This window comes from Eucyclogobius newberryi, unplaced genomic scaffold, assembly GCF_026437365.1.
Source record: "Eucyclogobius newberryi isolate DKJ021-1_F unplaced genomic scaffold, fEucNew1.0.hap1 SCAF_7, whole genome shotgun sequence".
In the NCBI taxonomy this organism is placed as follows: Eukaryota; Metazoa; Chordata; class Actinopteri; order Gobiiformes; family Gobiidae; genus Eucyclogobius; species Eucyclogobius newberryi.
Genome location: NW_027316389.1, coordinates 30,651,659 through 30,795,837, shown reverse-complemented (window position 1 = coordinate 30,795,837; position 144,179 = coordinate 30,651,659). Strand labels below are relative to the sequence as shown.

The following is a 144,179-nucleotide window of genomic DNA, read 5'->3' as shown; positions in this document are numbered from 1 at the left end:
ACGTCCTCCTCGGCTGACCGCACGGCATGCTGGGATACCTACAGGTCGTTATCTGCTAAATCCATTTAAATCAGGGTTTAATTAAACGGCGGTGAAGCTCCAGCTTGGTTCACCGCATATGATTTTGACATTGATTACTTTTTTCTACCTCAAATGTACACGTTCAGAAACACTGCTTTGTACTTTACTTGATCGTTACAACTACCTGATTAAAGCTTTACTTTTCTGGTGCATAACATGTGTTTCTATTGCTCACAAATACCTTGAAAAACTTGGCGATGGATCAGTTCAATTCCATTCTGCAGAACATTCTAAAACAGAAGTTAACATGTGATGGCGCTGCACATAATTCTCTGTTGTGTGATGTTTTGTCCTCTTTTAAGACATTTCTTGGCTAATTTAAATGTCTGTATTTGGCACATGCATTTGCTCATGTAGTTGGACACGTCAGATCCCGACTATATTGATATATCAGTAAATATCTTTGAATCATTGTAAATAAAGACTGATTTGAACAGATAAGGAGGGCTGAACAATAGTTCAAATGTATTGATCCTGCAATATCGGCTAATGTGTTGCAGTAATATCAAGATTCTCCATCTGAAAGAAATGTACAGTTTTTTTTCTCATTAAGTCTTAATTAGGCTTGATTTAGCTTTGGTTTTGCTAAATTTTTTGTTTGATAGAGTTTGACTAACAAATTAAGGCACATAAATGTCATAAATAATGTCAAATATCAGGCAGCGCTATGGAAATGTGACTGAAGATTCTAAAGAACGTGACTCGGTGTGCGTTTTCCTGAGTTTAGTTCTGATGTTTTGTCCTCACAGTTCTGGTTTAGTCCTGGTTTAGTCCTGGTATAGTCCTGGTTTAGTCCTGGTATAGTCCTGGTTTAGTCCTGGTTTAGTCCTGGTTTAGTCCTGGTTTAGTCCTGGTTTAGTCCTGGTTTAGTCCTGGTTTAGTCCTGGTATAGTTCTGGTTTAGTCCTGGTTTAGTCCTAGTTTAGTCCTGGTTTAGTCCTGGTTTAGTCCTAGTATAGTCCTGGTTTAGTCCTGGTTTAGTCCTGGTTTAGTCCTGGTTTAGTCCTGGTATAGTCTCGGTTTAGTTCTGGTTTAGTCCTGGTTTAGTCCTGGTTTAGTCCTGGTATAGTCCTGGTTTAGTCCTGGTTTAGTCCTGGTATAGTCCTGGTTTAGTCCTGGTATAGTTCTGGTTTAGTCCTGGTTTAGTCCTGGTTTAGTCCTGATATTGTCCCGGTTTAGTCCCGGTTTAGTCCCGGTATAGTCCCGGTCCCGGTATAGTCCCGGTATAGTCCCGGTTTAGTCCCGGTTTAGTCCCGGTATAGTCCCGGTTTAGTCCTGGTATAGTCCCGGTTTAGTCCCGGTTTAGTCCCGGTTTAGTCCCGGTTTAGTCCCGGTATAGTCCCGGTTTAGTCCCGGTTTAGTCCCGGTATAGTCCCGGTTTAGTCCCGGTTTAGTCCCGGTATAGTCCCGCTTTAGTCCCGGTATAGTCCCGGTTTAGTCCCGGTTTAGTCCCGGTATAGTCCCGGTATAGTCCCGGTTTAGTCCCGGTTTAGTCCCGGTATAGTCCCGGTTTAGTCCCGGTATAGTCCCGGTTTAGTCCCGGTTTAGTCCCGGTATAGTCCCGGTATAGTCCCGGTTTAGTCCCGGTTTAGTCCCGGTATAGTCCCGGTTTAGTCCCGGTATAGTCCCGGTATAGTCCCGGTTTAGTCCCGGTATAGTCCCGGTATAGTCCCGGTATAGTCCCGGTTTAGTCCCGGTATAGTCCCGGTATAGTCCCTGTTTAGTCCCTGTTTAGTCCCGGTATAGTCCCGGTATAGTCCCGGTATAGTCCCGGTATAGTCCCGGTTTAGTCCCGGTTTAGTCCCGGTATAGTCCCGCTTTAGTCCCTGTTTAGTCCCGGTATAGTCCCGGTATAGTCCCGGTTTAGTCCCGGTTTAGTCCCGGTATAGTCCCGGTATAGTCCCGGTATAGTCCCGGTTTAGTCCCGGTATAGTCCCGGTATAGTCCCGGTATAGTCCCGGTTTAGTCCCGGTATAGTCCCGGTATAGTCCCGGTTTAGTCCCGGTTTAGTCCCGGTATAGTCCCGGTTTAGTCCCGGTTTAGTCCCGGTATAGTCCCGGTTTAGTCCCGGTTTAGTCCCGGTTTAGTCCCGGTATAGTCCCGGTATAGTCCCGGTTTAGTCCCGGTTTAGTCCCGGTTTAGTCCCGGTTTAGTCCCGGTTTAGTCCCGGTTTAGTCCCGGTATAGTCCCGGTATAGTCCCGGTTTAGTCCCGGTTTAGTCCCGGTATAGTCCCGCTTTAGTCCCGGTATAGTCCCGCTTTAGTCCCTGTTTAGTCCCGGTATAGTCCCGGTATAGTCCCGGTTTAGTCCCGGTTTATTCCCGGTATAGTCCCGGTATAGTCCCGGTATAGTCCCGGTATAGTCCCGGTATAGTCCCGGTTTAGTCCCGGTATAGTCCCGGTATAGTCCCGGTTTAGTCCCGGTATAGTCCCGGTATAGTCCCGGTTTAGTCCCGGTTTAGTCCCGGTATAGTCCCGGTTTAGTCCCGGTTTAGTCCCGGTATAGTCCCGGTTTAGTCCCGGTTTAGTCCCGGTATAGTCCCGGTATAGTCCCGGTTTAGTCCCGGTTTAGTCCCGGTTTAGTCCCGGTTTAGTCCCGGTTTAGTCCCGGTATAGTCCCGGTTTAGTCCCGGTATAGTCCCGGTTTAGTCCCGGTTTAGTCCCGGTATAGTCCCGGTTTAGTCCCGGTTTAGTCCCGGTTTAGTCCCGGTTTAGTCCCGGTATAGTCCCGGTTTAGTCCCGGTTTAGTCCCGGTATAGTCCCGGTTTAGTCCCGGTTTAGTCCCGGTATAGTCCCGGTATAGTCCCGGTATAGTCCCGGTATAGTCCCGGTTTAGTCCCGGTTTAGTCCCGGTATAGTCCCGGTTTAGTCCCGCTTTAGTCCCGGTATAGTCCCGGTTTAGTCCCGGTATAGTCCCGGTTTAGTCCCGGTATAGTCCCGGTATAGTCCCGGTTTAGTCCCGGTATAGTCCCGGTATAGTCCCGGTATAGTCCCGGTATAGTCCCGGTTTAGTCCCGGTATAGTCCCGGTATAGTCCCGGTATAGTCCCTGTTTAGTCCCGGTATAGTCCCGGTATAGTCCCGGTATAGTCCCGGTATAGTCCCGGTATAGTCCCGGTATAGTCCCGGTTTAGTCCCGGTTTAGTCCCGGTTTAGTCCCGGTTTAGTCCCGGTTTAGTCCCGGTATAGTCCCGGTATAGTCCCGGTATAGTCCCGGTTTAGTCCCGGTTTAGTCCCGGTATAGTCCCGGTATAGTCCCGGTTTAGTCCCGGTATAGTCCCGGTATAGTCCCGGTATAGTCCTGGTTTAGTCCCGGTTTAGTCCCGGTTTAGTCCCGGTTTAGTCCCGGTATAGTCCCGGTTTAGTCCCGGTATAGTCCTGGTTTAGTCCTGGTATAGTCCTGGTATAGTCCTGGTTTAGTCCCGGTTTAGTCCCGGTTTAGTCCTGGTTTAGTCCAGATTCAGTTCCAGGTTCAGATCTGTGTAAGTCTTATTCGTAACGTAGTGTTTTTGCCAAACAGGAAGAAAGCATCGGCCTGTAATTATGTCCTCCTGTAGTTGGATTGTCCTCCGCAAGCAGCACTTAGCCAAACTCACGATTCAGCGTTTTCTTTGAGCAGTAAAATAGCAGTTCAACGAAGACATTATGAAAACAGAAAACCATTTAACCCAGCGGAGCACGCGCACGCATAAAGGACCACGGCCAGATAAAGCAAACTAAACAGCCTCCTTGTAATCGAAAACGCTTCTCCCGATGGAGCCGAGATGGTGCAAAGAGTTCACCTCATCAACTCGGAAATGACCAAACATGTTTACACCCAACACAAACAGGCAATTTAAATACAATTAAGATTATAGGGAGATAGAGGAGGGGGAGAAGAGGCGCCGTACTGTGGCTGTGATTGGAGGCACAGCAGGGACTCGGCAGATTGGAGCTTGGTACATCATTGTTAGGCCTAAAGGAGGATTGGGTGAAAAAAGAAGTAAAAAAGCACTGCAGGTTAATTATGATTTAGTCTTTTTCAATATGGGTTCTCTCTGATGTCGCCTTATGAGGGAAAGAGAAGCCTCATAATGGATTTGACTTTGTACCTGAGGACATTTTGATTCGGTCGATTTAAACAATTTGCACAAACAGCACGGACTAGACTCAAAACTAATATATATATAAACTAATATCTATATAAACATAGATGAGGCCGAGGCTGAACCAGGACTAAACAAAGTCTACTTTAGAATTAGATCGGGCTCAAACCGGGAGCAAACAAGAAGAACGTCACTCATCAGGAGCTGAATGCAGCAGCTGATATGGTTTAAATCCGACCAAAATGTGAACGTTCTGTCTAGGGTTGAAAGAAATCTGATTGTGATGTGATTTGCAGTATATGTTTAGTGTTCTGCTCAAAGTGCACGTTTGAAAGTGCATTAAACGTCTGAAAAATGACAGGAGAGCCGCTCCGTGGCCGAGCGGCTCCACGTGCAGCCGCCGCAGGGTCGTGAGTTCAATCCTCTGACAGTTTCCTGCACGTCCTTCCCGTTTCACACTGTCCTGTCCAATAAAGACTAAGAACTAAACCACAGATACAAAGAGATGTGTCTATGAACAGAAGATGTGTTGTTATTTGCTGAGGACATTCTGTTATTATCTAAATAATTGCGGCCTTTGCCATTTGATAATTGCACCTTCTCTAACTGTGATTTCTCTTCAGTTGTGTAACCCTAGTTACGACCACGTTATTATTATTACTACTAGAGCACCAGCTTATCATGTAAAGCTGCACCTATTACAGAGATAGACAGAGCTGACATCAGAAATGTGTTGTTTTGTTGTTTGTTTGCATGTTAAGTCTGATTCTTACATTTTACAAATCTTACATTTGACTGCAATTATGTGATCAGGACATCAGAATTGAACTGGCCACTGTTCAATTAAATTTGTGTTACTTTCAACAAACCGCCATCTACTGCTAAATGCACCTTTGCAGTTGTCTGCCAGCCGCCATTTAAAGCAGCAGCAGCAGCAGCAGCAGCAGCAGCAGCAGCAGCAGCAGCAGCAGCAGCAGCAGCAGCAGCAGCAGCAGCAGCAGCAACAGCAACAGCAGCAGCAGCAGCAGCAGCAGCAGCAGCAACAGCAACAGCAACAGCAACAGCAACAGCAACAGCAACAGCAACAACAACAACAACAACAACAACAACAACAACAACAACAACAACAACAACAACAACAACAACAACAACAACAACAACAACAACAACAACAACAACAACAACAACAACAACAACAACAACAACAACAACAACAACTGATTATCTACATATTATTACTTTTTAAAATGAAATATGTTTTTGTTGGGAGAATCATTGCGCTGCAACTTTGAGGTCAGATGGCGCCTCTTTCGTTTGAAAGCGTTAACTGAACTGATCATATGAATAACAGTTTTGTCTTTTCCTTGCAGCTCTACATTTAACTCGTCATTTAACATGTTGGTCAGATCGGTTAGAAAAGCCAAGTCTAGAAGCCGCTGTTCGTCATTTAGTTGGCTGTATTTTGTGTGCTTAGCTTCGAGTAAGAAGCTCCTTATTTCTGGACAGAGCTCCCGAAATCTCTGCAGGAATTTCCCTCGACTGAGCCACGTCACTGTAGCAACAACTCTGAGCGGTCGCTGTCAGTCTTCTCCAGATGAGCACCAGTCGTCTTTGAAGAGCTCTGTCGATCTTTGTCGTCACATCCATTATCTCTTTCATGTTGAGCATTTTTTATGTGTGTATTATGTATTATGTATAAGTGTATTATGCAGTGATAATTGAGAAAGTCCGGGAAAGCATCATCCGCTCTACACTTAGTGATGAATCCATTTGTGCGGCCGACCATCTCCATCCGTGGTCATGGACACGAGCTTGCAAATAGGAAACTGGGTTTTCTGGATAAAGTTATTGAAAGACTGTAAAATGTCCTCCTGGCGTGTGCTCTTTTATGAGCAGTAGTGTTGACTGGTCTAATTGCAGTGAGAAACATTCACAGTCGGCGATGTCCTTCCAAAGTTGCCGTCATAAACCCTCGGCCGTGGCTTCAGAGCGACGTGTCACTGTTTTCCACGATAGCTGGAGAGCTTTGATTGAAGTTAATATTTCTGGTTTGAATCAGCAGCTTCAATAAACGCCTCTTTTATCATCTCTCCGTCTTGGAAAGCATCAAACAAACATCTTTTGTAACAGACGTCTGTAGATGCAGTTTTAAGACGTAACCACAGAAAACACGGCGTGTAGCACTTCCTCGTATGGTGCGCGCACATGTTTGTGTCTCTTGTGTAAAAAGCGTAGCTACTACGTTAAAATGGGCAGTGGAGAAAGCGCTCCTCACTCCCTATTTTCCTATGGCATTTCCCATAGTGGGAACAATGGAATAATATGGTTAAAACTCCCTTTTTTCTCATGATAAGTCCAGGCACAATGACTTGAGTTGGTGCACTTGGTACTAACTCCATTCACTACAGCTCCAGAACAAGAAACATCTTTTATTTAACAGTATTATAAGTGTCATTGGTGTCATTCCCCAACTATCAGGTTTATCTACAGTGACTTAAATGTGTACCATAACTTTAACCTTAATCTTAACCTATTTACCTTTTTTTAGTTGTGTTTAGCTATCAAAATAAAACGATTGACATATACTTATGATAATAGTATATTTTATTTATTAAATTTTTTTCAATTCTAATCTACTTGAACATTTCCCAAGCAAAGAACACTTGCTTCTCTCTAATGCACAACAGTCTGAACACTGGTTTAATCTCCCTGAGTTCAGATGATTGACAGGTGGTTTATGCATCCGTCTGTATCGAAACAAACTTATTAGGAAATAAGAAAGGGGGGGAAACATAAGAGAATGAAAAAACAACGTGGATTTCTGCACAATCAATGAGCAAAGCACTAAACTGAGGTGAGAGAAGTTGGATTTTGTTCTAAATACTGAATGATGCTTCACTAAAAGATCTTTGGTGCTGAGCGAACCAGTCTGAATCCCTCAATACTTCCAACACCTATTTCCATCTCTGCCCAGAATTATCCACGTTTCACAGTACTTTATTTATTACATTTCAGCTGTATTTAATTGTAGTATTTAGTCATTCTCTCAAACTTATTTCACTGTCTTTCCCCTTTTAGTGTGACCTAATTACACCCTGAGGACTGGCTGTGTCTCATAGTCGTTCCTCACCCTCGGGATCTGCCCTTTGAGCTGGTCCAGGGTGAACCCAAAGTGACAGGAGCGTGGCAGGATGGGCCATTACCCACAATCCTCGGCACCTCTGCAGATTTATGAGCCCGCAGCGTCCGGCCGTGTGAGCGTTAAATCAGAGCTAATGTGCTGCTCTGTCACCTGTTAAACCCTGGAACATCAGCACGAGTGAAGAAGCAGGCTTTGGTTTGCGGTGGAGACTAGTACTAATGTTGTTAAGTACTCGCTGTAAAAATATACAGCTTTGTTTATGCATATTTGTCCATGATTTATTGGCATTTGCTCATACTGTGCCGTGCTATGCCACAAACGTGCCGTAGTGAGGATTATAGTACTTTTTAAATATCCCCAAAAGTGACATGTACTCAAATTAAAGCAGCACTTTAAGTAATTTCTTCTTTTTTTCCCCTCGCCATAGAATCTATTCTAAAAGAGTGGCAATTTCACTATGTCAGCTGAACATAGTAATTTCACCAACTCCAACACTGGCCATACTGACCCAGACATGTTTGTTTCAGGAGAACGTCTGCAGATTGTTAGAGTCTGTAACAAGATCAAATGTAATCTCTGCTATTTCAAACATATCCATCACCAAATGTCCACACAAACTGCTAAAATGTTCATGCACTCAACACGCTCTCGACCTCCTGGTCACTGGCTATCACTGAAACCACTGCAATCACTTCACAAACCAACTGTCAAAATCCTGGACAAAAACCCACACCACACTCATCATTGCCCCATACGACACTCACACAGACTACTCAGCTTTGAAAACATGCTCAAATACTCAAGTCTGAAGTCATTCATGGTCTGTCATCTCCACCTGCCCCAGAAGAACCACAGGAGCAGCATTATCCCCTCCAGGAAAAGTACCTTCAGTCAAACTGCTTTTTCTGTCCGCGCTGCCTCTGACTGAACCTCACACTACGACTGTCGGAGTCGTATCACACCTTCAAAATACAGTTAAAACAATGGCTCATTGTAGACCAGATCTGTCCACACTAACCACACCTGCTCCTTCTGCTGCCCCCTGCAGGCCACTTGCCATAAGGGTCAGACAGTGGAGTGTGTAGATCATTATACATATCTTGGGACTATCATCGATAAGAAACTAAACTTTGAGGCAAACTGTGAAGCTGTGTATAAAAAGGGGAACCAGCGTTTGCATTGAGGAAACTGTCCTCCTCCCACATGGACAGAAAGATGGTCACCATGTTCTACCGCTGCTTTATTGAATCGGTCATCTCCTTCAGCCTGGTGTCTTGGTTCAGCAACCTACCCCTAAAAAATAAGAACCCCCTCAACCAAATTGTGAGGTGGGCTAGTAGGCTGATGGGAGAGCCACAGCTGAACCCAGAATCCCTCCTCACTTGGCAGCTACAGAGGCTCGTTGGGTTCATCTTAGAAGACGGATCCCATCCACTAGATGGTGAATTTCAGCTTCTTCCATCCGGCCGCAGGTACATAATGCCTCTGTGCAAAACAAAGAGATACAGGGACAGTTTTGTTCCCTCAGCTATAAAAATACTAAATTGCCAGACCTTCTTAATCTATTTATTTATTTATTCTGGACTAGTTTTTTGTATCTATGATGGCTTTTATTCTGTATTTTATCCGCTGTATTCTGACACTAATAACTGTCTGTATACTTGTTATCCATGTCTCTATGTCTGGAGCACTAGTCGTCTCTGTTATGTCACTGTCCGTTTTCTGTCACTGTCATTAATGTTGTCTATGTGTGTGTGAGCAGCCCACTCTCTTTTACCTGCAACCAAATCTACCCTCGGGTACAAATAAAGTTACCTTTATTTCTAACTTCTATGTAAAATCCTTGCTTGTTTTTTTATTCCCTGCTTTAAGATGACTGTAACAGCTGTTACACTGTCCCTGAAATAAATAAATGAATACATAAATAATACAATAGTTCTACTAGTCCAAGTACTGTGTGTACTCATGTCCTCCCACACTGATACTGATTACTGTCGTGATTCATGTGCAATTACTGTGCAATTCATGTGCAATTCATGTGCAATTACTGTCGTGATCACATGCAATGGTATTTATTTATTTATTTGTTTTTATCTTTATTATTTTCCCCCTCCATCCATTGTTGGTTTTTGTCTATAGGAGTTTTTGTTTATAGGAGATCTTCTATTGAAAGTGTTTTTCAGACTTCCTATAAGTGATCTGTTCTTCTGTATCTACCTCTGTATCTACCTGCGTTGCAACAATGAAATTCCCCATGTGGGATAATAAAGGATTATCTTATCTTATTAAATAATTGAATTAAGATTTCAAACATGACACACAGCACGAAAGTGTGGATATGTTTCATTTGTATGTTGTATGTTGTATTTGTTTGTTTTAATGTTCATGTGGGGCACCAGCCTTGATTAGGCAATTAACAAATCTCAAATCAAATCATCTAAATTGATTAATAAACAAAGTGAGTTAATCTGAAGGTTATGAGAACATTGACCAACTGTGGTTTATGAAGATTTATTGAACAAATAATTAAACAGATAAATAGGAATATGGAATATGTAAATGAGTCGATAACAGATAACTAGATACGATTGTTGTAGATCTATCCAATAGTTGTGTAGTTAAATCTGATTCTAAGATGATCTGTGCAATATGTGCAGTCAATATGTGTGTGTCTTTATACGAGCAGCAGCAGGAGCTGTGTGATCCAGAGGAGGTGGACCTTTGGTGTCAGTGTTGATGGAGCTGACCCCTGCAGGCTTCAGCTCTGCAGGGGTCACGCTGGGGCAGACACGGGCCACTCGCTCTGAAGTTCTGGCTCTGACTCATCAGGCTGAAGAAGGCTCTGAGGCCATGAGGCTTTCCTCCCATGATGAAAAGGCTGTTGCACTGATCCACAGATGAGGATTTTGTTGTAGAGTCCAAAGACAGGCACAGAATGACTCATCAGGAGAGAGTGAAGCTTCCTCAGGTTTGTCTCTCTGGATCTTAGATCGCTGACACTAGGAGACACTCACAAGTGTTTTCTCTTCTCTATAGTCGTGGGTCTTTCCTCCTCTCAAACTCACTCCTCTTCAGAATTGGAGGATTTTGAATTCTGGTTCTGAGGAAACACCAGCAGTTGTTTTTACTTTGCGCTGCAGGGGAAAAACCTTCAGGGCTGCCGAGTTTAAGCTAGCGATTCCTTAGCTATTATTTTAATAGATTCATGTGCTACTCCTTATCTCATTGTTGTATATTCATTTGTTGTAAGGGAAGCATAATGTTTTGTTGTTGTTGTTAAAAATTTAAATGTTACTGTCATATTATCTTTGTAAAAAGCACATTGTGTTGCATTATTGTGTGAAATGAGCTCTATAAATCAATATTTTTCTTCTTCTTATCGGTTCATGCCATGAGCCGGGGCCATGAGCCTAGACTTCTTTTACTTGAGTAGCCCGAGAGTGGCACCAGGACTGTCTTTAAGGTGAACATTTAAGGTCTTTTAGGTGATCATTTTAACAATTGGGTTTCTTACTTTTTGCAAGTTAAAGGCGGTATGGACGATTTTTCGGCGATTTGAGAGCTCAGGCGGAAGTGCACATGCGCACTCCCCCGTGTGGACTGATACAACACACACGTGCGTTTGTTTATTAGCGCAACGGAGCGCATCGCATCTCTCGTCTCCCGTAGATTTCTGTCCACTTCTGCGTCAGCTCGAACTGTCTTTCTCCGTCTTCATTTTGCCCCGTACACTGAGGGAACTATATTATGATAGATCCATGCGCTTAGGCACGCGGAAACGTGGGGACGAGCCTGACGCAGCTGCAGGTGAGCGATAGGTGCGTTTTATGATTGATACGTGGCAGGACAAATGATTTATCCACGCCACGAGGAAATATGATCAAAAATGTGCTGAAAAAAATCGTCCATATCACCTTTAAGTAAATTAAAATGATCAAAAATTATATTATGATTTTGATTATCATTTGGTGCAATATTATAATTTTGATACCAACATTTTATCAATTGCAAAAAGAAAGACCCCTATACATTTTGAAATATTAGCAAATTGACTCCTTTGCTTCACTTTGCTGTTTGAAAAATGGCTTTGTGAGAGCTGGGAACTATTAGATTCAAATACATACTTCCTCTTTTTGGACTTTGACAATTAGATAAAGCACCTTTGATAGGTCTATATATAATTTACTTGCTACAGTCGGACAGATCATATACTGTCATACCATGATTGAACTTTAACACACACAGTTAATGATTGGTAAGTTTAGAAACAACCTAATAATAAATACTACTACTTTATTTTGGTTAGTCTTTTAAGGGCTTATGTTAAGCTCATTAAAATGAATGTAAGTCTATATTATGTCCCCTGAAGACTCATGTCTCCGTCTAGTGTTTGGTTGAGAGCGATCCATGAGAGCATTGATTCTGTGTTCTTGTGTGGTTATTGACGCTGTTTTAGGGCCTGGCGCTTATTCCCATCAGAATGAGAGCGCAGTGTTTCCTAATGACACTATTAGCTCCACAGTGAAGCGTACACAGCCGATTAAAGGGCTGCTTATTACACAGGCAGCCGCTCAAAGGGCTTTTCTCATTATGCGTGCAATACTTTGACTTTACAGCAAACCACTTTCGGAGATACTGGAGGTCGTGTTGTTTAAGTGGGAAAATCAATTCACCGCAGCTAGCATGATGAGTCTGTTTGGCTTTGAGATTTTTTTCATTTTTCATGTTTAATTACAATCAAGAGGCTTTTGGTTTGTCAATTCATGGGTTTAGTTTGTGGTTTAAAGGCACCATTTTGAATACTTTTGACCATTCAAGACAAAAGATTTAGTTTTAAAGGGCACATGCATAAGTGAATTGAGTTTTAATCCATTATTTTAATATCGTTCCTTGATCAAACTTATACCTGGTATGCTGGTTGTTTTTAGCTTCATTCGCGCTTTTCATGTTTGATGTTTAGTAAATCCTCTCCCTCTGAGCCTCAAATACACTCGGGTCTAAATTTACCAGTTCATAAGCCGAGCTCCGAGATCTTCAGCGCTGTTTTAATGCTGCGTTCATGTGGTCCTCGGGTGCTCGTGTTTCCAAGATTCCGATGTGTTTTTATCTGATAAAGTCTCGATTTTGATGACATCAATAATAAAATGACAGAGTCCACTCTGATAAAGTATCTTATGTCAATAAAATGAAGCAAGTTAAACTTAGCTTAGCTCCATCCATTTTTCAAATTAAAATCAAATGCTTTAAATATAATTAAAAACATTACATGATGGAAAACGTACATATATACAGAATATTTTCTTACATTTATTTGATTAAACAGCAGTTCAATTGAGTTCAGTATCAGCTCACTTTAATACTACATTTACAGCAGATCCATCGTAAGTGATGAGTCCCAGCAACGTACTAGTGTTGCTTTCTTTTCCATGTATCTATAAAATATTCATAAAATGTCTCATATAGATAAAACTCTTCATTGAATTCAAATCCATTGACTGTTAATTACCTCAAAGTCTGTCACAGTCTTTCCCAAAATCTATTCTGTCAGTGTTGATTGAATTCAGATGGTGGCCCCTGCTCCAGGACAGCCTCACAAAAGTGTATCTCCCAGATCTAATTAGCCTTTTGTGACAAAGAACTGACCTGACGCTGCGTCTCATCACAACTCTTCATTTTACTGTGAATCCTCCTGACAATATCCAACCAAAAGCCCAACGCCGATTCACAACGACACAACTCTGCTTAAAGTGGACTAAACATGCAAAGTGGTGTTCCTCACACTCTGCTCCTTCTGTTTGTTTATTGTCAAATGCAGTTCAGTAACAGTTAATTTAACTGAATTTAATCTCAATGCAGTCTATATTTGATCCAGATTTAAAAAATATTTGTTTTTCAGTCTTGTTTTCTGTCCTAGTGTAGTCCTGGACGGGTTCTATTTAGACAAGGTTTAGATCTGGTTTGGTTCTAGTTAAGACTTGACTTAGCGAGCGAGTCCTGGTTGACATTCTACTTGATTATTCAGGTTTGATTAGAGAAGTTTAGTCCAAGTCAAGTCCAAAATAAAACGTGGGGTCTTGCAAACAAACCACATCAAACTGGTTACTGATCTGGGCCTGAACTAGAACAAGCCAAGGACTAAACTGGTCTGAATGCCATGATGACACATTTGAATGTGTCTTTATGTAATGTATAATATCATATTTCTGATGCATCGACAAACAGGAAACAGCTGATGCTAATGTGTGTTTTGTGTTGCTAAGCATGTCGACTCAACACATAAACTTATAGCATGGAAATACAGCCGTTTATTACAAGATCAAGTCAGCGTTTTTGTGAGAAATTATTATTTTCACTTTATTTATATATAATGCTTTTGTCATCATGTTTTCCCCTGAGTCTGCTGTCTGAGGCCAGTTTCTCTTATAAACAGGTTGTGTAATCCTCTTTCATCCAGGAGTGTTCCATTGTAGTCATCTGGACACTGTTTTGGACTAAACATTTCAACTCTCATCCAAGCATCAGTCTCAATCTGAAGATCTAGTCTGAGGACGCTAATATTTATCCTACTGTGGGCAGGGAAAGCCCCGCCCACTGGGCGGAACCTCATGACAATAGCCTGTCCAGTTTATCTATTTGTTGACACTGTATTAGGCCACAGCCCCCTCATCACTGATGAGTATGTGATTAGCATCTGAATGGCCCCATAACTTTAACATTTACACTGCCAGAAGATTGAACATTAAACCTACATTTCTGTTTAAGGGACTCTTTTTACAAAAATGGTCTCCTTAACTCCTTTTTTATAACCATATTTTCTCGTGACATTTTTGATGCTGGTTCTGATATGTTTTTCAGACTCTGATTCCCTTCTGTCCCGTTGCCTCTCTTCCTCCTGTGTTCTGAAATGACTGTGGAGGTCATTTTGTTTCCAATCAGCTCCTGTCATAATCTGCAGTGTAAATACGTCCCTGAGAAATGATTTGAACAAACAAAAGCTGTCAGATAATCTGATAGAACTGTGGACAAGTTCATTTGTAAGGACAATGTGCTTCTTCTTCACACAGTTCAATTACCACAAAAACCTGGACCAAAGAGTCTTGCATTCTTTATCAGTCCATCTTCATATTTAGCAGCTATTTCTCAGTCCTGCATTCTCAAAACTGCAGTGTTTGTTCTGCACTTCACATTTACCCTGTCAGTTGGATTTGACAAATGCCTTTTTTACATTCTGATAACTTCAGCCCTGCAGGAACTGTTTCCAAGAAAGACCATGAAATGATTGAATCCTTTGCAGAGACCAAAGGAGCAGAGATCTGGAGGGTATGCAGCCTGCTTATCACTGGAGATTATTGCTCGACATCTCCATGGTGACAAGCAGGTGGTGGACAAATGGCATGAGGAAAGTTACGCAGTGGGTCATTAAGTTGAAGCAGCCTGAAGGAGAGTTTTTACAGAGGACTTTAGTGGAGCGTTATGGTGCCGCTGTGGCTGGATCAAAGCTAATGACTCCAATAAACTGCAGCCAGTGGAGGCGTTAACAGTGTGAGGAGTGAGACAAGGTTAAACTCATGTTCGTGTTTCCTTTAAAAGCCCATCTCAAGTCTACAATGTTGTGGTATCACGCTGAACCCAGTAGGACTTAGGAGTAGGACTTAGGGGCAAATGGTATTGACCTGCTGGAACTAAAATTGACCCAACAAATGGACAGATGACCTCAGTTTGTGCAGACATTGCTGGTGGATGATGGATTTGTTAAGAAAAGATGTTCTGTACAAGGCTGCGGGCCATAGTCTGGTGGTCAATGAGGTAAATCGCTCAGATAGATGCGTTCAGCAGAATTGTGACCATTTCATCACTTTATCCAAGCTTAGAACCTGATTCTGAGCCGTCTCACAGCAACATGTTAATTAAATTTCATTAATGATGGATCAATCTACTGCATATGGTCATTTGAGCCAAGAAGCCTGAGGGCCCATGTGTGTTTGTGTTTGTGTTTGTATTGTGTGGTTTTAACTGAAGGCACTACAGCACGGGGCCACCACACATTTCCCCAAGGGGTCAATCAAGTATATTGTACTGTATTGTATTATCCGAGGGCCGCATTTGGCCCCTAGGCTTTAGTTTGGACATGCCAAAGATATTTTTTAATTCATCAAAATTCATTTGTCTGCAATGTTTCTCATTTCTCCAATGTTTCAAAGGGTCTTCTTCTAATCGTATCGCTCTCTTTACTTTGCCTTTCTCTCAGGTCTGAATATGAGCCGGAGTACGACAGAGTATCAGAGGAACACTACAACAGGTATTCAAGAATGGAGTAAATGTACCTAGTTATATGCTTTTTGGATAGTTGAACAAAATATGTATACATCAGCGGTTGATTATGTCGTTTCACAGTCTTCCGTGCTGTGGTTTTTAAGTTTTAAGCCACGTTTATATTGACACAAATGGACCATGCCTTTCTCTGATTGGTTGATCCTGTCAATCCCACCCATCAGAACTCAAGAGAGGACAAGACAGTAGGAAAAGCCTAGTCTTTGTGGGCCATGCTAACTCATTACACTGACTTTGCAACTGTCAAAACTAATATAGGACAAATCAAAAACAGGAAGGCTTAGAATGTGTAGAATCTGCTGCTGGTGGTTGACAAATACACGCACCAAAGTTGACTGTATTTGATTTTGATTCTTTTTTGAGGAGTAACACACCATCTCTCTTCAACTAAAGTCAACTAAACCTTTCCGTCTCTTTGAGTGATATCAAAAGAAGCCATTTTGAGGCTGAAAGACTGAATTGTTCCTTTCCTCCATTTTCCATTTTCCTGGTAGTGTCTGGTTCACTTGTGCACACAGACTCGGGGGCCCTCCTCTGAGTGCTGCTTACGGGAAGTGGAGGAGGTGTGAGGGGTCGCTGCTCTGACCTTTTGTTCTGCTTTGTTTTTGAAGGAAGAGGCTTTTTTTTTCAAAGATGCTGCCAGGTTGTTCTCCTCCTTCCTCTGGTTTGTAGTTTATATTTACTCTGTGCAGTTTTAATAGAAAAAGGTCTCTTACAACAGGGACAGCTGTAGAGCCTGGTGATGTATTAGGGGCACAAAAAAGGGCACTCGTATTTGGAGATTTCAAACCAAAAACAAGATAGAAAGTCATTGTTTTCACTCAGTTCTGAAATTCAAAACTCAAATCACAATAGGTAATAGTAACATGCAGTGATATCTTTATATTGTATTCATATTTGTGTCAGTGTCCCACAAACAGTACACTTAAAGAAGACATGTTATGATATTTAGTACCAGTAATACACTTCCACACACATACAATATATCATTATTTTACATCTTGTTCATTGTAAACTACAATATTGATCTAAAAGGACTTCATTATACAAACAGGTCCATTGACTTCAGGTTCAAACTGCAGAACTGATCCTCTGCTGCTGGTCCCATCTCTTTGTAGTAGCATTTCATTGTAACAAAGCAAATGTTCAGAACTTGCATAGGTGCATTTTCTAAGCACTCAAGCCTCAAATGCAGGACAATATTCTCTGTCACACATGCAAGAATCACTCAAAATACAATTGTGGGTAAGAGACAACTGAGACAAACCATTATAATATGATTGTTCTCAAAATTGGTTCAGCAAATAAAGTTATCTTCATTGGAAATATGGCAGTTCATCAGATTATCTCAGAGTTTGGACAGGACTGATTCTTTTTGCCGTCTGATTCTCACCTGAGTCTGCCTTCATTCTTCTTCTCTCTTGTCCAATCCTCTAACATTAAACCGCTTCTCCTAAAGCGAGCAGCACCCTCTGGAGCTGGCACAGGGGCCATGAGAGCCCGAGAGAGCCCGAGAGAGCCCGAGAGAGCCCGAGAGAGAGCCCGAGAGAGCCCGAGAGAGAGCCCGAAAGAGCCCGAAAGAGCCCGAAAGAGAGCCCGAGAGAGAGCCCGAGAGAGAGCCCGAGAGAGAGCCCGAGAGAGCCCGAGAGCGCCCGAGAGAGAGCCCGAGAGAGCCCGAGAGAGCCCGAAAGAGCCCGAGAGAGCCCGAGAGAGCCCGAAAGAGCCCGAGAGAGAGCCCGAGAGAGAGCCCGAGAGAGAGCCCGAGAGAGCCCGAGAGAGCCCGAGAGAGCCCGAGAGAGCCCGAGAGAGAGCCCGAGAGAGAGCCCGAGAGAGAGCCCGAGAGAGAGCCCGAGAGAGAGCCCGAGAGAGCCCGAGAGAGCCCGAGAGAGCCCGAGAGAGCCCGAAAGAGCCCGAAAGAGCCCGAGAGAGAGCCCGAGAGAGAGCCCGAGAGAGCCCGAGAGAGAGCCCGAGAGAGCCCGAGAGAGCCCGAGAGAGCCCGAAAGAGCCCGAAATAGCCCGAGAGAGCCCGAGAGAGAGCCCGAAAGAGCCCGAAAGAGCCCGAAAGAGCCCGAAAGAGCCCGAGAGAGCCCGAGAGAGAGCCCGAGAGAGAGCCCGAGAGAGCCCGAGAGAGAGCCCGAGAGAGAGCCCGAGAGAGAGCCCGAGAGAGAGCCCGAGAGAGCCCGAGAGAGCCCGAGAGAGCCCGAGAGAGAGCCCGAGAGAGCCCGAGAGAGAGCCCGAAAGAGCCCGAAAGAGCCCGAGAGAGAGCCCGAGAGAGAGCCCGAGAGAGAGCCCGAGAGAGAGCCCGAGAGAGCCCGAGAGAGAGCCCGAGAGAGAGCCCGAGAGAGCCCGAGAGAGAGCCCGAAAGAGCCCGAAAGAGCCCGAAAGAGCCCGAAAGAGCCCGAGAGAGCCCGAGAGAGAGCCCGAGAGAGAGCCCGAGAGAGCCCGAGAGAGCCCGAGAGAGCCCGAGAGAGCCCGAGAGAGAGCCCGAGAGAGCCCGAGAGAGCCCGAGAGAGCCCGAGAGAGCCCGAGAGAGCCCGAGAGAGAGCCCGAGAGAGCCCGAGAGAGAGCCCGAGAGAACCCGAAAGAGAGCCCGAGAGAGAGCCCGAGAGAGAGCCCGAGAGAGCCCGAGAGAGCCCGAGAGAGCCCGAGAGAGCCCGAGAGAGCCCGAGAGAGCCCGAGAGAGCCCGAGAGAACCCGAAAGAGAGCCCGAGAGAGAGCCCGAGAGAGAGCCCGAGAGAGCCCGAGAGAGCCCGAGAGAGAGCCCGAGAGAGAGCCCGAGAGAGCCCGAGAGAGCCCGAGAGAGCCCGAAAGAGCCCGAGAGAGCCCGAGAGAGAGCCCGAGAGAGAGCCCGAGAGAGAGCCCGAGAGAGAGCCCGAGAGAGAGCCCGAGAGAGCCCGAGAGAGCCCGAGAGAGCCCGAGAGAGAGCCCGAGAGAGCCCGAGAGAGCCCGAGAGAGAGCCCGAGAGAGAGCCCGAGAGAGAGCCCGAGAGAGCCCGAGAGAGCCCGAGAGAGCCCGAGAGAGCCCGAAAGAGCCCGAAAGAGCCCGAGAGAGAGCCCGAGAGAGCCCGAGAGAGCCCGAGAGAGCCCGAGAGAGCCCGAAAGAGCCCGAGAGAGCCCGAGAGAGCCCGAGAGAGCCCGAGAGAGCCCGAGAGAGCCCGAGAGAGAGCCCGAGAGAGCCCGAGAGAGCCCGAAAGAGCCCGAAAGAGCCCGAAAGAGCCCGAGAGAGCCCGAGAGAGAGCCCGAGAGAGAGCCCGAGAGAGAGCCCGAGAGAGAGCCCGAGAGAGAGCCCGAGAGAGCCCGAGAGAGAGCCCGAAAGAGCCCGAAAGAGCCCGAAAGAGCCCGAGAGAGAGCCCGAGAGAGAGCCCGAGAGAGAGCCCGAGAGAGAGCCCGAGAGAGAGCCCGAGAGAGAGCCCGAGAGAGCCCGAGAGAGCCCGAGAGCGCCCGAGAGAGCCCGAGAGAGCCCGAGAGAGAGCCCGAGAGAGAGCCCGAGAGAGCCCGAGAGAGCCCGAGAGAGAGCCCGAGAGAGAGCCCGAGAGAGCCCGAGAGAGAGCCCGAGAGAGAGCCCGAGAGAGCCCGAGAGAGCCCGAGAGCGCCCGAGAGAGCGCGAGAGAGCCCGAGAGAGCCCGAGAGAGAGCCCGAGAGAGAGCCCGAGAGAGAGCCCGAGAGAGAGCCCGAGAGAGAGCCCGAGAGAGCCCGAGAGAGAGCCCGAGAGAGAGCCCGAGAGAGAGCCCGAGAGAGCCCGAAAGAGCCCGAAAGAGCCCGAAAGAGCCCGAAAGAGCCCGAAAGAGCCCGAAAGAGCCCGAGAGAGCCCGAGAGAGAGCCCGAGAGAGAGCCCGAGAGAACCCGAAAGAGAGCCCGAGAGAGAGCCCGAGAGAGAGCCCGAGAGAGCCCGAGAGAGCCCGAGAGAGAGCCCGAGAGAGAGCCCGAGAGAGCCCGAGAGAGCCCGAGAGAGAGCCCGAGAGAGAGCCCGAGAGAACCCGAAAGAGAGCCCGAGAGAGAGCCCGAGAGAGAGCCCGAGAGAGAGCCCGAAAGAGAGCCCGAGAGAGCCCGAGAGAGAGCCCGAGAGAGCCCGAGAGAGCCCGAGAGAGAGCCCGAGAGAGCCCGAGAGAGCCCGAGAGAGCCCGAGAGAGAGCCCGAGAGAGCCCGAGAGAGCCCGAGAGAGCCCGAGAGAGCCCGAGAGAGAGCCCGAGAGAGCCCGAGAGAGCCCGAGAGAGCCCGAAAGAGCCCGAAAGAGCCCGAGAGAGAGCCCGAGAGAGAGCCCGAGAGACCCCGAGAGAGAGCCCGAGAGAGAGCCCGAGAGAGAGCCCGAGAGAGAGCCCGAGAGAGAGCCCGAGAGAGAGCCCGAAAGAGCCCGAGAGAGAGCCCGAGAGAGAGCCCGAGAGAGCCCGAGAGAGCCCGAGAGAACGCGAGAGAGAGCCCGAGAGAGAGCCCGAGAGAACCCGAAAGAGAGCCCGAGAGAGAGCCCGAGAGAGAGCCCGAGAGAGCCCGAGAGAGCCCGAGAGAGCCCGAGAGAGCCCGAGAGAGCCCGAGAGAGAGCCCGAGAGAGAGCCCGAGAGAGAGCCCGAGAGAGAGCCCGAGAGAGCCCGAGAGAGCCCGAGAGAGCCCGAGAGAGAGCCCGAGAGAGAGCCCAAGCCCTTGTTCCTATGGAAAGATTTCCAGATTTGTGACATCATAATTAGAGCTCAGAGATCAGAATAATGTGTCTTTTGAGAAATACAGTAACTATCGTGTAAACAAACATTTCACTTACTCTCCTTGTTTTTCTCTGCCTCAAATTCTTGACTATTGGACAATTATTAAAACATTTTTTATGGATAATTAACCCCTAAAACTTGTTTGAAAAAAAAAATAAAACTGACTAAAAGTTTGCTCATCCAAAATGTGCTGGTGATTAGTAATGACCCTTAAGCAAACTGATTTGAAATGGCTCTGGAACAGGAAATGAAGTGGAGGGTGTTTCTAATGAAGTCCTAAGTAACTTCATTAGTTTTAATTAAACCAGCTTCGAGGCACACAGAAGCTAATTATCTATTTCCCCCATTTTAGTTAGTTCATTTGGGTTTTAGATTGCCCTATAATATGTTATATCTATAATATAATGTGTTCGCTCGTGTCAGCTGGTGCATTTCAATTGCCCAAACTGCATTTATATTGGAATACACCATTTATTTATACACATTTTGGTGAATTAAACCACAAATCTTGAAACAGTCTAAATTAGAAGTAGACTTTCCCCAAATGCTGAACCCAGTTATTTATAACCACAACCACAAACAGCCACAATGACTCACAATCTGCATAATAATAATAATCATCATTTTGCCTGCCCTCAATCACTACATTTACACGCACAGAGAACTCAAGTGCGCTTCAAAGACAAACTCAATCACTACATTTACTCAATTCAAAGATCCCAACAACACGTGTGATGAAGTCTGTGTGTCGTTGGACTGGTGCTGCATGTAATCGTGCAGAATAAGAATCATAAAAGCAATGAACACCACTAAACGTTCACATTTTTAACATAAAAACTATGTATATTTTGCATCGTTGTCAAAATGGAACGTTTAGATTTGACTGGTCAGTCTAGAAAAGCATCTGGCCTGAAATGATAAAACGTGTTTAAATAAAAAATAATGATAAATGTGTAAAGTAATGAAATTCTGATATTTGTATTTATTTATTTACGAGATACAAAATGTTCCCAAAATGTCAGCAGTCATGCATTGTACTTTGGCGGCTCCTGCTCTGTTGTTGCGAGCACATCCAAAGCTCCCCACAGAGTCAACTCTAAGCTGTAAATATGTATGTGTGTTTATCTGCTTCTCACAGATTATAGGCTTAGCGCAGTTGTATGGCCTCAGATGGACTTCCACCTCCCCAGACACCTCCCCCTCTCCTCCCCCCTCGGATCTACACCCTTTTGTCCTGGGACTCGCAGCAGGACCAGATCTGAGCGGGACAGAAATGAAAAGTTGCTGATCACATTTTGACCCCCCACAGGGAGAATGAACTTGAATAGCTGCTTACACCGTGTGTCTCAAAGTCCTTCAGGGAAACGCACATCCAGAGTCTGTAGTGTCGTTTTAAGGTGCAGCTGACTGTGCCCGACACAACTGCATTTATAACCAACTTGGACAAATCGTCAAAACAATTAGCAGTATATTACAGTGAAACTCTCCTAATTTAAACCAGGCCAAGTCTAAGACGTATTTGAAGCCAAATAACAGTTGAAGGAGTCTTGATGGTGTTTGAAGGGTGCTCTATGATCCGAACAATGACCTGAAATACCCCCCTGTTTTTATAAAGATATTAAAATGATCTAGAAGGAAATTAATTGAGACTGAAGGCTGTGTTATTATTATGGGACAAAGTCACCTCAAAGAGAGTCGTGGTTTTAACGTGTTTGGTTCATTTACCGACTTGAGCTTTAACTTGTCAAGGACACAATATTCAGTATTTGTTTTTGTATGGCCCAGTTTTACAGCCGCAGCACATCACAGGGTTTCAGGTGGAAAAATATTACACAAACACATTAATTGATGTTCAACAGTAAACAGTGAAGTAGAATGAAGCTTACCATCATGAAAATATGTTCTCAAAACTGGACAAGAACAAATGGATTTACATTACAAACAATTCAGATGGATTAAGCTCATTTTACCCATGATTGCCAAAATATCACTTTTGACCCCAGGCATTTACCAAGAAATCATAAACTAAAGGAGCTTTAACCATGATATAACATTGTTCCCACATCAAAAACACACCTGGAGTTGTATTTGTATTTATACTGCTTGTATTGTAAGTCACATTTGTCATTTCATTCTTAGAGCTTCGGAGGTTTCCTGCACTGTTTTAAGTCCATGAATCATCACCAAAGTCGTTCTGAGCTTTTCTGCCTCAGCTAGCATGTCAGGGACAAGCTAGCTTTTAGTTATTTTCCCTCTGCCGCCAGTAGATGGTGTGCTACTAACACAAATCCAGGTGAGGGATTGCCTCAACGTTAAGGTGCACAAGATCATGTTTAAAGGCCGATACACAACTAATACTAATATGTGTCCTTTTAATATTTACTTTCATATTTACTATCACTGCCTCATTGTGGCTGGATTTAGTATCTCAAACAATGTGTTGTTGAACGTCCAAATCACCAGCATCATTTCCTCAGAAGAAGTACTTGCTCTTTAAAAATGTGGGAAAAACAGTGCAACAGTTCATCGTATTTATTCTTTTTAATAAGCACTATTCAACCTTCTCCGTAGTGTTTTATAGAGTCAAAGCAGCATGCGTGCGCCTCCTTTTGTACTCCATGCCTCTGTAGATGCTTGGTTCAGAAATTGCACGTGGAGGCTGAGGAGCGAACATGACATCTCCAATTTGATCAAGTGCGTGATAGAACGAAGACGAGAGACAGTTTTTCCCCACACAGCATGAGCCCCTGAACTCACCACACACACAAAACATATCATTTCAACAGATGTTACGAGGGAAAACGCACAAACGCCCCGAGCTCACTGATAAACATTTTATAGATTTCTGAGCTACTTAAACGAAAGGCTGGAGGCTGCAATGTGGAGGAAATAAAATCAAACATGATTCTTTTTTATATATACTGTGTTTGTCATGCATGAGCAAAACAGAGATCTCACTTGATAAAGATCGAAATTGAAAATGTGCTGAGCATGAGTTCTTTTGAGGTATAAACATACAATCTTAAAGAAAAGATGTATATATAAATGTTTTATAGCATATTACTCTCCTGTACTTTTCTTATCATCTGGAATCCCAGCCAGTTTAGATGGCGGTGAGTGATTGACAGGCCGATTAACCAATCAGACAAACACATACTCCATTTGTGTCAAAATACAAAGACATCAAGGATATCTGCCGAATCAACAAGTGAAGCACTAAAAGAAGTTAAATAGGAAGACGATATTTACAAAATGAATACCTCAATATTTTTTGTGATAGTCATAACGTTAATCCAGCAGAAATGTGTTAAACATGCCATTAGCTGAGGTTTAATTTTCAAACAAAGGTGATATGTCAGATTTGCTCTGATTTGTCAGCTTGCCATGATATTTCTTTTTGATTGTCACCAGACTGACACCTCAAAAACAGGTACTTTCTGTGGTGTTATTATAAATGTACATGTGAGAAAGATGTCTATGTAGACCCCTCAGTTATCCATCCAGGTTCCATAGCAAAATAAAATGGAATTCTGTCAATGGGGCAAACGTAAGAGTAAGGACGTTTCTTCAGCTCATCTGATATAAAGCAGTGGCTCCTTGGATGAGTGGCTTCACTGAAAACTTATGTCCAGTTCAATGCAATGTTTGTTTGCTCTATATTTTATACCTTTTTTATATATAATAGTAAATGCACCCTCTACATACTCAGTAGAGGGTGCATTTACTATTATCTAAAAAAAACAATCACTGTCTACTACACTGTTCCATTCTGGTGGTTTGATGGTGTCTGGTCCTGTCTCTACAGAGGGTTGGAGTACCAGCGTGTCCCAGGATCAGACAGAGCTGAGTCCAGTCCACTGAAGAGACCAAGAACTTCTCCGTCCTCCTCAAACTCCTCCTCTTCTCTCAAAACAGCACACAGGAGAAACAGCAGAGCATCTGGCAAATCACGCTCCTCCACGTCCAACAAGACATGTAAGTATCTGCACTGCATCAGGCAGCAGTGAGGCTCAAATATCTCATCTCATCACTCATTAGTCCAGGAGTGAGCTATTGTAGAGAGATATGAGTGTTCTGCTGAGACTAAAAGCATTCGCATTCTGGTTTGCAATCAGCCGTCACCATAAATCCATAAACCACTTGTTTGAATACAGTGATGTGCAGAATTTAAACATGGTTTAAAAGAGGTGTATAGCAGGCCCTTTGTGGATTATGGTATGTTTACAGCAGTGACCTTTCACCTTGGTCAAGTGAGAGAAAAAGGCAATCAAATGCTATTCAGGTGTTTAACAGTGGTGGTGGTTTACCAGCAGGAGGCCGGTCCATGTTTAGTCCTGACTCTGGCACCAGCAGGAAGCCGGACCATGTTTAGCCCTGACTCTGGCACCAGCAGGAGGCCGCTCCATGTTTAGTCCTGACTCTGGCACCAGCAGGAAGCCGGACCATGTTTAGCCCTGACTCTGGCACCAGCAGGAGGCCGCTCCATGTTTAGTCCTGACTCTGGCACCAGCAGGAGGCCGGTCCATGTTTAGTCCTGACTCTGGCACCAGCAGGAGGCCGGTCCATGTTTAGTCCTGACTCTGGCACCAGCAGGAGGCCGGTCCATGTTTAGTCCTGACTTTGGCACCAGCAGGAGGCCGCTCCATGTTTAGTCCTGACTCTGGCACCAGCAGGAGGCCGCTCCATGTTTAGTCCTGACTCTGGCACCAGCAGGAGGCCACTCCATGTTTAGTCCTGACTCTGGCACCAGCAGGAGGCCGCTCCATGTTTAATCCTGACTCTGGCACCAGCAGGAGGCCGCTCCATGTTTAGTCCTGACTCTGGCACCAGCAGGAGGCCGCTCCATGTTTAGTCCTGACTCTGGCACCAGCAGGAGGCCGCTCCATGTTTAGTCCTGACTCTGGCACCAGCAGGAGGCCGCTCCATGTTTAGTCCTGACTCTGGCACCAGCAGGAGGCCGGTCCATGTTTAGTCCTGACTCTGGCACCAGCAGGAGGCCGGTCCATGTTTAGTCCTGACTCTGGCACCAGCAGGAGGCCGGTCCATGTTTAGTCCTGACTCTGGCACCAGCAGGAGGCCGGTCCATGTTTAGTCCTGACTCTGGCACCAGCAGGAGGCCGGTCCATGTTTAGTCCTGACTCTGGCACCAGCAGGAGGCCGGTCCATGTTTAGTCCTGACTCTGGCACCAGCAGGAGGCCGGTCCATGTTTAGTCCTGACTTTGGCACCAGCAGGAGGCCGGTCCATGTTTAGTCCTGACTCTGGCACCAGCAGGAGGCCGGTCCATGTTTAGTCCTGACTCTGGCACCAGCAGGAGGCCGGTCCATGTTTAGTCCTGACTTTGGCACCAGCAGGAGGCCGGTCCATGTTTAGTCCTGACTCTGGCACCAGCAGGAGGCCGGTCCATGTTTAGTCCTGACTCTGGCACCAGCAGGAGGCCGGTCAGCAGAGCTGCTTTAAAGTCTAGAGCCACAGGAGCCAGTGTAAAGCACTGAGCACTTTAAAGTGCAACAATTTAGAATTTCCAGGGAAGAAATGAGAGATAGTTTACTTCTCTATTACTACTAGGAGGGAGAATTTAGTATTTTCTAGCCTCAAAAATGTATTTGAGCTCCGCAAAATATATAATATGTGTTAAAGTATGTAAAAAAGATGCTTTGAACAAAAGGAAAAACAATTTTTGGCTTAACATTTCAAGTATTACTTAGGCAAAATCAAGATTTTGTGTGTCTGTCATGATCTATAAGACATTAAAGTGTAGTCATTATAAAGTATCATAAACGTTACCATTCGATGAACAAAGTACAGAAAGAGAGCGGTGCCTTCAGACTGTACATCACATCCTTCTAAATGCCGTGTCTGTGTCGAGGCTGCATGTCTCCGAGTCCTCCCCGCCTCCTGTTATCTGCGCCTGCGTGACAGCTCGTCTCGCGTGGGGCCCTGGGGTGCTGCTGGAGAACATACCAGATGGTGTCTTCATTAAACGTTTCTGTACCGCGGGGCTCTCTTCTCTAAACCATAACCGCACGGGCCTATCACCGCTCGCAATTAGACCCGCTTAATAGTGCGTGGCAAATCAGAATTGTTTATACTAGTTTATTACAAGCCCTAATAGTTTTACTGCACCCATCACTGGGAAATGAGATTGCCTTTGCAGAGACGGCGAGGTCAAAATGCTGGCACACTGCAGTGGGGTTTTCAGGGTCATTTGTGAGTAGTTTGGGGTCAGTGGACAGATTTTGTATCTTCACACTCGGCAAGCCAACCACACATGATGCGCTTTCTGAGAACGCTGCCGCTCCAGTCACAACAAATGCTTTGCTTTCGTGCTAAAATTGCTCAGTTTGATTCGAGTCAACTGTGGTGCTAATAGGGAAAATGCTAACACTTCAATGGAGATTTTATGGCCATGGAAAGTTCTACAACATGGTGTCATGTGGGACTTCTCTATCTACAATTTATTTTATCACAGGGGTGCTTAATGAAAAAAAAAAAAAAAAACGTTGAGTTGAGCGACCCCAGCGTAGGAAAATATTTTATGAGTCATGCCAAGGTGTGTAATGTCATTTTCCACATTTTTGTACTACAGAAGCGTAAATTGATCAATAATCTTGCCCCTTTCAGCAGGTACAATTAGATCTATTTTGAGCTACCGAACATTACTGTTTATTTATTTAACGTCATTAAAGCCGACTAAAGGTCAATTCATACTTGATAATAATAATAATAATAAGAAGCAACAGCTTTGTTCTTCTTGCAGCTTAACATAAGTCACCTTTAATGTGACATGTACATTTAACCACTTTTTACTTCCTTTCACGTCCTGTTTTAGGTATTAGTCGATCTTTAACTACGTTTGAACATCAGAGCTTAGATTTAGCATTTTGCATTAAAGAGTTGAGAATTCCTGTTTTCACCTACCCCCTATCCCCGCCCACATACCTGTACTTAGTTGTGATTATTTGAAAAATGTAGAGTGACACGTGAAGAGATCTGCAGTTTTGAACATGAAGTCAGTGGACTTATTTCCATTATTAAGGCGTTTTAGATCATTATTGTGGTTTAAAATGAACAAAATGTGAAATGATGATCTACTTATGTTGTAGTTCAATATAAGGACCTTAAAACAAAAGCACAATACGTCTCCGTTAAGAGCCCCAAGCCTGAATAAATGATAGGAAACAGTAATTATGGTTTTGTGTCCTCAGTGAAATTGGCTGAGCTGCTGTCCATAAAGAGGGATCTGACCGTGATCAAAGTCCAGATCGACGAGCTGCTGGACTGTGTGGACAAGATGGACCGGCAGAGGAAGGACTGCACAGGTGAAGAGTCCAGTCCAGTCACATCATATACATCAGAGTTTGAATCATTCCTAATCAGCAATGACATGCTTGAGACTTTACAATGGAGATGTCGACAGCCAGTCTTCTGTTGGAGCAGGGTCCAGACTTTGGTGGAATAACATTTTGTTGTAAATGTAGTGTAAAGTCTGAAGCTTTTATGTTCAAGAAATGAATATTGAAGTGTTTGGGTTTTTTTGTAAGAAAAAAAAATGAAGATTGACCAATATGCATGCACAATTTCAAGCACATGCATTACAACAAAACTCTTATCATTCTGTCCTATCTTCCATAAAATGCCTCAGTAAAATGACTCCTTACTCAGACTGAACCCTTTGGAGGACAAACAATTGGCTGGACTCTGTAGTTCCGGCCTCTGATGTCTGATTTATTTTGGACTGACCGAGAGTTAATTGACCAAAAAATAGATTCAGTGACTTAATATAAAGTTTTTAAAAAGTCCAGATGGAATCCATCATTTTTTTGTATTTCTATTTCAGGGTAATTGTTTTATTTGTGTGTTTGGTGTACAAAGTGACCCCGATTCATCCCAGAATGTTTGATGTGACTGAAAATAAGTGGGTTACAGCTTTCTTTTCCAGGAGCTTTGTAGATATTTTTATCAGACGGTGGGAAAAATGGAATAAATTAGGGCAAAGCAAACATCCCGCTGGGAGGAAGCGGGAATTATAAGGCATAAGAAACCATTGGTCACAGAGTGTCCCCCAGGTTTAGTGGTCAAACATACGCTCACGCACGCTGTGGGAGACCACTTTTTAGTCTGAGTAGAACCTTTTTTGTCTCGAGGTGGGCGGCACTATATTAACTAATACAAGAGTTAATACCAACCACTCACTCTAGTGGAACTTACTCTTGAGCTGGGATGGTTCCTGCATCTGTCTGGATGTCGGAGCCATGGAGACCAAAACACGGACCAAAAGATGTAACATTCCACATAGAGCTGCACATTTTATTGCTAAAGCATTGATATTGCATTAAGGATGAGCTTTTTTATCTGTGATTTTCAGCCTTATTTTGCCTTGATTTAGCCTTGGTTTTGTCTCTGTCAAAGCTGCTGTACTTCTTTAGGTTGAAGTTGTGAAGAAATGGCACAACACAGAGAGTCCTTGCTCTACAAACATAGGAGCCTCTGAGTGCTCTCCTTCCTCTCTTTCCTCCTCTTCAGCTGCGCAGGCCACTCACCTGAATCGCACTTCACTGCTGTAAATACTGCGTTTCAAGGAAACAACTCATTCCCGCTTCTTCTCGGTCACTGCGGATCACTTTTCCCAGCACGGGACCGTGACGTCACACACTGTGTGGTGCTGACTCAGACCTCGGTGCTGAGGTTTCACATTCAACACGAAACATTGGATCAAAGCTGAAACAAAGTAAATGCACACGTATTCTCTTCTCATATTCTTCAGAAATGCTTTATATATGCTGCGGTCAGTAGCAGAGCAAATGTAAAAGTTAGACTCGAAAAGGGGAGAGAGGGACAGGGAAGGGACAGAGCACATATTACACATATAAGAAGCCAAAGCCATGACTCCCGGAACCTGCTGCAAACATAATGAAGGGCTCAGAGGCAGGCTGACCCACTCCTCCCCCGCTCGCTCTTATTTAGAGATGAACCCCTCATTTTATTCATCCTTTTATTAAAAGTTAGATTGGCATTTTATTTGGATGTCCTATGTTTGTTTAAGCTGTATTTAGTTTTTCACGGGGTAATCCAACAAACAAACAAAGAAGAGGTAACTTGTCTCCATAAAGACAAGACAAAACCAGGCCTTCGCTGATCATTAGCTTCATTAGCGTCTCCAGAGTCCATCCCATCCATCTTTAACTTTATTTAGACATTTTTCACCCCATTACATCTCCGCAGTGAAGTTTATTACAAGAGATTAGCCTATTGCTCGCCTCCTCGCGCTCTGATAACGCACGGACATGTTTACCGTAAGATGCTAACCGCTATCACCCTTCATCTGTGAGTAATGGTCCGGTGACAAAGGTAGTGGTGGTGGAGCGTGCGTTCTGACAGCGAGGTAAACATAGATAAACCTCCCTCATAACTGCTCATAAGCTTCCCTTCACCTCCGCACTTATCGCCCTGTCAGTCTGTCTGTAGCAGCTATAAATGTCTGTGACACCAGCAAATTACCCAAAGTGACAGTTTGATGGCGCCACCGTCTCACCTTAGCAGTGCACTTGCATTTTAAGGGGATATAACTTATATAAAGGGAGGGCGTAACTCGACACGGGGGATTTTTTAAAGGCTGGATATAACTTCTATGTGAATATGAGCTGACGTTTTGGTCCACGATGAAAGGATGATGGCGCTACCTTCTTGCCTTAGTTGTGCTCTTGCATTTTAATGGGTCATAACTTTTATCGGCTCATTAAATAAATCTGCAGTGGTTTAGGGGATATTTTAGGATGATACAGGTCTGAATATGAGTTGACATCTTCCTGTTGAAGGAGGGCAAAACTGCAAGCGGAGAATAAAAAGCAGTTATTTAAGCACAAATGTGAAAAGGAAAATAATCAAGCACTGAAATTCCCAGCTATTTTTTGTTGTACGGAGCAAATGTTCGTGAAATACTATTACTACTGCGGTATAGAGCATAAACACTAACAGAAAATAACATTTACCCCAAACACTTTGAATGAAACAGTAAAGCATTGATGATGTGTTTTACCGTCAATTTCTACATCCGCTGTATTTCATCCAGAAAGTGTGCGTTCTGCATGTCCTCTATGTTTTAGAGCGGCTTCTCTCTCGCCTCCTTCAATAAATAAATGAATAGATTTGAAAATGATGATGATTTTATCCTCCTGTCTTATAGTTCATCCACACTCAGTCTTTAATGGCCCAAAGAACAGGAAAAATGAGATGAATGATGGTTATGATGAATGTGCCGTGTTCTCTGTGCAAAAATGTCATTTCTGTGGTAGAATAATTGCTGAGGCACTCAATTTGGCCGATACCCCAGTCACTGATTTGAGTGCCAGTTCAGCACTTTGTGACTTTACATTGTGCAATCATCGCTCCAATCGGACCAGCTGGATTTTTTTAACTGTTTGTGGAGTTTCTGTCCATTTATTTCTGTTGGAGTCAGCTTTTCACGCCTCATATTTATCTGAATGTAATGTAAACCTGCGCAGTGTAAACCTGCACACTGTAAACCTGCGCAGTGTAAACCTGGGCAGTGTAAACCTGCGCAGTGTAAACCTGCACACTGTAAACCTGCACACTGTAAACCTGCGCAGTGTAAACCTGCACACTGTAAACCTGCACACTGTAAACCTGCGCAGTGTAAACCTGTACACTGTAAACCTGCGCAGTGTAAACCTGCGCAGTGTAAGCCTGCACACTGTAAACCTGCGCAGTGTAAACCTGCGCAGTGTAAACCTGCACACTGTAAACCTGCGCAGTGTAAACCTGCGCAGTGTAAACCTGCACACTGTAAACCTGCATAGTGTAAACCTGCGCAGTGTAAACCTGCGCAGTGTAAACCTGCACACTGTAAACCTGCACAGTGTAAACCTGCACAGTGTAAACCTAAACACTGTAAACCTGCATAGTGTAAACCTGCGCAGTGTAAACCTGCGCAGTGTAAACCTGCACACTGTAAACCTGTACACTGTAAGCCTGCACACTGTAAACCTGCGCACTGTAAACCTGCGCAGTGTAAACCTGCGCAGTGTAAACCTGCACACTGTAAACCTGCACAGTGTAAACCTGCACACTGTAAACCTGCACACTGTAAACCTGCACAGTGTAAACCTGCGCAGTGTAAACCTGCACACTGTAAACCTGCGCAGTGTAAACCGCGCAGTGTAAACCTGCACACTGTAAACCTGCACAGTGTAAACCTGCACACTGTAAACCTGCGCAGTGTAAACCTGCACACTGTAAACCTGCGCAGTGTAAACCTGCGCAGTGTAAACCTGCACACTGTAAACCTGCACAGTGTAAACCTGCACACTGTAAACCTGCACAGTGTAAACCTGCACACTGTAAACCTGCGCAGTGTAAACCTGCGCAGTGTAAACCTGCACACTGTAAACCTGCACAGTGTAAACCTGCACACTGTAAACCTGCACACTGTAAACCTGCACACTGTAAACCTGCACACTGTAAACCTGCGCAGTGTAAACCTGCGCAGTGTAAACCTGCACACTGTAAACCTGCGCAGTGTAAACCTGCGCAGTGTAAACCTGCGCAGTGTAAACCTGCACACTGTAAACCTGCATAGTGTAAACCTGCGCAGTGTAAACCTGCGCAGTGTAAACCTGCACACTGTAAACCTGCACAGTGTAAACCTGCACAGTGTAAACCTAAACACTGTAAACCTGCATAGTGTAAACCTGCGCAGTGTAAACCTGCGCAGTGTAAACCTGCACACTGTAAACCTGCACAGTGTAAACCTGCACACTGTAAACCTGCACAGTGTAAACCTGCACACTGTAAACCTGCACAGTGTAAACCTGCACACTGTAAACCTGCGCAGTGTAAACCTGCGCAGTGTAAACCTGCGCAGTGTAAACCTGCACACTGTAAACCTGCACAGTGTAAACCTGCACACTGTAAACCTAAACACTGTAAACCTGCATAGTGTAAACCTGCGCAGTGTAAACCTGCGCAGTGTAAACCTGCACACTGTAAACCTGCGCAGTGTAAACCTGCGCAGTGTAAACCTGCACAGTGTAAACCTGCGCAGTGTAAACCTGCGCAGTGTAAACCTGCACACTGTAAACCTGCGCAGTGTAAACCTGCGCAGTGTAAACCTGCACACTGTAAACCTGCACAATGTAAACCTGCGCACTGTAAACCTGCGCAGTGTAAACCTGCGCAGTGTAAACCTGCGCAGTGTAAACCTGCGCAGTGAAAACCTGCACACTGTAAACCTGCGCAGTGTAAACCTGCGCAGTGTAAACCTGCGCAGTGTAAACCTGCACACTGTAAACCTGCACAGTGTAAACCTGCACACTGTAAACCTGCGCAGTGTAAACCTGCGCAGTGTAAACCTGCACACTGTAAACCTGCGCAGTGTAAACCTGCGCAGTGTAAACCTGTACACTGTAAGCCTGCACACTGTAAACCTGCACACTGTAAACCTGTGCAGTGTAAACCTGCGCAGTGTAAACCTGCACACTGTAAACCTGCGCAGTGTAAACCTGCGCAGTGTAAACCTGCACAGTGTAAACCTGCGCAGTGTAAACCTGCGCAGTGTAAACCTGCACACTGTAAACCTGCGCAGTGTAAACCTGCGCAGTGTAAACCTGCACACTGTAAACCTACACAATGTAAACCTGCACACTGTAAACCTGCGCAGTGTAAACCTGCGCAGTGTAAACCTGCGCAGTGTAAACCTGCACACTGTAAACCTGCACAGTGTAAACCTGCACACTGTAAACCTGCACAGTGTTAACCTGCGCAGTGTAAACCTGCGCAGTGAAAACCTGCACACTGTAAACCTGCGCAGTGTAAACCTGCGCAGTGTAAACCTGCGCAGTGTAAACCTGCGCAGTGTAAACCTGCACACTGTAAACCTGCGCAGTGTAAACCTGCGCAGTGTAAACCTGTACACTGTAAGCCTGCACACTGTAAACCTGCGCACTGTAAACCTGCGCAGTGTAAACCTGCGCAGTGTAAACCTGCGCAGTGTAAACCTGCGCAGTGTAAACCTGCGCACTGTAAACCTGCGCAGTGTAAACCTGCGCACTGTAAACCTGCGCAGTGTAAACCTGCGCAGTGTAAACCTGCACACTGTAAACCTGCGCAGTGTAAACCTGCGCAGTGTAAACCTGTACACTGTAAGCCTGCACAGTGTAAACATGCACACTGTAAACCTGCGCAGTGTAAACCTGCGCAGTGTAAACCTGCACACTGTAAACCTGCGCAGTGTAAACCTGCGCAGTGTAAACCTGTACACTGTAAGCCTGCACACTGTAAACCTGCGCACTGTAAACCTGCGCAGTGTAAACCTGCGCAGTGTAAACCTGCGCAGTGTAAACCTGCGCAGTGTAAACCTGCGCAGTGTAAACCTGCGCAGTGTAAACCTGCACACTGTAAACCTGCGCAGTGTAAACCTGTACACTGTAAGCCTGCACACTGTAAACCTGCGCACTGTAAACCTGCGCAGTGTAAACCTGCGCAGTGTAAACCTGCACACTGTAAACCTGCACAGTGTAAACCTGCACACTGTAAACCTGCACACTGTAAACCTGCACAGTGTAAACCTGCGCAGTGTAAACCTGCACACTGTAAACCTGCGCAGTGTAAACCGCGCAGTGTAAACCTGCACACTGTAAACCTGCACAGTGTAAACCTGCACACTGTAAACCTGCGCAGTGTAAACCTGCGCAGTGTAAACCTGCACACTGTAAACCTGCGCAGTGTAAACCTGCGCAGTGTAAACCTGCACACTGTAAACCTGCACAGTGTAAACCTGCACACTGTAAACCTGCACAGTGTAAACCTGCACACTGTAAACCTGCACAGTGTAAACCTGCGCAGTGTAAACCTGCGCAGTGTAAACCTGCACACTGTAAACCTGCACAGTGTAAACCTGCACACTGTAAACCTGCACAGTGTAAACCTGCACACTGTAAACCTGCACACTGTAAACCTGCGCAGTGTAAACCTGCACAGTGTAAACCTGCACACTGTAAACCTGCACACTGTAAACCTGCATAGTGTAAACCTGCGCAGTGTAAACCTGCGCAGTGTAAACCTGCGCAGTGTAAACCTGCGCACTGTAAACCTGCACAATGTAAACCTGCACACTGTAAACCTGCATAGTGTAAACCTGCGCAGTGTAAACCTGCACACTGTAAACCTGCACAGTGTAAACCTGCACACTGTAAACCTGCGCAGTGTAAACCTGCGCAGTGTAAACCTGCACACTGTAAACCTGCGCAGTGTAAACCTGCGCAGTGTAAACCTGCACACTGTAAACCTGCGCAGTGTAAACCTGCGCAGTGTAAACCTGCACACTGTAAACCTGCACACTGTAAACCTGCATAGTGTAAACCTGCGCAGTGTAAACCTGCGCAGTGTAAACCTGCGCAGTGTAAACCTGCGCAGTGTAAACCTGCGCACTGTAAACCTGCACAATGTAAACCTGCACACTGTAAACCTGCATAGTGTAAACCTGCGCAGTGTAAACCTGCACACTGTAAACCTGCACAGTGTAAACCTGCACACTGTAAACCTGCGCAGTGTAAACCTGCGCAGTGTAAACCTGCACACTGTAAACCTGCGCAGTGTAAACCTGCGCAGTGTAAACCTGCACACTGTAAACCTGCGCAGTGTAAACCTGCGCAGTGTAAACCTGCACACTGTAAACCTGCACACTGTAAACCTGCGCAGTGTAAACCTGCGCAGTGTAAACCTGCACACTGTAAACCTGCACACTGTAAACCTGCGCAGTGTAAACCTGCGCAGTGTAAACCTGCACACTGTAAACCTGTGGTAGGCTCCATGTGTGACTGATAGTGCCGTCGCTCCCATTACACACATAACGCACAGTGCAGCGCCTCAAGTACAAGCACCAGCAGCTTGACCACTTTTGAGTGAGTGACAGAACAGACTATTTGTGCAGAAGCTGCAGCGTTCCTTTTGCAGTGACACAGGGAGCCTACAGTAGGCCTACTTTTTCTTTCTTTATTATTGAGTTAGTTTTGTTTCAAACTAACAGTTGAACTTGAGACACGTGTCATTGCTGAGTTGGAGATGTGCTCCACAGTTTAAACAGACTCAGACAGATCAGGGGCAGCTGCAGCCATTATGACTCCACATCAGTATTCTACCATCCACAGGAGCAAAACGGTCTTTAGTTGATGAAAACCTGTTTCTTATTCAATTAGAAACATCGAAAAAGAGCAAATGAAACAAGCTGTCGAGCCGATGGCGCGGCGCTCGCAAAACCAAAGGTTCTTTCAAATGTCTAAACATGTTTTTAAAAATGGAAAAAAAAGCCTCGGTTTAGACGTCTGTCTGACAAATAGTTTTCAGCCTTTTGTGTTTTCTAAAGCATTTGTCCTGCAGAAGAGCAGGAGAAGGGGGCAGAAGGGGGTCCATTGACTGCAGGGGCGGGGCAGGGAAATATAGGGACTGTGGACCTCAAAATAAAGTAATAATATTATGACTCTTAAATTGCACCAGAATACAGGAAATGATTTTATTTCTTTGAATATGTAAATGCTGATGATGAGTGAGTGTCTGCTCTGTTAGAGACAGCTTTTCTCCCCAGGCCAATCTTCATTTCTTAATAATAATTTTGCATTGGATTTAGTGCCTCAAGTCTTTATTTTATTTTGTTCCATTGTTTTGAGTTTGAGTTACAGCTGTCGACATGAATGGACTGGTTACTTTTTAGTAGAAGTAGCTTTGGTTTGCTGATATGACCAAATTTAATATAGATTTGAAAAACACAAAATCTAGAGCCTTTGTTGTGCTAAATGGACTGTTTTATGCTTTTACGTGGAGTTTCCCCCATGTTTCAGTCATACTGTCTCCCTTAAACACTTTCCTGCTTCTTTACATCCCACAAGTCATTCTCATAAGTTTATTTTTCCAGTCCAGATCCTCAACAAACTTGCTCAGGTAATTTCAGTGCTCAACTAACAAATACCCAAGCATATAACCTTGTGGAGTCAGCGTGGGAAGTGCTGCATTAGCAGGCCTTGTTTATAGCTCATGCTCAGTCTAAATATACAGAGGTAAAAATAATGCTTATCGTATTCTGACTTCATTTAACATCACACACTGCTCTTTAAAAGTACATTTATATAAACTAACATCATTTGTGTTGCTGTCCAGATTGTCCCGTGGGCAGAGAGGCGGCTGCAGCGGCCTCGCCTCACCGCGGGTCAGTGAGCAGTTTGGAGCGGGACAGTCCTGAGCCCGGAGAGGCCAGTGAGGAGGAACAAGTGTACTACCAGCACTGCTACACACAGAGATACTCAGACCGGGTAAGTATTATGGAGCTGTATTATTCCCATCACGATAAACAGATGATGCTTTTGCTTTCCATCAACAAGGTGCTGAAAATATATATTTCTACCCTTATTCTGCAATGTAACAGTATTTGTATATCTTTTGGCACATAACGAGTGGTAGAGCGAACTTTATAAGGCTTTAACTTTACTGCTTTAAGTAATATTGACAGTGGATACTTTTTACATTTACTACAGCTATCTGTACTTTCTACTCCATTACATTTTTCAACTCGATTAAAAAGTAGGAAGAACTTTTCATATAGTGTGTATATATTTTTCCACATTCATGGTGAAAAGTTGGCTAAACATTTTGAGTTTCTAGCACTGGCTTTGAGTAGATAAAAATATATACATAATTTCACCAAAAAACAGCACAAAATTTCTCAGAATCTGTGTGGAATACTTTTACGTTTTGCTTTTTAAACAATATACTTTTACTTGAGTATTTTTTTGTTCCTTTATCTGTATTTTTATTTACAAAGCTGAGTACTTATTCCACCACTGCACACACCTGTAACTATAGCAACACCAGCCCTGCTCTTATAATGCTCCAGTCTGCCAGTTATGCTTGTATTGATTGGTGAAAACAGGTCTGGTTCAAAATATCTTTGAGCTCATAAAATAGTGTCAAATTGAACAGCAGTTTTTTTGTTTGTATGTTTTACAGTATAAAAAGCAGCTCAACAGTAAAAATGATGTCAAAATAAACAGGAGAGCAGGAGAAATGTGTTAGTTTCAGTGCCTTTTCCAGACATTGGCTTCATTTTTATCAGTCCCATTATTCCTATATCGACATGTGATTTTAATGTATTTGTCTGTGATATTAATCTTTTCCTCTTATGTAAAACACTTTTAATTACGAATTGTGCTTGCTTTTGGTTCAGTCTATCAAAGATGAACAATATTTTTTGGGGGATTCATAATTATTATTTATACATTTTGTATGCACTAGTTGGGTTCGTTTTCATATATTTTGTAATATTGGCAACAGCAAAAAAACAGTGGAATAATTATATATTTATGACGCTTCATTGATACTAAATTGTCCATTATGTGCCATTTTGTTGCAATTAATCACTGATTTAAATAAAAAAAAAAAATATTGGAGTCTACATTTATATTCACCAATTTCATGTGACCATTTTCAATGTGCTTGTTAAATAAAAATCGATTTACAGACGCAATTAACACTACACTGACCAAAACTACAATGCCACGCTGCCCTCTAGTGGCAGAGACAGTCATCATTTCAGCTAAACCACAGCAGACACACTTTTATTTGTCTATTTAACAATACGCTGCCTGTTTATTGTCTACAGAGCATTTTTCATATACTTTTAAATGGATTTCTCTCGGATCCAGTCCCACTATTGCTGTGTTCTACTCAGCATTGTCCCATATTGAACCAAGCAGCCAAGCATAAAGTCAGCACGGAGAACAGAACGGCTCTATAGAAGGAGGCTGGAGGGTTGGACCTGACCAGCAGAGCAAAACTGTCTCATTAATTTGTGTAAAGCCCAAGGAACAGCAAGAGGCAAGTGTTGGTGATTATTGTCAGAGTAAGAAGCGTTTGCAAAGGTTAAATCAGCTGCAACAAAGAATATGAGAATGTGAGGCTCTGTCCAGGCAGGCGCGGAAGTACAAGTACTCAAACGTGTTACTTTAGGAAAAGAAAGTACCACATGAACACATTTATTTAAACGTTTTGAAGTACCTGTTAAATAAAAGTCACATAGATTTTGAGAACTGCCAAAGCGTTTACTGGGGTGATTTTGTAATGCTTTGGTAAACAGCTGCAATTCCAACCCATTTTGTAATTTCAAAAGTTCTAAAATTATACTATATGAAATGTACTTTCTACTTTTCAGTCCAGTAAAACATGTTCAAAGTGAAAATCTGGTTTGGTGGAAGAGAATTTGTACTTCAAATATTCGACTGAGACAGGCTATAATTAAAGTTGCACTGTGTCACTTTTCTGATGAAGTGGGCCAGTAACTTGCCTTCTACAATGGGCTTTCTAGCTCCATGGAAACAGAAATGTCAGATCTGTGGAGAGGCGACATCGCTCACATTAATGCGTTTTTCAAATACTTTTTTAAAAACAATATCTACATCTGTAAATGAATAAAATTTTAAGTGTAATGCCATACAGTGCAACATTTCAGGCAAAGCAATAAGGAGACGAGCAGGCGGCTTACCTTCCATTGCAGATTACACAGTGCACTTCACTGCATAACTGAGTGTTGTCAGGCAGCAACCTAGAAACACTGAAAAACTTACCCAAAAAAGCAGATGAACGATAAAAATTCAATGTTAAAATCTGTTTTGTTTTGTTTCTACAAATGTATTTATTTCTTGTATTATTAAAGCAGAAAAAATATTTTGCATTTTAATACATATATGTTTTACCTAAACTAAACTAAAATGTAGCAGCAGTTACTTTCTTTTCCAGGCCACTGCCCATTGGTTTGTGCTCATCTCAAGTACAAATATTCCAACTCATTTTGAAATGAATATATTATATTATATATATTAGAGCGGCATATTTTCAAGCAAGAGATGGGACCAAAGGCATAAGCCAGTTGTGTCTATGTGTTTCCAGATAGCCCCGCCTTCTTCAGACCCAGAGGATGGCCTGTGATGGTGTGACCTGGGCAGGTATGGACCTCTGACCTCTGACCCAACACGATACGCCAAGAATGAGCCTCAAACGCTTTTATATCACTGTGTTGTGTGTTTTTGCCCCTGTGATAAGAGCAGTTTGTGCAACAAATCTGCAGTCTAACCTCAAAACTCAATAAGTGGATTTTAGAGAAGATAAGGAGTGTTATCTGCACATTATGAAGCTGTGAATCACCTAAACCAACTTCTATGAACTTTTGACCTCATTACAGTGTTTCCTCATCATTAGTTTAGTCAACGTTCTGTTTTGATTGATTCCTGCATGTTTGAGTTCATCCTGTTTGTCCTGCAACCGAGGCTCGGGTGCTCAGAAAATCCTTGTTTTCATCCACCCCCTATCCCCGCCCACTTCCCTGTACTTAGCTGTGATTATTTAAAAAGACAGAGTGATATGTGAATGATTTGTAGCCACTTTTCAAAAATAAAAAAAACACATAAATGACAATCTGCTGCTTGTTACAGTGAAGTGTCACGATGAGGAGGCGGGGCTTATCAGTACTGCAGTTTTGAACAGGAAGTCAATGGACCTGTTTCTTTTATTAAGCTGTTTTAGATCAATATTGTGTTTTTCAAACTGATGATCTATATTATAGCTCAATACTAAGAACCTGAAACATATCATAATATGTCTCCTTTGTAGTGCAGTAAGTCTCATATGATTTGTGACCTTTAGAGGAGGCAAATGGATATGTACGTGTTTTATTTCTCATCAGCTTTGGTACAGTTCATCCTCACCTACTTGCACAGACATTTTGTGACCTAAATGCTCCATCTCTTCTTAAATGGTTCCACTCCTTTGTATTAAATAGTTCACAGCAAATAAGGGTAAACAGCTCATGGTCCGTAGCAAAAACATGCAGCACAGGGGCCCCAGGGAGCTGTGAGCTCTCACATTCTTTTTACCCCATAAACCAATGGATGCCGTGCAAGCCCAAGCACTAACATGTGGAATGTATCTGACAACACATAACACCTATCTTAAGCCTGCTTTCTGCAGATGAAAGTGTATTCTGGGAGATAGACTCTTTTCAGTGCTGTGTGGGGACTTGACTCTAAGTGTAGTGAAAAGAGATGATCTTTGACCCCATGACACAGTAATCATTGGCGGTGGAGACTGAACAGGTGGGGTCATTCAGATATCTTGGTGTCTATGTAGACAGTCTTCTGGAGCGGAATGAACATGTCGACTTCTTGTGCAAAGCCACAGAGTCACAGAGTGTCCACTTCCTCAGGAGACATACGTTTATGTCTTACTTCTACAAAGCTTGAGAGCGTAATCAGATGGTGTGGCCCACTCACCGTTCAGTGCTACAACAAAATCCAGAAACTCATCATGAAAGAGCATCCTTCACTACAAGCAATCTTTGAAATTTGTCTCCTGGCCCAGGCAAAGATCATCCTCAAAGAGTCCTCTCCCTGCACCGCGACTACGAGCCGTCACGTCACGTCACGTCACTGTCATGTCACAGTCACGTCATGTCACCGTCATGTCACCGTCATGTCACCGTCATGTCACCGTCATGTCACCGTCATGTCACCGTCACGGTCACGTCACCGTCACCGTCACGTCACTGTCATGTCACTGTCATGTCACCGCCATGTCACCGTCATGTCACCGTCATGTCACCGTCACGGTCACGGTCACGTCACTGTCATGTCACTGTCATGTCACCGTCACGTCATGTCACCGTCATGTCACTGTCATGTCACCGTCACGTCACTGTCATGTCACCGTTACGTCACGTCACCGTTACGTCACTGTCACCACGTCACTGTCATGTCACCGTTACGTCACCGTCACGTCACCGTTACGTCACTGTCACCGTTACGTCACTGTCACGTTACCATCACGTCACTGTCACGTTACCGTCACGTCACTGTCACGTCACCGTCACTGTCACGTCACCGTCACTGTCATGTCACCGTCACGTCACGTCACCGTCACCGTCACGTCACTGTCATGTCACGTCACTGTCACGTCACCGTCACTGTCATGTCACCGTCACGTCACGTCACCGTCATGTCACCGTCACGTCACTGTTACGTCACCGTTACGTCACGTCACTGTTACGTCACTGTCACGTTACCGTCACGTCACTGTCACGTCACCGTCACGTCACTGTCACGTCACCGTCACGTCACTGTCACGTCACGTCACTGTTACGTCACCGTCACGCCACTGTTACGTCACTGTCACCGTCACGTCACCGTTACGTCACTGTCATGTCACGTCACGTTACGGTCATGTCACCGTCACGTCACTGTCACGTCACATCACTGTCACGTCACCGTCACGTCACTGTTACGTCACCGTCACGTCACTGTTACGTCACCGTCACGTCACCGTTACGTCACTGTCATGTCACGTCACGTCACGTTACGGTCATGTCACCGTCACGTCACTGTCATGTCACTTACGTCACGTCACTGTCACGTCACTGTTACGTCACCGTTACGTCACCGTCACGTCACCGTTACGTCACTGTCATGTCACGTCACGTCACTGTCATGTCACCGTCACGTCACGTCACTGTCACGTCACTGTTACGTCACCGTTACCGTCACGTCACCGTTGCGTCACTGTCATGTCACGTCACGTCACTGTCATGTCACTTACGTCACTGTCATGTCACCGTCACGTCACTGTTACGTCACCGTTACGTCACCGTTACGTCACTGTCATGTCACCGTCACGACACTGTTATGTCACCGTTACCGTCACGTCACTGTTACGTCACCGTTACCGTTACCGTCACGTCACCGTCACGTTACGTCACTGTCATGTCACCGTCACCGTCATGTCACCGTCACGTCACCATTACGTCACTGTCATGTCACCGTCACCGTCATGTCACCGTCATGTCACCGTCACGTCACCATTACGTCACTGTCATGTCACTGTCATGTCACCGTCACCGTCATGTCACCGTCACGTCACCATTACGTCACTGTCATGTCACCGTCACCGTCATGTCACCGTCATGTCACCGTCACGTCACCATTACGTCACTGTCATGTCACGTCACGTCACTGTTACGTCACCGTTACCGTCACGTCACCGTTACGTCACTGTCATGTCATCGTCACGTCACTGTTATGTCACCGTTACCGTCACGTCACTGTTACGTCACCGTTACGGTCACGTCACCGTCACGTTACGTCACTGTCATGTCACCGTCACCGTCATGTCACGTCACCATTACGTCACTGTCATGTCACCGTCACCGTCATGTCACCGTCATGTCACCGTCACGTCACCGTCACGTCACCATTACGTCACTGTCATGTCACCGTCACGTCACTGTCACCGCGCCATCAAATGTTTGCCTGGCTCCTATTGAAATAATGCCAATTCCAATCAAACATTTTATCAAATGTGACATATTCCTCTGGAGCAGGGGCTCCCACACATTTCAGCTCACGAGCTACTTTTATATTTGACAAAGCCCAAAGATTTACCTATAGATAAATGATTGTATTATTTAGTATCATTTTTTTTTGTCAGTATTGAACAGGTTTTTATTTTAGTTTGACCATAATTAGGCTATAGAAACACAATGTAGGCTTTCATTAATAGCCGTATATTGTTTATCATATACAAATGTACAATATAAAAAGGAGAGGGAAAATAACTAGACCATTAAATACAGCTGAGTATTTTGAAAATAAAATATACAGACCACAACGACGCTAAATGATGGAAGGATGAGCTTAACCAGAACTTCCTCTCTCCTTCTTCCTCTGCGTTACACAGCGCGCACTTAGGAGCTTTCCAGAGCTTTCCAGAGCTTTCCGGAGCTTTCCGGAGCGCTTCGATCGACCTATTGGGCGTCCCTGCTCTGGAGGGTTTTTTTTTTACATCCTTTATTCAGTATTATTTTATGCACAGTTTACCGCACATACAATACATTTGAGTTGTCAACATTCTGTAAAAGAACACATACTTTACAAAATTTACTTTTTTGAACTTTTACAATGGTTATCAGAAAATCTCCATTTTCACCTACCCCCTATCCCTGCCCACAGCTCTGTACTTACTTACAATTATTTTTGTGTGGATTATATTACAGTTTATTATTGAATGCCAGAATAGAAAATAGCCTAATATGTTAGGTATGTTACGTATTCTGTCACATGGTCCAATCAGAGTGCTGTATTCAGAATACTTTCATGCTAAGTTGCACTATAATACGTGTAAAAAAAACATGACATAGGATTAAGACAGATTTATATTTGTTTCTCTGTTTATTATGTATTTATTCATCACTGAGCAGAGCATGACAATCACTCACTGTAAGAGCTGTGTTTTCTCTTGTGTCACCAACACTTTAAAGTCTAAATCACATGTTCAAATAAAGTGCACTGAATACCTCTTTTCTTTTTTGAGTCACTTAGCTAGTAACACTTCATCATGTTTTCTTTTGCATCAGTTCGATCCTGCACAAATCGACTAAAAAGAACATGAAATTAAACATATTTTTTGCCTTATTTTTTGTCCACAGAAAACATCAAACCGTCCAAGCTGACCAGAAGGATCGACACCTCTTACAATCAACCACTTTTTTTCCTGGGAGGCATTTTCCAAACTCAAACACAGTATCTCCGGCCGTCATGGCAGTTTTTCTTCTTGCACTGCTGTGGTGTGATACAGTGGAGGAGGCAGCAGCTGGCACGCCCTTATCTCCCACTTCATTCTCATCAGTTTTCTGTCATTACAAGCAGCCACTGGAAAACTGCATTATGCTTCTGCCACGTGCACGCGCTGCTTTATGGAGCTGCGCCCGGGCCACGCCGAGTCACAAAGGAAATCAGTCATAAAGTGGACTATATTTGGCCACTTGCAATTTCCTGGTCATCTCATTTGCCGCGTTTGCTTATGATTCTGGTGTTTGGAGTAATTATGAGTCATGATGTGAATTGTCTAAAGGTTTTCTCATTAATAATGTTTTGACAATGGGTGGAATTGCCATCTGGGAGGTCTCTGCGCGTACAAGTGTTCGACTCCTGCTACTGACGGGAAGAATGGTTCGGATAATGAAGAAAGATGAACACGATGCAGGTTTCACTGTGTTGAAGGAAGATAAAAACAAATGGGTATTTTATGGGATTAATGAGGCTTGTTAACCTATCACAAACCGAGCTTCATGTAACGATTATTCAACATCAGTTTCACACATGAGAAATATGAGTGATTTGTCTTTAGTTTTGACGCTGAGTAACGTTATGGCGTGAAAGAAAGGTTCATAGGAAGTTATCCGAGTAAAGTTTTAAAGATGTTTCGACTTGCATCCAAGAGTCATTTTCAATCTGAGGAGCTGGTCTGAGAGAATCGGCTTTATTACTGTCAAATAGGTCGTACATATATTTAAAAAGGAGTCATTTTTGTAGTCTATTTTTTATTTTGACTATACAGACTCTAAAACACACACTCACGTAAGACTTTTATAACAAAGACTGAGGCAATATTGATTCAAAATGTTAAAAAGGATCAATGTGAGGATGTTTTGTTTTAAAATGAACTCCTCTGCTATAGAGAATTTTACTTTAGTGTAGAGACTCCACTATGTTTGCTCCAGCGTAGCTTCATCTTATCTTATCTAAAACTTAGATTTATATGTGCAGATAAACATGATACAAACAGTGTATTTCAAATATAAATCAAATTTGATAAACCTGTTTCTATTTTTCCTAAAATGACTGTTTGGTAACTCTTTGTTCTGTGCAGCTGACACTGTAGTTCTGGGTTCTGGAGTGTGATTTACTGATTTACTTCATTACAAGTGTCACAAGCTCTGCCCAGAGGAACGTTAGATTTGAACACCCTTTGTTAAATTGAAGGAGTAAAGCTGGTGTCTGGAGGAATCGTCTGATTGACAGTTTGGGCATTTGGATTTTTTTGGAAGCTTATTTCCCACCAAAAAAAATCAGTAATACAGTAATTGGGTTACAGCTTTTTAAAATGTTTAACATGCCTCACAGCTTGATCCTTTCCTTTTATCAGACGGTAGACAAAATGGTATAAATTAAGAAAAAGGCCCACCCCAGTGCCAGCGGCTCTGTAAAGTCCATATAATGATACAAAATATGACTATGATTAATGTTTTCAGCCCTTTTGCCATTCCTACAATTTTAAACTGTTACTGTAGAAATCATTAGAGAAAAATAGTTAAACAATAGCTGCTTCTACATGGCATTCTAACAATATGGAGGCTAAAAGAAATGAGGTGCGTGGGAGAAGCTGCACACATCCGATCAGAAAAGACGCTGGAGTTTACGGCTTAACGATATTTGTCAAATACGTGCAGCATATGTCAGGTCTGATTTTAATGTTCTCATCCCATAAACTGCCTGTACGGGTAAACTCTTACATTTAGCTTCTTTTAAAACACACTGCATGGTGGAAAGTGCTTTTTCCTGAACTACTAGAGATAGAAGTCAGATACTAGAAAGCACAAAAGAACATGTTCCGGTCACGTTTGATTCCTGCTTGAACGCGCAGAACATTCCTGCTCATACTTATCCCCCATCTCTGCCCACATTTTTCTTTAGTATTTGAAAAGCAAGAAAAATACCAACCAAATTTAAATCAATATCAAACTGTAACATAACGATCTGCTTCTGTTCTAGTTCAGAGTTGAGTGAACCTTTAAATCCCCCTGGAGGATAAGACTGTGGAGGAGTGAGGACTCAAACCCACAACCTTCTAGCACTGTAAGCCATTCTCTTTAACATGTAGCAAACTAAAACAACCGTATCTATGTCGAGTATCGTTGCCTTTGTTTGGTTTTAGAAAGCGCTGCACAAAATGTAAATATGCTTCTGTAAAATATGACTCTAAATTATTACAATGTACAGTATAGATTTTCTTTTTACGAACAGCTAAATGTAATAAATCGTTGTAGATTTAAAGTGTTAGGATTGTCAATTATAAATCAGCTTGTGGCGTTGTCTTTATTGTCCCTGGTGTTGAATCAAACAAAATACTTTTGTGCATAAATGTGGTTAGAAGTGATTAAAATATTTTGTACAAAAACATCAGTGGAGTTGTTTTTCGCCCTTCTAAATATGAAACATGTGTGGGATCTATGGCAGCCCTGCATGGACATTTTCAGGATAACAACAAACCTCTTCACCAAAAGGTGTATTGATGTGTACAATGTGTTTTATACTCTAGGCTAGTAAACTGTTGTGGTAGAAGCAATAGCTGTATTGATAAAAGTACTAAGTATTAAATATTAGAAATAATATGAGATATGAAAAACTGAATAAAATGAATAAATAAGCTCTTAAACATAATTCAAAAATAAATAAATAATAAAATGAATAGGCTACTGTACTTCATTCATGTCCTCCTAAAAGTATGTTTTTTACACACAGCACTAACGATGGTAACTCCATGTAATAATTGACCTACTTAGTAACAGAGACAGCGGCATATCTGTTTAATCAGTCCCATCCTGTTTAAGGTGTAACGTTTTGCTAAGTAATATTAGTCATAATTTGCAGAAATGTAGTAGTGTAATGCATTACTGAGAAAATGCGTCGTAGCCATTTCAATTGTCATTATATTTGCCATTTAAATAAATAATGTGTTACCTTTATTTAAATGTCTTTTATAAAACATAAAAACACTCCAAATAAAGTGTAGCCTATCGTGTAATAATGACACTGTCCCACACACAGCGGTCACGTGTAGTGGACCGAGTCGTCCTCTTTTAATGATTTTACACAGACTTTGCCCATTGACATAATTTGCCTTCAGGTTTCACACTGTTGCATGATGGGAATAGAAGGCGGGTCCAGTGAATACACACAACTGGTTGGATGAGTCTGTGAATGGACTTGTTGCTGTTGCTGCAGAGTACACACACAGGTAAAGTGTTCCACTGCTTTATTTACTTTTATAGATGTTTTGTTACTTCTATATTATCCAGAATAAACAGGGACAGTACAGTGGACACAGGAGGTCAAGGGTCAAGAGGCAAAAGATGAATGCTGTGTGTGATTTGGAATAAGATGTGAGTTAACTATAACTACTTGGTACTATACTGCCACCACTAAACTACTACTACTACTACTACTACTACTACTACTACTACTACTACTACCGTAATGATCATACCGGCTTCACTAAGTCAAACAATATGATTTAAACAGTATTTTCCTTGGGTAAAGTGTTGTTTTCTATGGTGTACATGTCTATACTGCATATTTTGTTACTTCTATAGTGGAATCTAATGTTAAGTCATGTTAATACTTTAGTAAGTCATCTGTGTGCTGGTTTCACTTGTTTGGATGAGGAGGGTCAAGCAAATATTTACTTTTAACCAGGGGTGGAAGGTAACGAAAAGTAAACATACCGTACTTTTAATTTGGATTTGAGCAATGATTTACTGAAACAATCTTGACTGTGGATACTTTTTTACTCCACTACATTTTTTTAAATGAAAAGTAGAAAGTACAGTTTGAGTGGTTTATTGGGCATGTTCATGGTGGCATCCCGGCTTTGTACAAAAAAATATATACATATAAATCCCTAGATGTTGTATCTTGGCCGAAATAAAGTAGAACAACATCTCAATTTCCGTCGTGTATTTTAATCACAACTTTATCACAGGTACATGCGGAGCATCACTTGCTCGCGAACTGGTAAAAACATCCAACCAAAAGGCAAGTGCGCCCTCTATTGGGGAGCACTAATAATGACACTCTATTGCACACAATAACACATTCACATTAAGAGGAGCAGAATATAGCACATACAATTCTCTAGTGCAATATACCACACTAGATAAATTATATTAGGTAATTAACTTAAACTGATAGCCTACTGTTGGCCAGAAATCAGCACTATTTTAAATCACTTCAACCCTTTTCAAAATCTGTGTCAGATTGCCTACTGCAATACTTTTTTTTTCAGTTTTTAACAACAGAAAAAAAAGAAACGGGACATGACCAGAGAGAACTGGGGGAAATAAGACAGTTTAAGACATCTAAAGCTAAATATGAAAACACATACTGTCCATAGTAAGAGTCGAGTTCCACATAACATGTTAATTATAATGTCAGTCCAGTCAAGTGCAGTTTGTGTCATCCATTTTTTGTGATGGCCTTCCCCGCAGACAAAAGTACGTTCTAAAGGTATCTTTGTGTCCGTGGCAGGAGTTTTGTTTATTTATTGTGTCGATGGCAGGAGTTTTGAGGCCCAAGTACAAAGTTCTGAAATTGAGTGTGATGTCAATGTCTACTTAAGTAGATTCTTATGTGTGCTACTTTTACTGTTTGCTGCTGTGTCTGTACTTTACTTACTGTAAGTAACACATTTAAGTATCTTTCCACCACTGCTTTTAAAGCTCTGTGCTACTTCTCCAGGTGGAACTAGGTGACAGAGGCAGTAGGAGAGTAGAAGGCGATGTCCGGAGCAGAGAGCAGTCCTCTGACCACACATGTGCTCAACACTGGAGACGGGGCCCCGGCCGCTCGACTGGCCCTGAGTCTGCACCTCCTGGACTCCAGCACCAAGATCTGGAACATGCTCACAGTCGGGTGGGACTTCTAGAACCTCAGTAGTAACAGTAGTAGAGCTGGACATTGAATTTTAGATAATGTTGAGAATGCTAGTTTAAAGATTTGCAAAATTGTGAATATTGAGTATATAGTTGTAAGGACAACTATAAGGACTCCCAAAAATACTGGGATAGTCATTGTAATCAATACCATCCAGTCCTAAGCAGTAGTAACTGTAGTTGTAGGAGGAGGAGCAGTAGCAGCAGTACGAGTTAAAAACAACTCAAATGTGAGCTTTCCTAAAAGTTACAGACTCATCTGAGTTTGATCAGAACTAGTATAAGACTACAGGGTGACCAAAAGTCTACAAAATGCAAAATATAATCGAAAATATCAATATTGCACTATTGACTAACACAATAATCATTATTTCGCTCTCTTTTGCTCTTTCGCTCTCTTTCTCTCTATCCTTTTTCTTTTCTTTTCGGTATAGCGTAAAACACATACTTTGAAGACATACAACTACAGTAGCTGGTGGTGGTAAATGCACCTTTCCAGTTGGCTGCAAACCACTATTAACAGTAACACAACAAAAATCTGACAAATAAATAATAGCATAATTAAACTGAACCAGCTGTGTCCAAAACATATATATCATATCATATATCATATAATGTCTAATATTTGTTCTCATATTGTGCAGGTCCACATTCTGTTACATCACGACCACAAACTAGCACACAATGAAGTGGAAGGGAAATTGTATATGATTTCCAGATTTTAATTACATTGGGGTCTGTCTCTTGGGGTCTTGCACCTACAGACTGACATTTGCCCATTCGTCTTTGTAAAACAGCTCAAGCTCAGTCAGATTTGATGGAGAGCATTTGTGAACGTCATTTTTCAGATCTTTCCACAGATTCTGGAATGGATTAAGGTCTAGCCATTCTAACACCAGGAGACAAAGGCATGAAAACGTTTTGTTTAATTCTATCACCTCTGGCTTTATGTTCCATCGCCCTGTATTTGGCTCCACCCATCTCCCATCAGCTCTGAGCAGCTGAAGAAAAGCAGCTCCACAGCCTGATGCTGCACCTCCATGTGTGACTGAGGATGGTGTGTTCAGAGTCATGTGCTCTGTTAGTCTTCTGTTTGACATAGTGTTTTGCTTTTAGGCCATGTTTGCTTCTGGCAAACTGCAAACAGGACTTCTTCTGGCTGTTTTTCAACAATGTCTTCTTCCTGCTGCTCTTCCATAAAGGACAGATTTGTGCAGGACATGACTAATAGTCGTCCTGGACAGATTCCCTGTCCACCCGAGCTGTGGATCTCTGCAGCTCCTCCAGAGTGACCATGGGCCTCTTGGCTGCTTCTCTGATCAGTGTTCTCCTTGTTCAGATATAAGTTTTGGAGGACTCCATGTCTTGGTAGGTTTGTAGTTGTGTCACACTCTTTCCATTTCCAGATGATGGATTGAACAGTGCTCTGTGAGATGATCAGAACTTGGGCAATCTTTTTTATAACCTAACCCTGCTTTAATCTTCATCCCTGGCTTGTCTGGTGTGTTCTTTGGACTTCATGATGCCGTTTGCTCCCCGACATTCTCTTCACAAACTTCTGTGGCCTTCACTGAACAGCTGCATTTATCCTGAGTTTAGAGATCACACACAAGTGGAATCTATTGAAACATTCGCTCCACATTCAATCTTTCATCAGGAAACTTCTGACAGTAACTGGAGACACTCGGGGAAAAGAGGCTGAACACTTTTGCACGCTGCACTTTTCTTCCACTTGACAATTGTGTGCCACTTTATGTTTCTCTTTCCAAAAAAATGCCAATACGATTCATGTAAGTTTGTGGTTGTGACGTGACAACATATAAAACAGGTCCAGGGGTGTGAATATGAATACCACTGAATTTGAATTTTTCCATTTTTATTTTTGATTTGCTCTTTTTGCAGCATTTGTACATTATACATTACGTACATTATATCCAGCTCAATATTATAGATTATGTAAGAATATTATTATTAAATCAGTTAATTGTTGTTTGTCTTACATAACATTTGTAACTATACTGAGTCAAATGTGTAGTAGTGTTTCAAATGTATCTAAAGAAAAGGCTTGAAACCCAATTCCAATGCCACAAACAAATAATAGTACTTCTTAGTGTTTCTGATAAAGCTCAAGATTATTCTAAAACTGTTCAGAAAATGTCAAATGTGATTTATTTAACATCGATACTTACTCTAATTATAAATATCTAGTTTTACTAAGCGTTTAGCGTCAATTAATTTCAGATTTTTGATACTTTTGACAACTGTACTATGTAGGAGTCTTTGCTTTGTTAAAGGATTTCAAGTCAGTCATTTACTGTAGACTTCACGTGCGATTAGTTGGGTTTGTTTTGTATCAGGACCACAAACACTGATGGCCGGTGTCCTGGGCTCATCTCCAGAGCAGCCTTCACTCCAGGGACGTACAAACTGCGCTTTGAGACGGGACAGTACTGGGACGCCATGGGACAGACCTCCTTCTACCCCTATGTGGAGGTCAGGAGTTATTTTGACTGTAGCAAAGATGAATTCTAGGCCAGTAACGACATTGAGGACTTCTTTTCACCTATGAGAACCTTTTATGGAGCCTGTATACACTTAAAAACACTGTGAACTCTTCTCTTTCCTTTTCTGTTTGATCAGGTCGTTTTCACCATTACGGAGCCGGAGAAGAGATTTCACATCCCTCTTCTCATGAGCCGCTTTTCCTACAGCACGTACAGAGGCAGCTGAGAGCTTCTGCAAACATCAGCTGCTGAAATATTCCCCATCAAATCTGTGTTCAGCACAAACAACAAGGAGAAGAGCAGGGCTTCATCTGTAAATCAGTCACGGGACGCTTTTGGACTGGTGTCATCACGAGTGGGAGGAACTGGATCGCTTCCATTCAACTCCATTCTCATTCTTCTGGATTCACCAAAAACTCTCCAGATCCTTAACCTTCAACAATTAAGAGAAAGAGGAACGTGTTTCCAAAATGAGATCAAATAAAAGACCTGAATTTAACTGTAATTATTCTAAATTATTTTCTTAAATTGTATATAAAATAATTGTATTTGTATCATTCTTACAAAAAACAAAACAAAAACAACTGTTCTCTCTGTTTGGGCTGTTTGTGTGAGTGCAGCCTACAGCTCTAATGTTAGGCTCTGGACTCCCTCTGCTGGGTCAGTAGAGACCGTCGCTCCACAGGTCAGGACACATCTTTTCAATCTTCTAAAATGACAAAGAAATGTAGAAAAAGAGACAATATTGATGTTAGTGGAGACATGGCATGTACAAAGACACACAAAGTAGCTTTTAAATCAGTGAAAACTCCTACGTCCAAATGTAGGCAGTGCAGAGAGCGCCATGGAGCAGAGTCAAGACCATGACACAGTAAAGGTCTGCAGACTGACTGTCCCTTTCATGTCTGCACACCATGCTGCACACACTCATTCCCATGGAGCTCAACACCACAGCCGCCACCAGGGGGCAGGGCTGCAGTCAGGAGGCAGCTGATGAGCTCCATGGGAATGAGTATGTGCAGAAATGAAAATGAAAGTCAGTTAGCAGACCTTTACTGTGTCGTGGGCTTGACTCTGCTCCTTGGAATTGGAAATTTAGATTTGTATGATTTTGCATCTTTGCCCAGGTGAGTATTTTATAACTAGGTTTTATGTATGTATATTTATATATCTTTTTTAAATGGACTATTGTTTTGAACGGTGTTGTAAGTATTGCCTGTCTATCTATCTATCTCTATATCTCTATACATCTATATCGCTTTATCTCTATATCTCTATATCTCTATACATCTATATCGCTTTATCTCTATATCTCTATATCTCTATACCTACATGTACAAGTCTCTCCATGGCCTAGCACCAACGTACATCTCAGACATGTTAGTGCCATATGAACCATCCCGGACTCTGAGGACCTCAGGGACCGGCCTCCTGCTGGTGCCCAGAGTCAGGACTAAACATGGAGCGGCCTCCTGCTGGTGCCAGAGTCAGGACTAAACATGGACCGGCCTCCTGCTGGTGCCAGAGTCAGGACTAAACATGGACCGGCCTCCTGCTGTTGCCAGAGTCAGGACTAAACATGGAGCGGCCTCCTGCTGGTGCCAGAGACAGGACTAAACATGGACCGGCCTCCTGCTGGTGCCAGAGTCAGGACTAAACATGGAGCGGCCTCCTGCTGGTGCCAGAGTCAGGACTAAACATGGACCGGCCTCCTGCTGGTGCCAGAGTCAGGACTAAACATGGACCGGCCTCCTGCTGGTGCCAGAGTCAGGACTAAACATGGACCGGCCTCCTGCTGGTGCCAGAGTCAGGACTAAACATGGAGCGGCCTCCTGCTGGTGCCAGAGTCAGGACTAAACATGGACCAGCCTCCTGCTGGTGCCAGAGTCAGGATTAAACATGGACCGGCCTCCTGCTGGTGCCAGAGTCAGGACTAAACATGGACCGGCCTCCTGCTGGTGCCAGAGTCAGGAGTAAACATGGACCGGCCTCCTGCTGGTGCCAGAGTCAGGACTAAACATGGGCCGGCCTCCTGCTGGTGCCAGAGTCAGGACTAAACATGGACCGGCCTCCTGCTGGTGCCAGAGTCAGGACTAAACATGGACCGGCCTCCTGCTGGTGCCAGAGTCAGGACTAAACATGGACCGGCCTCCTGCTGGTGCCAGAGTCAGGGCTAAACATGGTCCGGCCTCCTGCTGGTGCCAGAGTCAGGACTAAACATGGAGAATCTGCGTTTCAGTTTTATGCAGCTAAAATCTGGAACAGTCTTCCTGAAGATGTGAGACAGGTTCTACTCTGACAATGTTCAAATCTAAGCTAAAAACAGTTGTTTAGCTGCGCTAAAACGCTGAAACGACTGAAAGGATTTTTTTCTTTGCACTCTTCTCTTTTGTTTGTGATTTTATTAGTTTAGACAATCAGTTGGATTGATAATTTTTTATTTAGTTAATTTTATTGTATTTATGTTTCTGTAATTTCTTTGTGATTTGAATGCATTTTTCCTGCTGTGTGAAGCACTTTGAATTGCCTTGTGTATGAAATGTGCTCTACAAATAAACTTGCCTTGCCTTGCCTTACCTCTATATCTCTGTCTCTATATCTCTATACATCTATATCTATATATCTATACAGCTATATCTCTATATATCTATACATCTATATCTCTAAACATCTATATCTCTAAATATATATATATCTCTAAACATCTATATCTCTATATCTCTATACATCTATATCTCTATATATCTAAACATCTATATCTCTACATCTCTAAATATATATATATATCTCTAAACATCTATATCTCTATACATCTATACATCTATATCTCTATATCTCTAAACATCTATATCTCTAAACATCTATATCTCTACATCTCTAAATATATATATATATCTCTAAACATCTATATCTCTATACATCTATACATCTATATCTCTATATCTCTAAACATCTATATCTATATATCTATACATCTATACATCTATACCACTATACATCTATACATCTATATCTCTATATCTCTAAACATCTATATCTCTATACATCTATATCTCTATATCTCTAAACATCTATATCTCTAAACATCTATATCTATATATCTCTATATAGATATAAGGGAATTCCCTTACCTGGGACCAGTGCGTTCACACCGCGGCCTCAGCGGGAGTGTCTGCAGAGCCGCGGCTCCTGCTGGGGAACTTCTGGGCTATTTGACCGCGTCGGGTTAAGGTTAGGGTTAGGGTTAGGGTTAGGGTTAGGGTTAGGGTTAAGGTTAACGTTAGGGTTAAGGTTAAGGTTAGGGTTAGGGTTAAGGTTAAGGTTAGGGTTAGGGTTAAGGTTAAGGTTAGGGTTAAGGTTAGGGTTAGGGTTAAGGTTAAGGTTAGGGTTAGGGTTAAGGTTAAGGTTAGGGTTAGGGTTAGGGTTAAGGTTTAGGTTAGGGTTAGGGTTAAGGTTAAGGTTAGGGTTAGGGTTAAGGTTAAGGTTAAGATTAGGGTTAGGGTTAAGGTTAAGGTTAGGGTTAGGGTTAGGGTTAAGGTTAAGGTTAGGGTTAAGGTTAGGGTTAGGGTTAGGGTTAGGGTTAGGGTTAAGGTTAAGGTTAGGGTTAAGGTTAAGGTTAGGGTTAAGGTTAAGGTTAAGGTTAGGGTTAGGGTTAAGGTTAAGGTTAGGGTTAAGGTTAAGGTTAGGGTTAAGGTTAAGGTTAGGGTTAAGGTTAAGGTTAAGGTTAGGGTTAGGGTTAAGGTTAAGGTTAAGGTTAAGGTTAAGGTTAGGGTTAGGGTTAAGGTTAAGGTTAGGGTTAGGGTTAGGGTTAAGGTTAGGGTTAGGGTTAGGGTTAGGGTTAGGGTTAAGGTTAAGGTTAGGGTTAAGGTTAGGGTTAGGGTTAGGGTTAAGGTTAAGGTTAGGGTTAAGGTTAAGGTTAGGGTTAGGGTTAAGGTTAAGGTTAGGGTTAGGGTTAGGGTTAAGGTTAAGGTTAAGGTTAGGGTTAGGGTTAAGGTTAAGGTTAAGGTTAGGGTTAAGGTTAAGGTTAGGGTTAGGGTTAGGGTTAGGGTTAGCCATGAGGCTATATGGCCGTGCCGCGGCTCCTGAAACTGTAGCCACGGCCTTACATTAAAGTCTATGTGGACGCGCGTCTGTTGGTGAGTTTAATTTCTGAGTTGGACGCCTGCACATCTAAAGGCAGATGCCCTGGACGCGCGTCCAGCACGAATTTGGACGTGACAGTATGAACGTGGGTTCTGTGCAGTATCTTTGGTGTTCCTAGCATTGTACTTTTCTGATTGAATTATTTATTTTCTTTTGTTAGGCTGTACGTTGCTGTAGACCACATACTATTAGAAATGTAGATGACTTAACTCTATGCTTTACATCATTACTTATAAAAGTGTAAGTCAACTTGACTATTTTCATTTCTTTTCAGAGCACAAATATGGCCACTGCCACATGTCAGCTGTCTGAGGACCAGTTCCTCTGCTCCATCTGCCTGGACGTGTTCACAGATCCTGTCACTTTACCCTGTGGACACAACTTCTGCAGGAGCTGCATTGATCAGCACTGGTCTTACAGTCTCATATTTAAGTGCCCTTATTGTAAAAAGACATTTGGTTCTAGACCAGAGCTGGAGATCAACATTTTCATAGCTGAGATGGCTGCTCATTTTCAACAGTCTCAATACAACTCCAGGAGGTCATTAAAACGGTCTGCTAAACCTGGAGAAGTCCTGTGTGACATGTGCACTCAGCCCAAACAGAAAGCCCTCAAGTCCTGCCTGGTCTGCCTGTCTCTCGTACTGTGAGTCTCACCTGGAGCCTCACCTCAACATGTTGGGCCTGAAGAGGCACCAGCTCACGGAGCCTCTGGGAAACATGGAAGACAGAGTGTGTGCCACGCACAACAAACCTCTGGAGCTGTTCTGCAGCAGCGAGCGCATGTGTGTCTGTGTGCTCTGTGTGTGCTCGGAGCACAGGGGCCATGAGGTCATCCCCCTGAAGGAGGCATCTGAACAGCAGAAGATACAGCTGCAGAAGGCTGAGGGCCACATTCAGGAGGATATAAGCAGGAGAATGAAGAAGATCACTGAGCTGCGCAGCTCTTTGAGGGTCAGTAATGCTGCTGCGGAAAGAGAATTATCAGATGGAGTCAAAGTGTTCACTGCTCTAAAAAAGAGTGTGGAGAAAGGTCTGGACATTTTCATCTCTGAGATGAACAAGAAGAAAAGCAACACGAAGGAGCAGGCAGAAGGTCTGATCCAGGAGATAGAGAAGGAGATCTTTGAGCTGAAGAGGAGAAGAGCTGAGCTGCAGCAGCACTCTGAAGACTATAAGAAGTCTGAAGACGCCCTTCATCTGCTCCAAAACTCCACACAGCTGAGCCCCAAGACACCAACCAAAGACTGGACAAGTGTCACTGTCTTTACCCCGACATATGGGGGCGCTGTGGCCAGAGCGCTGAGTCAGCTGGAGCACGACTTCAATGAGAAGACCAGGGTTCTTTTACAGGCAGAACTGTTTAGAGTCCAAACAAGGAAAGTATATGTCACTTTAGATGAAGATACAGCACACACCCAACTTGTCCTTTCTCCTGATGGTAAGAAAGTTCATTGTAGTAATGAACAGAGAAACCTCCCCTTCAGCCCCAATAGATTTGATAGTCTCTTTGTTTTAGCAAAGGAAAGTCTCTCAGAGTGTTTTTACTTTGAGGCTGAGGTCGGGAGAAAAACAGAGTGGACTTTAGGAGTGGCTGAAGAGTCTGTCGACAGGGAAGGTCCCCTAACACTGAATCCACAGAATTCTTTCTGGACCATAGGTTTAAAAGATGGAGCTTATTATGTCTCTGACAAGCCTAAAATCGATGTCCTTACAAAGTGTAAGCCTGAGAAAGTGGGTGTGTTTGTGGATTACAAAGAGGGAGTTGTCTCTTTCTATGATGCAGAAGCTCCAGCTCTGCTCTTCTCTTTCACTGGTGTCACTTTCACGGACAAACTTTACCCAATCTGTAGTCCTGGCAACTACTCAGCAGCAAACTCTGCCCCAATGTCTTTTGCTAAAAGTGGCAATTGTAAACATCAGTAAGTGTGACGACCATAGCTGTAAATAAATGCTGTTTACTACTGTCATGAAGTAGGCTGATATAAATATACAAGATCAGTGAAACATCACTACAATTATATTAGTGTCCTTGACATCTTGTGTTGTTGTTGTTGTTGTTGTTGATCTTTTATCATTTTGGATCTTCTTGTGGTCAACATTTATACATGTTTTTCTTTAAAATAACTTGTGTACATACATTTTGCACTTTTGCTTTGATTCATATATTTCTGTTTGCAAAAATGCAATTAAAATTTGGCCTATATCAGCCTAATTGTTTGTCAGTTATTTCAAAGCACATTCTTTAAAATCAACATTTAACAAATGACAATAGGGGCACGAAGACAGATAAACAAACAAGGGTGGGGGATGGAGGTGGTCTTTACATCTTGTATGACTAGCATTGAATTCTAGCACACTATGTTACCGGTTCTCAAACTGTGGAACATGTACCATTAGTGGTACACGGACTCCTCCAGGTGGTACAGACTCCTCCAGGTGGTCAACACAGACTCCTCCAGGTGGTACAGACTCCTCCAGGTGGTACAGACTCCTCCAGGTGGTACACGGACTCCTCTAGGTGGTACACGGACTATTCCAGGTGGTACACAGACTCCTCCAGGTGGTACACAGACTCCTCCAGGTGGTACACGGACTCCTCCAGGTGGTACACGGACTATTCCAGGTGGTACAGACTCATCCAGGTGGTACAGACTCCTCCAGGTTGTACAGACTCCTCCAAGTGGTACACAGACTCCTCCAGGTGGTACAGACTCCTCCAGGTGGTACAGACTCCTCCAGGTGGTACAGACTCATCCAGATGGTACACAGACTCATCCAGATGGTACAGACTCCTCCAGGTGGTACAGACTCCTCCAGGTGGTACACAGACTCCTCCAGGTGGTACACAGACTCCTCCAGGTGGTACAGACTCATCCAGATGGTACACAGACTCATCCAGATGGTACACAGACTCATCCAGATGGTACAGACTCCTCCAGGTGGTACAGACTCCTCCAGGTGGTACACAGACTCCTCCAGGTGGTACACAGACTCCTCCACGTGGTACAGACTCCTCCAGGTGGTACACGGACTCCTCCAGGTGGTACACGGACTCCTCCAGAAGGTACACGGACTATTCCAGGTGGTACAGACTCATCCAGGTGGTACAGACTCCTCCAGGTTGTACAGACTCCTCCAAGTGGTACACAGACTCCTCCAGGTGGTACAGACTCATCCAGGTTGTACAGACTCCTCCAGGTGGTACACAGACACCTCCAGGTGGTACACAGACTCATCCAGATGGTACACAGACTCATCCAGATGGTACACAGACTCCTCCAGGTGGTACAGACTCCTTCAGGTGGTACAGACTCCTCCAGGTGGTACACAGACTATTCCAGGTGGTACAGACTCCTCCAGGTGGTACACAGACTATTCTAGGTGGTACAGACTCCTCCAGGTGGTACACAGACTCCTCCATGTGGTACAGACTTCTCCAGGTGGTACAGACTCCTCCAGGTGGTACACAGACTCCTCCAGGTGGTACACAGACTCCTCCATGTGGTACAGACTCCTCCAGGTGGTACACAGACTCCTCCAGGTGATACACAGACTCCTCCAGGTGATACAGACTCCTCCAGGTGGTACAGACTCCTCCAGGTGGTACAGACTCATCCAGATGGTACACAGACTCATCCAGATGGTACAGACTCCTCCAGGTGGTACAGACTCCTCCAGGTTGTACAGACTCCTCCAAGTGGTACACAGACTCATCCAGGTTGTACAGACTCCTCCAGGTGGTACACAGACACCTCCAGGTGGTACACAGACTCATCCAGATGGTACACAGACTCATCCAGATGGTACACAGACTCCTCCAGGTGGTACAGACTCCTTCAGGTGGTACAGACTCCTCCAGGTGGTACACAGACTATTCCAGGTGATACAGACTCCTCCAGGTGGTACACAGACTATTCTAGGTGGTACAGACTCCTCCAGGTGGTACACAGACTCCTCCATGTGGTACAGACTCCTCCAGGTGGTACAGACTCCTCCAGGTGGTACACAGACTCCTCCAGGTGGTACACAGACTCCTCCATGTGGTACAGACTCCTCCAGGTGGTACACAGACTCCTCCAGGTGATACACAGACTCCTCCAGGTGATACAGACTCCTCCAGGTGGTACAGACTCCTCCAGGTGGTACAGACTCATCCAGATGGTACACAGACTCATCCAGATGGTACAGACTCCTCCAGGTGGTACAGACTCCTCCAGGTTGTACAGACTCCTCCAAGTGGTACACAGACTCCTCCAGGTGGTACAGACTCCTCCAGGTGGTACAGACTCCTCCAGGTGGTACAGACTCATCCAGATGGTACACAGACTCATCCAGATGGTACAGACTCCTCCAGGTGGTACAGACTCCTCCAGGTGGTACACAGACTCCTCCAGGTGGTACACAGACTCCTCCAGGTGGTACAGACTCATCCAGATGGTACACAGACTCATCCAGATGGTACACAGACTCATCCAGATGGTACAGACTCCTCCAGGTGGTACAGACTCCTCCAGGTGGTACACAGACTCCTCCAGGTGGTACACAGACTCCTCCACGTGGTACAGACTCCCCCAGGTGGTACACGGACTCCTCCAGGTGGTACACGGACTCCTCCAGAAGGTACACGGACTATTCCAGGTGGTACAGACTCATCCAGGTGGTACAGACTCCTCCAGGTTGTACAGACTTCTCCAAGTGGTACACAGACTCCTCCAGGTGGTACAGACTCATCCAGGTTGTACAGACTCCTCCAGGTGGTACACAGACACCTCCAGGTGGTACAGACTCCTCCAGGTGGTACACAGACTCATCCAGATGGTACACAGACTCATCCAGATGGTACACAGACTCCTCCAGGTGGTACAGACTCCTTCAGGTGGTACAGACTCCTCCAGGTGGTACACAGACTATTCCAGGTGGTACAGACTCCTCCAGGTGGTACACAGACTATTCTAGGTGGTACAGACTCCTCCAGGTGGTACACAGACTCCTCCATGTGGTACAGACTCCTCCAGGTGGTACAGACTCCTCCAGGTGGTACACAGACTCCTCCAGGTGGTACACAGACTCCTCCATGTGGTACAGACTCCTCCAGGTGGTACACAGACTCCTCCAGGTGATACACAGACTCCTCCAGGTGATACACAGACTCCTCCAGGTGATACACAGACTCCTCCAGGTGATACACAGACTCCTCCAGGTGATACACAGACTCCTCCATGTGGTACAGACTCCTCCAGGTGGTACACAGACTCCTCCAGGTGATACACAGACTCCTCCATGTGGTACAGACTCCTCCAGGTGGTACACAGACTCCTCCAGGTGATACACAGACTCCTCCATGTGGTACAGACTCCTCCAGGTGGTACACAGACTCCTCCAGGTGATACACAGACTCCTCCATGTGGTACAGACTCCTCCAGGTGCAGTCTCAGCACAAAACAGACTGCTCAAAGTTTCAACCTCTTCCAGGTAGGGATCATCTCTTAAGTGTTGTTATTGCGACAAGAAATGTTCCCATATTTTGCTAGTATTCATGATGAACCATTGAATGTAGTTGTACTTTATTCACAAAGGCAAAGTGAAAAGTACCAGCACACAAATCACGAAAACATTTTGTAGGAAAAGATAATAAAAAGAATAAATAGAACTACATTAAAAAGCACAGACAGCTTTGGCTTTTTTAATAATTTTTTTTTAAATAGAGCAAATTTCTTTAGGGCTAAAAACGGTTTAAAAAGTCTCACTGTGCAAGAAATAATTACTTAGACTATTCAAAATAATAATCACTGACTAGGCAACTACAGAAACAATCATTAGTTGCAGACTAGTTAAGGTAAATTAAATACAAATAATAAGGACTTTCAGTATTTATTACATGTATGAGACTTCAAGTGAGGGGCTCTGTCTGGTGGAGGGTCGTCGGACCTTCTTGGTGATGTTGTTTGGCCTTGAATGACCCACAAAAGGGCATAATATTTACCCTTCTCTGGACCATTCCAAGAAGAAACTAATTTTCATGAGATAAGCAGGTGATGGACCTCCACCAGAAAACACAGTGCACCCAAAGTTGCAATTAATGGATTAACTTGTCGCAGCAGATTAGTTTCTGGATTAATTATTGTAATTACTGATTCATCTTGACATCCCTCTTTCTGTACCAGAAGAAATCCCATGTGACCAGCGCTTTGACCTCAAAGATAATGACGTAAAGTCTTGCCTGGTTTGTCTGGCTTCTTACTGTGAGTTTCACCTGGAGCTCCACCTCCACATGTCCGGTCTGAGGAAACATCAGCTCATGGAACCACAGGGAAACCTCGAGGACAAGCATGATAAACCTCTGGAGCTATTCTGTGATGATCATGGTCTGTGTGCTCTGTTTGTACTCGAGCCACAAGGAGCACAAAGTTATCCCTCTGAGCGACGCCTGGAACCTTAAACCACACCTGGAAGAAAAAAGATCATGTGTCTAATAAAGACAACATCACGTCCTTGTGGAGCTCGTTGGAGTATTATAACAAATGGACAAAGGAGGACCTGAAAAAGGGCGTAGATGTGTTTACGGCTCTGAAGAACAGTGTAGAAAGTGCTTTGGATGACTAGAAATAACCGCGAAGATGACGGCTAAGGAGGAGCAGAGGATCATGAGGACAAAATCCGTAAGCTAAAGGAAAGGGATCTGCATTGAAGAAGGTCTTGCGATCAGGCAACCACCTGCAGCTACTTCAAAAGTTCTCACAAATGATCTCCGAGAAGCTAGAGAGATGGAGGGAGGACATGTACATTGGTGTAACGTACTTCGACGGGACTGTTGCGTGAGTTCTGGTTGCGCTAGAGGCAGAGTTTCACAAGACGACAAAGAACATGTATGAAGCTGAACTGCAGAACGTAAGAACGGCTCACCCTAGTCTGCATGAGTCTAAAAACATAAAATAGCTGACGAATTTTTTGTGGAATTAAAATCTCCCATTCATTTTGAAGAGATTAGAAGATGATCACTTTGTACTTGGATGCCAACCTATCTATAAATCCTTTTACTTTTAAATGTGTGTCAACGGGAAAAATAATGTTTAAAAAGATACAGAAAATGGCTTTTGGGCGATACAATTACAGCAGGATGGATTTTACAGGACAATTCCTTTCTTGAACCACCTGGAAATAAAGTACCGTATTTTCCGGACTATAAGTCGCACCTTTTTTCATAGTTTTGGCCTGGGTGCGACTTATACTTATATTTATACTTAATACTATAATTATATTATATATAATATTATTATATAATTATATAATATAGGTGCACGGTGGCAAAGGCGGTTAGCGCTCTTGCCTCCCAAGAAGGAGATCATGGGTTCGATTCCCGGACCAGACCTACATCACATGATCTCTCTGGGTGGAGTCTGCATGTTCTCCCCGTGTTACCGTGGGTTCTCTCCGGGTTCTCCGCCTTCCTCCCACCGTCCAAAGACATGCATGTGTTAGGCAAGAATTGGTGACTCTAAATTGGCCCTAGAGAATGAATGTGAGAGTGAACTGTCTGTAATGTCTATGTCTCTGTGTCAGCCCTGCGACAAGTTAGCCACTGTCCAGGGTGTACCCCGCCTAAGGCCCGAAGTCACTGGGATAGGCTCCAGTCACCCGCGACCCCAAAAAGGGAACAAGCGGTAGAAAATGGATGGATGGATGGACTATAATTATACTTATACTCCGGAGCGACTATTTGTTATTTTCACACTTGCAACTGCATTTCATACTCCAGTGCAACCTATGTTTTTTTCTTCTATATTATGCATTTTTTGGCTGGTGCGACTTTTACTCCGGTGCGACTTTTACTCCGGTGCGACTTATACTCCGGTGCGACTTCCGGTGCGACTTATACTCCGGTGCGACTTATACTCCGGTGCGACTTTTACTCCGGTGCGACTTTTACTCCGGTGCGACTTTTACTCCGGTGCGACTTTTACTCCGGTGCGACTTATACTCCGGTGCGACTTATACTCCGGTGCGACTTTTACTCCGGTGCGACTTTTACTCCGGTGCGACTTTTACTCCGGTGCGACTTATACTCCGGTGCGACTTATACTCCGGTGCGACTTTTACTCCGGTGCGACTTTTACTCCGGTGCGACTTTTACTCCGGTGCGACTTATACTCCGGTGCGACTTATACTCCGGTGCGACTTATACTCCGGTGCGACTTATACTCCGGTGCGACTTTTACTCCGGTGCGACTTTTACTCCGGTGCGACTTATACTCCGGTGCGACTTATACTCCGGTGCGACTTTTACTCCGGTGCGACTTTTACTCCGGTGCGACTTTTACTCCGGTGCGACTTTTACTCCGGTGCGACTTATACTCCGGTGCGACTTATACTCCGGTGCGACTTATACTCCGGTGCGACTCTGGTGCAGATGCTCCTGCTCTCATCACTGATTCACTGATTGCAATTTTGAATATGATTTGTTCCTAATCTTTAGCTCTGGGAATGGAAAGCCGACAGCACCAATGGTTATGGTGGCAAAGTAAATGTTTTGATTCTCAACGATTCTCTAGAGAGAGAAAAAAGATCAGTTTTTGAAATATATATATATATATATATATATATATATATATATATATATATATATATATATATATATATATATATATATATATATATATAGGATACTTTGTCTGCGGTCTGCATCTCTTTTCAACGTACGTCGTGGGGCTGTTTGAAATTTGCCCATGAGCCTGGTAGAAAAGCAATGGGAATCGTTCAACACTACGTGGAAGTGCTACACGCCTTGTTTTCCATGTTTACGTTTTAAAACTGCACCTACAGACATCTGTGTACAAAGGCGAGCGCACCTTTGTACACAGATGTCTGTAGATGTTTTTTTTTTTTAGTTTATTACCTGGATAAGGCTAATGCTAAGCACTTAACTGTTATTAGAAAACCCATATTTTTTTTTTAAATAAATGACAAAGAAGAACAACTTTCCATCCAGCAAAAATGTCTGTGATGATTAAATACAACAGTGTAAAAGTTACACATGTAGATCAGTGTAACTAATGCCACTTAGAAGCTGTTTTATGAGGCACCAACAACTGTTTGTGTTTTTATTTCCTCTAATGTAGTAACTGTTACTCTGCACTATAAGTGACAGTATCATTTTTGATTTGCTCTTTTCAATCTGATATTTTATGTGTGTAAAATGTAATTTTAAGTTAAATGTATTTTGGTTTCTGCCTCTAAGTCATAGTATTATCTTTACCAAAAGTGGAAATAAAGTGTGTTTACTTAATTAATTCAGTTGGAAATATGGATTTAAAATATGTATTTATACAGTCAATGTAAAATATTATATTCTGGATCTTTAAAAAAACAAAAACATGGTCATGTCAACTAGCCGCCACTGGACTCTCCCCTGTCCCTCCTCTCTCTCTTTCTCCTTCTCTGTCCCTCCTCTCTCTTTCTCTGTCCCTCCTCTCTCTCTCCTTCTCTGTCCCTCCTTTCTCTTTCTCCTTCTCTGTCCCTCCTCTCTCCTTCTCTGTCCCTCCTTTCTCTTTCTCCTTCTCTGTCCCTCCTCTCTCGCTCTCTCCTTCTCTGTCCCTCCTCTCTCTCTCCTCTCTCTCTCCCCTGTCCCTCCTCTCTCTTTCTCCTTCTCTGTCCCTCCTCTCTCTTTCTCTGTCCCTCCTCTCTCTCTCCTTCTCTGTCCCTCCTTTCTCTTTCTCCTTCTCTGTCCCTCCTCTCTCTTTCTCTGTCCCTCCTCTCTCTCTCCTTCTCTGTCCCTCCTTTCTCTTTCTCCTTCTCTGTCCCTCCTCTCTCGCTCTCTCCTTCTCTGTCCCTCCTCTCTCTCTCCTTCTCTGTCCCTCCTTTCTCTTTCTCCTTCTCTGTCCCTCCTCTCTCGCTCTCTCCTTCTCTGTCCCTCCTCTCTCTCTCCTCTCTCTCTCCCCTGTCCCTCCTCTCTCTTTCTCCTTCTCTGTCCCTCCTCTCTCTTTCTCTGTCCCTCCTCTCTCTCTCCTTCTCTGTCCCTCCTTTCTCTTTCTCCTTCTCTGTCCCTCCTCTCTCTTTCTCTGTCCCTCCTCTCTCTCTCCTTCTCTGTCCCTCCTCTTTTTCTCCTTCTCTGTCCCTCCTCTCTCTCTCCTTCTCTGTCCCTCCTCTCTTTCTCCTTCTCTGTCCCTCCTCTGTCCCTGCTCTCTCTCTCTCTCTCCTCTGTCCCTCCTCTCTCTCCTTCTCTGTCCCTCCTCTCTCTCTCCTTCTCAGTCCCTCCTCTCTCTCTCCTTATCTGTCCCTCCGCTCTCTCTATCCTTCTCTGTCTCTCCTCTCTCTCTCTCCTTATCTGTCCCTCCGCTCTCTCTATCCTTCTCTGTCCCTCCTCTCTCTCTTCTTCTCTGTCTCTCCTCTCTCTCTCTCCTTATCTGTCCCTCCTGTCTCTCCTCCTCTGTCTCTCCTCTGTCCCTCCTCTCTCTCTCTCTATCCTTCTCTGTCCCTCCTCTCTCTCTCCTTCTCTGTCTCTCCTCTCTCTCTCTCCTTATCTGTCCCTCCTGTCTCTCCTCCTCTGTCCCTCCTCTGTCCCTCCTCTGTCCCGCCGCACGCGCTTCTGTTATAACAAACAGTTATAACAAAAAATATAACGGACAAAGGAATCCCGGGCAAGACGTTACGTCATTATCTTTGGGGTCAGAACACTGGTCACATGGGATTTCTTCTGGTACGGATTGTTTAAGCCAGAAACAACAATTAAACAATTACTTTTCACATATCAAAAATATTTAGAGACTTACAACATTCATGAATAGGTGAATATGGCTTTTGGGTTTAAACTTTTGGATATGGTGAGCAAGTATGTTTCAATTGTTTAATAAGAACAGGGGGAAAAGGGATATTGATGACAAAAATGTACATAATGAATGTAGAATCTTCCAAATATAAGACTTAAATTAATTGCCATTTTTTTTATTATAGTCCACATTTGCGTCATGAAAACCAAAAATTATGTTAAAATTTTAATCTAAATTTGGAATCAATGTGAAATGTTATAAAATGTAAACAGTCTTTCCAAAAGGTTTTTTATTATCGTGCAATTCCCTCAAAACATTTTCTTATACATAAAAGTACAGTTAGGGTCAATTGTTTAAATAAATCTTAGCATAAATTGATTCGTGGGGTAAATTCTATTAATTTATTTGTAAGAGACATCTTTCACCTTATTGTTTATAAAAAAACGTTGATTTAAAGAGAAATTATGTTTGTATATCGGTGCCCAAGGTCGTTGTAGCGTTATGCTATAATCCCCGTGTCCACACTCAATCCAGTAGGTAGCGGTAAATACATATTTTCAGTTGGCTGTCAACCGCCATTAAAAGTAGCAGAACAACAACAACAACAACAACAACATGAAAGCATACAACAAGAGTAGGTGGTGGTAATGTAACACTTTATGGATACCAACTGCCATAAAACACCAATGAATAAGTTAATATAAAACATCCATGTTTTTTGTTCAATTTAATCTTTTTTTTTATTGAACATCAACAACTGTGTAATTGCAAAATAACCAACACGGCTGCATGTCAATAATATTACAACTGTTTGGTTGAGGAAAACATAGAATGAATCAAATAAATACATTATATTCATTTTTTAAAAATGCATAGAGTCAAGAGAGTCCAAAGGGATTTCACACAGGAATATATTTTACATTTAGGCTTTAGGCCCATTCAAACATTTCAAAGATTGTATATATAATTTTAGCTCATTACTGGATAAAGAATTTTGCAAGACACAAAATTAAGTTTGTACAGAGTTCCTCTTTTTTTATATTTAATTTATATACCAAGGTTTATATTATCCTTATTCAATGTGATTGATAAGGATGGAAATATGGAATTTATACAATTTTGTATTTGGTAACCAGAAAAATTGGACTGCAGCACAATAGAAAAAAAAGATGATCAGTACTTTCAATGCCCCCTCACAGAACGTACAAGTGTTTTCTTGAATTTTGAATCGTCCATCCATCCATCCATTTCCTACCGCTTGTTCCCTTTTGGGGCCGCGGGTGAATCGTACCTGAAGTAATTATTTGGAAGGGTAGATATTGTTCATTATTTTGTAATGCGTTTCTTTTGCTTTGAATGCCACAGGAAACGCCATGTACATAGTTGTGTTACCGTCTTTTTATTGAATTTATGAAGAATATTATTTTGCAAACCTATAATACATTTTTTTTTATAATACATCCATGCTCTGACATAATAAATAAAATATACGTCATTTTCCAGCGACGATATTTCTCAGAGCTGGTAGTGCGCCTGCGCAGAAGGCGGAGTCCTTGGCTGGTCGGCCTGCTGTAGGTGACTGATCCATCCTGTGCAGGGGACACAGACAAAATGCAGAGCTGGACACAGTTGTTCCGTTTCCTAGCCACGGTAAGCAAGACCACGAAATGTTTTATACGTGTCCGATTTATTCAACACGTCATGTAAAGATACACTGAAGAATTTTGTGTTAGATCTAAGGCTAACCAGGCACGATCTGGCCTGGTTAGCTTTAGCTTTAGCCTCGACCTGTGTTTACTGCCAAGTTCTGGTCATATAACAAACAAGCAAACGGAGGAGATGGACAAGAATAACGCTGCAAACGCGTGGTCAGTGATTTAGAGTATTGATTACGTTTTTTAAACCGATCCTGGCTTTGTTGTAATCACACATGTAGGGCTAATGTGGTCAAATGCAACTAACCTAACTCAGAAATGTGTCAATTCTGTCAAAAAAGTGTTCAAACTTGCGATCAATTGATTCCTTTGACCGTTTCTCTAGGTTTATTAAAATTGACATTGTTGCTGTTCCTGTTTACATCTGGTTGTGTAAGGTCTTGCAAGGTTAGCTAAGGTATCAAATGCTTTTTGTTGCGTAGCTACGTTATTTTAGGTTTGGAATAACAACCTAAAGAAGTAACTGTAGAGAAAATATACACATTTCCTGTAAATATCGACATGATACTAAATGTGTTGATACAGTATCATGGCATATTGTGGGCTGTTGATTCAGATTTATATTCAGATGCTTTTCTTTGAGTATATTTTACATTTACACTATTTTGATAATTGAAATAGTTGTATTTCATAATCGTTTTGTGTCTGTGATTCCCAGCCCTATTGGGTTGTGTTTTTGTGACCTCACAACATTCTAACATCCTTATAGTTTAAGATTGGCCTGGAGAGAGTCAGATTTATTTTGTGGAATTTGCTGTCCAACTGTCAGATTGCAGATTTGTTTATATCTCTGTGCCATATTTGGTTTCATATGGATATTTTGTGCCAAAGTAGAATTTATTTTTCTTCTGTAATCTTGTCTTCAGCTGGTGTCTCTAGCTATTTTATCCTGTGTCAAGCCTAGAAAAAGGGTTGAGTTGGGGAGGGCATCCAGGTTGAAGAATCACTGCACTTAACTGTAAGATGAGACACCTTGAAAGAAAAGTTATTTTCTGTTGAAATAAAGTAAACGAGATGTTTATGAGAATCTTATTAACTGCCAATATTTTCTTGTGTCAAAAGCGGGGCCACCAGCTGCCATGCAAACTCCACAGAACTGCTGCGGTGTCGGCCCGAACTTACGCAAACAAGGCTGCAAGTAAGAAGCGCGTTCATCTTATCTGCCATGTAATATTCTCCTGTGAACTTAACCTGTATGAGCTGTTGTAAAACTTCTGTATCTGCAGTTGATGCTGACGTCACAGTGGTGGGATCTGGTCCTGGAGGCTATGTCGCCGCTATCAAGGCTGCACAGCTCGGCTTTAAGGTAAGCTGTGCACAATATGATGTTCTTTTTTTCCGTTTATTTTCCTTTCTGCAACACTGATTACTGTTTATTTTATTCTTGTAGACGGTATGTGTGGAGAAAAATGCAACGTTGGGTGGAACCTGTCTGAATGTTGGTTGCATACCTTCAAAGGTAACACAACTTTACATTAATGTTTGATTTGTTTGTCAGTGTTACATTTGAATTCACTGCTGTGTGTCGGCTGTGTTTTCCAGGCTCTTCTTAACAACTCCTACTTGTACCACATGGCTAGCGGTAAAGATTTTGAAAGCAGAGGCATTGAAGGTAAGTTGCAACATTTCTGGAAAATGTTTGCTTTTTAAAAAAAATGATATTGCATTATTATTGTGTAGTTTGCGTTTGGCCTAAGATTCTTTTGTCGTTGTCCTTTAGTTGCAGGGATCTCACTGAACTTAGACAAGATGATGGCACAGAAGTCGAATGCAGTAAAGGCACTAACTGGAGGAATTGCACATCTTTTCAAACAGAACAAAGTCCGTTTTCTTTTGTCAAAACAGTTCATTATAGTTGAGTGAAGAGTTCTACTGAATATAAGGTGACATTTCCATCCAGGTGACCCATGTAAACGGGTTTGGGAAGGTGACGGGGAAGAACCAGGTGACAGCCACTACAGCAGACGGAGAGCAGGTCATTAACACCAAGAACATCCTGATCGCCAGCGGCTCCGAGGTCACGCCTTTCCCTGGGATTCAGGTACTGTATCTGAACGCTTTCTGTAAACAAAAGCCCAGGAGGAGCTATACATGAGCTGGAGAGCAGCCCAGACATGCTGTAATTGAAATTAAAAATGTTTCCGCTGATGGTTTTTCTAAATCTAATCAATAGTTTGGCATGAGTTTACCATAGATTTTGCTGAGACATTAAGCAGGAGTGGAGGGAAAAATAGGTACAGAAAGAACTAGTGCAGCCTCACTGCAAACTGCCTGTTCTCTCAGCTCCTCTCATGCAGGAGTTCAAATTTGAAGACCTCCGGAAAGGCCCCAACAGCCATCAGAGAGGGTCAGAAACAAAAGGGCACAATACCCAAAATAACCGTCACAACAGAAACCAATAGCATATACAAATATATATTTAAATCATTTAATTTAATCATAACTAGAAACGAGGTAACCAAACTAAACTTAAATCCTCCTCTGACATAATCCCAGTGCTGCAGCTTACCCCCATAGGTGTTCTCACTGATCACCCCAGATCCAGTCAGCTGACGGCACCAAAACAAAATTAAAGCCGCAAGCGGCATCCAACGGCCCTCGCGGGCCGCCGGCCTTACGACTCTGCGCTTTTGACTTGATAAAGATGGCGCCCTTATTGTGTGTTGAATAAAAAAAGAACTTGACAGACGGCGACACATTGGACATGGCCAATCCAGTGCAAATGAACACAAGTGTCAGTCAAATTTGCTGCGCCGCCGCACAGAGACCGTAGCACTTGGAATAAAAATATGGATAACTTTTGATGCCCCGCTTGTGTAGATGATTTTTCCCAAAGTAAAGCTTGATCGAGCTATTGCCCACGGAGGAGTTTGTTAAAGTGTGAAGCGTAAATGTGAACATTTCAAGGATTTGGCGTTTTTCCCATTTGTGACAGTATATTTGCAGCTCCACGGCACAGAGACCGTACCACTTAAAATCAAAATATGGATAACTTTTGATGCCCCGTTTGTGTAGATGATTTTCCCCAAATATGAGCTTGATCGGGCAATCGGCCTAGGAGGAGTTTGTTAAAGTGTGAAGCGTAAAAATGTGGTGATTTGAGCGATTCTGCGATTTTCCCATAAGGATAACATGGGATGTTTCTGTCAACGCTACGGTTACGCCGTACAAAATATGACTTTGGCTCTCATACTTTTATGATCAGGATGGCAAATTAGAATTTTGTTCAAAATATCATGTCATTTGGAAAAACTCTATTGTTTATAGGCCACTCTGAAGGCCAAATAGTCAGAATTCTGGGAAACGTTTGCGGCTCCGTCGCACAAAGACCGTAAAAGTTATCCTTAAAATTTGGATAACTTTAGATACACCACTTGTCTAGAGGACGTACACCGATTTTGAGGTTGGTGGGCAAAACGCACTAGGAGGACTTCGTTAAAGTGTAAAACATAAAAATGTGGTAATTTGAGAGATTTTGTGGTTTTCCCATAGGGATAACATGGGAGGTTTCTGTCATCGCTACGACTACGCCGTAAAAATTTAGGCATTTTGGTGATTGGCTTTTGTGATCGGGACGGCAAAATAGAATTTTGGGTAAAGTTTAGACAATTTTGGTAAAACTAATTTTTGACCTTCAATGTTAATTTAAAGGTCACTCTGTAGGGGGCGCTATCACTGCCATTTCAATTTTGTCAGCCTAAACTGGTCCAAACTAGAAAGTTTAACAACTGATTCAAATTTGGTCCTAATCGGACTGGTTTTGATCAAATGGGAGCAATTTTTAGACCTGCAATATTCCAAAATAAGTTGTCCAACTTTGCGGCTGCGCCGCACACAGACCGTAAAAGGTATCTCAAAAAATTGAATAACTTTAGATGCCCCACTTGTCCAGAGGACGTACGCCGATTTTGAAGTCGGTGGGCAAAACGCCCTAGGAGGAGTTCGTCAAAGTTTGACGTAAACAAAATGGCTAACTCAGCTTGTTTTCATTTTCAAAGGAAGATGGCGGCCATAGGGTAAGTTTGGGGGCGTGGCCACAATGATTTTTTTTGTTTATCCTCACGAGAGGAATGCGTGTCCCGAATTTCGTAGTTTTACGCCAAAGTTGACCTCGGGGCGTCTCCCATAGGCGCAATGTATTTTGACTTTTGTCGGTGGCGCTGTCGCGCCATTTTTTAACGGAAAAAAAAATGGCCCAGAAAAAATAAAATTTTTCGCCGACTCTGAATTTTGGGCAAAGTTTGGTGAGTTTTTGAGCATGTTCAGGGGGTCAAATTAGAGATCAAAGCGCTGAAGAAGAACAAGAAAAATTAAAGCCGCAAGCGGCATCCAACGGCCCTCGCGGGCCGCCGGCCTTCCGACTCTGCTCTCTGCATTTTACAGAGATGGCGCTAACGCAATTGTCTAAGAACTAAGACAGCGACACATTGGACATGTACAATGCTGTGCTTAACCAGTGCAAATTAACACAAATGTCGGTCAAATGTGCAGCTCCAGCGCACAGAGACCGTGACACTTGGAATAAAAATATGGATAACTTTTGATGCTTCGCTTGTGTAGATTATTTTTCCCAAATATGAGCTTGTTCGAGCTATTGCCCACAGAGGAGTTCATTAAAGTGTGAAGCATAAATGTGAACATTTCAAGGATTTGGCGTTTTTCCCATTTGTGACAGTATATTTGCAGCTCCACGGCACAGAGACCGTAGCACTTAAAATCAAAATATGGATAACTTTTGATGCCCCATTTGTGTAGATGATTTCCCCAAATATGAGCTTGATCGGGCAATCGGCCTAGGAGGAGTTGGTGAAAGTGTGAAGCGTGAAAATGTGGTCATTTTGGAGATTTCGCTGTTTTCCCATTTCTGACATATATTTGCGGGTCCGCCACACAGAGACCGTAGCACTTAGAATCAAAATATGGATAAGTTTTGATGGCCCGCTTGTGTAGATGATTTTCCCCAAATATGAGCTTGATCGGACAATCGCCCTAGGAGGAGTTTGTTAAAGTGTGAAGTGTAAAAATGTGGTGATTTGAGCGATTCTACGATTTTCCCATAAGGATAACATGAGATGTTTCTGTCAACGCTACGGTTACGCCGTACAAAATATGACTTTGGCTCTCATACTTGTATGATCAGGATGGCAAATTAGAATTTAGTGCAAAATGTCATGTCATTTGGAAAAACTCTATTGTTTATAGGCCACTCTGAAGGCCAAATAGTCAGAATTCTGGGAAACGTTTGCGGCTCCGTCGCACAGAGACCGTAAAAGTTATCCTTAAAATTTGGATAACTTTAGATGGCCCACTTGTCTAGAGGACGTACACCGATTTTGAGGTTGGTGGGCAAAACGCACTAGGAGGAGTTCGTTGAAGTGTAAAACATAAAAATGTGGTAATTTGAGAGATTTTGCGGTTTTCCCATAGGGATAACATGGGAGGTTTCTGTCATCGCTACGACTACGCCGTAAAAATTTAGGCATTTTTGTGATTGGCTTTTGTGATCGGGACGGCAAAATAGAATTTTGGGTAAAGTTTAGACAATTTTGGTAAAACTAATTTTTGACCTTCAATGTTAATTTAAAGGTCACTCTGTAGGGGGCGCTATCGCGGCCATTTCAATTTCGTCAGCCTAAACTGGTCCAAACTAGAAAGTTTAACAACTGATTCAAATTTGGTCCTAATCGGACTGGTTTTGATCAAATGGGAGCAATTTTTAGATCTGCAATATTCCAAAATAAGTTGTCCAACTTTGCGGCTGCGCCGCACACAGACCGTTAAAGGTATCTCAAAAAATTGAATAACTTTAGATGCCCCACTTGTCCAGAGGACGTACGCCGATTTTGAAGTCGGTGGGCAAAACGCCCTAGGAGGAGTTCGTCAAAGTTTGACATGAACAAAATGACTAACACAGCGTATTTTCATTTTCAAAGGAAGATGGCGGCCATAGGTTAAGTCTGGGGGCGTGGCCACAATGATTTTTTTTGTTCGTCCTCACGAGAGGAATGCGTGTCCCGAATTTCGTAGCTTTACGCCAAAGTTGACCTCGGGGCGTCTCCCATAGGCGCAATGTATTTTGACTTTTGTCGGTGGCGCTGTCGCGCCATTTTTTAACGAAAAAAAAAATGGCCCAGAAAAAATCAAATTTTTCGCCGATTCTGAATTTTGGGCAAAGTTTGGTGAGTTTTTGAGCATGTTCAGGGGGTCAAATTAGAGATCAAAGCGCTGAAGAAGAACAAGAAAAATAATAATAATAATAATAATAATAATATTTTTAGCAAAAACAATATAGCCGTTTTTACTATAACAACAAATGATACATCGTTTGAAAGCTCTAAGCCTTCCCGATGCCGCCATGGGGTGGAATCATCATTACGAGCGCTTACGCGCTCGTCACTCCCTATTCCGTCGGGATGCCCCGCCCACTCCCCATAGACTTCCATTGATTTGAGCAGATACAAGCATGGCCCATGCCTGCGGCATGGATTCTCGCATACGGGACGATGCCAGGAGGGTTTTTGGAGGAATGCAGCGCTTCGCGCTGCTGTTGTCAACAATTAGTGAATGGGCTACGCCCATTCACTAATTGTTGACTATTTCTGTCATAGCAGGAGTAAGTATGCATGATCCATGCCTTCGGCATGGGCTAGTTCACTGTACTTGCCAGGGGCGACGGGGTACCAAACATGCGGGCTGCGCCCGCATGTTTGGTCAGACAGTTGCAACGCTGCCTTCGGCAGCGTTGCGGGAGCAATAGGCCCTCCCCCTGCTGGGGCTCGGGCCTAATAACCAAAACACAGGAAAATAGCTGAATTTGTGAAAGTTCACTTTACACCTCTATTCAATCTTTAAACTGTTCCTTTCCAAACAGTGTCGTTTCTTGGCTTTGTTTGTACGGTAACATTACTCGAAACACCATAGTCTCTACTATGAAACACTGCATAAATGTTTATTTTACTTATTTATTTTGCCAGGGAAATGTTATTGTGAAATACATGAATATGAATATCTTAAAAACATTTCAACATAAAACCATTGTGATGAGTAAAATATACAATCTATCTCTTTAATTGCTGTATGACTAATTTGTAAACAATTTATATTTGATTATTATTTAAGATAAGATAATCCTTTATTGTCCCATGTGTAGCTTTTGGGTTTTTAATGGTCATAATGATTGCATCATAAATATTACTCTCAAAATGTATGATTGCAGTATAGTTATTCACACTGTTAGGAAATCTACATCACGTGCATGTATTTTGTCTTGTTCCAGATTGATGAAGAGACCGTAGTCTCGTCCACAGGAGCTTTGAGTCTAACAAAGGTCCCAGAGGAGCTCATCGTCATCGGAGGTGGAGTCATTGGAGTGGAGCTGGTAGGCATCGTTCTAGTTATTACACACTCATTATTTATTGGTAAATCACTTATACTACTTTTGTCCTGCAGGGGTCAGTGTGGCAGCGACTAGGCTCTAAAGTCACAGCGGTAGAGTTTCTTGCTCATGTTGGCGGTATGGGCATCGACATGGAGATCTCCAAAAACTTTCAGCGAATTTTGCAGAAGCAGGGCTTAAAGTTCAAACTCGGCACTAAAGTCATGGGAGCCACCAAGAGACCGGACGGAAAGATTGACGTGGCGTGAGTTCTAGAAGTTATGACTAAATACCGGGCAGGATGACAATGCGTTCTTCCATGTCGTTGTGCAGGGTGGAGGCAGCAGCAGGAGGGAAGAACGAGACTCTCACTTGTGATGTTTTGCTGGTATGTATCGGTCGGAGGCCTTACACTCAGAACTTGGGTTTGGAGAACGTTGGAATCGAGCTGGACAACAGAGGGCGCATCCCCGTCAACAACCGCTTCCAGACCAAAGTACCCAGGTATATTAAATTCAAACGTGTAGTAGAGGGTTTTTGAATACTTTTTACACTGAACATTTACAGTAGCAGTCATTTTTAGAATTTTTGGATTAAAAGGTTGAAATATTGCTCATGATTGTTTTCCCCCTATTTTATTGTGGCACTTTAAATTCATAACCGGTTGTTTTTAGAGTATTCTATTTTGATTGGCTGTAAAATGACTTCTCTTCTGAACTCTTTATTTCCTCCAGTATTTATGCCATTGGTGATGTGGTGGCTGGGCCCATGTTGGCGCACAAAGCTGAGGACGAGGGCATCATCTGCGTGGAGGGCATTGCTGGAGGTGCTGTGCACATCGACTACAACTGTGTCCCGTCCGTGATCTACACTCACCCTGAGGTGGCCTGGATCGGCAAGACTGAGGAGCAGCTCAAGGAGGAGGTCAGACCAGATACTAGAACAAACACGCATGGTTACAAGTCAGTCTCAAAAACATAAGGCCAAGTAACCATGTTGTTACATTGTTCTCTTATGGAAAACATACCTGGAGTTAGCATTTAGCCTCATTCACACTGATTTGAAACTCCTCTCCCCTCTGGGCGTTAAAAAAACTGAGGTTTTCTCAATCTGTGACGTGGCTCTGAGAAGCTGCTCTGCTTCCATAAAGTCCATAAATCATCACCAGACTCGTTCTGTGCATTCTCCCATCTAATCACGATCAGTACAACTGCGCTCTGAGACCCGGAAGAGAGGCCAGCTTAACATGCACTGAAATCGTGAATCTATGTTTATCTTAAACGTATTTTAAAGTTTATAATTACACTTCCTGGTTGGACATGAACCGCAGCGTAGACATTAATAAATGCAAAATTAGCGGCTCAGTCCAGTTGGTGCAGTACAGACAGCGGGCCAGAATGGTCTGGTATATTCTTGTACCTTCTGCTAATATATGAATATGAACTCAAAGTCAAATGCTGCAGATTTGTACAACAGTGTCCACAAATTACTAATACAAGGTTATATACAGTCATTTGTTTCTATACATTTTATGTTATGTTTGGCCCGCGGCCCAAAAGTTTGACACCCCTGGTTTAAACTGTTCGAAAATTGTGTTTGTTGTGTGTAAATTGTCCCTGTATTTTAGATTTCGCTTATTGATGACGGAGAGATTCAGTTTTAGAACTCGGCACTACTAATTTTCAACTTTTATTTTTCGTATTTACTGCCACTTGACTGCTGTAAAACTGTGGTAAATATTTGCCACAGGTTCTATCCCACCAGAGTCATAATTAGAAATTAGAAAAACATGAGAACATGTCTTAATATGGAATATACATTTTGACATAGTTTTCTTTCATTTGTATTTTTTTTCTACATTCTTAAATATATCAGTGGTAGATGGACTGGCCTTACTTTCCTGTTTTCTTGCTTTAGGGCATCCCATACAAAGTTGGCAAGTTCCCCTTTGCCGCCAACAGCCGCGCCAAAACCAACAACGACACGGATGGCCTGGTCAAGATCCTCGGCCACAAAGAGACAGACCGGCTGCTCGGAGCTCACATCGTGGGAACTGTAAGAATCATGTCGTACTGATCAAAGAGCACAACGCTTACTGATATATACAGTATATGGAGTGTAAAGGGTGGTGTTTTCTGTTTTTTCCTGTAGGGGGCAGGAGAGCTTATTAATGAAGCTGCTTTGGCTATGGAGTATGGAGCCTCCTGTGAGGATATTGCTAGAGTATGCCATGCGCATCCAGTAAGTATTTGGTTTTATTAGGGACTGTCATTTTTGTCAGCTGATGCAGATCTATTACAATCCAGAGCAGCCGATGGCCCATAAGCTCTGATTCTATTGGGCTGATTTAGATCATTTCCCACAAACGTATATGACTTTAAATGACAATTTGAACTCACTTTCTATCTTTTTCACTGCTCTTCATAATAAAAGTACTATAAGGGGGGGGGGGAAATCAATAGATCATTTTTAGACCTCCACATAGTCCCGTAGTCACATTTCACAATTAGGTGTTCAAATGAAGCCTTGTTTTTCCTTTTAAGCAATTGTCAGCTCAAACAAAACAGGCTTATGCTGGAGATTTAAGGTCAATAGCCCATGCGCTAAAATACAATATTATCGACCTGAGATATCGCTCGATCTCCAGTTTGTCTGGAAATATGTATTTTCCCCTCAGTAAACTAGAAGATTTTTAACATTTGTGATCGACCACGGGAAAAACAGCCACAAGTCGGCCCGGACCAAACGGAGATAAAGCGAAAATAAGATTTTTTTTTCAAATGTGTGATTTTCGTTTTTTCGCAGAATGTGCCAGTTGAAGTTATCACGTCATCTTAAGATTACATTTTTTAATCTTAAGACGACGTGACACAAACATATTTTGCAACAATTATTTGTCTCACACATGCATGAAGGACAGTGACACCACACTTGGCGTTTTCAGTAAAGATGTGCTACAAGCGAGGACCGCAGAAGTGTCTCATGATTGAAAACGTATCCACAAAGATAGAAGGAGTAGGGCCCTGGCACTGTCTGACTGTCAGTAAATATCATGTTGAAACCTTTTATGATTTGAGGTTTTGAGTTGCACACTGATGGTTCTACAGCGCAAATAAAACGTATATAAACTCTCACCTCACACTCCGCGGGTGGTCCCCTTCAAGCTCGGGTCCACAGACAAGCACACAAACACACACACACACACAAAATATTATTTATATATATATATATATATATATCAGCTGTTTGCCAACAAGAAACAACTCATCCCCTCATATAATTTCCCTGTCACATCTTAAGAAAAGGGTTAAGGCACACAAGGTTCAAGACCAAAATAAGAATCTCGTTCAGTCCAGGTTTTTCCTCTTTCCTGGATACTGACATACTGACATACTGACAGTCCTTGGTCGTGATGGCCTTTTTCGCCCCAAATGCACAAATACATAGGTCTGAAAATTAATGGGATGAAACGGTCTGCAACGGTTTCATTTCTGTCCAATATTTATGTCCAACAGGACAGTCCCAAAACGCATGATAATGGTTTCTCAGTTTCTCCAGCACTCAGCCCCTCCCTGTGAGCAGTGGGCACTTTGACACAGTGTTATTAAAAAAAACGTCACATTTTTCCAACAGAATTGCCTCCAAACGTGAGACTTTGTGGTCCTCCATTGTGAAGTACACACATTTTCCCACTCCTCGTCCATCAAAACAAAATGACCCTCTTTTTCCCAATTCATTTTAATATATTTAGAAGATTGGCCGTCCAAGTCATTAATACATTTTACATATTATTCCCCGTTCTGATTTAGATTTACTTTACTTAATAAAGATTTCAGTCAAAGGGTTATAATCATTCCTTTGTTTATTTGTTGATTTGAATAACTCCTTATTAAACCTGTTTGTCATCTGCCAGTAAAGCAGGGACCTTCGGCTTTCAATATATACTATATAAATACTCCGGATCACACTAATACAGCATTCCTTCCAACGAATCAGCAAATGTTGCCGCTGCTGCGGCGTGTGTTTAACGTATGTTTCGGGAGCTACTGTCATGACCATTTTGAAGTTGGAAGAATACGTTGTTGTCTTTGATTTTACGAGATCAAATTATTGGAACTTCAAATGGTAAACTTCTAAAGACACAAGCGGCTAATCAGCTATGGGATACTTGATGTCAATGCAATGAGATAAAACAAAAAACTGGTTAGGCTGAGCAAAATAATGTGTCTGTTTGCCGTAACCCGACCGACCCAGTGTGAAACTCGCAGACTGAATTTTTTTTTATCAGCGTTTTGTTGAAAAAACATCATTCTTCTATTTTTCAATTATTTCGCCGACTCACCGACCAGACTTCCCTAAACTACCGTGTTGAATATTTTTTATCACGCTTGTTATCCCATCTTTCATCCTTATAGCAAAGGTAACGAACTGCGCAACGCAAGTGCATCTGCATAGTCAGTCCCCCACATGCGTCTGAAACAAAACGGACCGCGAGTTAATGACGATAAATTGCCTTTAACAAGTTGGTTTGCCTCGGTCGGTGCCACTCAAGTGTCCATAGGACATGCCAGGCTCTGTCGGGGTGTTTTACGCAATGCATTCTGGGATTGACACACGCCCAGTAGCGTCATCACAACAAACATGGCGGCGCCCGTGTCCCCCGCATGTTCCCCCCGCTCGCCTTCCCTACCAAAATAAAGGATAACGGTGTACAAAAGGTCGATTGAAATGTCTTAAAATCGTGAAATTTAGTCTCCCGATCGGGTTGATCGAGACGTTTTTCATCATTGACTGTTGAAGCCTGACCCCTGGTGGTCACTCCGACTCAAAATGGCAAAATTTTGATCTTTTTTTTTTTGCCTTCAAAGTTAAAAAAATAAGAATTTGCCTACCGACCGACCCACTTGAAAAATGTTGACTCGGGTTACAGCAAAACAGACAATTTATTTGGGGTAGCCTTAAGTGTATTACTTTCTGGTTTATATGTTTCCTAGATAGACTTGCTCTATAAAAGGATTGCCTCGTTATGTCATGGGACCTGTTCCTCTGGGGCTCCCCTTATTGTGGTGTCTGCTTTTCAACATGAGTTTATTCTGACTCTTCTCTCTCCTCATCCACAGACGGTGTCCGAGGCCTTCAGGGAAGCCAACTTGGCGGCCTCTACAGGCAAAGCCATCAACTTCTAAACCCAGAGCCGCTGTCGCACCTCCAGTGTAAATAAAATGAATATCTGAACTGTCTCCAAATGCTCTGTATCACAATAAGTTCTAATCTTATTTAACTGTTCTCAAAGAAATAATAAAGGGGGTTTGGGCTTCACTACAGAACTTTTTCTTTACAAAACATCAAGAGTTTATATTATTTACAGTAATTACAGGCATATATATATGAATATTATTTTCTTTTGTTGCTGTGTTTTCTGTTTTTATAATAAATTCCACAAGCCATCTCGACAGTTTATGAAGGACACGCAGAAATTGCCTGCTTTAGCAATATTTTTGCATTCATGTTTTAAAAACCTGTCCCCATTCTGTCAGAGCACTTTTTAGGAACAAGTTTGTAGAAAGTAGAAGTATGTGTCAAATTTAAGCAACATTGCTGTAATTTAAGATTGAATAAAAATAATGACAGGTAAAGTGTGGATCTGTTTAGTAAATATGTGTACTATAAAATGTGTCCTCATCGGACCTCAAATAGTATATATACACACACACGCACAAAATTATCACACACACACACACACACAATTATCACACACACACACAATTATCACATGGACAAAAGCTGCAGGGTAAAGGTCAAGCTTAATTTGTATGGCACATTTAAAATACAGATTCCACAGGCTGGTTTATACCTTCACAAGAGCTGAAAGGAAAAACAAGGCCAAAAAAAAAACAGTGCAGATACATTTAAAAGTCTATTTTAATACTTTACTAATAAGACAGGATATTTGAGTGTTAGACTCAAATATCAGTGATCCTCAAAGAGGGGAACATAACGCTCTCCAAGGACCTGACACAAGAGACACGGAACCCCAGGAACCAGCTGGGGCCTCTGGTTGAAAAGGCCAGAAGTGAAAGAAGGCAGGCTTCAGGGGGGCAAGAAGATCTCTGCTGAGGACCCATGACCACTCTTTGGACGGCAGGTACTTTCACAGCCCTAAAAACAATGAATAAGACTGAAGTCTGAACCGGCTGGATGAGTGAACCTACTCTATAAACTCTATAGTCTCTACATGGCTCCAGTAAGACTCCAACTTTGATTGAACTGTTCATACGCAGATTCTCAAAAGACAATCCTAAAAGCTATGGGATGGGAAAACGAGTTTATATATAGTTACTCTAGAAAAACGAGTATTATAAACACTACCATGTTTCCACCTAATTTGTAAGTTTTGTTTTATTATCTCTCGAGTCCAATGGGGCAATATCAAATATAAATAAATATTATTTAGGGAGGTAAATCCAGAATATGAGCACAGCATAACTGAATTGAATGGGGGATTCAATACCTTTACAATATTAACGGTGGGGTACAAGCTTAGCCATGGAAATGTTCCAATGTAAAGGGTTCTAAAAAATAGGGCCTTTTTTCTTTTTTTTGGAGATTGTTCCACCTCCAAACCCTGATCCCATCTTGGATCAATCACTGGGCTCCTGCAGTGTGATCTTAACCAAACAAGATCAAATACAATCATCATTTGAAACCTTCCACAAAATTTTTTTTCACTAAAATACCACAAAACAAAGAAACACAAATTCTTCTAGACACTCAAATTACCTGCTATGATGGAAGAGCAAAACATAGAATTAGGTGCTGAAATTGATATTGCAATTAAGAAAATGAATCTCCAGGGCGTGATAGGTTCAGAGTGGTATAAAGCTTTAAAAGATACACTTACTCTGCTTTTATCAACTTTTAACTGGGCCCTTAAAAAAGCTGCTGGATGAGAGTTGAAAGGAAGCCATCTTATCCTTGATACCTAAAGAGTGGTTTTCTTTCATTAAAATGAATACATTAAAAAAATAAATAAAAAGGAGATGATCATACCTCATTTTTTGTGGCTCCATAACACTTCTTTTTTGTACGGCCCCCAAAAACTCAAGGTCCATTCTTTTTCTTTTTTTTGTTCATTCCTCTTTTGTATTTGAAAAATACATAACCCTCCTAAAGTATAAAATATTTAAGGAACATGAATAAATAAACGGCAAGCCATACATTTCCTAAAATAATGCATTGAAAAGAAACCATTCTTTCTATAGAAATGGTTGTAAATCCAAATTCTTGTCCCATTACGGGCCTAAGTAAGAGTGAACACCCTCCTCAGTCTGGAGAAGAAGGGCGACAGAGCAGACTTGGGCCGGTTGTTTAAGGTTCTCAGTTGGATATTAAGATGGGTCACAACAGCTGCTTCAAAAGCTGCAGTATCTGCATGAGCAGCCTTCAGGAGCGGGTCAACAGTGCCAAACTCCTCTCTGAGATGTTTGGCTGCTCTTTTACCAATTTTTTGTAAGTCTTCAAATCTGATGTCACGATCACCATTGATAATGTTGTGCTCCTTGATATTTCCGTGCAGACGGACAGCGATTAGGTCACAATCAAGGCAACTGTGGGATTCAGCCAAGATTTTTTGGACCAAAGCGTGTGTCAGGATGGATGACACTTGATGTTCATAAGGGGGCACAGGGGGGTTGCTCCTCTCAGGTGGGGAGTTGACATCAGGTGTGGTAACATGCTCTGTACTAGACATGGTTGCTTCGGTTCTGTGCACCACAAAGGTTTTTTCAGGCTCTATGTTTTTTGTGGCCATTTCATTTGTTTCTTGCTGCAGGATGTCTTCTGCTGGCCTGACTTCTCTCTGGTTCTCTGGCTCATCTGTAGCTTCAGTTGGTTCTGGTGGAGTGATGGTCTGAGCTTCAGGCTGGTATGTTGGTGTTGGTTCACGCCAATCTATGATGCCATTGTTTTCCCTAATAACACCAATGAAGGCCAACTTGGACAGTATGTCCACAGGCAGCACCAAGTTCATTGGTGGAGGCGGGACCTCCTCTTCCTCTTGGGGCTCATCATTTGTGGCAGTCTCAGATATGGTGTCCTGAGTAACAGCAGGTGACTGTTGTTGGCTCACTGCAGTTGAGTGCTCTGGGACATTTCCCAAAAGCCTTCCTTGTGGTGGTTCACACCCCTGGTCTGTGCCATGATTGTTCTGAATCACACGCATTTGTTGTGGCTCAAAATAAGGGAAGTTGTAACCAAAGGAATTAAGCATTTTGGCTGAGGCGTTTCTTTTGGCCTCTTTCTTATTGTAGTCTGTTCCCACCATTGTTTGGTCTGCCACAGTTACTTGGACATAAACAGTAGAAGGAGAGGTATTTCGGTCCACTTCCATCTTGTACTGAGCTGGCTTCCCTCGCCAGTGATGCAACAGTTCATCCAAGCAACTCACTGAGTTATCGTTAGGCTTGAACTGGGGTAGTATTTTCCAAACACCACAGCGATTCTTTCCTCTTTTCCAATACATTTTGTTTTCTTCCACAGGTGGGGGGGGGGGGTAGACGGCGCAGATCGGGCAGAACCTTTTGTGCTGCCAGTAGTTTCGCAATATTTTTGGTTGGTCCTTCTGCCTCAACGATAAAATCACCAACCGTAAAACGCATCGCCAACCATGGATTGTGTAGAGAACCTTCCTTCTCAAAGAACTTTACAGGCAGCAAGCATTGTTTTTCTGCCAAATACTTCACAAATTTCATGTTTGTAGTTAATAGCCACCTTGTTCATCAAGGTTAAATGGTCACATTTATATAGCGCTTTTCTACCGTCAAGGTACTCAAAGCGCTTTACATCAAGGAACCAGTCACCCATTCACACACACATTCACACCCCAGATGTACGCAGACACTGGGGGGCAAGTTGGGTTAAGTGTCTTGCCCAAGGACACAACGGCAGTATTCACATGAGGCAGCTGCGATCGCACCGCCAACCTGCGGGCCAGTGGATCTGACCGCTCTGACTGAGCGGGGAGTCGAACCGCCGACCTTTGGATCAGAAGACGAGCACTCTACCACTGAGCTACTGCCGCCCAAGGAAATTGTGTATCGTTTAGAGTTCTCCATTTTTGTGGTTAAGAGTCTCTTCTTGTACTTGTTTGTAGTTCGTATACTGTGTTTTATGGCGGTTTGGTATCCAAGTGTTACATCACCGCCACCTACTGTAAGATTAAGATTAAGATATTCCTTTATTGTCCCACATGGGGAAATTTCATTGGTGCAACGCAGGTAGATACAGAGGTAGATCCAGAAGAACAGATCACTTATAGGAAGTCTGAAAAACACTTTCAGTAGAAGATCTCCTATAAATAAATAAAAAACTCCCATAGACAAATAAATAAATAAATACCATTGCATGTGATCCCGACAGTAATTGCACATGAATATGTGTCACGACAGCACATAGATTGCACATGAATTTCACAGTAATGTCACAGTAATTGCACATGAATCACGTCAGCAATTGCACATATGACAGAATTGCACATGGTTAGGTCAGTATTGCGAGTGTTCAGTACTAACAGTGTTTGTTATAAAGTCTGACAGCAGCAGGAAGGAAAGACCTGTAGTTGTACATCTTAGACATCTCCTTTAGACTTTATTCTTTCGACTTCTTCTTCTTTGGTGTTTTATGGCCAATTGGGTGACCTCATAATGCAGGTAATTGCTGTATTATTCTTTCCACTTTGACCCCACAGGCTTTGAAGACAATGAAATATAAACGCACTCATACTGCAGTAATGTAATACTTGGATACGAGCAGGATAAAACACCAAAGAAGAAGAAGAAGAAGAAGAAGAAGAGCTAGTCTCCGGTCTGGAGAGACGGGAGATGGCGGAGGAGAGTGGATCGGTGGTCGAAGACGTTCTGGACGGCGTGGAGGAGCAGCCTTTTCTGGCTGCACGTGCCCGGAAACGTAAAAAGTCCCTTAGCTCGTCCGAGGGTTCTGGGAATGAGCAGCAGGATGAGGCTGAAGCTATTGATATCCGGGGTGAGAGCAGAGACTGTAAGGTGATCATAAAGCTTGCACAGGATAGTGCATCCTTTAAGGAGTGGAATTCAGTGGCATTGTCAAAGAGCCTAACTGTAGCTGTGGGAGTGATCAAGAGTGCGAGTGTCCTTAGAGATGGCTCGCTGCTGGTCGTGTGCAAGGACGCGGCTCAGCAACGGAAGGCGATTGGAACTAAACGTCTGGGTGGAAAGGACATTCTTGTGTCTGATGCTGAAAGAAACACGGTCAGAGGAGTTATTGTAGGCGTCCCTACGGCGACGTCTGTGGATGAAGTTAAGGAGAATTTGACTGGAGCTACGGTGGTGGACGCTAGGCGGTTGAAGGTGACCCGGTCTGGGGTAAGATGTGACAGCTTGTCGGTAATGGTAACACTTGAAGGGAGGTGCCTGCCTAGTAAGGTGTTCATTGGGTTCATGTGCCATGACGTTAGGCCATATGTTCCACCGCCCCTGCGTTGCTTTAAGTGCCAGCGCTTTGGGCATGTTGCGGCGGTCTGTAGAGGGAGGCAAAGATGTGGTAAATGTGCAGGAGATCACGAGTATGGGAAGTGTGACGTGGGAGCAAAACTGAAGTGCTGTAACTGTGGGGAAGAACATAGCTCTGCCTACGGGGGATGCAGGTTTAGCAAAAGAGCTGCTGAGGTGCAGAAAATAAAGGTCTCTCAAGGTGTATCCTATGCAGATGCAGTCAAGAAAGTTTCAAGTAACGAGTTTAGAGTAAATACAGAGAGAGGAGCCAGCGCTGCTCCCAGCCAGGGCGAAATGAGAAAGGCCAGTGTGGCTCCCAAGAAGTGTGACGGTTTCAAGAGTGGAGGTCCCAAGTGTGCAGGTTCCAGAATTAATGAGAATACCCTGGTTGTGGATAGAGAGGATTTTGTACTCTTTATGGTGGATGTTGTAAACTGTGCTGCTCAGACTCAAAGCAGAACTGAAAGGATCAGGATCATTGCTAAAGCTGCAGGGAGATTCCTTGGAACAAAGGAGCTTGATTGGGCAGATATAGAAAACAGGCTAAAGGCGCTAAATGGGAGTCGGAGTGATGGGGGTCTGCTTTTGGGGAGTCAGAGTGATCAGAGTGACGAGGTGGGGGTGGGGGTGGTCTCCTGTCCTCGTCCAGTCTCGTAGACGCACGGCTACCAAGCGGCGACGTCAGTGGACATATTAAAGCCTATAGAATGAAGCCTGAAGAATAAAGCTGTACGGTGGAAGCACCGAACGTCAAAGAAGGAGAGGAAGATGAAGAAGAGTCTCCCTGGAATAAAGCCGGTCGGTCTCTGAAACAACAACAACTATTCTAGTCACAAAGACATATTATGACCTCATGGGCTTTGTAACACCAAAGCAATGGAAGGAGTACTTTTACGGACTACGACAGTCTGAGGCAAAGTCTGAGGAATAAAGTCAGTGATGGGGGATGTGTGAGGCGGACCGTGGGGGAAGAGTCGTCGTTTTTGTCACAGAAAGATTACAAATACAAGGGCAAAAATACTCACGTAAAAAGTATTTCATTTAAGAAACTGAAGTAGAAGTATTAAACTAAGTATCAAGTTAAATTACACAGATTTCGACTACTAATAGATCAGCAAATCATCTTATTTTAGTTATCAGAAGCAATTTTCCTGGTCTTTTTTATCCATACAGGCAATAAACAGTTGACAAGATGTCCCTATAAATGTGCTAAAAAATACTTGGATAAATAAACCCCTCTGCCATTTCATCAGGTCTAAAACCACAAAAAATACTTGGTATTGGTGTTAGTATCCGCTCTGCTGAGACTCTGTTTACCGGCTTGATTCCAGGGCTGACTCTTCTTCATCTTCCTCTCCTTCTTTGATGTACAGCTCTATTCTTTAGGCTTTGATATGTGGTTGCACCTGCTTCTCTGTGTGTATAGAAGAACTTTTAGGACTACGACAAAGTCTAAGGAATAAAGTCTGGCGGTAATGCAACACTCGGATGTCAACCGCCATAAAACAACAACAACAACAACAACAACAACAATAAAGTCTGGCGGTAATGCAACACTTGGATGCCAACCGCCATAAAACAACAACAACAACAACAACAACTACGAAAAGTCTGAGGAATAAAGTCTGGCGGGAATGGAACACTTGGATACCAGCCGCCATAAAACACCAAAGAAGAAGAAGAAGAAGAAGAAAAGTTAGATTCTAAAAGGGGAGTGTAGCATCCAGTGGAATTGAAAAGACCAAAATACACCAAAGAAGAAGAATGAAGTTGAATGTTTAGAGAGTCTAGATGTAGATTAGACCACCTATATTAGGTGGCAGTAATATAACACTTAGATACCAACCGCCATAAAACACCAAAGAAGAAGAAGATGTCACCATCTTTGAGGATGTGGCCTCATTGTCCATGTTATGATGTCGTTGCTTCTAATGGCGGCTGGCAGCATTTACCTTTCCTTTGGATTCCTGTGGATTCCTTTTTTTTCTCTCTCTCCTTCTCTTTCCTCTTTCTCCATTAAAAGCAACGCAGCAACAACAATGGCGGTTGGCAGCAGCTGAAAAGGTGCATTTGCCACCACCTTCTGTAGTTGTACACCAGTGGCGGCTGGTGCCTCGGACACCTTTTTTTCTGTGTTATGTTAGAGCAATCTATCAATCAATCGATCTATCAATCTTAAAGAGTTTAACTCTTTAAGAGGTCAAAAATACACCTTCATTTCTGTATTCTACTGCATTTTAGGCAATTGGGAACTTTTAGGAAAATAATCTTATTTGTGGCCTCAATTAATTTGTTTAATTTGAGCTCATCTTGCGCAAAGAAGCATCAACTTTATTTTTTGAGAACTCAACACTGTCGTGTTAATTATCACCAAAATGACAATGGCACTGAGTACGTTTTTCAACAATACATCTTTTGATTATTACTAGTTTCACTTACATTTGGAATGTCCACTGATTAAAAGTTATATCTTGTAAAATATTTGTGAACACAACCTTGATATTGTAGATGCCTCGTAGTTCTAATTTATTAAATAATTATTTTTTTCCATTGTGCATATGTTAATTATGACATCAGTCCAGTCCTTAATATAGAAGTTTGTGTCATCCATTTTTGGATGCCAGAAGTATGTCCCAAAGGTATCCATCCATTATGTCCATAGCAGGGGGACATTGTTCTGAAATAGGATGGTGATGTCCATAACAGTCTGCATTGCCTTGTGGATTTCTGCCCAGTATTTATGCGCAACAGGACACATAATAATGATGTGCCACATGCACATTCAGCCCCTCCCTGTGAGCAGTGGCCACTTTGACATGGTGTTATGAAAAAAGGGTCACATTTTCCCGACAGAATTCCCTGCAACATGAGACTTTGTGGTCCTCCAATGTGAAGTACACACATTTTCCCATTCCTCGTCCGTCGAAACAAAATTACCCCCTTTTTTAATTTAATTTCAATGTATTTAGTAGATTTAATATATTTAGTAGATTGGTTGTCCAGAACTTACTTAAACAATCATCTTTAGATACTATTCCCCTTGTAAGTTGTGATTCATATGCTTTAATGAAGATTCTCATCATCGGGCTATAATTGTCGTTGTTTTGTTTTATTCCTTTGATGTATCAGTAATACACCATTTTCACCTACATACTTTACACGCAGTGGAAATGTAAACATTCTTGAACATTTTCTTTGTATTCATTACTGTATATATGTAATACTGCCCTCTAGTGTTGACACAAGGAACCTGTCAAGCAGAATACAAAATGAGCTTTTTGCCTCAGCGCCACCTCTGTTTAAAGACTGACGTGCTGTGTGTGATCTTCAGGTGTGGTACAGAGGAGCTGGAGCCGCACGGCTGACAATGGACTAAAGTCAAATACATAGGACATGCAGCCGAGAGAACAAATGGACCAGAAAGGACACTATGATACCAAATCCTTTTTCTGAACAGCCATTGTTACTGGTAGGTTTTTGAATATGTATTTACTCTTTATTAATAACATTAAGGCATAAAACAACAAAACAACAAATTCAATCCTTACACATTTTTATTCATTTTGATTAATTTTGGTGCAATCTTTCTCCTAATAGTTACATTGCACAATGGTAATCCATGCAGAACAGCCTGGGGCTGTACACTGGAACAGAAATGGACCAAAATCACAATAAATCTTGATTGGATTTGGATCTCAAATGATTAATAAAATACAGTATAGCCAATGTTTGACAGTTTTACTTTTACATTTTATGTAAAAATAGTTTACTCATGAACACTTGATTTCATCCGACAAATCGCCTGGAGTTGTTTGCACGTCATGAGTTATAACTTTCCCCTATAGAAAACATGCTTTTATCTGTTACTTAGTATTAAACTACAACATAAGTAGAACATCCTTTAACGTTTTGTTCATTGTAAACCACAATACTGATCTAAAACAAATTCTGCAGAAATGAGAAGTCCTGCCTCATATTTGCAATAGCATGTTTTTCTTATTTATTATTTGTTCAAATAATAGCAGCTAAATACAAGTGAGCAGAGGTGAAAACAGGGATTTTCTGAGCATTCGAGCATCAGTTGCAGGATTAAACAGGATTAAAATGTAATCAATCAAAACTTTGAGTAAACTAATGATGAGAGAACATGATGATGATGGAACAATATATAATATTTTATCAATACAACAAAGTAATAGCTCATTAAAGTTGATTTTACATAATCTAATTCAAGACAACAAAATTATGTCTATTCGTGAAAATAGAGAGACGATACTCATGAGGAGGCATCGATACTGACAAACTCAGATTTTAGAACTCTGTAAAGAGCCCATGGATTTACTAGAGAAACATGGTTCTGAATTGAAAATATTGTTTTAAAAATATCGTTTCATTTTCATTATGATTGAGATATTGATATTGACATTGTAATTGAGATTTTGGTGATACATTTTCCTTGGTATCGTTTAAAATTGTAATTGAATTGTAATTGAATTGTAATTGTAAATGAATTGTGACTTATAAATGAATGTAATTTATTTTTAAAAATTATGACAAATTAAACTTACTGATTATTTATTTATATACTGCATCAAACTGCACTGTTCCACTGTGTGTTTTGCTATGCTGAAAGAACTTAGCATTAGTTTTTTCACCCTCAAAACCGAGCAGATTTCATCTGCACTTGCAGCCTTAAGTGCACACGGAGCGTTTGGGTGGAGAGAGGGGACATTTCCTTTCCCTGATCAAAGCAAGCCAGTGTTTGGCACAATTTCCTTCCTTTTTACTAAAACTGCCCCTTAACATCATGGAATTTGATGTCGGGCTGGGAGATATGTATGGAAAGGAATGTATGGAAAGGAATGATCAATGTAAATTTCTTTTGTTCTATCTTACTAACAACAGATACAAATTTCTGAACATAAACAAGACACACTTTTAATCGTTGCCATAAATATAAATCCTAAATCCTAAATAACTGAGCATTTTGCAACAACGTGACTGGAAAAACGAGATTTCCCAACAGTTCTTCATGGGTCGTTATCGCAGTCTGAATCACACTGTTTGTTCATGGTGGAGACCTGCTCCAGTTTGGACGTCACTACAGCAGGAAACCTTCATCAACAACTGCAAAACACAATAGAATACAATCCTTACACTTGAATTAGCCCCTAAGGACACTGTAATCGATTGGAAACTAGCAAGCGTATGATTTAACCGCAAAACACGTTCTCCTACTGGCGTGATGTTTCTTTGTATCTGCTTCTTCACTGTGATTGATCCATTCTTCCTGTCACTCATTTAGAGCACGAGAAAACACACGTCATCATTTTTTTTAAAAACCTAAAAAAATCTGATTTTTGGACCGTTAATATGAATTAAATGACATGCCATCCCAAATGATTAAAAACAGTATTTTTTACTGCAAGTTTCAACAATCTACCTTTATAAAGATGTTACTGTGTCTCATGGAGGTCCTGAGTCAGGTCACTCTTACATCTATTCCCTGTAATATGTCCAATTCCATGTTCCTCCATCTGCTGTGTGAGTGACTGTTGTAGGAGTGACTGCTGTGGGAGTGACTGTTGTAGGAGTGACTGCTGTGGGAGTGACTGTTGTAGGAGTGACTGCTGTGTGAGTGACTGTTGTAGGAGTGGCTGCTGTGTGAGTGACTGTTGTAGGAGTGACTGCTGTGTGAGTGACTGTTGTAGGAGTGGCTGCTGTGTGAGTGACTGTTGTAGGAGTGACTGCTGTGGGAGTGACTGTTGTAGGAGTGACTGCTGTGGGAGTGACTGTTGTAGGAGTGACTGCTGTGTGAGTGACTGTTGTAGGAGTGGCTGCTGTGTGAGTGACTGTTGTAGGAGTGACTGCTGTGTGAGTGACTGTTGTAGGAGTGACTGCTGTGGGAGTGACTGTTGTAGGAGTGACTGCTGTGGGAGTGACTGTTGTAGGAGTGACTGCTGTGTGAGTGACTGTTGTGGGAGTGACTGCTGTTGGAGTGACAGCTGTAGGAGTGACTGCTGTAGGAGTGACTGCTGTGGGAGCGACTGCTGTAGGAGTGACTGCTGTGGGAGTGACTGCTGTGTGAGTGACTGTTGAAGGAGTGACTGCTGTAGGAGTGACTGCTGTAGGAGTAACTGTTGTAGGAGTGACTGCTGTGGGAGTGACTGCTGTAGGAGTGACTGCTGTGTGAGTGACTGCTGTGGGAGTGACTGCTGTTGGAGTGACAGCTGTAGGAGTGACTACTGTAGGAGTAACTGTTGTAGGAGTGACTGCTGTGGGAGTGACTGCTGTTGGAGTGACAGCTGTAGGAGTGACTACTGTAGGAGTAACTGTTGTAGGAGTGATTGCTGTAGGAGTGACTGCTGTGGGAGTGACTGCTGTAGGAGTGACTGCTGTGTGAGTGACTGCTGTGGGAGTGACTGCTGTTGGAGTGACAGCTGTAGGAGTGACTGCTGTAGGAGTGACTGCTTTGTGAGTGACTGTTGTAGGAGTGACTGCTGTAGGAGTGACTGCTGTGGGAGTGACTGCTGTTGGAGTGACAGCTGTAGGAGTGACTGCTGTAGGAGTGACTGCTGTGGGAGTGACTGCTGTAGGAGTGACTGCTGTGGGAGTGACTGCTGTGGGAGTGACTGCTGCGGGAGTGACTGCGGTGGGAGTGACTGCTGTGGGAGTGACTGCTGTAGGAGTGACTGTTGTGGGAGTGACTGCTGTAGGAGTGACTGCTGTAGGAGTGACTGCTGTGAGAGTGACTGCTGTAGAAGTGACTGCTGTGGGAGTGACTGCTGTGGGAGTGACTGCTGTCAGAGTGACTGCTGTGGGAGTGACAGCTGTGGGAGTGACTGCTGTGGGAGTGACTGCTGTAGGAGTGACTGCTGTGGGAGTGACTGCTGTGGGAGTGACTGCTGTAGGAGTGACTGCTGTGGGAGTGACTGCTGTAGGAGTGACTGCTGTAGGAGTGACTGTTGTAAGAGTGACTGCTGTAGAAGTGACTTCTGTAGGAGTGACTGCTGTAGGAGTGACTGCTGTAAGAGTGACTGCTGTTGGAGTGGCTACTGTGGGAGTGACTGCTGTGGGAGTGACTGCTGTGGGAGTGACCTCTGTAGGAGTGACTGCTGTAGGAGTGACTGCTGTGGGAGTGACTGCTGTAGGAGTGGCTGCTGTGGGAGTGACTGTTGAAGGAGTGACTGCTGTAGGAGTGACTGTTGTAGGAGTGACTGCTGTAGGAGTGACTGCTGTAGGAGTGACTGCTGTAGGAGTGACTGCTGTGGGAGTGACTGCTGTAGGAGTAACTGTTGTAGGAGTGATTGCTCTAGGAGTGACTGCTGTGGGAGTGACTGCTGTGGGGGTGACTGCTGTGGGAGTGACTGCTGTGGGGGTGACTGCTGTGGGAGTGAAAGCTGTGGGAGTGACTGCTGTGGGAGTGACTGCTGTAGGAGTGACTGCTGTGGGAGTGACTGCTGTGGGAGTGACTGCTGTGGGAGTGACTGCTGTGGGAGTGACTTCTGTGGGAGTGACTGCTGTAGGAGTGACTGCTGTAGGAGTGACTGCTGTGGGAGTGACTGCTGTAGGAGTGACTGCTGTGGGAGTGACTGCTGTAGGAGTGACTGCTGTGGGAGTGACTGCTGTAGGAGTGACTGCTGTAGGAGTGACTGTTGTAGGAGTGACTGCTGTGGGAGTGACTGCTGTGGGAGTGACTGTTGTAGGAGTGACTGCTGTGGGAGTCACTGCTGTGGGAGTGACTGCTGTAGGAGTGACTGCTGTGGGCGTGACTGCTGTAGGAGTGACTGCTGTAGGAGTGACTGTTGTAAGAGTGACTGCTGTAGAAGTGACTTCTGTAGGAGTGACTGCTGTAGGAGTGATTGCTGTAAGAGTGACTGCTGTTGGAGTGGCTGCTGTGGGAGTGACTGCTGTGGGAGTGACTGCTGTGGGAGTGACCTCTGTAGGAGTGACTGCTGTAGGAGTGACTGCTGTGGGAGTGACTGCTTTAGGAGTGGCTGCTGTGGGAGTGACTGTTGAAGGAGTGACTGCTGTAGGAGTGACTGCTGTAGGAGTGACTGCTGTGGGAGTGACTGTTGTAGGAGTGACTGCTGTAGGAGTGACTGTTGTAGGAGTGACTGCTGTGGGAGTGACTGTTGTAGGAGTGATTGCTGTGGGAGTGACTGTTGTAGGAGTGACTGCTGTAGGAGTGGCTGCTGTGGGAGTGACTGTTGAAGGAGTGACTGCTGTAGGAGTGACTGCTGTAGGAGTGACTGCTGTGGGAGTGACTGTTGTAGGAGTGACTGCTGTAGGAGTGACTGTTGTAGGAGTGACTGCTGTAGGAGTGACTGCTGTGGGAGTGACAGCTGTAGGAGTAACTGTTGTAGGAGTGATTGCTCTAGGAGTGACTGCTGTGGGAGTGACTGCTGTGGGGGTGACTGCTGTGGGAGTGACTGCTGTGGGGGTGACTGCTGTGGGAGTGACTGCTGTAAAAGTGACTGTTGTAGGAGTGACTGCTGTGGGAGTGACTGCTGTCGGAGTGACTGCTGTGGGAGTGAAAACTGTGGGAGTGACTGCTGTGGGAGTGACTGCTGTGGGACTGACTGCTGTAGGAGTGACTGCTGTAGGAGTGACTGCTGTGGGAGTCACTGCTGTGGGAGTGACTGCTGTGGGAGTGACTGCTGTGGGCGTGACTGCTGTAGGAGTGACTGTTGTAAGAGTGACTGCTGTAGAAGTGACTTCTGTAGGAGTGACTGCTGTAGGAGTGACTGCTGTGGGAGTGACTGCTGTTGGAGTGGCTGCTGTGGGAGTGACTGCTGTGGGAGTGACTGTTGAAGGAGTGACTGCTGTAGGAGTGACTGCTGTAGGAGTGACTGCTGTGGGAGTGACTGTTGTAGGAGTGACTGCTGTAGGAGTGACTGTTGTAGGAGTGACTGCTGTGGGAGTGACTGTTGTAGGAGTGATTGCTGTGGGAGTGACTGTTGTAGGAGTGACTGCTGTAGGAGTGGCTGCTGTGGGAGTGACTGTTGAAGGAGTGACTGCTGTAGGAGTGACTGCTGTAGGAGTGACTGCTGTGGGAGTGACTGTTGTAGGAGTGACTGCTGTAGGAGTGACTGTTGTAGGAGTGACTGCTGTAGGAGTGACTGCTGTGGGAGTGACTGCTGTAGGAGTAACTGTTGTAGGAGTGATTGCTCTAGGAGTGACTGCTGTGGGAGTGACTGCTGTGGGGGTGACTGCTGTGGGAGTGACTGCTGTGGGGGTGACTGCTGTGGGAGTGACTGCTGTAAAAGTGACTGTTGTAGGAGTGACTGCTGTGGGAGTGACTGCTGTCGGAGTGACTGCTGTGGGAGTGAAAACTGTGGGAGTGACTGCTGTGGGAGTGACTGCTGTGGGAGTGACTGCTGTAGGAGTGACTGCTGTGGGCGTGACTGCTGTAGGAGTGACTGCTGTAGGAGTGACTGTTGTAAGAGTGACTGCTGTAGAAGTGACTTCTGTAGGAGTGACTGCTGTAGGAGTGACTGCTGTAAGAGTGACTGCTGTTGGAGTGGCTGCTGTGGGAGTGACTGCTGTGGGAGTGACTGCTGTGGGAGTGACCTCTGTAGGAGTGACTGCTGTAGGAGTGACTGCTGTGGGAGTGACTGCTTTAGGAGTGGCTGCTGTGGGAGTGACTGTTGAAGGAGTGACTGCTGTAGGAGTGACTGCTGTAGGAGTGACTGCTGTGGGAGTGACTGTTGTAGGAGTGACTGCTGTAGGAGTGACTGTTGTAGGAGTGACTGCTGTAGGAGTGACTGTTGTAGGAGTGACTGCTGTGGGAGTGACTGTTGTAGGAGTGATTGCTGTGGGAGTGACTGTTGTAGGAGTGACTGCTGTAGGAGTGGCTGCTGTGGGAGTGACTGTTGAAGGAGTGACTGCTGTAGGAGTGACTGCTGTAGGAGTGACTGCTGTGGGAGTGACTGTTGTAGGAGTGACTGCTGTAGGAGTGACTGTTGTAGGAGTGACTGCTGTAGGAGTGACTGCTGTGGGAGTGACTGCTGTAGGAGTAACTGTTGTAGGAGTGATTGCTCTAGGAGTGACTGCTGTGGGAGTGACTGCTGTGGGGGTGACTGCTGTGGGAGTGACTGCTGTGGGGGTGACTGCTGTGGGAGTGACTGCTGTAAAAGTGACTGTTGTAGGAGTGACTGCTGTGGGAGTGACTGCTGTCGGAGTGACTGCTGTGGGAGTGAAAACTGTGGGAGTGACTGCTGTGGGAGTGACTGCTGTGGGAGTGACTGCTGTAGGAGTGACTGCTGTAGGAGTGACTGCTGTGGGAGTGACTGCTGTAAAAGTGACTGTTGTAGGAGTGACTGCTGTGGGAGTGACTGCTGTAGGAGTGACTGCTGTAGAAGTGACTTCTGTAGGAGTGACTGCTGTCGGAGTGACTGCTGTGGGAGTGAAAGCTGTGGGAGTTACTGCTGTGGGAGTGACTGCTGTAGGAGTGACTGCTGTAGGAGTGACTGCTGTGGGAGTGACTGTTGTAGGAGTGACTGCTGTAGGAGTGGCTGCTGTGGGAATGACTGTTGAAGGAGTGACTGCTGTGGGAATGACTGCTGTAGGAGTGACTGCTGTAGGAGTGACTGCTGTGGGAGTGACTGTTGTAGGAGTGACTGCTGTAGGAGTGACTGTTGTAGGAGTGACTGTTGTAGGAGTGACTGCTGTAGGAGTGACTGCTGTGGGAGTGACTGCTGTGGGAGTGACTGCTGTGGGAGTAACTGTTGTAGGAGTGATTGCTGTAGGAGTGACTGCTGTGGGAGTGACTGCTGTGGGAGTGACTGCTGTGGGGGTGACTGCTGTGGGAGTGACTGCTGTAGAAGTGACTGCTGTGGGAGTGACTGCAGTAGGAGTGACTGCTGTAGGAGTGACTGTTGTAGGAGTGACTGTTGTAGGAGTGACTGTTGTAGGAGTGACTGCTGTGGGAGTGACTGCTGTCTGAGTGACTGCTGTGGGAGTGAAAGCTGTGGGAGTTACTGCTGTAGGAGTGACTGCTGTGGGAGTGACTGCTGTAGGAGTGACTGCTGTAGGAGTGACTGCTGTGGGAGTGACTGCTGTAGGAGTGACTGCTGTAGGAGTGACTGCTGTAGGAGTGACTGCTGTAGGAGTGACTGCTGTGGGAGTGACTGCTGTCGGAGTGACTGCTGTGGGAGTGACTGCTGTAGGAGTGACCTCTGTAGGAGTGACTGTTGTAGGAGTGACTGTTGTATGAGTGACTGCTGTGGGAGTGACTGCTGTGGGAGTGACTGCTGTAGGAGTGACTGCTGTAGGAGTGACTGTTGTAGGAGTGACTGCTGTAGGAGTGACTGTTGTATGAGTGACTGCTGTGGGAGTGACTGCTGTGGGAGTGACTGTTGTAGGCCATTGTCCCTCCACTTTTTGTTTGTTTCAATATGCATCCCTCACTGAAAAGACCCCAGACTTCATGGGAAACGGAATGTGAAATGGACTAACCAGGGCGGGGCTTGGAAGTGGGCGGGGCTTGGGCAGGTGAGCTCCATTGGTTGGACCAGCCGGACCTTCCTCCAAGCACTACTTTTCAAACTCAAGCCTAAGCACAGCTGGTCGTGGGAATCAAACCTTCGGATCAGAGAGGAAGCTTCTCTTCCTACTCAGCACCTCTCTGAATCTATTCTTCCACATCATGTCCGTGTGTTCCCTCTCTGCAGTTTCATCCGTCATGCCGTCTCTCACTTCAAACTCCACCTCCGTGCTCCGCCCTCCCATCACGCCCTGGTCCTTCAACGTCACCAGCTTCACCAACACCACCTACACCAACGCCACCATCGGCCCCATCCAGGCCTCCATCAATGACTTCCTCGACCAGATTCCTTGTAAGTGACCTCACGTATCCTCATGTAGTGACTGTGAACTGAAGCAGGTTTCATCTGCCCGTCCTTGTCCCTGCAGTGCCCCGATGGCTCACGTTGATGCTGTTTGTCTTGGCTGGAGTGATCTTACTTATTATCATACTCTGCATCTGCATTAAGTGCTGCCGGAAAAGAAAGAAGAAACCGGAGAAAGACGAGAAGATGGATCTGAAAGGAGTGAACAGTGGCAGCACGACAGCACTCGTAAGATTAATCACCTTCTTTATGCTTTGCCCAACATGGAGACTGGGCATATGTGTTTTTGGACTGCCAATTTCAAAGGAATAAATTAAAAAGGCTTCATAAATGATTCACAGCTTCTTAGCATAATAAGCAAACAATAACTGCTAAGTTATCATAGATATGAGCTGATACAATGATCTCTTTCTTTGTCCTTTTAAAAACATTGCGACGCTGCTGCAGACAAATCCATTTTAGAGTTTTCTTATAGAGAGTAGAGACTTCGTTTCTGTTAGGGTTGTTAAAAGTATCAAAAATCAAATTAATTGATACCAAAACTAGTATCGATACTAAAAAAATTACATAACATGTGACCTTTCCAGTTAAATAGAGCTTTAGCTTTATCAAAACTACTATAAGACCACATGGTGACATAAAGAAAGTAATTCATAAATATAGCCGCAAGCGGCGATGATCGGCCTAACACGCCCCAATTTTCCTTTTATTACACCTACTGCTGAATCTGTGACGCTATCGTGTCTTCTCCCCTTTGCTTTACATATAAAGGGAAAAGTTTGTGGCTACGCCACATAAAGTCCGTAAAACTTGAGCCAAATTTTTTTACATTAGAAAAAGGAGATAGCCAGAATGCAAAGGCACAACCTTTAGAGGTGGACACATTTTGATGACTTTCTGTCGATGGTCACTGGGTGAAAAATAGGGGGGTTGATCCCAAGATTGGTCTCGCACTTTCCTACCTCAAGGTGTGGGTCCCTGGTCACTGACGGGTACTTTCGTTAATTTTGAGTGGGCTCCGCCCACTTTGTGTTACTGGCCCTCTATACAATAATAATGTTAAATTTTTTGCATTACATGCTTATATGCATGGAACATGCATGAGTTGGGGAACGTATTTGTGAACTACTTTGTGAGCGCAAACAAGCACTTTACATGTAAAGGTAAAGCACTCGGGATTTGCCCATTTACTACGGTAATGTTCAATTTTCCTACTACTATTTAGTATGCACAGGACGTGTCGTGCATGAGTATGTTAGTGAGTGTTTGGATGCGAGCGAGCGCTTCACGCTCGATTTTGTGCGCACTGTGTGCACACTTTGACAGCCGTGCTTTAAACGGCCGTACAGAACTAATAGGCCTCTCGCCAGCTTGTGGCGCTCGGGCCTAATTACTGTCTATTAAAAAAGGATTCATTTTTAATTATCATTTTGGGATTGAAATTGGTATCTAGTATCAAACCTGTTCCTTAATATCAAAATCGAGTTTGATACTAAGAAACAGGCTTGTTTCATTGTTTATAAAACTGTGTTTCATAAAAATGTTTTGGATATTAAATAGTGTGTCATTGAAGCTCCATGCTTAAATAATTTTAAAGGGGACACCTATTATATACTGTATTTCAACCATATTTAACCTTGTTACAACAGAGTTTCCTCATCATTAGTTTAAAGGTGGAATGAATGATTTTTTGGCCTCATTTCATTTCCTCGTGGTGTGGACTGCCGATTAGTCCTGCCACGTGTCAATCATAGAACTCACCTGCTGCTCACCTGCAGCCTCGTCCTCAGGAGAGCAGCACGTTTCCCTGTGTCTAAGCGCATGGATCTATCATAATATAGTTCCCTAAGTGTAAAGGACAAAATTAAGACAGAGAAAGACAGTTCGAGCTGGTTCAGAAGAGACGGAAACCTACGGGAGACGAGAGATGCGACGCGATCCGTCGCACTAATAAACAAACGCACGTCTTGCCGCAAGGCTTTTCTCTGCACGGGGTGAGTGCGCATGCGCACTTCCACTCGAGTTCTCAAATCGGCGAAAAATCGTCTCTTACACCTTTAATCAAAGTTGTATTTTGATTGATTCCTGCATGTTTGAGTAATCCTGTTTTGTCCTGTAACTGAGGCTCCAGTGCTTTCACTCACCCCTTCATCCTCCTCCTCCTCCTCATCATCATCATCATCATCATCATCATCATCATCGCATCACTGTACACAGTATATAAGTATAGTGACCAAAATAAACTTCTGAAATGTCACGCAGCCCCTTTTCAAAATGACAATCCTCTGCTTGTTACGGTGAAGTCAATAAAACCATTTCTATTACTCAGCCGGTTTAGATCAATATTGCACTTTATAGTTATACCTCAATACTAAGTACCTGAAAAAAGCATCATATGTCTCCTTTAAATGTTAGAAAATTGCTTTTATTGGTCTCCAGAATGTTCTCTCTTGGCTCCTGACGGATGTGGAGGCTGGACTGGGGGATACTGCCATTTACTGGTGTAAAATGAAATGTAATTAAATATTATAAACCGGAATTTTAGATGGATCTTTATTGTTAATTTTGTATTTATTGGTTGCCAGGTTAGCTAAAAACATTTGGAACAGCAGAAAAAGATTATTCTTAAAATGACTTGTGAAAAGTGTATTTGTTGTTGTTGTTGTCTATTGTTTTAACGACCAAAAGAGAATCTTGAAATCTTGGAAGCGTCAATCTTGGAAGTTCTACAACCCGTTGCGTTTGCTCCGGAAATCGAAAAAGAAGGTATCTACTGATATCCGCGCAATCTTCTTAACAAGCAACAGAACCCACACCAGAGGAAGTGGTTATCTGAGTAAACATGTTTTATCTCAGACTTGCTTCTCTCTCTTCACCAGGTCCAGCCAGATGTGGCAGATCCGGACTACGGCTCATCTAAAAAGTACCGCGGGAAGCTACTGTATTCTCTGGAGTACAACACTACGCAGTCTGAGGTGATCACAAAAACATATTTACTCTAGAACCAGTCCGACTCCACACTTCTCTCACGCACACTGTGTTTACTGCAGCTAGAAGTGAGGATCAAACAGGCCGACAGCCTCAAGGCCATGGACCTGGGGGGCAGCTCGGACCCTTACGTCAGAGTCTTCATCGGCCCCGACAAGGACAAGACCTGCGAGACCAAAGTGCTCAAGAACACACTGAAACCCGTCTTCAACGAGCAGTTCACTTTCCAGGTCAAACTGACAGAAATGTTTTAATATTCACAAAAGAGGACTCTTCAAATAGCCTCAAAAACTATTGAGACTATTTTTTTGTCTGTAACCTCAAAGTCAGTTTTTTTTACCCTTTTGACATTTGTTTGTTTTGTTTTAAAGACATGAAAATATATTGTTTTATAGTATACATAATTTTAATGACATCTATTATTCAAGTGTGTACTTTAGAAACCTGGTCGCTGTATATGATTATAAATGACACATTTAATTTTCAACTCTATGAAACCATATTATTTAGTATTGCCTAAATTCAAATAAACATAAGAAAACATGTGAAAACTAAAAGAATTTCACCAAACATATTTACTTCAATAACAAGTGGGTGTAATCCCTCGTTCATGTGCGAGTGTTCCATCGTAGAAACAGGTTCAGTTGTAGATATCTGGACGTTTCGACTCCAAGTCTCATCTGTGGATCTAGTCTGAGAACATTTAATGCCACAAACCACTCTTTAGAAGCCAGTGAGGTCAAGATTCAAGAAGGCAATTTAAAAAAAAGAAAAGAAAAAGGGGAAAAAGAGAATCCTTCTTTAAACATGAATGCAGGTTTAAGGTTCAACTAACAGCTCATATACAATAGTATTTTGAAGGCATGGGGCGGGAGAAGCCCTAGCCATTAAGATGATAATCAGGTACTCATCGTGGATGAAGGAGCAAAAGTCAGTTTACAATAGGATTTTGTTTTCCCATTACTGGACTGTTAGGGTACAAAGACGACAAGACAGGCTGTTGTCAGCAGGTTCTGCCAGGTACAGGCCTACTCAGAGAAGGACTAATATCTAGAAATATCAGACTATATCTACAGATTGAGGACGACTCTTGGATGAGAGTCGAAACATCTTGTTTTTCTAAAAATAACTGTCCAGATGACTACAACAGAACCTTTTTACAATACTGCAATAAGAAGACTTTGAGATATTTGTATCCCAAATAAAATGTAATAGAAATGTGCAAAACGAAAAAATTACATTTGAACTAAATTTGAAAACTGGACAATGTGGGACTTATTTGTTGAACTAGATGTGCCATGATTGTATTTTCTGTCTTTGTATGTTATGTGAACGAAAATAAATACTTTTAACAATTGATCAGATAAGATTGTGACGCTCATGTTGTGTTTTTCCTCCAGATGACTAAAGCCTCTCTCATGGAGTCTACAGTGGTGATGCAGGTGTACGACTTTAACCGATTCTCCAAACACAACATCATCGGAGAGGTCAGACTGCAGCTGGAGAACTTTGACTTGAACCACGTCATCGAGGAGTGGCAGGACCTCAGCGAACCCTCCAAATTTGAGGTCAGTTTACAGGAGGTCAAAATCCTCAAAGTTACACCAGCAAGGAATGAGTTTAGTAATACAATACAATTAAGACAGCACTATTGTCTTTTCTCACGTTGTTAAGTCAGTGTAATTCCTCATTCGTCCAGGAGTGGTCCATGGTTAAAATTAAGTCGTTTCAATTTCTATCCAAAAGTCATTTTCAATCTGATGGAAATAGTTTGAGCAGCAGCATTTACACTCTTTTATTCAGAGCTGTCAAGAGTCATTAGCATTTGACTGATTTGAATTCTGCCATGGTCTCGTGAGGCTATTGTAGACTGAGGGGAGGTTGTATCCTATTTCAACCTCCCCTCAGTCTACAATAGCCTCACAAGACCATGGCACAACCTATTTTCTTTCTTAACAAAAATGTCCTCCTTCACTTCGCTTCGCTTTCAAACCATTCCTTCTCCCTATGACAATTTTTACCTCTCTGTCTTCAAACATGTGATGCTTTTTGATGAAGATGCACAGCCGACTGTAAACCAGAGTTTGAGTGCCTTATGTGTCTTTTGTGCCGTCGCTGTTTGCTTTCAACAGTGTAATTCTCATTGCAGCTTTTCTTACTGAATAAAATACACTACTGTGTTTGTCCATCTTGTCCTTGGGATGAACACGTTTCTGTCTTAAACTTTGACCAGAAAAAATATGATTATATTTCTGTAGTAGGTCCTGTGCAGTGTGTATTGGCTCTAAATGTCCAGTCTAAAACAAACGTCTGAATATATGGGGCGAGACGATAATAAATGATTCAGTGTTGGCCGATGGTGTAGTGGTTTAAGGCGTTGCACATAAGTTGTTGGCAACATAAGGACAAGTGAGCTGCCCGATTGTCCATCAGAAAAATGACATAAGTACTAGGCCAGTACTTAACCCAGACAACTCAAAGTCCAAACCAGGTCTTAGGCAGCATTTGAATTGTTGAAAAATACAACCTGACTTCTGTACTAACATTTGAAAACCACCACGTCTCATTTTGTTACTGCCTGGTGTAATAATCTCTTTTAAATATATATCTTTCAGGAGGAGAATCGGGGCGAAATTTGTTTCTCTCTGCGATACGTCCCGACAGCAAACAAACTGACTGTGGTCATCCTCGAAGCTAAAAACCTCAAATCTATGGACATTGGAGGAAGCTCAGGTTATTCACAGTTTTTAGTCTACATTTTCCACCAAATTGAGGATTCCTATTAACAAAGGTCGCATTTTACTACAATACTGTTATTTTACTTTTGGAATTCTGTGTAGATGCATTATTTATTCCTCTATTCTTAACGAGCTAATACAATGCAAAAGCTAACATTTTAAAAATCTATAAAAATAAGGGTATTGTTGGATATATTTATAACTGTATGCTGTATGCAAGGTTTCCCACATGGAGTTAAAGGCTGACATCTAGTGGACCAAGCTGAGATTACAAGCATTTTCATAATTAAAATATACATTTTTAATTTGCAATAATGGTTTAAATTTAACAATACAATTATTGGTTGTTTATTTAGTACATATTGCTAGAAAGTACTTTTTGTGTTTGTAGATCCGTACGTGAAAGTGCAGCTAACCTTGGACAAGAAGAAATGGAAGAAGCGAAAGACGTCTGTCAAGAAGAAGACTCTGGCTCCATATTACAACGAGTCCTTTACCTTCTCTGTGACCTTTGAACAGATCCAGGTAAAGATGAATCTACCTGGCTTCAACTGGATTATCATTATCTCCAGGAGTGCCAGGATTATTCAATGTTTCTTTCAGTTGATCATGATTATAGCTGCCACAACAATAGATCATTGAAAGAAAAAGAAAAGTTTTAGTCAATATGTCTTCAGCACACACAACACTATTCTGTTTTCATGGGGTCTTTTCACACACAAAACCTTCTGACCCTGTAGTTTAGACTTCTATAGATACATGTGATTTAGCAGTGTATTGTTCAATCTTCAAACCTTTAACAGATTTGCGCTTTGATCAGAAAAATGACAGATTTTGCCCATAACGTCAGCTCTTTTTATGTTCAATCCCAAACTCTTAACAATTTCCATCTTTTCCAAGCTATGTTCAGTCCCACTTCTCACACTGATCACAACACTGACGTCTTTTCCAGAGGGTGAATCTGGTGATCGCGGTGTGGGACTACGACGCGGTGAGCCGTAACGACGCCATAGGGAAGATTTATTTGGGCTGCGACGCGTCGGGGAACCAGCTGAGGCACTGGGCCGACATGCTGTCCAACCCCCGGCGCCCGGTGGCTCAGTGGCACACTCTGCTGTCGGCCCAACAAGTCAACTCTACGCTCAGCCTCAAACGGAAGATCCCCAAACTGCCCTTCAACTGACAGCGCTGATCATAGGAGCTTCACAAGAACTATTTCTATTTTTTTAAATGACATATCAAATGAATTAGTATTGTGAGTAATGTACTGACATCAAATATCAGCATCATTGCAGCATTTAAGCTCTGTAGAGCAATTTATATTTTCACAACTAAATCAATGCATATTAAACGTTTTCTAATCTAAAAATACAATGTTTGCAGCGATTTACTTACTTTATGTCACTTTAAAACATCACTCAACAAGGCAAAACAAGTACTAAATTATGTCTAAACCTGGACCAAATTAAACCAAGACAACATTGTGCACAACAGAGCCCGGCTAGATCACTGTTGTTGTTCCTACTTCTGCCCCATTATATCTCTATGGGCTTGTTACCAAACATATTCATTATAATGGCATTTTGGTGATTTTAACCTTCTCCAGGGTTTTGAACAAAGCTGTTTTCAAATTTAAATTTAAACTTCACAAAAATAAGTTAAGTTTGGTTCTTCTTCTTCTTTAAATAAATCATCAAACTATCTTTTCCATTAATATCTGGGACAAAAGAAAATGCTAAAATAGTTACACCCACTTTTATCATTTAGTGTGAAACCCTCTCTGTTTTCTAATATGTTTGAATTCATCAGGAGGCTCAAACTCTCAAAGCTCAAGCTCAAGCTCTGAACATTTGGACTTGTGGTGTTAATCTTAACAATCCCATAGGGTCTGGGCCAAGTCAAGCTAAAGTAATGAACACAAACAGATCACGCAGCAAACAGCGAGTTGGATGTCACTGACAACATATTAAAGACCTGATTGTTTCGATATTTAGATTACTTTCATTTGTGGTGTAAAGTCTTGGGTTTTTGGCTTTTGTTAGTGACATCCATTTGCAGCTCGCTCTTCACTGACTCATCTTTAAGTATTTATTGATTTTAGTGCAGCTCAGCAAAAACCCACGGGGATATAAAAGGAGCAGAAGTGACCAACAGTGACCTAACAGTGACCCAACAGTGACCCAACAGTGACCCAACAGTGACCTAACAGTGACCAACAGTGACCAACAGTGACCTAACAGTGACCAACAGTGACCAACAGTGACATAACAGTGACCAACAGTGACCTAACAGTGACCCAACAGTGACCAACAGTGACCAACAGTGACCAACAGTGACCTAACAGTGACCCAACAGTGACATAACAGTGACCAACAGTGACCTAACAGTGACCCAACAGTGACCAACAGTGACCAACAGTGACCAACAGTGACCTAACAGTGACCAACAGTGACCAACAGTGACCTAACAGTGACCAACAGTGACCAACAGTGACCAACAGTGACATAACAGTGACCAACAGTGACCAACAGTGACCTAACAGTGACCTAACAGTGACCAACAGTGACCAACAGTGACCAACAGTGACCTAACAGTGACCAACAGTGACCAACAGTGACCAACAGTGACATAACAGTGACCAACAGTGACCCAACAGTGACCCAACAGTGACCTAACAGTGACCAACAGTGACCTAACAGTGACCAACAGTGACCAACAGTGACCAACAGTGACATAACAGTGACCAACAGTGACCTAACAGTGACCCAACAGTGACCTAACAGTGACCAACAGTGACCAACAGTGACATAACAGTGACCAACAGTGACCAACAGTGACCTAACAGTGACCCAACAGTGACCTAACAGTGACCAACAGTGACCCAATAGTGACCTAACAGTGACCAACAGTGACCAACAGTGACCTAACAGTGACCAACAGTGACATAACAGTGACCAACAGTGACCAACAGTGACCAACAGTGACATAACAGTGACCAACAGTGACCAACAGTGACCAACAGTGACCAACAGTGACCAACAGTGACTAACAGTGACCAACAGTGACCAACAGTGACCAACAGTGACCAACAGTGACATAACAGTGACCAACAGTGACCAACAGTGACCTAACAGTGACCAACAGTGACATAACAGTGACCTAACAGTGACCTAACAGTGACCAACAGTGACCAACAGTGACCTAACAGTGACATAACAGTGACCTAACAGTGACCTAACAGTGACCAACAGTGACATAACAGTGACCAACAGTGACCAACAGTGACTTTACAGTGACCAACAGTGACCAACAGTGACCTAACAGTGACCAACAGTGACCAACAGTGACATAACAGTGACCTAACAGTGGCCAACAGCGACCCAACAGTGACCTAACAGTGACCAACAGTGACCCAACAGTGACCTAACAGTGACCAACAGTGACCCAACAGTGACCTAACAGTGACCTAACAGTGACCCAACAGTGACCTAACAGTGACCCAACAGTGACCTAACAGTGACCTAACAGTGAGCCAACAGTGACCTAACAGTGACCAACAGTGACCTAACAGTGACCAACAGCGACCTAACAGTGACCTAACAGTGACCAACAGTGACCAACAGTGACCTAACAGTGACCCAACAGTGACCTAACAGTGACCAACAGTGACCTAACAGTGACATTACAGTGACCAACAGTGACCAACAGCGACCTAACAGTGACCAACAGTGACCTAACAGTGACCAACAGCGACCTAACAGTGACCTAACAGTGACCAACAGTGACCAACAGTGACCTAACAGTGACCCAACAGTGACCTAACAGTGACCAACAGTGACCTAACAGTGACCTAACAATGACCAACAGTGACCAACAGTGACCTAACAGTGACATTACAGTGACCTAACAGTGACCAACAGCGACCTAACAGTGACCTAACAGTGACCAACAGTGACCAACAGTGACCTAACAGTGAGCCAACAGTGACCCAACAGTGACCAACAGTGACCTAACAGTGACCAACAGTGACCAACAGTGACCTAACAGTGACCAACAGTGACCCAACAGTGACCTAACAGTGACCAACAGTGACCAACAGTGACCTAACAGTGACCCAACAGTGACCTAACAGTGACCAACAGTGACCAACAGCGACCCAACCTAACAGTGACCAACAGTGACCTAACAGTGACCTAACAGTGATCCAACAGTGACCAACAGTGACCTAACAGTGACCTAACAGTGACCCAACAGTGACCTAACAGTGACCCAACAGTGACCTAACAGTGACATTACAGTGACCAACAGTGACCTAACAGTGACCTAACAGTGACATTACAGTGACCAACAGTGACCTAACAGTGACCAACAGTGACCTAACAGTGACCCAACAGTGACATAACAGTGACCAACAGTGACCTAACAGTGACCTAACAGTGACATAACAGTGACCAACAGTGACCTAACAGTGACCAACAGTGACATAACAGTGACCAACAGTGACCCAACAGTGACATAACAGTGACCAACAGTGACCAACAGTGACCAACAGTGACATAACAGTGACCAACAGTGACCTAACAGTGAACTAACAGTGACATTACAGTGACCTAACAGTGACCAACAGTGACCTAACAGTGACCAACAGTGACCCAACAGTGACCTAACAGTGACCAACAGTGACCAACAGTGACCAACAGTGACCAACAGTGACCTAACAGTGACCCAACAGTGACCTAACAGTGACCTAACAATGACATTACAGTGACCAACAGTGACCTAACAGTGACCTAACAGTGACCAACAGTGACCCAACAGTGAGCCAACAGTGACCAACAGTGACCTGACAGTGACCTGACAATGACATTACAGTGACCAACAGTGACCTAACAGTGAGCCAACAGTGACCTAACAGTGACCAACAGTGACCTAACAGTGACCCAACAGTGACCAACAGTGACCTAACAGTGACATTACAGTGACCAACAGTGACCTAACAGTGAGCCAACAGTGACCAACAGTGACCAACAGTGACCTAACAGTGACCCAACAGTGACCTAACAGTGACCAACAGTGACCTAACAGTGACCTAACAATGACATTACGGTGACCAACAGTGACCTAACAGTGACCCAACAGTGACCTAACAGTGACCTAACAGTGACATAACAGTGACCAACAGTGACCTAACAGTGACCAACAGTGACATAACAGTGACCAACAGTGACATAACAGTGACCAACAGTGACCAACAGTGACCTAACAGTGACATAACAGTGAACTAACAGTGACATTACAGTGACCTAACAGTGACCAACAGTGACCTAACAGTGACCAACAGTGACCTAACAGTGACCTAACAGTGACCAACAGTGACCCAACAGTGACCTAACAGTGACCAACAGTGACCAACAGTGACCAACAGTGACCTAACAGTGACCCAACAGTGACCTAACAGTGACCTAACAATGACATTACAGTGACCAACAGTGACCTAACAGTGACCTAACAGTGACCAACAGTGACCCAACAGGGAGCCAACAGTGACCAACAGTGACCAACAGTGACCTGACAGTGACCTAACAATGACATTACAGTGACCAACAGTGACCTAACAGTGACATTACAGTGACCAACAGTGACCTAACAGTGAGCCAACAGTGACCAACAGTGACCAACAGTGACCTGACAGTGACCTAACAGTGACCTAACAGTGACCCAACAGTGACCTAACAGTGACCAACAGTGACCTAACAGTGACCTAACAGTGACATTACAGTGACCTAACAGTGAGCCAACAGTGACCAACAGTGACCAACAGTGACCAACAGTGACCTAACAGTGACCTAACAGTGACCTAACAGTGACATAACAGTGACCAACAGTGACCTAACAGTGACCAACAGTGACCTAACAGTGACCAACAGTGACATAACAGTGACCAACAGTGACCAACAGTGACCTAACAGTGACATAACAGTGACCAACAGTGACCTAACAGTGAACTAACAGTGACATTACAGTGACCTAACAGTGACCAACAGTGACCTAACAGTGACCAACAGTGACCCAACAGTGACCTAACAGTGACCAACAGTGACCTAACAGTGACCTAACAGTGACCCAACAGTGACCAACAGTGACCTAACAGTGACCAACAGTGACCTAACAGTGACCTAACAGTGACCAACAGTGACCAACAGTGACCAACAGTGACCTAACAGTGACCCAACAGTGACCTAACAGTGACCTAACAATGACATTACAGTGACCAACAGTGACCTAACAGTGACCTAACAGTGACCCAACAGTGACCCAACAGTGAGCCAACAGTGACCAACAGTGACCAACAGTGACCAACAGTGACCTGACAGTGACCTAACAATGACATTACAGTGACCAACAGTGACCTAACAGTGACATTACAGTGACCAACAGTGACCTAACAGTGACCTAACAGTGACCAACAGTGACCTAACAGTGACCCAACAGTGACCAACAGTGACCTGACAGTGACCTAACAGTGACCTAACAGTGACCAACAGTGACCTAACAGTGACCCAACAGTGACCTAACAGTGACCAACAGTGACCTAACAGTGACCTAACAGTGACATTACAGTGACCAACAGTGACCTAACAGTGAGCCAACAGTGACCAACAGTGACCAACAGTGACCAACAGTGACCTAACAGTGACCCGACAGTGACCTAACAGTGACCAACAGTGACCAACAGTGACCTAACAGTGACCTAACAATGACATTACAGTGACCAACAGTGACCTAACAGTGATCCAACAGTGACCTAACAGTGACCAACAGTGACTAACAGTGACCTAACAGTGACCAACAGTGACCCAACAGTGACCTAACAGTGACCAACAGTGACCAACAGTGACCTAACAGTGACCAACAGTGACCTAACAGTGACCAACAGTGACCCAACAGTGACCTAACAGTGACCAACAGTGACCCAACAGTGACCTAACAGTGACCAACAGTGACCTAACAGTGACCAACAGTGACCAACAGTGACCTAACAGTGACCAACAGTGACCCAACAGTGACCAACAGTGAGCGAGCCAGTGCTTGGAGGAAAACATTTGGATTGTCTTGGAAATTTTCCTTCTCCTCCTACATAAAATGTCTTTCCAAATCTTAAAAAGGTTAAAGGTAAATAGTTTAGTTAATTTCCGAACGGTAACCATCACAGCAGAATGTTCTATAAATCTTCTCTTTATATTACGAAGGAGTAAATGAAATTAAATGAAGTGTAATTAAGCTGAGCTCAGCAAGAGTCTCAGCTGCTGGATCAGGACCTCAGAGACCAACGATTCATCTGGAAGTCCCAGAGCCCACAACCACAAACCAGGAAGTAAACAATGCTACAGACGTGTTACTCAGCACCTGTGCACACCAGAGTCACACTTTAGCACAGGTAAAGACCACAACTCTTTATGTGCCATGAATATAATGTTACATACATTCTTACTTAAGACTGAGTCGCCTTCTACAAGTCAAGTAACATAATATCATGATTGAAAGTGCACTATTCATCTGGAAAATGTTTTAAAAATCAAGACATTTCATTTTCAGACAAGTCATTTTCAATCTCCTGAACTGGTCTGAGAGTAGGAATCTGAAACCAAACTACTACAAGTCTAATAAGATCAGAAAAGAAAGAACACCGAGAAAAACTAATCTTCATTGTGGGACCACTGCAAACAGGAGGACCAGGATATACATATGAAACACTGGATAAGGGCAGCAATGGAGATCAGGAAAGGAGGCACAGCAACAATGAACCGAGACGAAGGAGCTTTCATGCTCAAACACGCCTGGGACACGCTTCTCCATAATATAATGTAACTTAATGTAAAAATATTCTGAATATAGTACTCTAATTGGACCATGTAACGGAATATGTTGCAAAACACATTTTAATGCAACAAAATTGTACTTGTAGTCTGTACTTTGTCTCCTTCTTCCATTCCCTTTGAGGAGTGGTTCTGTATCAGGCACATGCTGACCTCCTCGACTTCCTGGACAAACAGTCTCTACTCCAGATGAATGGTTCCTCATCTACATCAAAGAACTGGTTCTCCTCCTGAGTGGCTCCAGCTCCACAGTCTATCTGCAAATCGAAAGTTGGAACATTTGCTTAATTCGTATAAACATTGTTTAATCTGTTTTCATTGTCGCCCTTCGAGGCAACCGCTGCTGTGATTACGGGTGTTACAAAAATAAATTGAGTTGAAATTGAATAAATACATTATTTCAAGTATTCTTCCCAACACTGAGAACTACTCGAGCTCTTATTTCCTTACTAGCTTACTCGCTATTTGTTTTTAATTGCTTTAATTGTAAGATGTCCTTGGGTGTCTTGAAAAGTTACAAGTTACATTTATTATAATCATTATTATTACTGTGACAACCACACTAATTAAATTACATTTTATTGTCCAATATCACAACAACAGCAACAGCAGTCGATTCAAAAGGCTTTCCAAAAGAGATGCTGCTACTTGGACAAAACTTCCTTTTACCAAAAATAACTCTAATGGAGTCACTGTATTATCATCCCCTTCCGAGCCCAGACAGTGCTGTCATTTTCACAGACTGTGGGTAAACTCAAGAAGGCAACAGGTGAGTGAGGCTCCACACAAACGCAGTGCTGACGAGTCTCGGGGCTCAAGGACTCTATTGATATGTAAATGTGTCAGCCTTCTCTGCAGCTCTTTGCTAATACGACCGTGAGGACCATTAGCATTCAACCATAGAAGAAAAACAGCACATCAACTTGAGTTAGCAAATCATAACACAGCCAAAGCATTTTAGATTTTGTGGAGTTGGAACAGAAAATGATATGCCTCACAAACAACTCTCTCATGCCTTCACCAGTGTGAGAGTCAAGAGTCATGCCCAAAGACACAACAGTGTGTTCTGCCATTACAAATCAGGTCCATGCTCAGCTTCCCAGATCAGACCAGATCAGGCCTTCTCCCTTATAGTTACATCTTGTATTATAAATAGTAACAACACCTTTATTTCAAGAATGATTCGTTTAAGAGTTTGTAAAATATCTCTCAAAGAGACATATAATCATCATTTTGCATTTTTGTTAATTGTAAAATGCAATAATTAGTTTTTAATTAATTGCATTTTTTATTATTTTAGATTTTTAGATTATTAATTCATTAATAATCTAGAAATATCTAGATAATATAAACAAATTCATTGACTTCCTGTTCAAAGCTGCATAAATGATAAGCCCCGCCTCTTCAGGAAGTAGCGAATAGTCATTTACATGTTATTTTTGAATGACATTTCCAAACCCTTAAATGTGTCACTTGACGTCAGAATTTTTCAAATAATGTGGGCGGGGATAGGGGGTAGATGAAAACAGGAATTTTCTACGCACTCAAGTCAAATGCTGGACAATACAAGTTGCTCAAACATCTTTGAGTAATGATTGGGAAATGCCTTTGTAACAAGGTTTGAATCTCATTTAAGTTGATTTTGCATACGTTTCCTTCAAAGCCTGTTTTGGTATGGATTTTCTTGTCTTGATCAAATCTATGTTTGTGTTAAATGGCAATGGCAATGTCTGTATTGTGTTTGTTTTCTGTAAATTCAAAATGAATATAACCCAACCTCACTTAGGAGGAGCAGACCAGCTTTCCTAGACTTCTTTTATGGTGCGAATATCCCTGCCTTTTTATTGACAAAGGCAATAATAGCTGGATCCACTCACTTGATTATGGAGAGCAGTGACATCAGCAGGTCGGTGGGTTACCAGGGAACCAGGAGAGATACCCAGCCATCCTCCAATTACAAAGCAGATGAGCTCAAGATCCTCATCAGATCAGCCTGCAGATGACTACTGATTGTTCTCACGCACAGCTCATGATATCTGATATACTCTGAAGACAGCTGAACAACTAGCCCCTGCAAACAAGTAAGAAAGAGATTAAGAAAAGCCTTGTCAACATATTTCAACTGTGTGTGCCTATGATCTCAAGTGAGTTAATTACAGCTTCTTTAGTGAAATGTTGTGCCATATTTTTTATGCTTTCGGGTATTGTAGAGCCTCAACTGCAAATGGCTTTTTAAACTAATTCAGAAAATAGTTTAGAAAATAAAGATTGTTACATAAATAAATTATATACAGTATCATGTTGTGGTTCCTGTTGCAATGTTAATTTAAGATTTACAGGATTTAACACTAACCGAAGCAAAATAAATGTTTAAATGTTGCACTTTTTGTATGTCAAAAAGTAAAATTATTGTGTCTGTAAAAATACCGAGACGTTCCTGTATTTCTGAGATATATAAAGGTGCAGAATGCAACTTTTTTGGGGCAAAGGGTACGCCACACGCCTGTCTCCATGAATATGTACTGGTATGCCTGGAATGTTCCAAATGGCATTAAACTGGTGGATTTATTCAATTACGGGCCTTTTTATTCCTCAAAATGAACAGAAAAACATCTATTCTGACTGAGTGGGACTGCCTTTCCATAGATCTGGCATTAGTATCTTGGCCCTGGTGTAGTGACTTAGTGACCTAGTTGTGGAACATTACAGGCAAAGTGATAACATCTCCAAGGAGACAAGCAGCCCCACCAGAAAAGTTACATAGTAAACCTTCAACATTAATTAAAATATAGCAACTAAATATTGATTCTCTATTCGTTGCTTCTTGGCTCTGCGGTCTAATGTTTTTTTTTTTTTTTTTTTTACATTTTTACATGACATAATGTGTGGTAAACACGAGCTGATGAATGTGTAGCTCTATTGTAGACTGGCGGGTGCTGTCAACAAACTTTATTTGAATGTGAACCTGATGAGAACTAGGAAATTGTTTCCCCATGTTAGGACTTGAAGGAAAGAGAAAGCATCCCCAAAAAAGACATTATAACATTTTGTGTGTGTGTAAATATGATTTAGTGGCGGTGACCCTAAAAGAATATAGTTACTAAAATAAACGATGATAATGATTGGACAGCGCTGTCTGATCTCCTGCGAGACAGTGCTCCGGGATTACGCTGCCGCAGCACGGCCGCAGCTGCGCACAGACATGCGCACAGGGGGGTGGGCTCAGGCGGAGGAGATGCTCGGCTGGCGGAGCTGCTTGGGAGCCTGCCAGCATCGAGCACCGCATAAACGATCACATTTGAAGTCATTTTCGCTGGCAGTGGGTTTCGATGTCTAGCTGCTGAATTACTTTCAGCGTAAATGAGCAACAAAAGCAGCTTCCCTTGGACAGTGTTGCCATAACCAGTGGGTAGCTCGCTAATACTATGGCTACCCTTTAGCATGTGCCCAATTGGAGAAAGATGTAATTACCGCTATTTACGCAAACTCCACAGGTGTATTTTAAAAGTCGTTTGCCATGAGGCTGCATCAGTATGACAACATGACTTACACACCCTGAGCGGATAATAGAACTCTTGTTTGTTAGCCTGTATTGGCGGCTAACGTAGCTGCAGGCTCCATGCACGGAGCTTGTAAGATGTGCATTCCATGGAGGTGAAGGGTTTCCCGGCTTGGCAAAGATGGGGGGCTGCCTGAGACATCTATTTCTGTCCTTATCAGCAGGAGACGAACCATGGGAACTGAAGAAGAATGGAACAAAAACAGTGCTCAAAAACTCCTGGACAAAAAGGTCCTCCAAAAGCAGAATGGGCGGCTTGGTAAGCTCTATCTAAGTCATTCCACATAATGACATGAGTTTAATGCATACCTTTTCCAAAAGACGTACTAACTGCATGCATGTCTTTCTAGGTATAGTTAGAAGCCTGTTCAAAACTCAAAACACGCTTCAAATACAGTCCATCACTCGCTCTGAATGTGCAGGTATGTAACTGGTGCATGGAAAGTTATTGATATAATTTATGGACCACTGATGCCTGTCATTCTTATTGTTTCAATTTCTCCCTCTTCCCAGGCTCCTGTCCTGATTTGATGATGAACAGGCACGACCAGATTGACGTGCGTCCCCTCCCGGTCGCCCTCACACCTCAGCTGCCCCCCAGGCTGCACCGGCCCCTCTGTGTGTCCGTCTCCTCGGACAGCAGTGGACGATTCAAGGCCCTGGAGACGCAGGAATGGAAGAACAACCTCAAAGCCCAGGTAGAGTCACTAAAGAGTCAATAAAGATAAAGTAAACAAGTGTGTCAAAGACGTGTTGTAGTTGTCACGGACAACAGGATGGCAGAAGTACTGCTTTCATGACGTTGTATTGGTTTGATTCATATTTGTATAAATGGAGGAAAAGATTAGAAGTATATTAGGGCTGCAGCAAATAATCAATTAACTGAACTAAAAAAATCCTTTTGTATTGTTTTTGATTGGAAACGTCCCTTTGACTATACTGACGCTATGAAAATAACTTTTATAAGAAAAAAAGTGTTTGGCTCGACCCTGTTATTATTGGCAGCTATTGGGTTTGAAATGCTGTTGAATGAATCCGATGCTCACTGCCTTGTGTGTGTTTCAGATGGAGCAGGCCCACAGTGCAGGGGCAGCCAGCAGCACCGGCTCTCTGGAGCGTGCGTCGCTCTTCTGCGCCTCGGCCTCCACCACCGCCTCCAGCTTGGCCCTGTCCAGTCCAGTCGAATTCCTCAACAAGAACAAGTCCTCCAGCCGCTTCTCCCTCTTCTCTCCGCCCTGGAACAGCAGCTCAGAGACCGAATCCAACCCTCCGTCTCGCTCCGGGTCCAAAAAACTACGAAACTACAGCCGAAGAGCTGCTACAGGTCCCGCTGGAGCCAGGGCACCGGATTTCCCTGACCCTAAAACCAGTGAACACTTTCAGTATTCCGAACCGGTCATCTCCAAAGTAACTGACTACATCTTTGTCGGGAATCTAAATGCTGCTTACAATGGGCGTACTTTGTGTCGCAACAACATAGACAGTATAATAGACATGAGTAACGTGCCGGGTGAATCTGGCCCGAATCTCAACCTCATCCCTTGCACGTGCTCTCGAGGGGCGCGCCACAGCTGGTCCCGACTCAAGGTGGACATCAGCGACGTGCCGGACGCTCTGGGAGACGGTCCGGCCTTGAAACAGCGCTGCTTCGAGGACATCAACGAATGCATCGACGCCTCCACGGGGAAAAAGAAGAGGGTCCTTGTTCACTGTCGGGATGGGTTTTCCCTGGCCCCCACCTGCATTATTCAATACCTAATGGTGAAGCAAAACATGAGGCTTATCGCTGCCTACGAGCTGGTAAGGGCAAAGTATCCCGTGAACATCAGGGAGTGCCATCAAAATGTGTTGGTCAGCCTCGAAAAAGCACTACAACCGGGAGGCAACGTGGATCCCGAAGGTTTCAAACATGCCATCTCTCGCAAAGTGGCATGGACATAATCGTAAAGTAACAGATTTTAAAAAATGCACCCGGTCCAGCTGCATATATTCCCACAGCAGTTCAGTGGTGGTAAAACTTGACTTTATTTCCTTGTATCTGTAAATGTGATGGGGAAAACTAGACTTGTGTACAGATGTGAAAGTGTTGGCTGTGTAAATGGATATAGTCCTGCGTCCGATCGGCACCATGCTAAAATGAGAATGTATGTCACTGCAGTTTGTTAATGGGAAGATTTCTAGAGATAATTGATGTCATTCAGATTGGGCGGAGGAATATACTCGCATATTTTGTTATGTTTAATAGCCCCTAAAATGGGTCCAGTGGAAGTGGAAAACGACCCCAGTACCAAATTATGTTCAAATTAATTTGAAGTTTTCTCGCAGATTTATCACACAAATGCAGTTTTTGGACTTGATATCAGCGTTTTTGTTTATACATGGCTCTACTTTCATTTGAAACCTACTATGTGATGCACAAAATAGTCAAATTTGCATCTAACATTATCAGTCATGTATGCATGCTTTAAAATATTGTTTTAAGTTCAATGCATAAGCTTACTTGAAAATGAATATTCTTGTGTGGTGGTACTACCTGGTGAAATATTTTGATCTCTTGGCTGACGTTTAAAATGGCTGCCACACCTGCTGCTTATAAGTCGAGCACAGTTGGTTCCATCACCACTGACTGGACATGAATAGATGATCTGCTTATATTTTGATGAACTATTGCACATGTACACATTTGTAATCTAATATTTGTTATGTTTTAGGGTTTTTTTTTTCTCAAGAGAAGGTGTAATGACCGGATTGTGTCCTCCGTGAGGAAGCGTTTAGCCCACTTTTTAACATTTAGTGTTAACCTTTCTTTTGTGGTGCTCATGTGATTCGATGTATGCGGTGAAGTCGGTGGATATTGTCAGGTGTCTGTGCCAAGGCAATTCAGGGTCAATGCTGCGAGAGCACCATTCGCACAATTACCCACAAGGCAGAGACTTTTACCCCTTCAGTTCATCCTTCTATAGAAAATATTCTATAGCAATTCATAAGATTGGGGATTCCAAAAATAGCAAAACTATATTATATAAAGACTGGATTCAATAATATAATGACAATAAAAAAGCTATGCTATTTTAAACCGTTTACATATAACATCTGCACATTAACACTCGATACTGAATTTTGGTATTGTTTACATAATGCACAGAAGAACTTTGGCCAACAGTGAAACGACATCCTGATAATGTGTATTTTCTTATGGACGGCCTTAAAGAATCTATATTTTGTTAGACATTGCATCGATCTGAACTATTCCCAAGGAGCACAGTAAATCTCGATGCAGGAGTTGATGCTAAAAGTATGGTGCCTTGTTTGGAGTCGTCTTGTGAGTGTATGGTGACAATTGCACACTTCGAATATGGAAACTCAAGACTTTTAATTGTATATTGTGAAATGTCTATTTTCTTTTCTTTTTTTTGTAAAACACTATTGAACAATTGTGCAAAGTGTTCCTGGCTGTAATATAGTTCTAGTAGTGAGTGTACAGTTACAGTCGGTGATGATAATTGAAGATGTGTTAAATACTTGTTCAAGGCACTGCAGTAGTAGTTGTAGTATTACATGTTTGATTTCAGATTTTTTAATGTTTGTGTAAAGAATACCTCCACCTGTCGACATTGGACTAAATGGTTTTCTAACTTGTTCTCAGGTGATTTCTCAGTGGCCCCGAATGTTCTCAGTAAATATGATGTTGAGATCTGTGAAACAATGTATATATCACGTTTCTTAAATCGGATATATTTGTACTGTTCATCTATTATTAAAGAGGAAATTCATGGACTTTGTCTTCTCTTAACTTTTCACTCTGACTTATTTTTCATTTTAAAAACAAAACTAGTTAATTCATGTTTTTTTATGGCACAATTTTGAGCTTTCAAAATATAGAATATTCAGTTATAAATTATTGCTATGGCAACAGTGCAATTTTTTCATAATTCTGAAACCTAAGTAAGTCTTAAGGTGCACTAACATTTCAGGTTAAAAATGTTTCACAGAATTGCCTTAAACATCCATGATCCTCCTGCTTTGTGGGGCTGGGTCACGGAGGCAGCAGTCTAAGCAGGGACTGCCAGACTTCACTCAACCCAGACAATTCCTTTAGCTCTTCCGGGGGATCCCGAGGTGATCCCAGACCAGCCGAGGGACAAAGTCTCCAGTGTGCCCTGGTCTTCCCTGGGACCTCCTGGTGGGACATGTTTCCGGGCATGTTTTTAGGCTGGCAGTAACTGCTTTCATGGGACTACTGATATAGCCTTTTGGCTAATTCTGGTATATTTACAGAAATGTTAACACCCCCAGGGAGGTGTCTGGACCTGGATCAGATGCCTGAGCCACCTCAAATCAAGAGCATTATTATTATAGAATCAGAAAAGGCTTATTGCCATTGTCATTGAACACAGATCGCAAACATGACGGTGGTGTCATCCGCAATCAGTTTTACAGAGTCGTGGCTGGAGGTGCCTCTCCACACATCTAAACTGAACTGAGGCAGTCTAATACTTTCAGCTTGGCTTTAAAGGATTCAAGTATAAGAACTCAATTTCTAGTTTTTCGGAAAAATGTTTTTAGTCAAAGGAGCTGAGTAGGCATCGAGTCATTTCTGGGAATTTATTTCTGCTGTGATGACTAAGTATGCCTCTTGAGTCAATTGTATCTAATAACTTTAACTGTAAGATGAAACTCAGATTAGGCACAGATGTATAAGAATAAAAGAAAAGATGCGTTAAAAATAACTCTTAGAATCTTAATAATAATAACACTTTTATTTACAGCTGTTTGATGGACAGAAAATATTGCACCAGGGATATAAGTTGAGTTCCATCGCTACGTATTCCATAGGTTGAGAGGGAATGTTGGACAGCCATTTGCCTTGTATTATGTTCCACTTGACCCTCTCCTTAATACTCTACTTTTAGCTTCTTAAATGACTGTTTAGAGAACTCTCTCATCCCTTCCACCTGCTGCCCTCTTGACTTTCATCACAACACTTACTCACTGTGAAACCTCTTCAATACGTCTGGACCATTTTACACGCTATAACAATTAGTTTAAGAAATCATTTTGAACATTACTTGTCAATTCATTTTGTTTTTTATCAAGCCTCCATTTTGGGGGCGAGTCATGAGATTTGACCAATTAATAGTACTCTTGGGGGGTACAGGTTTTATAATAGACGTGCAGGGAGGAGATTGTGGGCTGGGTGTGGGGTCAGATCTAAGATTTCAGATGCGGCTCTGCCCATTGGTCTGGAGAAAAGTAACTTCCATAAAGAGAATGATGGGGTTCCCTTTGCCTTTGGGGAATGCAATATATACCACGTTATCTGCCCAAAGAAAAGGCCTTCTCAAATCGAGCCTCAGTTTCCATCAGTTAAGGTAGGACATCTAATGCAAAATATACAATGAACTGACAAGTGAATTCATGTTTTATATCGCTAAATGTGTTGCTTTGATATTGCTACCTTAAACATACAAGTATTTTTGGAAGTCATTTGCTTGCTACTTATTGTTTCTGACAGTGGTTTGGTGTAAAGTAGGATTTCTGAAGTGAATTGAGAGCTGTTTGTATGAAGCTTGTTGTGATGTGGTGCGTTGTTGTGTTAAGTTGTAAGATGATAGTCCCGGGGTTCACCTCAGTGTCATCGCAGTTAGTTTGGAGGGATTTACTGTCAATGACCTGAAGGATCATTGGAATCTGTGTAAGGATGTTGAAAGTGTTGGACATTTCTGAACATTGCAGGTTGAATGGTAACAACAAGGTTAAAACTAAACCGTTCGGGCCTTGTTTGTGTTGTTGAAGCGGTTTCATCATTTGTTTCCATTGCAGGAATGATTATAATATGTTCTCTTTGAATTGAGAATAGTTCACCAAGACCAAGAGACATCATTTATGTCAGTGTGTATTAAATGTGAATTTGGATTTTGATCAATATGTTATGGCATTACGGGCCTACAATATAATTATAAGAGGATATAAATGTGACATTTGGTGATTTGTTTCTTAAAAATATGACAAATCTAAAGTAATTTGTAATGTCTTGATGGCGCTTTAAGGTGTATTTTAATGCACTTTTCCAATAATGATTGTGTTGGCATAAAGACTCCTAAATGTGCATTTTATAACATTTTCTGCTGTCAAATTCCTCACTACATTAACTCACGCCTAAACATGGCTATGACTGGTGTCATGTTAAACTTTCTTGGTTCGTTTCTCTTTAATGATATTGATGTTTTTTGCACACAGAAAATCAAATGCACTGTTTCTGAGTTGCTCTGTTGTTGGATTGTTGGAGAGGTTCTATTTTTAAAGTCCGGCTTGCATCCGTGCCACGTCCAAGATGTTTGGGCTAACAGAGGAGCTATCAGGTGTTGAGATAATCTCCCAGAAGGCAGACAGTTCATTACAATGATTCCCCAATGGGACAACTGGACCCCCTCTGTGTGTCCCAATATAGACAGGGCTGTTTCCTTAAGGCTGACTTGATGATGCTTGAGTTGGTTTTGGGTTACGTCTAAGTGTTGTTAATATTGGGCTAAAATGAGGCAGAGGTATTCTTGTCCGGGTCATCCTCAGACTGCCGTGACCCTTTGCACCCACGGAGACAGAATCTGAATATAATGAATATAAAACATTTAAAAGTGGAGTCATTTAAAGGTTGGCGCTTTAACCTCTTGACGCCTGAATTATTTCCCCGGCCCACCTCACAGGCATATCAAGATGCTAATGAGAGGCATGAATACTGCACAGGTGTGCCTTAGGCTGGCCACATTAAAAGGACAATCTGAAATGTTTAGTTTTGCTTTATTGGGATAATCTGGGGTGTCATAAAACCTGTCAGTATTGCATCCCCAAACATGTCCGTTGTGCCATTCATCCATAACCATTAGCTCATGTTGCAGCATAAAAAGTGTGAATATTTTAGTTCAGTTTATTAAGAAATATGTATTTGAGCCCAAAATAAAACTTTCTTCTGATAGCAATTAGAATAACGGTAATTTTAGTTTGGTTACAGATAAGTGGCACTGTAATAAATAAACTGGGGAAAGAATCATGAAATTGCATTGAAGCCCATTATTAAATACTTTATTTGATGTTTCCTGTTTGAACCAAGTCCAAATCCGGTCCAAAACAGAACTGGATCAGGCCCAAGGCAGAATAAACCAGAACCAAACCAGGACTAAACCATTATAAAGCTCAAAGTTGGTACAGCTTAAAGACCAAAAGGACTGAAACAGCATTAAAACAACTCAAAATCATGTCGTATTTTTAAATGTAATTTGAAGATGATATTGATATTTTTAAAATAAACATACATCGTGTATTTGAAGTGCCTGTACCATGGGAAATTAATAAATGATGCTATAAAATGATTCACAGGAACCCAATTAACAACCTATATTGGAGCTAAACATTAGACACACTTTCCTGATTTTCTGAAAATATTTTTTATAGGGTTTGAAGAGAAAGAACGCCACAATGTCAGAGTGAGTAAACCAAACTTGTTTTTGATTTAATGCGTGTTTCTACAATCCTACATTTTGCTATACAAACCCATGTGTGGATATTATGTAAGTAAAACTGTCTTTTCTAAATTACCTTCATGAAAAAGCAAAAAGATGTCCTCGAGTCGGAAGCATCACATAAAGGCAAGTCATTTTCAGGACTTTTGGACTGGTGCAGTGCATGGAAATAAACCTGGTGGTGATACCTTGAGTTACTTGCTTGGTTTTCCCCCTGGCAGAGTTTGATGCTGTCCATTGCCAAAGGTCTGCTGGAGGAGGAGGAGAGAGAGCAGGAGCGGGAGAGGGTGCGATACATGGAAGAAAACTGCCCCCCTCTGTCCCTGCCACGGACCATGCAGGAGCTACAAGTAAGAAAACACACACTGAACAACACTGGTCAAAACATTATTATTCAGTGCCTTTCCAAAGATGTATAAGCCAAGACTAGTTCACCTTTTTCCTTTTCTATGCCAAGACATGAGGTTGTAACTCCTAGAGTGCCGATGTGCTTGCCTGACCAGCCATTCCCAACACATTTTGACAGACTACTTTACAAAACCTGAGGGTCTGGGATCCAACCCAGTCGAGCCAATTTCCAAAGGGAGTGATTGACAGGCGGATTAACCAATCAGACAAACGCATTGTCCGTTCGTGTCTAAACAAACATGGTGGATTACGAGGAAAGAATAAAAATAACACAGACTGAGAAACGTTGCCGACTTCTGCTGAGTCAACAAGCGACGCACTAAACTCTGTAAATCTGAGGTAAATTAAGTTACATATTTTGTTCTGAATGTTCCGAAAATGTTTGATATGTCTTCCGCATTTGAGAGACACGTGACACAAATTAGCGGCGGTGGTTGGAGCGGTAAATGCTGGAAAGTTTTTTTGACGCCCCCCAATGGTCCGATTCCAGACCGAGACGCGTTCTAACGGAATGTGGGCGGGGCTGGCGGGTCAGGCAACCGATGTGCATGATTGACAGGTGGATTACCCAATCAGTGAAATATAGTCCATATGAAAAGAAACAAGCATGGCAGATGACTGGTTAAGAAGAAAGCTAAAATATGATACAAATGAGTGAGATTGGAGGCAGAATCAATGGGGAAAGCACTAAACTGTAAAACAGAGTGAGGAAAGTTTGATTTAGCTCTAAACGAGGAATGAGCAATTAAATCGTCTGTTTCCCCATGTGTCACTGAAATAAAAGAACCTGATTGCACTGCTCTGTTTGAGTTTGGCCTGAGAGGAGGGAGTTAGGGTTAGGGATCATCTAGAATATCCAAATTACACACAATATATGCACAGGGAGAATCAAGTTAACTTTCTGTAGCTGATTGGAGTAACATAGTGATCATACCAAAAAATAACACAGTGAACATGCCAAAAAAAAGTGCTGCCCAGAGGTCGAGTGGTCTAAACCGCAGCACAAATGTGGCTCTGTTCTGGCCTCACAGCTCCCAGTGGTGGAAAAAGTACTCACATTTGTTACTTAAGAAATGTACAGATACAGGAGCAAAATATTACACAAGCAAAAGTAAAGAAAATGTGCTTTAAGAGTAAAAGTTGGAGACGTGTTAAAGTTTAAAATGTGATTATTCTGAATAGTTTTCTAGACAATTTTATGTATATATTCTTGTTATCTCAAAATGAACCCTCAAACCGTGTTAAATGTACTGAAATATAGTAAAGTAAAAGTAAAAACTATCCACTATCAAAATGACTTAAGTGAACATAAACATTTTATCTAAGGACAGCACAATTTGCTCAAAGTCTTTGGGCCAAATAACTGACCTCACCATGAACCAAACAGAAAATCATCCCTGGTGTTTGTATCCTCTAAATGAGAGGCTTAAACTCACGTATTGTGCATTGATGTTTAGTGTTTTCACTTTTCAGTCAATGCCAATGCTCAATAAGCTTCTGGATGAAAAATAAGTCCCCAATAACACTGGATTTAAAATGATTTGGATCGGGCCAAGATCAGATTTGGTCCTATCATGTGTGCTCATGTCACTCAGCACAAGCCAAACCACAAATACTTCACCGGGACCACTTTTCCTTCTGCTGTGTATGGGACCTAAAATACTGGACTTTTGATTTTACAACTGGATAAATACTTTTCATAGCGTTTTGATGCAGCTTTAGAGGCGTGTGCGCTGGCATTTATTATGTGCTTAATATCACATACTTCTGGCTCCAGTGGGATGGCGGGCCGGACCGTGACTGGTATTCGAGGGGCACTGGGCAGGAGCCAGGACTGTGGGAACAGGTGCACGAGATGCCTCCCCAACAACAGGCAGCTAACCACTAAAAGAATTAGATCATAGAAAAAACATGAGATCCACCAAACTTCAATTACAGCACATTTTGTCAAGTCTATTCCATTTTTTGAATGTTGAAACGAGTTTTGGTCCAGTCCTTGATTGTCGGTTCAGTTTGTGTCGTCCATTTGTTTGTAACGGGCTTTTCCCTGCTGCTAGGACGTACCAAAAGTATCTCTTTATTGTGTCCATGGCAGGAGTTCTGAGGCCCAGATACATATCTCTGAAGTCAAGTGTGAAGCCAGTGCCAAAACAGTCTGCAGTGCTTTGTAAATCTCAGTCCAACATTTCTCAACAGTCGGAAAGTATCATACCACATGACAACAGTGGGTGACTAGGCAACCACATTCTCCAACAACTGTTTCCCCATGAATACTGCGCTTTTTAAATACTGTGATACATTTGTGATTTTGTTGTCCTCCATTGAGATGCATTTGTATGTTCTCATTCTTCATCAGTTATAACAAAATGTCCTACTTTTCCCCATTTATTTTGAATATAACTAGTAGAATTGTTGTTAAGATCACTATTACGTTTATATGCAATAATACATCATTTCGTGAGACACTAGTATAACACTTCAAACACTCTTTCTATCATTTCATTTCATTCTATTCTATGTACATCTTCCTTAGCATAAATGGTGCTGTTTTGGTGCTGGTGCTGTTTCTTTGGAAAACTAGTTAATTCCTTCATAATATTATTTGTCTTTTCAGGAAATGTGCAAAGAAGTCCACCGCAAAATTGATGGGATTGATGAGGAGAGATACGACATGGAGATGAAGGTTACCAAGTCCAACAAAGAGGTGCAAAACGACTCTGATATTTTTGCTCGGACATGTTTTCTTGCACAACTATACCATGTTAACTTGTGTTTCTTTTTAGATCGATGACCTGAAGATCAAAGTCCAGGATCTGATGGGCAAATTTAAGAAGCCTGTTCTGAGGAAAGTGCGAATGTCCGCTGATGCCATGCTCAAAGCTCTGCTGGGCTCCAAACACACAGTCAACATGGACCTGAGGGCCAACCTCAAGCAGGTCAAGAAGGAGGTCAAGGACGAGGCGAGTATTTCATCATTCACTTTACCTGTTCCTGATTTGTAATTCGCAAAAACGGTATGCACGAGATAAACAGACTTGACATTTGGATGGTTTAAGGAAAATTAGGTTTGTTTAGTTTGTATCTACACACTGTTTTTATTTTAAGTAAAATTAACTGCAATATATGCTAAATAGAGCAATATTTTGGGGCTAACATTACTTTTTTAACATTTTTTTCACCACCGTAATTATAGATACTTACAAACTGCTAAGATGTTTCATTGTACTTATTGCATCTCCAGTGATTAATGATATGATACATTTAGAGAAGTACACACTGGGATTATCCTGCTTTAGAGTTCTGACGTCAGAGGCATAAAGTCATTGCAATATTATTGTTTATTGGGATAATAACTGAAACAAATATCGTGCTTCATTATGTGTTATAGTTACTCCCAGTTAAATTCACAGGTACATCAGTTTACTTGAAAAAAGATATGTGAACACATCTGAAACACATAGATAACACGTCAAATAATGTGGACCTACTAAACAAACATACACTAGTCCAAACTACTTCAAGAATATGTTGCAGAGTACTCATTTTGAAGTTTAATCTTGAGTTTATTTTCAGGATAAGGACCTGCGTGACGTTGGTGACTGGCGTAAAAACATTGAAGACAAGTCTGGCATGGACGGAAGGAAGAAGATGTTTGAGGCCGAGGCTTGAACATGACTGACTTTATCTACCTAACATTTATCAACCTTTACATCCCATTTCCCCTGCAAGCGCGTTACAATGGTCTTAATACTGTATCTACTGAATGAAATGCATGTTACAGACACAAGGAGCTCTAGTGTGTGCTGCAAAACTGTAAAACTCAATAAAGAAAACTTTTATCAGGCATTTCTGTTGAACTTTTTAACTACAAATGATAAGCCAAAAGGAAAGATTAAAGTTCTATATGTATTTAAGCCTAAGAAGTATATAATTGAACCAAAAACAAACTTTATTTGATGGAATCTCTCTGCATCGCGTGGTATAACTCTGAACACTAGTTTCGGGTCCTGATTCTTCGAGTGTGACATTTTAATATGTGTAAAGCCTCTAATGGTGTCAAACAGACTGAGTGAGCCACAACAAGGACCAACACTTTCTTTATGAAGACACAGGTGGGCCACACAAAATATTATGCTTAATATCACACTCTTCTTTGTGTTGAATGAAGAAGTAAGAAGTGTCTTTATTTCAGCAGGTTTGACAAAGAGATGATATGAACCCGGAAGTCACAAAATGAAGCTGGACGAAGAGGTAAGGAAAAGTTACACGGGATATTAAAGTGCCTCTGACAGGTCGGACCACTCATTGAACTAAAAATGCAGTAAAGATAAATATATTTGGAGTTGAGCTAAAAATTATAAAAATGTTATCACAGAATAGCACTTTGTTTTAGGTTTATAATCTCACTTCCTGTTTGTAATTGATGACAGCAAACACTGGGCAAAAACTCATCTAATGTCAATTTATTTTTTTATTTATTTGACATGTAAAAATTTACGAGAAAGACTTTATTTTGTTGAATTGATGTTTAGAGAGTCAAAAAGTTCTTTCTTTGTGTAAATTATCCATAGACTTTGACTGGAATGAGTATCTAGTGTGATGTCACTTCCTGTCATTCTCTACAGATATTTCAACATTTTCTCCATAAATACGTACGCGATTGGTGTAAAACTATCATTTATATGTACAACAGGTATAAATACACAAAATTTCAAAATTTGGGAATCATAAAAACCTTATTTATGTTTTCAGGAAATAAATGCTATTTTTAGTCTATATTTATGTAAGATATTGGAAGATATTTCATGCCAAAGTATTCAGCGTTGTGAGTTCTAATCTGGCTCTGACAATTTTCTTGTCTTTCCTCAGTCTCATCCCCGTTTTGCGCTGTATTGTCCAGTCCAGTCCAAAAAATAAACACTTTAATAAAAAAGAACTAGACATAGCACACATAACTATTGCAACTAAATCTAATCAATCCTGAATCTAGAATATAAACTAGATACTCATTTGAGCAAATATCGATACTGAAAATTACATAAATAGGGCAAAATGTGACCTTTACTGAACCGTTTTAGAATGGTCCTGATCTTTATCACATGGCAATATAAAATGTCTATGTTTTAATGAAATCAAGTTTAAAATGTTAGTATTGCACCAACAATACTATCTACTGTCACAACTTACATATTATCACAACAATTTACCATAAATCCTATTGCTCTTTGTATTATTGTCCATCAAAAACACATAGGATTTTATTTTCTGGTCAACAGTGCATTGTAACTTGTACCATTAGACTCTTCTTTATAAGATATGATTGCATGTGTGTTCTGCTGTGCGGCTCTTCTGCTTCAGCCTGTTGTTTGCCTTTGCATTGCAGGCATGTAGCTGACAGTAATCCTGCGCGGCTGGCTGCAGCAACTCACCGTGAGTCCCTAAGCTTTCCAACTATCATTCATATGTTTTGTCACTTTAAATCATCAGAATGTAAAGAAGTTCAAAAGGTAGAGCAAAAAAACAAGGACAAACAGCACAGACGCTCTGATAAGCAGTCTACTTCTGTCCCTGTCACATGTTTCCATTTGAAAACACTGCCTCTGACATGAAATGGCCCGGGGTCCATTGTGTCCAATAGATGACACTAGATATAACGAATGACAATCTTAAAGGGTGAGTTATTTATAATGAGGCGGGCCGAGGAAGGGGACAGATGACACTGGACTGTATTTCATGACCTTGCCAGCCCATTGGTTTGACCGGTAATCCACTTCCATAAAGAGAAAGTGGAGGATTTAGAGGCTATGGCAGATCACAATATATACCTTCTTAGCGCTTGCTCTGCTCCAGGACCGCTCTGTGCCGCTGGACTTTGGAAAACTCCTCTCAGACAAGGTTGGTCTGGACCTGTTTGACAGAGCAGACAGAGGAATCCATCATTTAACTTAACGTGCATGTTAACTTTACATTCTTTAACTTTTTCTTATAGTTAAATTATAGATTCATCCGTTTTAATACACTGGTTAACTTTACATTTCACTAATTTTACTATAATGAAAATATTGATTGATTGGGGTTTTAGCATGATAAAGTTACATTTTTAACATATTCTTATAGTTAGATTATATATTCATCAATTTTAATAAACTGGTTAGATTTACATTTGACATGGGACTAATTTTACTATAATGAAAATATGGATTGATTGGGGTTTTTGCCGATGATAACGTTACATTTTAAACTTTTTCCTTGTATTCATCAATCATAAATCATGAATGGATTAGCAGCTTTTAATATGACAAAATTGTACCATAACAGTATATATTTGTAATTATTTGTATTTTCAATAAACCATTTGCTTTTGAACAAAAATAATTGGGTTATTTACAATTTCACGTTAAATTGTTTCGCGAGTAGTAGCTTTAAATTTGACTTGTGACTAATGTTAATTGAACTATGGCAATTTATAACGTTCAATAAATCTTCAGTTCACCTTTATCTTAATAGCCTGTCGACCGTTTTATTGAGACACCCTAAGTATTTGTCTGTTTGTCGAAGTAGTTGAAGAAGATCGCTATCCTTAGCACTCGGGTGTTAACAATCAGGAATGTCAAGATTTTACTGTCAGTTTCTAATTGGCGTCAGATTATCTCCAAACAGAATGCGTCAATTTGTTAACAACGTTTTACAAAAAAGTCCTGTCGCTGTCCAAAATGCCCAGTTGAACTCGATTGATCTGCGTCCATTGTTCTTGGCGTTGCTCTGCGAAGGCTGCGGGGCCAGTTCTTCATGTCGGACACATTTCCAGGCGTCTCGAGTGGCACATGGGGTGATGAACGAGCTGGTGAAGAGGTTCGCTGAAAGGCAACACCACTACAAGGCATAAACTGGAATCCGAGCCATCTGTGTTTATCCTGCTGTCAGCGCCCCGCCGTTTTCACAAAATCTGCTCTAATCTGTGGCCAACCGCTGCCATCCTCGAAGCGTCCGCACTATAAGCCCAAGACTTTCAGAAAAATGTAGAAACTTAGAGAATGTTGAGCAAATCTGCACTTGCTCGGGCCATAAATGTTTAGGATTTATTTGTTTACAAGGCGTTTGTTGTAGGAAATACTTTACGTCAATGCTGTTTAGCGATATGCCCAACAATCTGATTATTGGTCCATCCATTAAAAGACTTTATTTGGTTATATATTATATTATGTTTACATAAGGAAACAATTAATCGTCAAATGATGTTAAAAAAAAAAAAGATCATAGTTGTCTGGACTAAACAGACTCTAAAACCCAAAGCAAAATTTGTGGCATTATTGAATCAAAATTCTCTTGCTAGAAGCCTTCATTCACAATATTTCAACCCATATTTGGTTGATAATGTATTCAAAAATCTCAATGTAGAAGAGAAATGACCGTTTGACAAGTCGACAACTAAAATATTCTTTAATTACAGCATTATACGTAACAGATCTGTTACACACAATGCTGTTACAATGATCAGTTATTGGTGAATTGAAAACAGTTTAACAGATTTCATTTACATAACAGCTATGATTTACTGATTGTTAAGTGCAACTAGTATTAGATTATCTTGGGTCAATGACGACAGAGAAAATGTTTTACAGTGCACTCTTATTTTTAATAAATAAATCATATCATAATCAAGTATAGCGCTAGTCTATTCTTTTTTAATACCTTTTTGACATAATTGTCCAACAAAAATGTACCTTTCAATGTAGTTTTTTTTTCAAACACAGCTATTATCTAAGCAAAGGTCATTGTCTAGTATTTAGCGTGCGAGGCCGACACAGAGAACGTGCATCTGAGGTCAGGTTATTTCGGCGCTGTGCTCTAATGTCTTAGGAGTTAGGGATGTTCCACAGTGTTGGGTTACTCCAAACCCTCCCTCAGGAGACAATCACGCCGCACGTTCACTTAAGACATTTAACCCCCTTCTCCACGGCAACATGCAGTCAAGTTCTGAGGGTTTGGAATGTCCGAAAATACATTGTCATCCCTGGAGAATGAGATACCCCGGCCTTTTATTAGTTTACAGTTGACAGTTGCCATTTGTTCCACGGGCAGCTCTGGGTTCTGGGATGCCGGCGGTGGTTGTGTGTTTAGCCGTTGATGTCTTTTCTTTTTAAGACAAGCCCCTGTCATTTTCCCCCGTATAATGAAGACGTGCAGAACAGCTGTGGGCACAGGAATAGATGGATAATCCGCAGGTCCGCACCAGCTCCTTAACATTACAAACAAGTCCAGTTGTATCTGCGGGCGTGTCTCTGAAAGTCCTCAAGGCCAGAAAGCTGCCAGACAGACATTTGTGCTTTAAAACTGTCAGGGAGGGATTTCCTTGGGTTTATCTCCAGACTGTCAGGTTAAAATGTACTATCTTCAGTAAAAGAGTAACTTTGACAGTACCAGCTAAAGCCTGTGGTGGGCACAGTACTGCCTCTTAGTAACGGCCATAAACAGAGGACAGGAGAGGAAGAAGAAAGTGAGAGTGATTAGACCTTTGTACTGGTCTGTACTTTACTTTACAGTGGATACATTTGACTTTTACTTCACTACATTTAAGAGTAGGATTCTGTACTTTCTCCACAACATTTTGAACTGGACTGATTTTGAGTTCGAGCTTTGCGCAAACAATATAACTATCACAGCACATTTAAGATAAGATAAGATAAGATAATCCTTTATTGTCCCACATGGGGAAATTCCATTGATGCAACGCAGGTAGATACAGAGGTAGTTACAGAAGAAAAGAACAAATAACTTATAGGAAGTTTGAAAAACACTCTCAGTAGAAGATCTCTTATAAAAATCTCAGGATGTCCGCTGGGATAACGTGACGATCTCCGGGTAAGACGACTGTTTCATGAGTTCCTCCTTTGTGTAAACGCGGTACGGCGCCGGCCGGGGGGGCGCAGGGGGGCCGGGGGGGCTCGGAGCCAGGGCACATCGCGATGACACGAAAATGATTTATAATGGAACCTGATATTTTTCTATAAAGCTAATTTATTATGAAATAGTTTAATATATTAGCAAATATGTGTCTTTATTAATGCTCTGTTCTGACTATTGCTTTGTCAATCAAGATTATGTGCTAAAAGAAAGTATGGTGTCAGTCAACAGTCTCTGTCTTTGCCAGGACTTATCCTGTGCACAACACATGTTTATCCCACACTTCTGTTTATGAACCCCAGAGACCTTTGTGTCACAGCTCCAGCGCCTGTGAGATCACCCTGTTTCAAGGTGAAATTAAAATGGATATTCATTTAATATTCAGCCTTTTATTTTGTATTTCTCTTAACAAAAAAACATTAAATAGGATGGTCCAAAACAACGCATAAAGTAAGCACTCTCATTTTCCAAAGGCACAGTTAATGTTGTATTGCAGCGTTGGAGCTTTTAAAGAGGCTAATGGTTGTCATTTTGATCTTATGTCTGCATTAGGGGATATTTATGTGGCTCTTCAAACAAAGGTTTTGTCTCTAACAAACCTGAACTGATCTAAAGATACATTTTGACTTGTTGCTAGCTCACAACGATCAGGGAAGTTTGAGTCACCCTCTGTGGATTGGGAATAACTGGGCCACATACTGAGTGTCTTCAGTAGTTGTTCCTGTCTGGATCACAATGCTGAACCCTCATAGACACAGCAATGCTACTGGTGCCGCCAAGAATAGCACTATGTTTCTGCCAGGCATTAACACCCAGCGGGTTACACTGATCAGTTCCATGAAATTTCCTGGATTTAGGCTGATATATTAAGCTAGAATTAACACTGTCCAGGCCCCACAGTGTCCGAGGGTTTTAATTGAGATAAAGTGGACAGAAGCGATGGCACTTCACTGGTTCTGTGGGACTTTGTAGAATAGAAATGTTATTAAGGCTGCATGTCGGGAGTAAGGCTCTAAAAGGGACTATATTTAGTTATTTGGGATGGAACTAGACACAGTTTCTACGAGATGAGGCACAACATGATTTACAAAACAGTCATGCTATAAATCTACAAAATGAATAAATCAAAGTTAACTGAGAGAGCCAACAGCCAAGCCAAATGTCACTTATTCAATATGAATTAAAAAATGAACTTGAGTAAGAACTTAAACCCTTTGTTAAACTTGTGCTTCCAATATAGGAGATTATCAAAAATGTTTTTTCCGTCCTGTCCAAGCCCCCCAGTATGGATGTGAGCGCTGTCGTGGCGTACACAGAGAGATGCTCTTCTGACAGCCCGCTATGTGATTAATTCAGTTTTCTGATTTAAGGAATAGTAATAGCTGATAATGTGTGGTCTGTATAGTGCAAACGCTTTGGCCTAACTTAAAGGTGTTTTGTGTTTTAGATCACACCAGTATTCTGCCCCCAAGATGGCTACAGAGTGAGTAACTTTTAATTTATTTGCCACATCAAAATAATTGAGTCAAGCAGTGTAGTAATGGTAAAGCCTTATTCATAGCGTGGATAAACTGTCTGTGTTTACAGGAATAGACTGTCCGCTAGGCGCAAGCACACTCTAAAGGTAATGCCAGAAAAACATGAGTAGTGAAAGTGATACTTACCTTTTGGTGATGGTGCTTTTGCAGAGCTGCATGCTTGTTGTAGCCAACACTTTACTGGAGAATGAAGCTGTTGCGAAGGTCGCGGAGAGGGAGAATGCCCTGAAGGATAAGTGTCCTTCTCTGGAACTGCCCCACTCTAAAGAGGAGCTTATGGTAAGACTGACCAACTGCTACAAATGAGATATTAAATCATACAGAGGTTTAACAGACAATTGCATTTGTATATGTTAGGAACTCTGTGAAAAACTTCATGAGCAGATTGACCTAAGTGAAGAAGAGAGATACTGTTTAGAGTTCAAACTAAACATGGTTCTTGAAGAGGTAAGATTTTTTTAAAATATCCAAATTTTCTTGAAGATAAGCTCCTTGATGTCTCCTCTTCGTGTAGGTCAGAGACCTCAATATTAAGATAGTGGATATGAGGGGTAAATTTAAAAGGCCCAGGCTGAAGAAAGTGCGAATGTCCGCTGATGCCATGCTCAAAGCTCTGCTGGGCTCCAAACACACAGTCAACATGGACCTGAGGGCCAACCTCAAGCAGGTCAAGAAGGAGGTCAAAGAGGAGGTGAGTTTAATGATGAGAGGGCTCGAAGTCAGGCCTTTTCTGCAGAAAGACAACAAAACAACATAAACAATACATATTTCAAGAACAACTTTTGTTGTCAATTTGTTGAGAAAAAAGAACAGATGTACAAAACTATAAAAAGTTGTCTTTCACTTGAGCAGGTCCTACGTCCCATGTTACTGACTGTTCTGTGTTACAGGATAAGCAGCTGCGTGATGTTGGAGACTGGCGTAAGAACATTGAAGACAAGTCTGATAGAAAGAAGATGTTTGATAGTTAAATTGAGCCCAGCTCTGCTCTGGGACACAGGAATGGCTTACAGAACATAATTCAGGCTTTGAAGCAGAACAGTTTTGTTCTGTGTACAGCATTATTGTAGCCGTGCCAGTATATTTTATGGAGCAATACCCATGGATCTAGATCTGAGGCAGACCCAGTGGTATTGCTCAAGGTTTCTCTGTGTAGAATACGGACTTTAGGGGCCTGATCATAAGTATTAAAAGGACGTTGCCTCTGTATGAAATTGACTATTGTAAGTTTAGGTCAGTGTTATGCTTAAAAGGCAGTTTGACACTTGAATAGAGAATCTGTTATGTAGACACATGATAAAGAATGAATAATCACAGGGCTTTCAGTTAGAACAAAACTGTTCAGAAAAATCGGCCTTTGCCTCTACTTTCACTGTAATGTGATATATATATATTATGTACTTAATAAGTTCATTCAGACTGTTACCAGAGTACTATAACTGTAATTACATTACTTGTCATGAAGCATACTTGTACTAGTGGCGTAGACATCCCCACACACTGTGTAACACATGGTTTAATTATTCAGAAGCATGTCAAAAGTGTGATAAAGATTTATTCCCAAATTAGTACCTTGCAAGATGCAGCTGTTACACAGCGCCTGCTCATTTATGCAGAGATGTAACGTTCATGTCTTTTGTCAAATTAAATATGCATCAATGTTAATTCTGTTGATTACTTTTTTAAACTCACTTTTTCACTATGTAACCCATGGTTTTAAAAATAGCATAGGTGTTGTTTGCTAATTGAGCTAACATTATCCTACTTTGATAACATTGATATGCTATGCTAACATTTATACAAGTCAACTATTAGTGCACACTGTTTGAATAAACACTTGTACAGGTTAAAGCTGAGCCTCTGACACTCACAGTCCTGTGCTTGGTCCTCTGAGAGTGTCTCTCACGGCTGTGGCGGACCAGCTGTTCGCATTAGCATTAGCATTAGCATTAGGATGCTCCCTCATGCTAATCTTCAATAATCCTGGGCTTGGTCCTCTCTGTGCGAGTGTCTTTCACGGCTGTGGCGGACCAGTTGTTAGCATTAGCATTAGCATTAGCATTAGGATGCTGCCTCTATGCTAATCTATAATAAGCCTGTGCGTGGTTTATCTAAGCGCCAGCACGATCTGCTCTGCTCTGAGGGTTTAGCTGGACCTGCCAGAGCTAGAAATGCCTCTAAGCCAAAGATACATTAAACTTTATCCTACGCGCTTTAAATAAAAGTGTTAGACAAAACTTAGTGAGGTCTTTCCATCGTTTTGTACCAAATGCCAAAACAAAAGCTGCTGTTCCCAGAAAAGGTGAGGATATGACCAAACATGATATTTAATATTGGGGAACCTGTTTTGGTGAATGTTTTGTGTCTTTGCAGACAGGCCGAGGACAGCTCAGACCTCACGACTTACTCCAGGTAAGTTTAGTAAAGCCTCTGCCCTGTAACCGAACCCACCAGCACCAGCACCAGCACCAGCACCACCAGCACCACCAGCACCACACCAGCACCACACCAGCACCACACCAGCACCAGCACCACACCAGCACCACACCAGCACCACCAGCACCACACCAGCACCAGCACCACACCAGCACCACCAGCACCACACCAGCACCACACCAGCACCACACCAGCACCACACCAGCACCAGCACCACACCAGCACCACCAGCACCACACCAGCACCACCAGCACCACACCAGCACCACACCAGCACCAGCACCACACCAGCACCACCAGCACCACACCAGCACCACACCAGCACCAGCACCACACCAGCACCAGCACCACACCAGCACCACACCAGCACCACACCAGCACCACCAGCAACACACCAGCACCACACCAGCACCACACCAGCACCAACACCACACCAGCACCACACCAGCACCACACCAGCACCACACCAGCACCAACACCAGCACCGCGCCAGCACCGCGCCAGCACCGCACCAGCACCGCACCAGCACCACACCAGCACCACACCAGCACCAGCACCACACCAGCACCACACCAGCACCACGCCAGCACCAGCACCGCACCAGCACCACACCAGCACCACACCAGCACCAACACCACACCACACCAGCACCACACCAGCACCGCACCAGCACCGCACCAGCACCACACCAGCACCACCAGCACCACACCAGCACCAGCACCACACCAGCACCACACCAGCACCAGCACCACACCAGCACCACCAGCACCACACCAGCACCACACCAGCACCAGCACCACACCAGCACCACCAGCACCACACCAGCACCACCAGCACCACACCAGCACCACACCAGCACCAGCACCACACCAGCACCACCAGCACCAGCACCACACCAGCACCAGCACCACACCAGCACCACACCAGCACCACACCAGCACCACCAGCACCACACCAGCACCACACCAGCACCAACACCACACCAGCACCACACCAGCACCACACCAGCACCACACCAGCACCAACACCAGCACCGCACCAGCACCGCGCCAGCACCGCGCCAGCACCGCACCAGCACCGCACCAGCACCACACCAGCACCACACCAGCACCAGCACCACACCAGCACCACGCCAGCACCAGCACCGCACCAGCACCACACCAGCACCACACCAGCACCAACACCACACCAGCACCACACCAGCACCACACCAGCACCACACCAGCACCAGCACCACACCAGCACCACACCAGCACCACCAGCACCACACCAGCACCAGCACCACACCAGCACCACCAGCACCACACCAGCACCACACCAGCACCACACCAGCACCACACCAGCACCAGCACCACACCAGCACCACCAGCACCACACCAGCACCACCAGCACCACACCAGCACCACACCAGCACCAGCACCACACCAGCACCACCAGCACCACACCAGCACCACACCAGCACCAGCACCACACCAGCACCAGCACCACACCAGCACCACACCAGCACCACACCAGCACCACCAGCAACACACCAGCACCACACCAGCACCACACCAGCACCAACACCACACCAGCACCACACCAGCACCACACCAGCACCACACCAGCACCAACACCAGCACCGCGCCAGCACCGCGCCAGCACCGCACCAGCACCGCACCAGCACCACACCAGCACCACACCAGCACCAGCACCACACCAGCACCACACCAGCACCACGCCAGCACCAGCACCGCACCAGCACCACACCAGCACCACACCAGCACCAACACCACACCACACCAGCACCACACCAGCACCGCACCAGCACCGCACCAGCACCACACCAGCACCACCAGCACCACACCAGCACCAGCACCACACCAGCACCACACCAGCACCAGCACCACACCAGCACCACCAGCACCACACCAGCACCACACCAGCACCAGCACCACACCAGCACCACCAGCACCACACCAGCACCACCAGCACCACACCAGCACCACACCAGCACCAGCACCACACCAGCACCACCAGCACCAGCACCACACCAGCACCAGCACCACACCAGCACCACACCAGCACCACACCAGCACCACCAGCACCACACCAGCACCACACCAGCACCAACACCACACCAGCACCACACCAGCACCACACCAGCACCACACCAGCACCAACACCAGCACCGCACCAGCACCGCGCCAGCACCGCGCCAGCACCGCACCAGCACCGCACCAGCACCACACCAGCACCACACCAGCACCAGCACCACACCAGCACCACGCCAGCACCAGCACCGCACCAGCACCACACCAGCACCACACCAGCACCAACACCACACCAGCACCACACCAGCACCGCACCAGCACCGCACCAGCACCACACCAGCACCACCAGCACCACACCAGCACCAGCACCACACCAGCACCACCAGCACCACACCAGCACCACACCAGCACCACACCAGCACCACCAGCACCACACCAGCACCACACCAGCACCACACCAGCACCACACCAGCACCAGCACCACACCAGCACCACACCAGCACCAACACCACACCAGCACCACACCAGCACCACACCAGCACCACACCAGCACCAACACCAACACCACACCAGCACCACACCAGCACCACACCAGCACCGCGCCAGCACCGCACCAGCACCGCACCAGCACCACACCAGCACCACACCAGCACCACACCAGCACCAGCACCACACCAGCACCACACCAGCACCACACCAGCACCACGCCAGCACCAGCACCGCACCAGCACCGCACCAGCACCACACCAGCACCACACCACACCAGCACCACACCAGCACCAGCACCACACCAACACCACACCAGCACCACACCAGCACCACACCAGCACCACCAGTGTTGGGCCTTCTTGTGGTTTGACAGCTGAATAGAGTAAGCAGTGTGACAAGCTAAAAGGGTTATTTTGTGTTATGGGGCTTGTGTAAATGAGGTGATTCATTCAGTATCAGTTGTACAAAATGTGCAGCTGTTTCTTTGATTATTGTCAAAGCACCAACACCAGCACCAACACCAGCACCGCACCAGCACCGCGCCAGCACCGCGCCAGCACCGCACCAGCACCGCACCAGCACCACACCAGCACCACACCAGCACCAGCACCACACCAGCACCACACCAGCACCACGCCAGCACCAGCACCGCACCAGCACCACACCAGCACCACACCAGCACCAACACCACACCACACCAGCACCACACCAGCACCGCACCAGCACCGCACCAGCACCACACCAGCACCACCAGCACCACACCAGCACCAGCACCACACCAGCACCACACCAGCACCAGCACCACACCAGCACCACCAGCACCACACCAGCACCACACCAGCACCAGCACCACACCAGCACCACCAGCACCACACCAGCACCACCAGCACCACACCAGCACCACACCAGCACCAGCACCACACCAGCACCACCAGCACCAGCACCACACCAGCACCAGCACCAGCACCACACCAGCACCAGCACCACACCAGCACCACACCAGCACCACACCAGCACCACCAGCACCACACCAGCACCACACCAGCACCACACCAGCACCAACACCACACCAGCACCACACCAGCACCACACCAGCACCACACCAGCACCAACACCAGCACCGCACCAGCACCGCGCCAGCACCGCGCCAGCACCGCACCAGCACCGCACCAGCACCACACCAGCACCACACCAGCACCAGCACCACACCAGCACCACGCCAGCACCAGCACCGCACCAGCACCACACCAGCACCACACCAGCACCAACACCACACCAGCACCACACCAGCACCGCACCAGCACCGCACCAGCACCACACCAGCACCACCAGCACCACACCAGCACCAGCACCACACCAGCACCACCAGCACCACACCAGCACCACACCAGCACCACACCAGCACCACCAGCACCACACCAGCACCACACCAGCACCACACCAGCACCACACCAGCACCAGCACCACACCAGCACCACACCAGCACCAACACCACACCAGCACCACACCAGCACCACACCAGCACCACACCAGCACCAACACCAACACCACACCAGCACCACACCAGCACCACACCAGCACCGCGCCAGCACCGCACCAGCACCGCACCAGCACCACACCAGCACCACACCAGCACCACACCAGCACCAGCACCACACCAGCACCACACCAGCACCACACCAGCACCACGCCAGCACCAGCACCGCACCAGCACCGCACCAGCACCACACCAGCACCACACCAGCACCAGCACCACACCAGCACCACACCAGCACCAGCACCACACCAACACCACACCAGCACCACACCAGCACCACACCAGCACCACCAGTGTTGGGCCTTCTTGTGGTTTGACAGCTGAATAGAGTAAGCAGTGTGACAAGCTAAAAGGGTTATTTTGTGTTATGGGGCTTGTGTAAATGAGGTGATTCATTCAGTATCAGTTGTACAAAATGTGCAGCTGTTTCTTTGATTATTGTCCCTATGTATAACATAAATCCAAAGCCACATTGCCACATATTCATCATTTATTCACATTTTGATTTATGTCGTGACAGTCTCAAATTTCAGATGTTGGCCAAATAAACTCCAATTTCACAGCACAGACTCCCTATCATTGAGATGCCCCTTGAATGCCCTGAGAAAAAAGTAGTGGTGAAACTAACCAAATATCAGGAGCCAAACACAATATAGCTCTATATTTTTATGTAATTTGGTCATCTTTGAATGGTGAGGTCAGTGTTACAGTAACTTTACAAGAAAATAAACGTGCCACAGCTCAAAAAAGAATAAAAACTAAAATGTCCTTTATCTAGCGTTTCAATGGCTGTGGCGTGTTGAACCACTTGATTTTCCTGTATTCCAATGAGATGTTGTATTCCATCTCTCGACACATATCTATAATAGCACCAACTGATATCACAAATTCCCATCTCGCTGTTAAGGATCCGTCTGAGCTCACGTTGCAATGCTTTGTCTCTGCGGGGTTCAAGTACAGGCCAGCATTCGCCATTTCACATGAGGCTAGAGTGGCGTTTGTAATGGGATTTGCCCGTGTCGTTTGTAATTTTCCTCATTTACAGCCGCAAGTATTTCCAATTAGTTCTGCCTTTACACCAGAACTTGTCAGCTTCAACGACGTCTGGAGCATTTGGGGGTCTGATTTCTTCTCCTTAATGCGGGTTATATTTGACTGCTGCTGTCGGCTGAATCATACCCTGCAATAACAGCTGCTCCTTCTCTAAAGCCAGAATTAGTTGCGAGCGTGGAGCAGGAGGGCCATCTACAGAGTGGAAGCGGAGAAAGAGTTGTTACAGGAACGCATAAAAGTAAAAAAAAAAACTCAATTACAGTAGTCTTTGCTTGTAAAGGAATATTTAGTATTAGGAAATAAGCCAAATTAACTATAGGGAGATCACAAACAGTAACCTCATTCAAGTATGTGACCTATTTTCGTTATTATTGCCATTTAAACAAGGTATCCAATACAATACAAGCTCTCCAAATTGAAATAATTTGATATAAATGTCACTTATTGCCTCTACTGATTACAATAATTACTTTATCGACGTATCATTCAATAAATAATAGAACATTTTGGCCTTTTGATTTTTTGCTTTTAGTAAGTAGCTTTTATGACTTATTAAAAGACACAAACCGAGTACTTAAGTGTTTCATTCAGCTTTGTATTTGTTGCAACTCGTGTTTTTAGAAATATACATTTAGAAAAGGGTTCACTGGGATTGTTCTGCTTTAGGGTTAGGGTCAGTCATATTGATTATTTTTCACCCTGTAGGAACTTTTGAACACCTTGCAAGATAACTTAGATAATTATCCAAAAAGCAGTTATTACAATTTATTCATATTCAATTTAAATAGTTGTATTCTAGATGAAAAATGCTAATATGTATTTCCATGTCAAACCCTGAAGTCTCATTGAAGTTCATTAACAGCCTCCACATTCAAATGAAGACTGATCTTTTAGGAAAGTCTCACGACCTCTGACCCTTCCAGATGAACACAACACATGGCGCTATAGACTTACACAACATGTTAGGATGCCACAGTATGGTTCTTATTTTTGTTTCATACTTTGATTTCTCTGTGTTCTAGTGTGTCGGCTGGATGAGGGAGGGTTTCCCTGAAGAGGAGAGGTAAACATGAGGTGAGTGTCCCTGCCGTGCCCCTGCCGTGCCCCTGCCACTGCCAGCCCTGGTCCAGTGTCAGCTTTACTGGCTCCTTCACAACAACATCTGGGCTATTTAACAGTGTGTTTCAACTGTTTTTGAGTTGTGGCTCGCTTTTTGGGTTGAAAAGGTTCTGCAGCACACCACCCATAAGACCCCAACACAAAGGAATGTGGGGTCCCGAGATCTAGATGGAATGTTAATAATAATAATAACAGAGGCTAAAAACAACAAGCAAGTCACAGAGTTAAAACAATAATGATGATGTTAATTGTTTCTGTAAAGTATTTTATAATCATTACTGTTCTATAACATGTTTATTAAGATTTCAGCCAAAATACAAAGGCATTTGATCATTACAGGTGTTTTTATTGGGCTAAAATACATTCAGAAATACTGGTGTGTGGAGGTTTGTCTCTACACAAACCTGACTTATAACGTTCGTGATGATTGACCTCCTCCTGCTTGTTTCCATGGAAATAATTCTTACTCATCCTCGAACATTCCAAAGAAAGACTTAAAACTGATCCATCTCCATGTGCTCGCCATCAGGAATCTTATACTGTGCTGTTTTAAGCAGAAAATAATGCTATTTTTCCTTAAAGACAAAGTGTCTTCCGTAGGAGAAGGGTCTTCAGGTTCTCAGCGTCTGCACAGGGAAAAAGGTTGGGAACCACAGAAGTAACCAACTCCAGTCTTTGGGGTTTCTCTTATGGCCACTATATGGTGCTAAATTATGAAAAACATCTTTTGAACAACCACACAATCTATAAATATGATTATTGTTTCATACTTTATTGACTTTAGATCCATATCCATTGTTTCTTCAGAAATGTTTGGATAAAACTGTTAAATTGCTCATTGCTAAAGTATGTTTTCCTCACAACAGAAATGCGAGCGTCTGTCCATCCCTCAGAGCAGGTGACGAATGGCCGGACATTTAAAGCTACGCTGGCATTCTGAAGCGGAGGCCATGTAAACATACACATATAGCTGTGATAGCGCACATAAAACCAGGCGCTTCACTTTCAGGCAGAGGATCGGACCTGACGTACGGGGCATTCCTCCAGATCGGGTTGTAAGTGACACATCCTTAGAGGGGACAACTGCCCATCTCTCTCACAGAAACACAAACAGGAGCCTCTGCATCGCCCTGGGACGGCTAAATACCCAGCATGCCTCAAAATCCTACTGACTGTGATTCACCCAGACCTGTCAGCGCCCCCAGCCCCAGGTTAAGCTTTTAAAGACTAGGCAAATGCTCCAGGTCAGTCAGGCTAACAGGTAACGCTAACCAGTTAGGACTCTTTAAAACACGCACCGGTGTTTATGAGCCCGCTGCGAAGTCTTTTGACAAGTGTAACCACATTATGATGAACATAATCTCTCCAGATGGAGGACGAAGATTCCTCTGTGAATCCATGACGTTCATTTGATTTTCCCAAAGCAACTTGAAATATTTGTGTTATGTTCTTACAAATGCTGGGCCAAATCACTATGTTAATTTGATCAAGGTACATGTAGATGTTGGGGGTATAAAACAAAATTATGATATCACTATTGTTGTTTTGGAAATGTGCAAAAGTAGAATATCAAGTGTATCTTTAATTAAGGAAAGTGATATTTCTGCAGTTTTGAGGCTCATTTTAGGGTCAGTTCACGTTTTGTTCGATACTTGAACCTCAACAAGACATTTACAGACACATTTTAGAACGTACAAGAAAAAACTACTTAATCACAATCTATTCATTTGACCGAAATGGCAGATTGTCACAGGAATGAGATCACATTTTTTTTAATCACGAATGGACCAGCCCTAGTTCAGTTCACAGGAAAAATGAAAAAGGCCTGTTGACATGTGTCCGTCAATCAATAGATTTTTAGAGCAATTGTTGTATTGAAAAGTCAATATACAATGAATTTGTATAATTATAAAAACATTGAATTTATCGTTTTTGTGTTTGCCAAATTAGTTTGTGGATTTTTTGCATAATTTCCTTTGATTAGTGTGAGAAAAATCACGACAATGTAATAGTTATTCACGATTAAAAGCATTAAAACAACATGTTCCCATTCCTCATGTTTATGACCAGCTTTACGTAATCACACTTAAAGGAAATAAATTGAATGTGACAAAAGTGAAAAAAAATCTGATTTTTTATTATCGATTGATTTTAAAAAATTGACTTTTTGGTTCTCACG

At 43.2% G+C, this 144,179-nt stretch overlaps 7 protein-coding genes and 1 pseudogene across 9 annotated transcripts in view; all 8 read left to right on the top strand.

The window, feature by feature from the left end:
- The window catches only part of LOC140348676 (uncharacterized), a 55,265-nt gene extending 15,930 nt beyond the window's left edge, over positions 1–39,335 (top strand). The window contains exons 3-7 of one of the 2 annotated variants that reach the window (XM_072434705.1): positions 15,554–15,604; positions 24,135–24,304; positions 27,537–27,650; positions 36,499–36,650; positions 39,280–39,335. In XM_072434705.1, coding sequence (XP_072290806.1) covers positions 15,554–15,604; positions 24,135–24,304; positions 27,537–27,650; positions 36,499–36,650; positions 39,280–39,318 — 526 coding nt within the window. In that variant the 3' untranslated portion in view covers positions 39,319–39,335. The remainder of the gene's footprint in view (positions 1–15,553; positions 15,605–24,134; positions 24,305–27,536; positions 27,651–36,498; positions 36,651–39,279) is intronic. The other variant, XM_072434706.1, reaches the window with a different exon arrangement.
- Positions 39,336–48,737: 9,402 nt separating this feature from the next.
- Positions 48,738–51,766, top strand: urahb (urate (5-hydroxyiso-) hydrolase b). Its single transcript, XM_072435207.1, has 3 exons — positions 48,738–48,905; positions 51,283–51,418; positions 51,566–51,766. Exons 1-3 carry the CDS (start codon positions 48,772–48,774, stop codon positions 51,653–51,655), a joined length of 360 nt encoding a protein of 119 aa, XP_072291308.1. The 5' UTR covers positions 48,738–48,771; the 3' UTR covers positions 51,656–51,766.
- A 4,075-nt stretch (positions 51,767–55,841) lies between these two features.
- LOC140349536 (E3 ubiquitin-protein ligase TRIM39-like) lies at positions 55,842–57,528 on the top strand (annotated as a pseudogene).
- A 10,294-nt stretch (positions 57,529–67,822) lies between these two features.
- On the top strand, positions 67,823–80,746 carry dld (deltaD). Its single transcript, XM_072434721.1, has 14 exons — positions 67,823–67,987; positions 69,115–69,190; positions 69,279–69,358; positions 69,443–69,511; positions 69,595–69,664; positions 69,773–69,873; positions 69,953–70,093; positions 75,329–75,430; positions 75,502–75,692; positions 75,761–75,931; positions 76,162–76,351; positions 77,345–77,482; positions 77,579–77,668; positions 80,548–80,746. The coding sequence occupies exons 1-14, from the start codon at positions 67,949–67,951 to the stop codon at positions 80,611–80,613; spliced, it is 1,524 nt and encodes a 507-aa protein (XP_072290822.1). The 5' UTR covers positions 67,823–67,948; the 3' UTR covers positions 80,614–80,746.
- Positions 80,747–89,289: 8,543 nt separating this feature from the next.
- Positions 89,290–104,866, top strand: syt8 (synaptotagmin VIII). Its single transcript, XM_072434904.1, has 9 exons — positions 89,290–89,422; positions 97,629–97,793; positions 97,870–98,033; positions 100,685–100,780; positions 100,856–101,023; positions 102,194–102,361; positions 103,409–103,526; positions 103,923–104,056; positions 104,484–104,866. The coding sequence occupies exons 2-9, from the start codon at positions 97,640–97,642 to the stop codon at positions 104,712–104,714; spliced, it is 1,233 nt and encodes a 410-aa protein (XP_072291005.1). The 5' UTR covers positions 89,290–89,422; positions 97,629–97,639; the 3' UTR covers positions 104,715–104,866.
- Positions 104,867–114,638: 9,772 nt separating this feature from the next.
- LOC140348896 (uncharacterized) lies at positions 114,639–118,760 on the top strand. 2 transcript variants are annotated; one of them, XM_072435029.1, is made up of 5 exons: positions 114,639–114,902; positions 114,995–115,226; positions 115,318–115,389; positions 115,481–115,665; positions 116,033–118,760. In XM_072435029.1, exons 2-5 carry the CDS (start codon positions 115,142–115,144, stop codon positions 116,906–116,908), a joined length of 1,218 nt encoding a protein of 405 aa, XP_072291130.1. In that variant the 5' UTR covers positions 114,639–114,902; positions 114,995–115,141; the 3' UTR covers positions 116,909–118,760. The 2 variants fall into 2 exon arrangements, with proteins under 2 accessions (XP_072291130.1, XP_072291129.1); XM_072435028.1 differs by having other exon boundaries at positions 114,639–115,226.
- Positions 118,761–120,257: 1,497 nt separating this feature from the next.
- On the top strand, positions 120,258–126,712 carry LOC140348760 (troponin I, fast skeletal muscle-like). The gene is made up of 7 exons (XM_072434829.1): positions 120,258–120,339; positions 122,417–122,448; positions 122,574–122,610; positions 122,706–122,834; positions 125,507–125,596; positions 125,676–125,852; positions 126,466–126,712. The coding sequence occupies exons 2-7, from the start codon at positions 122,441–122,443 to the stop codon at positions 126,559–126,561; spliced, it is 537 nt and encodes a 178-aa protein (XP_072290930.1). The 5' UTR covers positions 120,258–120,339; positions 122,417–122,440; the 3' UTR covers positions 126,562–126,712.
- Positions 126,713–128,685: 1,973 nt separating this feature from the next.
- LOC140348761 (troponin I, fast skeletal muscle-like) lies at positions 128,686–134,999 on the top strand. The gene is made up of 7 exons (XM_072434830.1): positions 128,686–128,787; positions 133,244–133,279; positions 133,384–133,420; positions 133,485–133,613; positions 133,692–133,781; positions 133,849–134,025; positions 134,225–134,999. The coding sequence occupies exons 2-7, from the start codon at positions 133,269–133,271 to the stop codon at positions 134,303–134,305; spliced, it is 525 nt and encodes a 174-aa protein (XP_072290931.1). The 5' UTR covers positions 128,686–128,787; positions 133,244–133,268; the 3' UTR covers positions 134,306–134,999.
- Positions 135,000–144,179: the final 9,180 nt, after the last annotated feature.

Bases quoted from the DNA above. Each gene is read 5' to 3' on its own strand.
- urahb (XM_072435207.1), top strand. From the start codon at position 48,772: ATGTCCGGAGCAGAGAGCAGTCCTCTGACCACACATGTGCTCAACACT. The intron at 48,906-51,282 runs GTGGGACTTCTA...GTTTTGTATCAG, and splicing joins TGGAACATGCTCACAGTCGG to GACCACAAACACTGATGGCC. The intron at 51,419-51,565 runs GTCAGGAGTTAT...CTGTTTGATCAG, and splicing joins CCTTCTACCCCTATGTGGAG to GTCGTTTTCACCATTACGGA.
- dld (XM_072434721.1), top strand. From the start codon at position 67,949: ATGCAGAGCTGGACACAGTTGTTCCGTTTCCTAGCCACG. The intron at 69,665-69,772 runs GTAAGTTGCAAC...GTTGTCCTTTAG, and splicing joins TGAAAGCAGAGGCATTGAAG to TTGCAGGGATCTCACTGAAC. The intron at 76,352-77,344 runs GTCAGACCAGAT...TTCTTGCTTTAG, and splicing joins AGGAGCAGCTCAAGGAGGAG to GGCATCCCATACAAAGTTGG.
- syt8 (XM_072434904.1), top strand. From the start codon at position 97,640: ATGCCGTCTCTCACTTCAAACTCCACCTCCGTGCTCCGCCCTCCCATC. The intron at 100,781-100,855 runs GTGATCACAAAA...TGTTTACTGCAG, and splicing joins ACAACACTACGCAGTCTGAG to CTAGAAGTGAGGATCAAACA. The intron at 103,527-103,922 runs GTTATTCACAGT...TTGTGTTTGTAG, and splicing joins GGACATTGGAGGAAGCTCAG to ATCCGTACGTGAAAGTGCAG.
- LOC140348896 (XM_072435029.1), top strand. From the start codon at position 115,142: ATGGGAACTGAAGAAGAATGGAACAAAAACAGTGCTCAAAAACTCCTG. The intron at 115,227-115,317 runs GTAAGCTCTATC...ATGTCTTTCTAG, and splicing joins AAAGCAGAATGGGCGGCTTG to GTATAGTTAGAAGCCTGTTC. The intron at 115,390-115,480 runs GTATGTAACTGG...CCCTCTTCCCAG, and splicing joins CACTCGCTCTGAATGTGCAG to GCTCCTGTCCTGATTTGATG.
- LOC140348760 (XM_072434829.1), top strand. The intron at 122,835-125,506 runs GTAAGAAAACAC...TTGTCTTTTCAG, and splicing joins GGACCATGCAGGAGCTACAA to GAAATGTGCAAAGAAGTCCA. The intron at 125,853-126,465 runs GCGAGTATTTCA...GTTTATTTTCAG, and splicing joins AGAAGGAGGTCAAGGACGAG to GATAAGGACCTGCGTGACGT.
- LOC140348761 (XM_072434830.1), top strand. The intron at 133,421-133,484 runs GTAATGCCAGAA...GTGCTTTTGCAG, and splicing joins GGCGCAAGCACACTCTAAAG to AGCTGCATGCTTGTTGTAGC. The intron at 133,614-133,691 runs GTAAGACTGACC...TGTATATGTTAG, and splicing joins ACTCTAAAGAGGAGCTTATG to GAACTCTGTGAAAAACTTCA.